The sequence below is a fragment of the Trachinotus anak genome, unplaced genomic scaffold, assembly GCF_046630095.1.
Source record: "Trachinotus anak isolate AG129_WGS33_773 ecotype Australia unplaced genomic scaffold, CSIRO_AGI_Tana_v1 ptg000025l, whole genome shotgun sequence".
Taxonomy (NCBI): Eukaryota; Metazoa; Chordata; class Actinopteri; order Carangiformes; family Carangidae; genus Trachinotus; species Trachinotus anak.
The window spans coordinates 13,278,760-13,417,745 of record NW_027273876.1 but is presented as its reverse complement, the minus strand read 5'-3'; the positions used below and the strand labels follow the sequence as shown (position 1 = coordinate 13,417,745).

Below are 138,986 nucleotides of genomic sequence, written 5' to 3'. Positions count from 1 at the left end.
ACACTCATTCATTACACCTTATTAAAGATGGTTAAATGAATTCCTATTGAAGTATTTCATGAACAAACACTATTTTGATATTTAAAAACCACAGCTACTGAACCTTCCTCTGCCTCTTTACCTTTCATCTTAACAAATCATTTTGTTCCATACTAATGCATCTTTATATTGTGTGGAAGCCTGGAAGTGCTCTGAACTTTCCCCTTCCCTCCCTCCCTGCTCAGCTTGTCACTAAGAACCCCAATTACATTATTCTTTGAGACTCCTGTCTGATGCAGCTATTTCAGGCTTTGGAGCCATTCCTGTTCATTTAATTTTTGCAACTTCATTTCTTGTCAGCAGGGATTAGGAATGTGATATTACTGTACTCACACTGGCTGAAATAGTTGTGAAAAGGCCTTCTTGTTCTTGGGGCCCAGCTGGTTGTTGTTTCGCGTTTTGATGGAGTGTGTATATGTGTTGGACAGTTTGGAAATAACATAATCCACAAATTTAAAAATTACCCAGGATTTACGCATAAAGCCTTAATTTGGTTTTAAGTGTCTGTAATCTTTAGGGTTGGATAAAAAAAGAAATGAATGAATTGAATTGAATGATAGGATGTCGATTCTTAAAATCCCCAGATTATTCTTTGTATTTTTGCTTTTTCTCAGTGAACTTGTAAAATGTTTTGTGTATACAGTGGTTTCTTATTGCAGGTGGTTCAGTTAAGGCTGCACGCTGTGCAACATTGTGGAAATCAAATTACTACAAATTGTACAAAATTATTATTTTAAATTAAATAGTAATATAGACACTGAAAAAACACTCTGCACACTGAACTGAGCTCTACTTGTGTTTGTTGAAGGTATATTATCCCTGGCGACACGATGTGAGGCCGTGGAAGTTGAGTGAACAGTGTTTGGATTCTACTTTCAGTCTGTCCCATCTCTGAGTGGACTCTCAGTCTCTGCCCTGTTTGTGCTCATAGTTATAATTACAGTGATCGTCTGTCTGCTACTGACAATCCATGCTAATTGTTTTTTATTAATCTTGCTCAACTGTTTTGTAAATGTGGACCCAAACAATATTGCATTTATTAAAGAAAATGAATCTTTGGTGTAGCTTAATTTTATAGCCAGGATGCAGTTTTTAAAATTTAGCTGTGGTGGGAAAGGAAAACACCAGTGTTGCTTACATGTTGAATGTAGATGAAATTTAAGTTCCCAGGATAAATTCTGAGAAGTGCTTTAGACAAAGTTTGTATTTATCTTATGTAACAGAATCATTAAGAATCAAATAGAATTAAAATCAGTTTTGGATTTCATGAATCAAAATCTAATTGAATTAGAAGATCAGTGCCGTCATCCAGCCCTAGTTCTCTTTTTTACAGGAATTGCAATGAAAAATGAAAAAATAAATCCTCGGCACGTCTGTTAGCAAGACAGGTTTGAGATTGAAAAAGTATGAAGGATATTTCAAAGTAAACAACACCATAGTAGGACATTTCACAACACCTATTATTCTATTACAGTCACAGGAGCCGTGACTGCATGTGAGGACTGATTGTTAATGCGTTTACATAATGACTCCTACAGCTGCACTTAACATGCCTCTTTCTCTCCGCCTCACTCTGGGTGGCTGGTGCTACTTTGAGTTCAGGAGACAGACAGTGATGGAGGTTCAATCTGATGGACATTCAAACTACCCTTAATAACTCTGAATTCAGGCTATGAGACGACTGAATACATCTTTTTTTATATTTGATAATTTATTCATTCATTTATAAAACTTTTCTTTTTTGTAAGTAGCATAAATGGACTACATCTGTAATTTCATTATAAAATCTTGTGTTGCATAATGATAATTAAATTGAACCTTGAATCTAAATTTACTATTATGTTACATTTGCATTAATTATCCATGGCCTGCACTTGCAATGTTCCCGCCAAACTGCTATGACTTATGTAGTCAAGTACCCAAGTAATAAAAGTTTCAGGATTAAACATTTCAGGTATTCAATGAAGTTGTATATCAGGACACCTTAAACATACAGGAGTCGATAGTTTAACCACTGTTCTTCGTTAATTCTCCAATGACAGTGAACTGCACATAACCATAGTAACAATTCTTGATTCATCACCCTGAAGCTCAGACAATTAACCAGTTTCCCTTTTTTTCCTTTCATAAGTTGACATGGTTTAGGTGTGATAATGCAGTCGAGGTGTTCTGATAGGATTACTATTGGAATAACCCTCAGCCATTTCTTGTCATGTGTTATTGCCTTCTGCATGTAAATGTTTTGGCTTTTATCTGTTCACTGGAATGATGACATAAGTCCATGAGGATGAATTGCAATGCTTACTGTTATCTTCTAGTTAGATAAACTTACTTTGGGTCAATATAATAATGTGTGCAGTTTCAAACATATAACCACTCAATATTATGAAAAGAAACTTGTGAATGTGAATGTCACATTAAAAGGGTAATTATCACAAATATTGTTTTCCACAAACTCACTTCCTCAGCATAAGAACAGTCTGTGGCTTTAATGTGTCCTGAAATGTGTTGTCATCATCACTTAGCATTTTGAGCTATCAATTCAAAGTTAATGTTGATAATTTATAGACAACTGGCATGTCACAAAGTTTTGAACTCTCTCTTTCTATTTCCTCTGGTGACTTTCAGACAAGTGTTGGCATGTGGACTGTAATAATTTTTCTTTGGCTGGTATATAATTTCTTGTACAGTTTGAAGTAGTTTTTAAGACTCATTATTCAGTACACTGTTATTTAGATCATTGATGTTTTTACTGTCAGACAGGATAAACTTTATTAAACAGGATGAATCTACTGTAAGCTTTCATGGAACAATGATGGTGGTGTGAGGTGAGTGACACAAGAATGTGTGTTACAGCAGCATAAACCCTGCCCACTCTAACTTCTGTGTGAGTGTGTGCAGTTTGACTTGCATTTGGCACTTGCTAAGAATTCAGCGAATGCAATTTTCCACTTAAGCTGCCACTCAGTGAAACTCAGAAGTTTTTACTGTAAGTACATATAAACACCAGCACTTTACAAATATTGTCCTCTTATGTTATTAAAGAGAGATTTAGGTTGAGGAGTTAAGTGAGGCGTCTTCCCTGTATCTCATTCTGACTGCTGCTGGTCATGGGGTAGCATTGAATTTGAGACTCAGTGTAGGAAAAATGTCCCCATACAGACTGAAACCCTTCATATACTGTTTACCATACCTGAAACTTGTACCCGAGCTTTTCACAAGAGTTTCATTACCTAATGTGCTGTGTGGTGCAATGCTGGGGGTGGCAGTTGGGTGCCTACGGTTCATCATGTCCTCACCTTGACAGCACGCTGAGAAAAGCTCCTGTCTGCCTTTCCATCGAAACCCTGGGGGTGAGAAAATTAATCGGCTCAGGATCCAGTGTCCTCGCAGCCACCCCTCCTTCTGCTAACCCTGACCTCTGCCCAAACGATAGACCATCCCTGTAGTGATCAAACGCCCATCGTCCACACTGTGGAAAGTACAGTTGCATTTACATTTGGTAGTTTCAGTGCAGTTTTGAAGCACTCGTGCTGCACTGGATGCTTTGCTTATTAAGAGGCATTCTGCCTTTCTGCCACTACATTTCAGATCAAAATGTTGTACTTTCTACTTTTATAAAATAAAATGTATTCTGATATCTTAAAAAACCAACAGTACAAATAAAAGTGGAAATGCTACTCATGCTGCTTGAACGAAAACACATCAGTAATAATAATCCAAATTGTAATTATATAATACTCCATACTTGGCTGTTGTGCATAATCTGTACTGTGACCTTTGATTCTGTACATATATTTTGCTAACACTGAATGCAGAACCTTTACTTAACATACATTTACTTAACTAATCTGAATGTTCGTTTCACTCTTCCTCGACAGATATCCCTGTACAGCAGATATTAGGAGTAATAAAAAAAAATTATCATCTGTTAAGCTTTAGGATATTATTGTAACACAGTCAATGCTGTTGCAATTATGCAGAAGTTTTTATGAAGTTTAGTCACAGAAGAGAATCCCTTGTATATTTGTGACAGAAACTATTACTTATGAATTTACCGATTGTGTATTGATTTTGAGATTATATTTGCTGTAATGTAAACAAATGTGACAGATAATTCTCAGCACTGTTATCATCTCTTCATGGTGTTTAAACCAATTAAGTGCAAGTAAGACTGTTTCATCATTTTAGAATTTGAAACGATTCAGGTGCTTTTAATTTAGCCACATAAAACACTTCATGTTTATGGGGAAAATTAAGTTCATGGTTTTTATTTAAGTCACAGTGAGCTCCAACAAAATGTTACGACTAAATGAGGTAATGTTTGGACAGAGAGATGGCCGTTCACCTGATGTTCCTGTTGTGCCTCCTCTTTCCCATGTGACACTGTGTCTTGGCAAGTACATTAGAACAGATATTGTCACTCATGACACATTTTAAACCTCTCTGCTGAACTGATTATGTCTTCAGGCGCTCTCGGACTCCCCCTCTGTCTCTATAGCATTTATTTTTAGGGCTGGTTTCACATGGGGAAAAAAACACTGATATATTTTCTGCAGGCACAAACACCTGTATGGAGGACTGCCTGTCACTCATCCAGTTAAGGATTAGTAGAGGGTGTTTTTCGATATGGGCAAATGGGTGAACGGACATACAAACAGGACATGGAGTTCTCATTAAACTGTTTTATATTCTTCAAAGCTAAAACATCCCCTACATTTATTGCAAATTAGCTCACTTTAAATGGCAGAACGAGGACAGGGAGCACAGTGAAGAGTCAGGCAGCACGAGTGTCTTTATCGGAGCTACTGTATGTGTTCCCTCATTTATCTGTTCCTCTAACCTTGATTGTTCAGCTGCAATGTGATTGGACAGTTTCTGTGGATCCCTCAAAGTTAGTCCGAAGAAGAAGAATGGTCTCAACATTGTGCTCAGGAAGTTAGACAAAACCAAGTGAAACCAGGCCAAAAGCCAGATCACATTTTGTCATTTAGCAAAGAGAGGTGAGAATGAAGGTGATAACTTTACTGCATGTGTGTTTCATTGACATAAACCAAAGGTTTATAAAATGTCTTGCCTGAAAGCTTCAGAATAAGATTTTCCATGTGCTTGTTTTCAGATTTGTCTGTGTGGGTGTGTGTACATCTGTGTTAGAACTTGTCCTCTTATTCTGAGCTTTCTTCATGTTAGTACGTATTTGCAGGAGAGTGTGTGCACATAGAGCTATTTGTAGCAGGTCTGACTCCCTGGGAACCCATCCTCCATCTGTCGATTCCTCACAGCCGAGCCCAGCGAAGCCCTAATTTTACCCTAAATTTACCCGCAGCTGACCCTTTTTCTAAATGGCATCATAGACCCCATTATTTTCCAAGCACCACTCTCCAATACTTTCTTACTCACTGTCTGCTTCACTTTCTCCTTCTTCCCCTTCTTCTTTCTTTCCAACAAACACACTCATTAGGACCTATCTTTACTCTCCGTATGCTCTTTCATACACTCAGGCACAGTCACTGTCACACCTACACACACTCATCTGTACCGTTGCTAGAATAGACACAAGACATCAACAGCAGATTTATGCAAGATGGCTAAGAGCGGTTGGAAGTCAAAGATGTCACTGCATGATGTAAGTGCCATAACAGTACTGGAGGATGAACAAAGGTTCACCAGAGTGTGGTGGTATAACTAGTATGTTGCGGTGCTGAAACATAGCCCTGTGGCCTTGGAAAAATGAATTAACTAGTGGGGCATATGGTGGTTTTGTGCAGGCATATGGTGGGATGCTACTTGCCCCTTTAGCCAGGGGCCTTTTTGGAGAGAGCTACAGGATGCCATTCATAAGACAAGGCTAAGAAGCTCTCCTTTACACATGATAGCTGGAGTAAAGAGGACATGCCAGGGTCATGTACTGGATTTGTTTAAAGCTGGTTTTACATCTAGTTTTCTTTTAGGCAGCCACTGGTCTCCATTCAAAGTAGAATGATATAAAAAGTGAGCAGTCCATCAATGTAATTATATTGTTACATTTACATTTCTGTTGTGTTATTATGTAGCTGCAAGCCAAGGACCATTTGAAAACTACATCTTTTTCCCTTATTTTTCCTAAGTGTCTCAAAAGTCTTGACTGTTTACATTTGGCTGGCAGGTTTACAAGTTGAATGTAACATTTAGAAACTAATGGCTGAAATCAATCTAAAAACATATCGTATGGTTTAGAAAATGATTTTGGTGTTTTAACTATTTTTTTTAACGATTTGAAATAAATGACATTTTGAGATGCATTCAGTGTGTCAATAAAACCTCTGGAAAACTCAATTCTTTGCACAATGTCTAGATTAAGATTGACATCAAAATCCCTCATACATCTCATACAATTCAACCTCTGCATGCACATCCATATCTGCAAGTTTATATAAAGACATACCCCTCAGTGTAGGAATGGTAGTATTAGTTGTTCCCAACACTGGAGTTTCCCAGGTTGGGCCCAGTGTTGCATGGCAGGAGCTGATAGCATGGCCATAGCAGTGCTGTTGCGTCAGCTTTATTCTCCAGTGAGGCTTTACACTAATTCACTGCATCCGATCCCGCAGCAAGGCGCTCAATGGCCCCGCTCACCGGCTCCAAAGGCCAAACATTTCTCCCATTGTTCCCTTGAGAGAGGCCGGATTTAAAGGGATGGCTAGGGAAGAGGAGGATGTTCAGCAATTTTTTTTTGGACTGCTAGTGTTAACATGGATGAACTTCACCCGAACGTTTTGTCAGTTGTTCGCGAAATTCTGATAGTGAAGTGCATGCACCTGTGTGCGTGTGTGTGGTGTGTTTGTGTGTGTTTTGGTGTTTGGGTGTCATTGACCCAAGGTAACCCAGTGGGATTCACTCTGGCTCTGTTCAAGATTAAGTTTTTGAGTTGCCATCCCTCTTTAACACCTCTCATTGTGGGCGTGTGGATGAAAAGTGAGAAATAGACTGAGGCTGTGTGAAATTATTAAAAGTCAGCCCTCATTTTAGTTGTGGGAACCACAATGTTGGGAGTGAAGACACAAAACACACAGCTGAATTCATGATTATGCAGCATTTTCCTGACTTAGTAGTGAACATGTCACATAGCTAACGATATTAGCCATTTTAAATTTGCCTGTAAATAGACACATAGACACATCTCTGATCATAATGTAGTTGCCATCAAAAAAAAAATTGTATGGCCACATTTTACCATGATATATAAACAGCTGTGAATGTGTGACATGCATCAGAGATCCCTAATATTTGCTTGCACATTTCAAAATAATATTACAAAGTTCTGTAAAACTACCAAAAGAAAGATTAGCATCAAGCAATGCATCAAGAAAAACAGCCATCCTAAAACATTTTAGACAGCCATAAACCATTTACAAGTCTTTACATTGAATTGGTAAATTAATATTTAATTAATGTTGTGCTGTAATGTGTCAAATATGACTTTAACGTGCTGTACCTTTTAAAACTTTGTCGGACAGAGGATTTGCTCCCATGCTCAAGGGAAGATGGTTTCATTACACCGTAGACTTCAGAAATGGAGGACCCAAACTTATGTAACATTTAGCTTTAGTGCATCTAATCCTCTGGTATTAAAGCCTAAAGCTGAGCGCTCATAACATTATCCAACTCAGCAGACGCTGGGATGGGGTGCTCTCATTACAGCAATGAGCCTCCTGAGTGAGCCCTCATGTCACCATTAGGTTCAGAGATGCAGCAGCATGAAAGAAGAGGTGCAAACTGACAGTCACTAGTCTTCTCTATTACACTGATGAGTAGAGGCTCTTATTAACCTGACAATACACACGTCAGTAAGAATAGGAACAGAGAACACCCTCTGAGGTTTTGTCTCACCTGTAACTCCATCTCACCCCTTCTAAACTATATCATCCTGTTGCATATCTGACAATGTGATGTGATTTATTTTTTATTTTTTCAAATTAAGCATAAGTGTTGCTGTTTCCATGAATTATTGGGCCTAGTTCAGTCCTAAAGTCGTGCTTTATTTCTCTGTTTCCACTGTCACTGTCGTGGATCTCAGTTCATGTAATATAAAGTCTTCACTAGTAAGCCAAAAAAAAAAAGAAAGAAAAAAGACTATACCACATTCAAAGACAGATAACGACATAACAAATCACTTCAGTTTTATCACACATATCAATCTCTATATTCTCTTTATCAATGTAAATGCATTAAGCATCTTTTTTTTCAACTGTTCCTATTTTTCTGCGACAGTACTGTTACATGTAACTTTCTGTGTAAAGAAATATTTTCAAATTTGTCCATGTACATATTATGATGCATTTAAGAAACATGAGTAATTTTACTTTTCCATTACACAATGCACTAGACCATGTAATCTCTATTTGGAGATGGATGAATGTGTTATTAAAAATTTCTGTTTCTGAATCAAATCTCATTTAAATCAACCATGTTTTTTTTTTGCCACCGTAAGAAGAATCTTATTAACCCTGTAGCGTTTATTGTCTGCTAATTGTACAGTATTGGTACCCACAAGAGTCAAGCCATTTACTAACTTGGATCTTTTGTTGGTTTATGGTTTATAATTGTTATTGAAACCCTGAAGTGTTATTAGAGAGCAGTTATGTCAACAAGCTTCGTGACCCCGTACAGGATGAAAATAGTGAATGAATGCAGGACTAGAGTAATTACAATGAGCTTTAAAATGTCAATTTTACTATAGGTCTGTTCCAGCTCATGTAATGGTTTTTACTGTTCGTCACTGTCTGAAGCAAAAATCCAGACCCACAGGCAGCGTTTTTTTTAAACTACAACATTTCATTGTTGTGTTAGGGTGCTACTAAGCTGCAGCACACTCCAACTGTGGCACAAGTATCCTAATGCCACAGGATTATTCACTGCGTTGCATCAGAGCTTCACAAGGCAATAACAGTAGAGGACAGGAAGATCCCAAGTGGTGATGCTTCATGCTCTCATTTTAGAGGACTTATTTTATTTTTGGCTCATTTGCCACACACAAGAGCTCAAGTGGCTGTGCCAATAGCACTGTACAGTAACCTCAGTGGCCTGGCCATTAATGCATGACAGATAGAGCTTGTTGTGCCATCAAGTGTGTGTCATTGTAGTTCCCATTACTATCATTTACGTTGACTTGGTACAGGTAAAGAAAGAGACCTCAAACTAATGATTCAGCCTTCAGTTAGTCCATTAAAGGATTTGCTCTGATACATGGGGAGTGATGCATTTTGCCTTTCCAGCAGCAACATTTTTTATAATATCCAGAAGAAAAACTGATTAGTGACCCATATAATCAACAAATTCTCATATATTCAATTTCATACCTTATAAATATGTACATGCTGCATGTTTTATTGGATGTTTGCAGCTTTTGTGAACTGTTTTATAACAATTTCACTTTTTTATAACACTCGCTGATACTGAAACATGTCCTGCAAGAGCTATCTTAGCAGCCAGGAAATTGAGCGTTTAATCTTTCAGCAACTGGAAACGATCCTCTAATTACTGTAATTGGCTGGTGAGGAAGCGGGTGTGGTGGCATGGAGGAGCCACGGTGGCACCCTGATCACCGGCCTCTGATTGTCCTCTGAGCATCATCGCCTTGGCTGCTTTATCACCTCCAACCACTCTATCCTCCTGGATAGTGTTTCACCAGTCTGTTCTTCACCTCCACCCCCCCTGACGACCTCACAGGGAGGGTTTCTGTATTTCTGTCCGAGCAGAAGACCTGCAGTTTTCATTCAAAGCTCTATCCCTGGAAGGGTTGGTATAACATTAATGTGGAATAACAAAATATTGAGCATAGTATTTTTAGGAGAAACTTAATTTATTGCAATGTTGTACCCATATAAGATAAAACTTTACCTTTAAGCAGAGCTCCTTAATTATTTTGAAGCTAGAGTGAAAGAGCAGCTGATGATTGATTTTGTCTATGTGTTGTGGTATTTGGAAGGGAAACATACCACAGTCCGACCCATTAATCAATCACTTGATCAATATAAAACAAATACTCAGTTGTCTTCCCTTGCAGTCTTATGGTATTATTGTAATGCACACAGATCAATACAGTAAGGGGCTTTAAAGAGGAGGTCAATAGTCAATAGTCACTGTTGTGAAGTAAAATAGAAACACATGTATCTGTTAGATCTGTTTCTCCATTATTAACTCTTCAACACTTTACCCCAGCTATGTACCAACTCTTTCCATGAAGAGACCAAAGTGAAGAAATTAAGCACAACTCCAGGCTTAAAGTGTCATTCACTCAAAACCCCCTTATAACCAAAGAGATTTTTGTTTTTCAACCGAGACAGGGCAGTTTAGTTCAGAAGTAACTGAGGTAGGAGGAGTGCGAAGGAGAGCCGACAGGGTACGGAGCTGTCAGCCCAGCTTAGTGTCAGGGCCTGTACCGGCCGTGCTGAGCTGGTGTCACAGTGAGTCTTCAAGGCAGGGCTCCAACAGAGCGGTGACACTCCCAGGACATGCGGCCTTTTCCCAAGAGCCACCCCAGACTGCTCTCTCCACTGGACGTCTCACGAGTAGTCATTTACATTGTTTGTGTATAAAGCAGTCAAGCGTAGTGTCAAGCAGTTGATCATCACAATTCCAGGATTTATTTTTATATAATCTTTTCCTTGTAATTTATATCATTGATGTATCTATTTTTTCTCAACCTTGTCTGCTTTGTCCTCAGTTATTGTTATCCTACATCTCCCTGAGTGTCTCTTAGAAACCTCCTGTGACCGGGAGTGAACTCTCTGCATTCAGCTGAGGATTACATATGTACTGCAGGCAGAGTGCGCAATTAAATGTACTGGAGTGAGAGATTTTCCACTTGAGAAAAGCTGAGAGTAGCACCCCTTACTGAACACAAAATGTCTTTTGGTTGCATTGCATCATGGTCTCTTGAGGCCTCTGTCTGTAGATAGTTTGGTAGCTTTGACACATGTGTGATGGATTTCCCCCTGCATGGGTGTGAACTTTGCTGAAACTGTTGCTCTGGACAGCTGCTCTTGCTCATTCATTCTGAGGGACTGACCTTTATAGCGGATGTTTGGATGGTTGAAATTGTGTCTGCTAACTAACAGGATGTCGTGTTGTTTTTGTTTGGCCGGTAAAAGAAATATGAATGATCCATAGCTATTTTATTAGCCACATATTGGCAGTGTGGCCCTAGGGATAGCAATGACGGTCAGTACACCTCAGTCTACACTCATATATCTCAACAACCATTATATGGATTGTCCTTTAAAAAATTGCAGATATTCATGGTCTACAGGATGAAGCTCACTGACTTTAGTGAGTCTAACTTTTTATCTAGCACCACCATCAAGTCAAGTCAAGTCCATTTTATTTATATAGCGTCAATTCACAACAGAAGCTTTTGAAAGCACTTTTCAAATAGAGGAGGTCTAGAGACCCAACAATTCCTACCATGAGCTTGACATTTGTGGTTGTAGTGTCTCTGCATCTATTGGATGGATTGCCATGGACATTCATGTTCACCTCAGGATGAGTTGTAATAAAGTTTGTGATCCCTTGACTTTTTGTTTAGTGCCATCATCAAGTCAGTTTAATTTGTCCAATGTGTTCGTTTATGACCAAATACCCCGAAAGCTGATGACATTCCCATCAGCCTCAGCTCTACACTGAATTTAGTACTAATTAGCAAATGTTACTAACCACTAAATTAAGATGGTGAGCACAGTAAACATTTTACCTGTTAAACATCAACGTGCTAGCATTGTTTTTGTGAACATATGAGCATGCTGATGTTAGCATGTAGCTCAAAGCACTGCTGTGCCTAAGTAATGCCTCACAGAGCTACGAGCATGGCTGTAGACTCTTAATCTTGTTAAGTGTTAGAGCAGGTCATACATTAGCAAATGATAAGACCTGTCTGTTAAGCCTTGACAGGTAATGTTATTTGTTTTTTTAATATCTATTCCCTTCTTTTAAACCAAACTTCTTGTACTTTGTTGATACGATATGAATATTTTTTATCAGTATTTTAATGTCTTTTATATAAGATTTAGATTGAGAGATATTTGATCACAGTATGACAATCCTAAAATGACATTTGATTACTGGTTATTTCTAAATTTATTATAAACAGTGTGTTTTGGCTGGCACCCGTCTGTCTGAGAATTTAAAAAGAACGTTCACTCGGTACATCTATTTGCTCTTATAATGATCCGTCACAATTTTTGTGTGGTTCATTTGTCTGTCTGCGTTCTCTGTATTCCTCCCGGCCTTTTCTACAGGGAACATCTAATCAACTCCTGTGTAATTGGAGCTGTGTTAAGATGATCTGCAGGAGTGGGACGTTGGCTCTAATCACACACACGCACACACACACACACACACACACACACACACACACACACACACACACAACTGAACTGTAGTGCTCTGGCAAGAGCAATTATCACTTCAACACTGGTACCTTTGGTTACAATGGAGAACGGCATGTCCACAGGGAGTTGGGAACTCTAATAAGATACTGAACATTTTCTCACTTTTTCACCTTATAACCTTTAAGAAATGCATAATTATCCAGACTTGGTGGTCTTTTCATCTGTCCGATGTAAAAGGTTTATCGGTGCCCATGGTGGAGGTTCGTGCTCTGTCCTGTCAGGCCTGGCTCTGCATATAAGTACTATCATTTATTAGTGTCTATTAGTTTGGGAAAAGGGAAAGATTTACATTGCAAATACTGTTTAGTTGTGTGTTCTATTATTCTTCCCCATAGCATAAAGATAATTATTGTTAATAACATTCATTATGTAAAAATCTGTTTATTTGTGAAGAAAAAAAACAAAGTATTATCTGTCTGACCTGCTTTAAACGTGTTTCAGTTTCTCAATTGGTGATAAAAGAAAAAAAAGAAAACCAGTGAAAATGGACTGAACAGCTTGTCACAATTGTGCCGCTGTTTGAATGAAGTCTTTGAGGAGCTTTTGGATTCGTTTAGCAGCAGGCAGCTATCACCAAGCTTTGCGTCTGCTGGGCAATTGACCATTTTCACTTTACTGTGTCAGACAGATGTCGTTTTCTTCCCAGTTTCCTTCCTTTTTTTTTTAATCCAAAATGGGGTGTCACTTTGTGTTTGTTCTTGTGTCCTCCCAGAGGAATGATAAAGTGCTCGGTGCTTTCATAAACCTCAGCGCTGCTGAGCATGCGACTGGCCAGCAAAGTAACTACTGCACTGTCAAAGAAGTGAGAGTCCCAAAGTACATCAGGACTTTCAGTATTTTGCAGGGTCAGTGTGGAGTCTCTTCCTTCCTCAGCCACCCTGACATTAAATGAAAGCTGAGTCAAATGCTATCAGACTACATCTCTGAATCACAGTTGTGCTTCATTGTAGCGTCACCAGGATTGACTCAAGTGTTATAACCAACCATGAAAGATTTATTTAAACTTTTCATACCCTAATTTAGATTAAAATATATCATAAAACAGAAAATTATAGCTAGTGTTGGAATTAAGTTAGAGATGAAACACCAAAGCAGACAAGACCTGTTTAAAAGCACAGGTAAACATTCTCAGTTCTTTTCTTTTTTTATTACAGATTGCCCACATTTGCCATCTGGTTCCTCGACGCCTGTTGTCTTTTTATGGATGCTGGTTACCTTAGCCAATGGCTAAATGCCGTTGCGAGCAGACATCTCATCAAAATGCATGTAAAGCTGGGTGCTGTTGCTGTAACACTGATGATGTGTTTCTGTCTGCCACTTATTAAAAAAAGGCACTTCCTGTCAAATTCAGTTAAAAAATGAAATCTGATGTAAAGATGTGTATAGAACAGAGGGGAAATGAGATTTGCTACTCCTGCTATTGCTGCTTTGTACTTGTATTGTAACCATGGATCAGATATTGAATTACTGCTCTAATGTTGTACTAATTTATTAAAATGTACACTTTGTCATACCATCAACCTTTTTTTCTGCTGAATGAATCAAAACTCCATTAATGCTGTGTATGGATCTGTGATTAGGCTCGCAGCTACTGCACAGGATTAGTCCTCTTCTACTCCAGCTCCTGTCCATTTCTTTCCAATCAAGCTATCTAATCTTATTACTTCACTAATTAACTGTAGCCAGTGATATTTTTAGTATCTAGGTCAGCCTGGTGTCCTTATGACCTGTGTGGACTGGCTGGATTTGTGAGGCTACACACTAACTCTGTGTAATAATTTGTGACATTTTGATACAAATTAATGTCAGATTTGCTTCTGTCTGTTGCTGATTAATGTATCTCATTAGTTATTCAACCTATTGGTTTAAAAAAAAAAGCCTTTACAAAAAAATCCTCTGGGACACTGAAAGTGATGTGTTTGGCTGCACTGATTGACAAGCGATCTCTGGGGGGATGCTTGGAAAAAACACCACATAATGAGCAACAAAGATGTTTCCACAATAAAGATACAACACTGAATAAAACTTTTGATTATTCATAATTTTTAAGAATTGGATTGTGTGTTTGTTTTAGTGCCATTTAAACAAAGCGCTGACCTTCAGGAGGACTTGTCTTTTCAGACAGCTAAGAGGCAGTTTTAAGAGTGATGTGAAGCGACAGGAAGGATCACCACTGACCTGCCCACACAGGAAAACATCTTGTCCAAAAACCTTCCTCTGAGAAATTCTACCAGTCTATTAAAGTCACAATAAAATGAAAAGACGACTTTTTCTTTTGTCTTCTAACAAACTGCAACCTATTCAGCAATAGGTGCTTGTGCATTTGTGGCTTATCACTCACAAAACAGTTCAGTCCATGACAAGAGGTGTGTGGTCCGGGTCTGCATGTGAGGAGTGGAATAAATTTGTTTTGTTTTTGTTCGCAGAATTTGTAACCGTTCAAGATACTGTACAATTTTGCAGATGAATAACAGCCAGTATTTAGTAATATTTACTTCAAATATATTTAATGATGGACACATTTGACATACTGTCTCTATCTCTCCTCTGCTGTAAGCGAGTGATTTCCATGGTCTTTGTGTTTTTTCTGGCCTTTTCATATTAAGTGGAATGTATTAGATTAGGGGTCATTCACTTCTCTTTCCACGACAGCTGAAACTCTTCTTACTGACACATTGCTTGAATACATAGTGCTTTTTAACACCAAATGAACAATTTGCATTGTGTGGGAAGCTATGTTTTTATTGCACTGTGAAACCCTGACTTTGTTTTCACACCACAAGCAATATGATCAAGCAGTCACTTGGATTTTTTTTCCTGCGTGTTATAGATGCCTTATTTCATTTTTTAAACTATATGCTACTATATACTATAAACCACAGCAATATTTTATTAAGTTCAAAAAGGCTATTCAGAACTGTCAAAACTATATTTTTTTGCAGTTCAATGTGTTAACCTACACAACACAACATAGGTGCAATGAAGATGAATCTGATTCTGATTTAAATGCCGAGCTGTGAATTGTTAGTCTTCCTACTCAGGGTGAGTGTTTTCTCAACCACGCTCTCTTTGTCTGCTCTCTCAGTGCTGTGCAATCACACTCAAAATGAATCATCTGCCGCTCTGAGTGCATTGTTTCTGACCAGGTTACCCTCTGCACCGGCACCAGTTCCATACCAGCCTGAACCCCCGACCGAACCTCATCTCTGCCACCGTCACTCTCTGAGTTTGCACCTGCTGCCTCCCTCGTCTGTTTATAATGGATTAATCCACAGGTATAGAACAACAAATGAGACTCTCATTTCTTTCTAAAGAGACACAGAAACACAGCGCTGACAGAATGAAATGCTTTTGTATATGTGACATCGAAAAAAGACAACGCTGACAAGAGAAATACGCAATGGAAGCGAGTATGCTTGTATTTAGGAAAATGACTGTTTCCTCCACACTTGGATCCAGCTGAATGTGTTGTTGATGGGGTAATGAAACATATTTAAGGATGTAATAGCAAATCATGTCCTCCCTGATTACTATTTCTACATTACTCCACAAAAATGAATTTGGGTTTTGAGCCACAAATTAGTTGCTATCATTTGCCATCCACCCAATTCTCCCAAATCTTCCTTCTGATCCTACTACGTAGAAATGCTAATGTGACAGATGATTTACCAACAGCTATTTAGGTACTTTATAAAATTAGAAGAGCACATCATTGACTTGTCCCTTGTAACAAGGCCTTTGTAAAGGATGTGCAGAAGATCACACTTTGAGACCTGTGATTATTAATTTTCACTTCCAGATGCTCCCTGACACCTTGTAAGAGGAAGCATGGCGAGTCAAGATAAACCACGGTGCTGAGCATGGCTGACATTAATTTAGTGTGAGAGTGCATGTAGGAACGCATGTAGGCACTGATCTGTGCGTTGATGTAGCTGTTTTTTTTGCCTGACTTGTCTACTAGTCTGCCTGCCCTGTGCCTGTCATTTCCCATTCCGGTCGCAGTACAGAGCCTGGACTCTTTATTCTCTGAAAGGAGATTCCAGCTCTGGTTACCACACTGACCATGCAACACTGGTCACCTGAAACCCAGCACCTACGGCCACCTACAACCAGTCGGCTTCATTTGTCACTTTCACCACGTTCAAGGTAAACTCTACTACATATATGTCCTCTGCCTGAAGGTACAGTATGAAGCACAGTTTGCCTTCCTGAATCACATGGTGACTTATCAGTGTTGACTCATCAGTGACTACTGCAAACAGACGACGTTCAGTATTTCAGAGAATCAGAATGAGAATAAAAATCACACTTTTAGTACAATTACAGTTCGTATGAATACGGTTGAATTAGACCATACCGTACCTAACATAGCATGTGACATTCAGAAATCAAAATGTACATTAAACATTCATAATCACACAGCTTATCACACTGCATGAAGCAGTTCCGACACACAGTTTCTTTTCCACTGGTTACAATGAGGAAGGTTATGTTTCCTGTAATGGCTCATGGCCGCTTTGCATCCCTGCAGCTTGCTGTCTGGCTGGCTACACTTTTTCCATTTTTGCCTGATGAGGCTGGTGCTGGCTGGGCCTTTCAGTGAAGCCGTCTCCTCACTTTCACTGCGCAGTGCTGAGGCTCTCTGGCTCTCTGCCCTGCCTACCTCCTCCTCCTCCTCCTCCTCCTCCTCCTCCTCCTCCTTCTGCCGCCTTGCTTTGTTTCTGACCGCCCCACCTGCCCCCAAACCCACACCCCGCCCCCCTGAGGAGCCACAGCAGCGCTCCATCCAGCGAAGATGTAAACTAAGCTAGCACAACACCAACACACCCTCCTCCATTATTCATCTGCCCCCTTTAATGAGTTTTCCATCCACCTTCATGCATCTACCACAATTAAAAGAAACAATTATTGTGTTTGATCACTTTAATTTCATTTCATTTCAAGTATTGCTTCGGTCAAATGCATCTATCCTGAATTAACTTCTCCCCTGTGTTTAAGATTGCAAGAATGAGGGGGGAAGAGGTAAATAATGGACCAGAAAATGCAAAATGATGGTGCATTTCTCAGCAGACAGGGTGCCCTAAAATCAACAGCAGCAACATGCAGAACACAAGCTGCAGCACTGAAATAGATTTTCTTTCATCTTCTCATTTATCTCTGAAAACTAATTTGATGTAGTCACTAGTTTACTTACTCGACAGAAACCAAGCTGTGTTCTTCAAAGTGTCCCTGCAGAAGTGTAACATTCCTGCTGGTCTGATCAAATCTTGCGCAAATTAATTTGATAATTAATCCTCCTCTGTGACCCTCTTCCTTTTACACTAAAGAACTGTCTAAGCTTTCACTGTCGTGCCAGGCCAAAAGATCGCATGTCAATCACACAGATAATATGTTTGTTTACATACCATGATCATGAAAAGGAGGCCAGTTAAATATTTGATGGCTTCTTCGAGTTACCCAGGAACAGTCACCCTGTGACCCAACACTAGAGTTGGACCTCACCACATCTAGTCATTGTTAAACACCTCTACAGAGCACTGGCTCACATTTGTGGGCACATGACTCTGCTTGGCAAATAATATAAAGCACTCTCAGGCTTTGTGCTCCCTCTGCTCTCTACACTGGCCACAATTATGGCTCTCAGCAACTAGTGGTGCTCAGCGCACCAGGTATAAACTCATTCTGCTACTGTGTGTCAGGTGTTTATAAAAAGAAAGAGTAAAAACCCAGAGGACAAATGTGTGACAGCTTTTCATTAAATCCTCTTTAAATATTTAAAATAAGGTTGATATCTTAGGTGCTCAGTCTTGTTCATCATGAGCTAATTGACATCCCGTCGCTCCTGACCTCACCTTGACTCCCTGACACACTTGCATACACTTCACACACTTTCCGTGTAGCATCCCAATGGACAGAGCTTAGCCAAGCATGCATCAGCACTTGTCTGCGCTCTCCATGCTGCAGGCACTCAGCAATAGTCGCTACAATACTCGAGGCAACTCTCACACACACACACACACACACAAACACACACCTCAGTCCTCCTCTAATCTCAGAGCAGCTACTCCGTGAGCTGAGAGAATGTGAAGCGTATAGTTCAAAAGAAGCTGAGTGAAAGACAAAGAGTGAGTGGGACGGGAGCGAACAAGACAGCTGGAGATGAGACAAATGTCTGAGGCAACACAAAAGGGCAATTAACAGCTTAGTCATGAAAGAACCTCTCATCCTGTTTTTGCCTATGTTGTGTTGGTCCAAATATACCTCTTTCAAATATCAAATCTTTGTCTGATATATTTTGATGTTTTCTCACTTCAGTTTCCTAGGAAAGGATTACCTCAAGATGGGCTTAGGAAAAAGTTATTGGTTACTTCAAAGATGACTGTGATGACTGGATTATTTGTGTACTGAAAACTGATCAATTGTATCATCTCAATATGCTCTGATGAACCTAGGGTGATGCCTAATGGATGAAAGATGGAACAACTATGATGAGTATGAATTGTTTTATTGGTTGTGTTTTGAATGGAGGCCGCATGCAAAAGAAGCCATAATGTGTGTTGTGGAGTATATGTGTAGTGGAATTAGCACTGACGGCACCATATGAATATGGTCTGTTTAGGATGAGTGTTTCATCTGTGCTGGGTTAAGGCGTAAAAAGACATAATAATAATCATTCAATCACGGAAGAAATCCCACAAGCCCGCTGAGATATATTCAAATCTTAGAGGCTTCAGAAAATGCTTGATTGCCTTTTTAAATGAATATATACCATGACTCTGATGAGGATGATTGCTCATAATTGAATCACTGGAGCACCAGCCTAATCAAGAACTGACAATTATTTAAATCAAATGTGCAACAAAGACCTACAATTGTGCTTTTTACATCAGAAAGCATGAAAGGCCATACAGGTCGTAGCTGCAGAACAGGAGGAAGAGCTGCAATGTTATCACTGTGGCTTGTTGAAAGTAAGTTTCTGCACTAGACTAGAATAGAATAGAAAAGAATTTAATTCATTAGCGTCCAGTAATGTAATATGTTAAGGTCAGTAAAGTCTGTTGTTTCAAACCTGATTAGAAATGACGTGCCATGACAGTAGCACTATTATTTGCCTCAACTTGCGTGTTTTGATTGCATTGTAAAGTGAAAACAAGCTTGATGTTTATTTCATGATGGTTCAAGTGTTGTCAGGACAGCCGATAATGTGATCTGCATCAAAGCATTAGGGCAAGCTGACCAGGTAAGACGAGGAGATGGATTTCCCCATTTACAAGCATCTAATTACCTTATCGTAGTTCCTTAAGTACAACATTAGTTGTCTAGCTCCTGCACTATCCTCTACCCTTTTTTTCCTACTTCCACTGTTTCTTCCACCATATTTCCCCCAGGGGTCTCTCCGAAATCCCTAAATAATGCACACGTATGAAGGGCTTAAAGGGGCTGTATGATGGATCACTCTCCTCTCTCTGGAGCCGTTGCATTCTTCTTGCACTGAAGCTTATTTATCATTTCCATAATGACACTGCTCTCAGGTGAATCTCTAAATATATATATTTACACCAGACAGCCTTTCTTCCATGATCCAGTTTATAGTATGTGACATCACAGCAAAAATGGGTCACATGCCTGCTTTGAGACTTTCAGGGTTGTTTTTTTTTAAAGCTTATTTCTACACAGTGAAACTAACAACTATAGTGTTTATCCAGAGTTTTATTGTTGAATTGACATTTTTACAGAAATTGAGTCTGTAATAGGTTGTAATGCCAGTCAGAGACTATCGTAAATCATAAAGTGAGGATATATTTAAAGGAGGTAAATCCGAATAATGCTATGAATCAAACCTGTAGTCCATTTTGCATTTTTTCTAAATCGACATCAGCATCTCAGAACTGCACTTAAAGCTCCTGTTTGGTTATTACATGATTTTATGAGAGTAAATATGATGCTATTTCATTCAAATGTATTCATTTGCTTGTTCATTTTATTTCATTGCTTGATGATTGAATTATTGTTATAGGTTTAGAAAGCAAATCCTCCTACAACTAGACATAATTATAGATATAAATGTAAAGAGTTTTGAATAACTTTTTGGCCTGGGAAATGAGAGAACATGCCTGAAACAAAGTCTACTTGTAAGATAAAATAAACCTTTAATGATCCCTTAATCTAAAGGTATTCGACCATTACAATGACCATTGTGTCTTTTAACAAATATTTTATGAATTGAGACATTTTTTCCGACTATGTGTAGCCCTTACAAAAGGACAGGACAGATGCTCTGAGGTTTAATGTTCCCGGGGGGGATCTCAGCTACAAAGACATTATGGCAGTTACCATATCCAGAACCAGAGATAAAAATGAACAATAGGAGCAGATCTGTTGGAGGTCAGTCAGAGTGTTGCAGCTTCTGTCCCATGTGTATATTTTTACACAGAGATTTTTTTTTTTTTTTTACTAATGCAGCTTTAAACTTGCTTCATTAACACTTTCATCTGCAAATTTTTCATATGCGTATTGTTTAATATAGCCACAGAAAGGTTTACCATGGTGGGAGGCACTGTCCAGGCTCTGCTACTGTGCTGCCAATTCAGTCTGCTCAAAACAGAGTCAGAACACCAGCGGCGAAGTACATCACACCAGGATTTGTATTTTCATGTGTCATAATCAATAACCTGAGTAGCATAAGGATCACAGTTCACGCGCTGTCATATTTCACATTCAGCTAAAACAGCAGGCTTCCACACAATGTGTAACAGCCACTCCAGCATCTGTGCTGTAGTCAAACCACCCTTTCACATCTTCCCACTGAGGTAGGTGACAGTGTGTGGAAAGTAGCAGATTTCTGCTCATAGCTGCCACTGCAACACAACCTTTGTTTAATACACTTACACCAAGGCAAATAAGGGGCTAAAAAGTTTCTTTGGAAAAATGCATTTTATACACTAAGAGTATGAAGCCACGCTGGCAGCTCTGTGAGGCTGTACTTAGGCACAGTGGTGCTTTAAAGTAAATGCTAACATCAACATGCTAACATGCTCATAATGATAATGTTAACGGGCTGATGTTTAGCAGGTATAATGTTTACCTTGTCCACCACCTTCATATAGCATCTTAGCATGCTAACATTTGCTAATTGGCACTAAATACATACAGTGAATAGATACAAAGTTTACAGTATACAGTTTGAAAGTATTTATAAAGGTTGCTTGAATGTGTTTTTCTTCATCTTAAAAAAGTGCAAGTGAAGCATTGTTCCTTGCTCCTTGCTGATATATTTAGTTTATTGAGAGAAGTGACTTACGTGCTGTTATCTGTTCAGACATACTGTTTGTACCGATCCAGCAATGAGTTGCTAAAATGAATGAAATGTCAGCAAGAAATAACTGTGAATAAGAGAGGAGTCATTGTTAAACATGGTTCTTATGTACAGCAGGAATGCATAGAGTGAGTCACTACTCAGCATTAATGGTAAGAGAGTCTGCTGCTGCTGCTGCTCCCCCATCAGTCCCCAATTATAGTGAGGACCGTCATTTATCACTGAGGTAATACAGTCTCCAGAGAGCGAACAGAGAGAGCAGCAACAACCCCACACTTAAACCGAGTGTGGTTTGTATTTACTGTGCGTCAGACAATTATTTAAGTCTGAAGTGGTAATGAATGTGACACAGTCCGCGGAGAACCAAACAGAGCACTCAAACAACTTTTTGAAGAGAGGTGCAAATAAATCTGTGGCTCAGTTTAGGATAAAGTTGCATAAGTGGTTCACTGGTTGTTGTTGGGTTTTTTTTTCCTCCTCATCATAAGGCATTTTTTATACAGTGCATCAAGTTTGTGTCATATTTAATGTCACCTGAAATATTTTGTCACATGATACCTGAAATGCAGAGCAAAGCCTGTCGTCCACTGACAATGGTAAAGTCCAGTCATCTTTCTGTTGAGTGAACTCACTGAACTACTACACAAGGCTTCAGTGGAAGAACGGTGTGACCCCTGGTGGATAAAGACTGTAGGGATTGTTTGCAACATCTGTGCTGTGACAAATCTTTGTTTGCCCAAAAAAGTGGAAAAAGTGGAAAAGTGCAGTCTTTTCCAGATTTTCAAACAGTCACACATTGGCAGTAACACATTGCGGTATTTTATGTATTTATCTAGTCAGTCGTGTGATCATAGTCAGTCCATCATTTGGTCAGTCGGACAGTTTTGACCAGAGTTGAAGCCCAGAATTAATCACGACAGTCTGTCTTCATACTGGTTTGTAGGCCTACTATTTGTTCGACAAGCTAGTTTGTCTGGACCTGATGTCGTTGCAGGCTCGCCTTCCTGCTGTTTCTCCTCATCTGACCCCTTGTCATTCAAGAGATTACTTTACAGACAGTCTCCCTTGAGGATTCCTTTACAAACCTTATTTTCTGTGTGCGTCACTCATTAGGTCCTGTGGCACTGTGTGGGATCTGTGACAGCACAACTGAAACAGGAGCCACTGTAGAGTCAAAGAAACGGATCCGTGCTTTTTGATTTTATTTTCACATGTTGGAGCAGGAGGCGACAGATGCCCTTTCCTCTTCAACACACACACACACACACACACATCGACACAATATTTTCCCTCTCCTTAATATTTCTTATAGCCACTGTCTTTCTCTGTCCCCAGCAGTGAGAGGGCAAACTACCATCTATATAGGACATGTTAGTTCCATGTTTAAACCAAGGCCACTTAATTCTACCAGGACTCTTTACTTCTGAAGACACCAAAGCCCAGAGGCCTCAGGCTGCCCCTGCACTGACGTCACCCAGTAAAACGTGCACCCTTCTGTGTTCATAGGGCTCCATCATGTGGCTGAATGCAGGCCAATGTGACGCTGGAGGACAAAGAAAATGCCCTCAAAAAGTCCTAGAAGAGAAGGAGACTGTGCTTGTCAAGTTGACTCACTCCAGGGTGTGAAATTCAAATAATCTGATAACGTGTGTGTACAGCACTGTATCACTTGACAACAATAATGAAGCGTAGATGTGTGCCCCGCTGACGTTATCAAAGGTCATGTTTGCTGATCCTCACTTATGATTTTCCACTCACTGCTGGAAAGTGGAGCAGAACATAAAATATATCATAGTCCCCACAGAACACAGCAGCTACAGAGGGCTTTTCAAGAACATCTGGGATGAAGCCAAGTCACTGAAATGTGCCACTTTACTTAAATAGGAGCCTATGCGTCATTTCAGCTGGTTTGATCTAAAAATCGCATCACCTGGCTGTTGGAGACACCTTACTTTTAATCACTGCTGCTCCTTTACTGTTTCAAATTACTTTATTCATTTTTACTGCCTTCGCAGCAAAATTTATTGGTTCTTTTTGAATATTAATTTTAATCAACATCTTACCAAACAGACCAGGCCTCATCCCAAATGTACTTGAACATTTTTCACCAGTATTCACTGCACATTCAATCCACATACATACTGTTGCACACACACACACACACACACACACACATTTGTACATGCAGAATGCAATGTAATGCTGGACATTCGAGAAGACAGTTCCTTTTTTTCAAAAGAAGAGAAGACGCAGAACATTTTCAACATTATAATACTAAATGTAATTAGTCAGTCATCTGTTCTGGCAAATACTGAGATCAGTATTCAGTAGGTTTTAACATGAGTTAGACTCCACCTGCAGGTCAGTGTCAATTGCAGTGTGTACAAATCAAGCTGAACTGTCAAAAAAAAAGAAACATGTAAACAATAATCTGCTTGTAATAACATTTAAAATGCAGCTCCAGAAATGTTGGATAATGTATCAGCATTCTGAGTATATTAAGTGAAATTAAAAATAATAATTAATGAATTTGGATTCAATGGTGGTGACAATTGTTGCATTTAGATTTAGTACACAGAGTACTACAAGAAATAATACTGTTAGAATAAATATCCTCTCTCTATACTGTACTTCATACAACTTAAAGATGACGTGAGTGCAGGGAATTCAATAATAAATGCTTCCATCTTGAAAATCAGAACTGCCACCATTAACCAAGTGGACTATCTTCACTAATATACAGTATATACTGTTACTCTAATGTAAAACATTTTGCTGTTATTGTCTCCTTTACTGCAGCTTCATGACAGATCTTGTTCGATTGATGAAAATGTTAAGTCACTAGATTCAGTTTGAAGCAATTTTGCCACAATTATTTAATTCCATGACAAGTGGGTGAACTCCATGTGCCGACCATGTAATGACAACCACCTGATATGATCAGAACCTCCACAACAGCTACTAAATGGACTTCATGGTGAGATTTGCTCAAATCTCAGCTGAAAATATGTGAATGTGGTAAAGTATTACACACAATCACAAACTTTCTCTCTCTCCTCGTGTAACTTGTTTTTTCTGGCTTATCACAGTTTACACATTTTTTTCAGTTCCGTCTTTCTTTCCTCTCTGTTCCTGTTTTGTTGCCTCACTGGGCTGCACTTTAAAAATCTGCTTCATGTTGTTGATATCGCACATGCTTGTATATTGGTTACAATAAGAATGTACTGTCTCTGAAGTCTACCTGACCTAGTCCTTCCTGTACAGTCTGTCAGAAGTTTTCAGAACCACTGATTATGAAGTTACAACTGACTTGTTTCCCAACTTCCTCTTTGCGACAGCCAAGACCTCTAGCATTCATTCCATATTGTCTACATGATTAAACAGGCTGTCTGCATTGAAAAGCTGAAGAATGGCGGTGGTTCCTAAAAAGGATGCATGCTGGGAAAGAGAAGAGTTATTCTGATTGTACATAGATACCACGTGAATTCTTCATATCAATACCCAAATTTATTATAAGAGTACAGAGAGATTCTACTTTAAGACAACCTTGTTTATTAGCAGTGTAATTACAATGAATGTGTTTGTATTTTGACACAATTTAAACACAAAAGGTTATCGCTATATGATTCTACCTAATATCAGAAGAATGTGAAGAACAATAATTTTTTACACAGAAAAATAAATAAAATATACAAGTTGATCTTATATTACAGGTTACACCACACTGACGGTCTTCCTGAGCTGAACAGAAGCAGACACCCCTCAGCTACAATATGAACTCATGTTTACGCAGTTTACAGAAAAAAAAAAAAAAGACGATGGCAAACGTCTTTTTCCTGAATGACAGATGTTCTTGCATCGGTGAGTGCCTGCAACAACTCAGCCCGTGAGATCAGCTTGTGACTGCACTCTAGTTTCCTGTCTTTGGTAACTTGAACTCCTGGCGAGGATCGGAGAGATCAAGCATCAGGTCTCATCATGTGACTGTAAGTAAATTGGCTTGGCCTGCTTCCTCAGGCGCTGCTGCGCTCGCAGCTTCCTGCCCTTCTGAGTTGCCAGTCCCAGGGGTGGTAAGTAGGTCTACAGGGACATTCAGAGAACAAATAACTGAACAAAATGTATCAACAACACAATGACCTACACAAAAACAAAGGTTGGCTTGATAAACGGTAACTTACAGCTCTTGGATATGGGTTTCTGTAATGTAGACCTGTGAAGAAAATAATAATGTTGGAAGGAAATGTGAAACCTGAAAACATTTTACTTTTTAAAAGCAAATCCTATAGTCCTGTGTGGCCCTACCCAAAGCGCCTGATTCCCTTGCAATATGGATCATTTCTGAGGTGTAAATTTGATCTGTATTGGTTTATTTACTCCTTTCAAAGATGGATTATAAACTTTTGTTTGAGTATCCCTGTGGTCCAATTATAGAACGATTAGATAAAAAGCTAAGCATCTGTGTGAAATTGCCAAAACAGTTTAAGTCTAGAAATGAACTTATTTCTTATAATCTAACTAAAATAAAACAAAATGCAAGAATGCAAGATTAAAAATGTTCTGAATCAGATGTTATTTGCACAAGTCATTACAGCAAGCTTATATTTCACCAAACTGTTGACAAAATAAACTGCAAACATGCTGATGCATGTTCTTTCGGGCTTTTCTTGTGTCAGCAACATTCAGATCATCAGAGCATCAGTTTACTCCTCTGCTTACTCCGGCTGATTCATTCAAGACTTTCAGATGAACTTGCACAGTCACTCAGTGACAGATATTCTATCACATATTACACATTACCAGAAACAACACCCAGCTATGCCCTCAGATTGAGATTTAGACAGCAATATATAAAAACATCCTGAAATTCTTAGAGCTACTTCAAACTGTGGCCTGCGCAGGCTAAAGCTCAGTCCAAGGTAAACGTCCATCACTTGTGTCTTACCTATTTCTATCCTTGCTTCACATTCTTCTATACACTTCTTTACTGACTCTTGATCTGTGAGCTGAAAACAAGGGCACAGACGAAAAGATTAGTAACGCACACTGCCACAAAATTACTGTAAATTCGTTTCTGTGAGCTGAATATTGTTGTTCACACCTGCTGGTTTTGCCTGAACAGAGTACGAGCCTCCTGAAGTATGTACTTTCTCTCCGTCTCTGTGTCGCTTGTAACTCCACTCTGTGCCTGCCAGGATCGGGCGATGCGAAACACCCGCATGTACAGTGACAGCACCGTCCTGCGAGTGGAGGCCGTCATCGGTGATCGAAATCTGAGAAAACAGCAGATGCAAACATGATGAGCACCCAGCACTCAGTTGAACTTGCTCAGTCCCTTTGTCAATTTATATGCCTCTACAGACAATGTATCATACAATAGGCTGTTAGTTGGACATCACATTACTTATGAATGGTGACCAGTGAACATAAGGCTACGCTGTTACACGTATATAATTCCAGTAGGAAAGGAAAGGTAGGTTCCTCATTACAATTGTCATATTTTTGTAAGTGACTCCATGTTATGTAAAAGATTTTGTTAAGCAGATAATGGAAAGCTTCAAAAAGCCTTCCCATTATGTTTCGTACACACACTTTAAACATGGCAGCATCATTAAACCATAAAACAAACCATTACTATGCTGGAATAATACCAGAGGGCTCTATGTTTTCAGTGTCAGTAAGTTTGTAGTGATTTGATTGAGCAGGGCATTAGGACATATACATCATGTGAACAAAACACACAAAAACTAAATAATAAAGATCTTAAATCTGCACCTTTGTGAGACAAGGCGACATGATTTTTTAATAACAGAAGACTTGCCTTTGTTGAAGTTGTGCTTGAGAGGTGCAGATTCCCCAACACATCTGCAAATAGCCAAATTACCAAATCCTATTGACATGCAGTGAACTAAGGGCATTTGGGGGCCCCGGAAGTCTGCAGCCCAGGGTTAAATTATGCTTTGACGGAGTTGTTATCCAGCGTCCCCGTCATTCAACAGTAGATGTCACTAAAACCAACACAGGTCTGTTTTCCAAACATAGCCTTAGAGCAGTTACATGACTGACTGTAAGGTGCTAATCGTATTTTGTAATATGTGCGTGTATGTGCATGAAAGAGAGTGATTAAAGGAAGTCTTAAGAGTCGCTGTATTTGTATTCACTCTTGTTGTCTTATACTTCGGCATCAATTGTTAGCATGAAGCTAGCTCTCCTTGAGCCCTCTCACATTGACAGCCCAAGATGAGCATCTGTTGTTTCAGAGACCTGAATTAAATTAGAGCCATGTTACCGACTTGCATTAGCGTTGTCACTCTTAACATTTTACAGTTTTTCTGACAGCACAAACCTTGACCTACCGATTGTGCTTGAAGAAGAAGCTAATTCGCCAGCAGCTCGCGAGGGCAGCAGAAACACACTTGTCGACTGATGATGACGTTTTCAAAGGTTGCAAGGAAGAAACGAAAAATAAACTCATAAACATAAATGACTGACTGCACTTTTTTTTCGTACACAAAACTGAAGTTAGCTTAGCTGTTTAAATTATTAGACACATTTATACAGTTCATTATTTATGGACCCAGTTTAAGCCATTTCAAATGGGTTTTCACATATTTTCCAGTGTTCCGTATTATTCTTTAAAGGCTCGCTAAAATGTCATCGTCAAAACACCTGCTTTAATAATTGACTCTGTAATAAGTCACTCATCTGGGTGCAGTGTAGCATTTACAATAACATAACTTTATTAACACGAAAATATTTATTTGCCACCGCGGAGATGAAGATCAGCTGTTGGAGGAAGTGATGCAGGAAAATGCCCATAATGTAGCTACACTCAATGACTAAAAGGGGGAAGCACAAAGAAACTGGCTGCTGTAGTCCGAGGTGGTCTTTTAACTCTGTCCTAACAGAGAACACAATTCAAAATGGGTTCAAAGGCGCACTCTGGCTGCTAGCTTTTTACCTGATTTGTTTTTATACTAGAAGCGGTGGGAAATGCGACATCGATGTTGAAGTTTTTTTGTCAGCTGCCAGCTAGTTAGCTAGCTATCTGAGTTAACGCGACGAGTTTGCCTCAGTTCTCTTCTGCTCGTAAACGCTGCCTTGGCCAACTTACTAACAACTTAATTTTGTACTGGCACTCCTGAGGCGATGTACATCCAGATCCACACAGTACAATTTTCCAAAAAGGTAAGTTTGTTAATGAGGATAGTTGTGGTGTTTTTTCGCTGTCTTAAGCGAAACACCTAGCTTAGCCAATAGCTAACTTTTAGTTAACCGAGCTGATGCTAGCTAGCTATGGCGACGTCGTCAGGGCCAGGCAGTTTAGATGTAAATGGCCCGGCGGCAGTGATGTGTTGGTAATCGATAACAGCTTCACACCAAGTACCATCTGAGCGAGTGAACAGTTAAATTGCCAGGTGTGAATGATTATCGAAACACTGTTTAAATGGCATTTTCAGTGCTGTGCATGTGTTGTTCAGCTCACTTCATCCTGTTTGTGTTCGCCACTTCCCAAAGGACCTAAGTTGGTGAAATAACGTTAATGCTAGCTACCGTCAGTAAGTGTCAGATATCTAACTTAATTGAGACTGTACACTGACAACAATGGTACAAATGTCACACATTTGTAGTCCAGTTAAACTTATCTCTGGCTGCTTTCGGAGTCAAAAAATCTAAACTAATGAACACTAAAGTGTTTGCTAATCTAGCATGCTAGCTTGTTGAGGATGGTAATGGTAAAAAAAAAAATCTGATTAATAAGCAGGCCTTCACACGTTTATCAGATGTTACTTAGGTGAAATTAGTCAGAATGGACCTGTGAGAGATTTGCCTCTACATGCCCAGTGCAATGATCAGTCATGGAGTAGTCTTGCTCTGATGATGCACATAGAGTTTCTTCGTCGATGGCTTGACATGATCAGTGATCACCACACAAAGTAAAAGTTTGTTTCAGAATAAGGACTGAGAAGTAGCTTGAACTTTTGGAATTTAGAGCACAGCTCATGAGCAGGGCAAAGCCAGCCTGTCCCCTGTATGAGGTTCCTCACTGGACACCACAGATGTATAAGCCTCCCTGAAGTCCACAGTGTCTTCAGTCCAAATGCTATAAACCATCTTCATTGTCGTTATAAATCAGTAATTGAATAATCATATAATAAGGCAAACTGTTGTGTTGTGCTCAAATTACACATTCATAGCATGTTGACTGAAATAGTCCTGCAGGTTGGGAATGATGAGCTATCACTTTCTGCTTATGATGACAAGATAACATGTCTTTTCAGCACTGCGGATGTCAAGGTCACGATGATGGAGCAGAATAGAAAGACACTTTGGTCTGTGGCCAGTGCCATCTGAGGGACTGCCTGTAAGTAGTCTCTTAACCAGCTACTTTATTCATTATCAAATACTTGTACATGTTATGGCTGTGGATTGACAGCAAAATCATCAATTGCTTTAATATGTACACATGGAATCAACTTAATTTAAGCAGCTGATTAGACTGAAGAGAGCTCATGCTGCATTGATCTTATTACTCTGAAAACTTTTCATGCAGTTTGGCCAGTGATCAGTTTGTTTAATCCACTATTAAAAAGTAAATAACTTCATTACCTGGCTATTGGTTGCTCTGCTCAAGTTCCCTTTCTCCCTTGTGTTATTTTACTTGCCAATCTCAACCTCAGTTACCACTTTGGTGTAGATTGTTGGGAGGATTAGGAGAAGATGTGAGTTTGTACATTGATGTTACTGTTCAATATGGCATTATTCCCTATGTCTTTTTCTAAGCATACTAGAAAGGAGCTCACATGGTCTAATAATCATGTTTCTCTTAATCTGAAAGCTGCCTATTGACAGCCACAGTGTCCCCTTATTCTTTTTCCTCTTCTTCCTTTGTGTTTATTGGCTCACTACATGGTTGCTGTTTTAGCAAGCTGAACATTTCTGTGATTGCATTTTGTAATCCATTGTCGTCACTCCTGGGACATAGAAAGGGAGCAATACTGTATGTACTGCCTAATGTAAAACTAAATGAAACTCCCACTGTCAAATGGGGATTGTCTAATACTATGTTTATACTCCTGACACCAAGCAAACATACAGTTGTACAAAAGCTATTCAATGCAGATATAGTGCATAGGATTGTGAACTGAAATATTGCACAATAAAGCTAATAAGTGACATGACAAGTAAAAGTTATACAAATATAGTAATATTTTGATTGCTTAAACTGGCTGAACCTTTGGTGAAAACAAGGAAAACTTGTTTTCACCAAAGGTTCATATTAAAGTTATGTAGTTCGTCTGTCTAACACAAACCTAATTCTACCTCAGCTGGTTTCTGTGGCTACCAATCATGTTTTTTAAAATTTATTTTGTAGAGGTTTCTATGGTAATCTGCACTGTGTATGTATGCATTGCATGTATACATATAGAATGTTTTTCTCTGGTCTTCTCTTTTTAGGGTTTTTAAGTCTAGCAGTGCAAGACCTGGATTGTGGCGGATTTGGCACAGGTAGCTTTAAATTCCTGTAGTTTCATTTCTTGATACCAAGATCTTCACAACTGTGGATCTTGATCTTTTGATTGAGAGCAAGATTGACTACAGTTTAGAGCCTCACTCGATGATAATGAACATTGTTAAATTGTTCTTCACCTCAGGCCTGAGGGTATGTTGAGGCGTCTTGCCAGGCCAGAGCAGAGGCGTGTAGGTGGTTCGGACGGGGACTGAAGGTGAGGAGGAAAGACAGACGAGGGACCAGGGAGGAAGACATGGGCCAGTGTGTCACCAAGTGTAAGAATCCGACATCCTCACTCGGCAGTAAGAGTGGAGATAAGGAGAGCAGCTCCAAGTCCCACCACAAGAAAGGTGGCAGTGGTGGTGGTGGGAGCCACAAAGAGGAGCCCAGTGCCCCATGTAGCAAAGCCACCAGCGAGCTGTCGAATGGCACCAAAGCCTTGGAAGTTACAGTGGAGACACCTGTCATACCTGCACTGATGGGGGAACCACGCAAGGACGAGCTGCTGGATGGAGATGGGCTGTCAATGCTGCGCATCGAGGAGCTATTCTCCTGCTACAAGGATGAGCAGGAAGATGCCATCTTGGAGGAAGGCATGGAGAGGTTTTGCAATGACCTGTGCGTGGACCCAGCAGAGTTTCGGGTGCTTGTTCTTGCCTGGAAGTTTCAAGCAGCCACCATGTGCAAGTTTACAAGGTAAAGTGGAGTTTTCATGAATGGATTTTCACTGGTATTTGTTGAAGATAAACTAGCATAACCATAGAATAGTGATCGGCTGTAAGTGAAAACTGAACCTTTTGATACAGATATTTCCTTATCCTTGACGACTAATAAACATAGTTGGTGCCTGCCAAGATTTAACTACCCAGCAGGGTGCTGTTTTCATGTATCAGCAAACACACATGGAGCAATAAGCACAGATTGCTTTAATTCAAATGTATAAAACGTGCCACATTTATTTTGGTATTAGATTTGCCATTTCTCAGTGTGTCCTGGCTCAATTCCCTTTTTTCATCATGTACAGTCTCTCTCTCTCCCCATGTGTCCTACACTATCACTCCAGCCAATAAAGGTGATAATTAGAAAAATTGTTAAAAAAAAAATTCCCAAAATTGAAAGGGATTCCCTGAAAATGAGGCTGTTTATTGTAAACCACCCACATGAAAAGACCAGCTATTAAAATCTTCTCATTACATTCCATTGAAATTCCACAACCTTTTCCCAATACACACTTTGCAGCTGCCATTTGTCTCTTTAAAAAAAAAAAGTCACTTTGTGTCTGTCTTCAGTGACATTTTTCAGGTTCAACACACCTCTAAAGTGTAAGCTGAGAACTGTGATTGAACTGAGAGTAAAAATTTCCTGACACCAAGCTCCACACTGGCACTATGTAACACTATCTACTAATGTAAAGCTGTCGGCGCTGAAACACATCTCTTCTAAACTGAATTGTCTTTAGGGCAATCCTGGACATGTTGTAAAGTCAGGCTGTTGCCACATCTCCATATGATCAGCACTGTGCACGAAGGAAGTCAATTTGCAAGTCAGTGAGAATATCACAGGTTGTGATCAGGCACTCTGCTCCTAAGGGTGCTGCCAAAAATCAATGGGGAAAAAAAAAAAAATCATTTTGATATGATTAGAAAAGACGCCTTTAAAATTGCCCCAAAATGATCACATTTAGAAGAAAGTGTATCATAGCTATAAAAATGGCACAAATTTAGGCTTTCAAGAACTTTGAATTTGACGAGTTGGTCTATTGGATAAAAGTGCCATAATGTCATAATGTTAGAGTGGTTGCTGATGTCTGTAATTTGTTTTTAAGCAAGTGTTATCTGATGCTGCTACCACAATATCATGCGCCCTCAATAAATGCACCAGCACTCTTCTGGCCACGGTTTAAAACACCAGCAACTGCTCCTCCCTGAACTGTTTGACCTTCAAGTCACCAGTCTTTTCACTGTGCAGAGGTCCATCCATCCATCCATCCATCCATCCATCCCACATCACTCACTTTAGCTTTTCATCTTAAGAAGCACACACATGTAGACACACACTGTCCCGTGTCAGGTAGGGGGGGCGCAGAGGAAATGGGTCCTGCTCCGCGCTCCCGCTCCGCAGTTAGTGTCACAGATGAATAGAGCTGGCTGCTGGCTGGGTCACTTGTCACTGCTCCCCCTCTCTGATTTTTAACTCAGCACTTTTCTATCCAGAGGCTTTGGACAATACCACACTCTGGTTACCAACATGTTTCATTGTCAGCTGATGCTTACTGAAGCTCTTTATATTACATTTGACTTTGAAAGCCCATATTGTTGTAGGACTCAAATAACAAAGTATATTTGCATGGGTTGGGGCCCCCAAGACTGGAGTGAAAATGATGTTTGTCAAAGTTGCATTGAAAGCATGAACAGTTTTCATTACAGTTTTTAAATGTATTCCTTAAACTGCAAGGGACTATGCCTTCTTTGTTAGTGATGTTTGTAGTGCTGCTCTAGACAGACAGCCTGTTGTTTGCATTAGATGACTTCACAATGCTGTATTGTTGCTTGTGGCAAATTTAACTACTAGTTAGCTCTGGTGCTGCTCCGATTGCTTTGTTGAACAGTACGCTTTGCTTCTGGGCCACATCATCTTGAGTGAACTGGTCCTAAATAATTCTGATGTCCGGTTCTGTTTCTCTGTGTCAACAGGAAGGAGTTTGTTGAGGGCTGCAAGGCCATCCAGGCAGACAGCATCAAAGGCATCTGCTCACGTTTCCCCTGCATGCTGCTGGAGGCCCAGGGCGAGGAGAACTTCAAGGACCTGTACCGTTTCACCTTCCAATTTGGCCTGGACGCTGAGGAGGGCCAACGCTCTCTGCAGCGCGAAATAGCCATTGCCCTGTGGCGCCTGGTTTTCACCCAGGACACACCTGCCATCCTGGAGCACTGGCTGGACTTCCTAGCAGAGAACCCCTCAGGTATTCGGGGCATCTCAAGGGACACGTGGAACATGTTCCTCAACTTCACCCAGGCGATTGGGCCTGACCTGAGCAACTACAGCGAGGACGAGGCCTGGCCCAGCCTCTTCGACACCTTTGTGGAGTGGGAGTTGGAGCGCAGGAAAAAAGTGGAGCAACAGGCACTGATGGCAAAGCAGGAAGAGGGGAGGTGTACGGAGACAGAGTGTTCTCCTACCACAGATAGACTTGAAACAGAGGGAAGCCGCGGCTCACAGACGTGGGGGGGCCACTGACCAGGAAACGAGAAATATTTGTAAGGGAGGGAAGGATATGACCTATAAGTGAACTGTACATCTGTGAATCATTGGATGAATATTAGTATTACCAATACAGCTGTTCATTTCGCTCTCCTTTTCTGTTTGGGTGGGATTCCTGCTTGGCAACTTTTTTTGGCTTTTGAAAGGGCTCTAAGAACTGTTATGTTTTAAGCACTTCTATTTAAGTTATTGTTTTACTATTTTCGCCTCCCATGTGTGTTTTTAGTAATTGGACATGTGGTCCATTTTAACCTACATGTACCATAACCCAGCACAGTAAGGAAAAGCTTGGTTTCAAAAGAAGAAAGCAGAAAGCCATAAGCCTTGATCACAATTATCATCTAGACAATTTATTTTGACCTGGTAACACTGCTGATATGTTTTGTACAATGAATTAATTAATAATGAATAAGAAGGGAAATTTGGGCATCCAGTCTACAAATAATTTCTTGCTACCAAAACATGAGATTTATTATAAGGGTTGGGGTCAGTGAGATCATCTCGATTCGACTACTTTAGTTAGATTGTATACTTTTATCTTGCAGTGCTGTGAGGATGAATTGGTTGCACTTGTATTGCCTTCACTCCTGTTGGCCTGCAATTACATGGCAAACGGTAATAAATTAAAATTATGTCACAAGGGCATTTTATTTTTGAAAAGAACACAAATGACATTGACATTTATATCCTTTATTCAGGAAAGTTGCAATATCATTTAAAATCCAAGTTGATTTCCATAGTAACAGCCCCACCCTCTCTCCTGTGTTGAGTGTTTTTTGAGTGCTACTAGCGCAGTGAGCAGCTTGGCTTGTTTAAGCAGCTGGCTGTGTTCCCCTTTGACCTCTAGCATCTACCATTTTGACGTCCACCTATTTTCAAGAAGTGGTTAAATGTATACACCACGATAATGCTGGCTTTTCTCAAATGCCTCGTTGGCCTCATTTTAGGGAGTAACATGACAAATGGGCTAAAGCTAGGTCTTGGTCATTTCTGGACGGAAGATACTCAAACCTGCGATACATTCAGGACCATTACACTGGGCGCCACACAAAGCTTATATTGTTTACCTGCAGGAGTTTAAGAGCTTTCACATAACTGCTATACAAAAAAAAAAAAAAATGTGTGCACACTTCACAAGTAATGATGACTGCTGCTGGTGATGGTTGTTAGGATTGCACAAAAACCAATGGCATACTAAGTCGCTATACTTGCAATGCTTTGCAGAGAGAATCGATGTCAACCACATTATTTCCATTTTAAACCTTTTCCAAACTGTAGAGTGATCTTAAGTATAGCCTAGGGTGTTGTAGGATGAGTGAGTGAGTGTTAACTAGACATGCTGGCTAATCAAGTGTCTGTGATATGGGTCCAGTGTGGTAAGAGGCTTGCCATAACCCGATCTGTTTGGTTTACATCTATAATGGTTTTATTTCAGACCCCCCTCCCTTTGTCTTTTTTTATATAAAATGTATTGATTTATAATAATAAAAACAGTGTTGAACTTTTGACTGTTGGTTATGAAAATGTGTGTGATTTTTACTTCAACGATCTTGCTGTGAATAGCTGTGAATAACCCAATTTGCGCACCGCTTGTCTTCAGTGCGGGTCCAGTGTGCTTCAGCAGTCCAGGGTTTTGTGCGGGCTCGTATGGATGTGGCAGCAGCAGGCAGGGGGGCGTGTCTGGCACCGGTGCCGCTCTCTCTATTGGTGGACGGCTATCCTGGTAACCAACCAACACAACACGCTGGGCGCATGAGAAAACAAGAAAAGTCCGTCGTTTTAAAGCTAATGGCTAACGACGTACCATTTTACAGGGGCAGTAAGTATTTTTCTTATATTTGTCAGGGTCGGGGATGAAGGTTGTGCAAGAATATGAGATCTTAAAGCTAGTTTTGATGTCGTTTCTTGTTAGCTAGTGACATGCTAACCCGTTAGCCTTTCGGTTTGTTGTTAGCGTCAGTGCTAGCTTAACTGTCGGGCGGCTTGCTAGTTTTGCCCCTGTCGCTAACCCAAGGAGATAATTTGCGCGATAAACAGTTAACCGGTAATGGCACTAAAAACTGAAAGCTTGCTGTTTAACGATAACATTGTCAGCAATTGCTAGCGTATTAGCTACTAATGCTATACAAATGAAAATATCAAACGTTAACCACACATCTGTCATCTTCCCGCAGAAGTACTTAGGTCAACTGTATGTTGAGCTGTGTAAACTGATTTTTAAGGTAAACATGTTTGAAATAAGATGGGTAACGTTTGGCGGATATTATGTGTTTGTCCAGCGGGTGGGGCGACATTTTAAACGAACAGCATTCAAGATAATTTAGGTTTCATGGTCACAGGTAACCTTGGGGTTCTCATCTGTGTCCCTCTGCAGTGGTAATTAAACGCGACACAGATTTCAATGATATTTCTGAAGAATGATCGACCCTCTTCAAAATATGGGATAGGGTTATGTGAGCAGCATCATCCGCAGCCACACAATGGATAACGAGGTAAGCCAAGATCGCTTTATGTAACGGCTCATCTGCTCTGCCAGTAGTTTTAAGTTCACATCATCTGTCATTTTACTTGATGTGAGACTCTATCAAGACGCTCTCTTTAATTTTCATGGCATTAAGTGCAACATGCAAACCATGTTTTACAGCAGTGTCTCAGCTGTCACTCTGTTTCTCTGCACTCTGTCACTAACCCGTATTCTCTATCTTCCTTCACAATTCTTTGCTTCTCTTCTGCCCCTGACACTGACAGATGCTGTAGCCTAGTTGACTTGTAGACACTAAGTAAGGGCTTTGTCATTTCTTTGCTCGTCTTGCATGAAATTGATTTAAATAGTATGGCATGAGCTGTAGGTGACCATGTTGTGCAACCAACTGATGCACCTTCCAAAACACACGTATCTGTCTGATTTATCAATGACTCAGGGTCTAGACCAGCATTTTTAAAACTGAAGCAGGCAGTCATCTAATTTTAATTGAGTCCAGTGATATCTGAACAAAGATAGGCTGTTGTTACAGATGTATTTTTTACATTTAAAAAAAAAAGTAGCATTAAACACTAATACTCAGTTGTTCATCACTCTAAGTGATGGTTCATATAATAGATTTGTTATTGTAGAATGCACTTCATGTATTACACAAGGGCACATCATTGCAAGATGTAATATCTCTTGTTCCAGTCATTCTGTAACCAGCGTTCACATCTAATGAGTACAGGTTGGGAGGAGCCTGAATTTGACAGGCCAGAGTCTGAAACACATTAGACTGTGTTCACAAAGTGATAAATCTGCACCCCAGCAATAATTAGGTTTGTAGTGTTTTCAATAAATGATCGGTATTTCATCGCGGCATTGATGCTTTATTTACTCAAGATTGGAGGAGCAAGTTGTTTGCATAAATTTTGTGATGTACCGGACAAAGTGATTGTAGTTTGTGAATGCCTGTGCAACAATGAGGTGGTATGTGACTGTTTTCCTCAAAGCTGCATGTGTGTGTGCGTGTGTGTCCATGCACGTGTTCTTGAAGGAGAGCAAGACGTGCCAAGGAGAGAAGCTTGCCTCTGCTGTGGATGACACTCTGGATGAATATTTAATCGCCCTCCAGCACAAAAACAGGTGAAGTGTGAGCACAGGCTGTTGGGGGAGAGACAGATTAGATTTCACAGAGAAGATACACAATTCTTCCATGACTTTCAGCGCTACCTAATAGGAGCACTGATTGGTTGTTTGCTTTAAGACTCAAAAATTTGTGTTTGAAATGTGGGAGAGTAAATGTTAGAATCGCTCGAAAATGTGTGATGCTCTCATTTGAGTTTTGAATCTTGATCTTATTCCCAAACCTGAGACACCAGTTTTCTTTCCTCCTCAGGATCCTAAAGCGCCTTAAAGTCAAAGACTCCAGGGAGATTGAGTTGGAACGGCTTGAGCAAGGTTTTTCCATTTATCTGAATGGAGCCAATGCTGAAGCCAGTAGGAAACAGCACAAGATCTCTAGCCACAAGTCTGTCACCTCCCCACCTGCTTGGAGGCCTGCACGTACAGCAGGTATGCTGCTCCTGGACCAAAACAAACCTACAGCCACTTAAAAGTAAAAAATCTTATGTAAGACCTCATCATTTTTTACCACTGTTGTGCAGGGGGAACTATTGTTCTTGAGTGTCATTTTTACACTGAAATCCTTTTTACACTGAAATACTCTACGCTTCTGTCATCCTCAGACCATATGGAAACCAGCTAATAGCCACCACTCCTCAGCTTGTAGTTCACATGGCTTGTTCTCATGCTGACTCCCCGGGAATAAATGATAGTGACAGTTGTAGCTGGCAGGCAGTTTCTCGTTCTTCCTCTATGTGCTGTGGACCATCTGCGTATGTGTGCGTTCCTTCTCCTCCTCCTGAGGCAATAGTCTGCTGCGCGCTGCTCATGTTCCTTTCTGTGCTGTGACTCATCGGCAGATGTCTGTAGAAGTGCCCACCAGTTAACTGAAGATAGCTGTAATCTGGAGCAAACGCACAGGAAGAGGAGCCACACCGCCCCAGGAAAGGTCCAGAGGAAAGAATGGGTGCAGGTAGAGGCTTCTTTTAAACCTCGATTGTGTAATTATTTTATAATGAAAGAACACATATTAGATTGTACAGTTTTCCCTTTTTTTATCGTTTATGCAGAATTCTATCAAAATTCGAACAGAGGAAGGACCAAGTTTGAAGATATCTCCAGAAAAGCGCTACTCAGACGATTTTGAGCCCTATGAAAGCGTAAACATGGAGGTAGAGTGAAGACATAACAATGCCTACTAAGCCTGCGTGTGTGGGTGTTTTTTTTTAAGGGAGGGGCTATGTGTCAGATGCAGCTGTCTGTACTACTTAGCATCTCTCTATCTCCCTTTTCCCCTTTATCCAATCACTGTGTTTTTGCAGAGCTCCAGTCCGCGCTCTCCTCGTAGCCCCTGCTCCCCAAGGGACACACGCAAAGTGTCGCGCTCTTTCAGCTCCAGGCCTGAGAGCCAAGGAGGCCAAGCAAGCCAGGAGCACAGTGAAAAGGTGCTTCTCAACCTTGAGGAAGTGAAGGTGAGCGGATAAAGAAATATGCACACTGTTTTATTTCATCTTGTCAAGGTGGCATGAGATGAGGAGAAGCATCAAAATTTGTTTCATTCTCCTGGGTGTTAATTTATGACGGTTTTTCAGAGGTTGTCACACAAATCAAGGGAATACTTAAACTGTCAGCATGTGTGTGTGTGTTTGTGTTTGTGTGTGAATGTGTGTGTTTGCGCCTGTGAGTGCTTACACTGATGACTGCGTGCATGGATGCCTGCATAAACGCTGACCTTTTGTAAATTAGGTCCTGCGTCGGAGCCTGGAGGTTAGCATGCGGCGGAGCAACCGCGGTTCGGCAGGGGAGGAGTCAGACGAAGAGTGGGTGGAGGAGCAGATTGAGAGGGAGGAGAGCACTGAGAGTCTGGACGAACTGGGGCTGCCTCTTTCATCCTCCAAGTCCTCCTCTAACCCTCGGCCCAGCGGCTCCCACAGTCATTTCGACTCTGCAAACCTCATTGTCCTAGACTTCGGACCCTCACCTAAAGGTAGGCTTCAGCATCCACTTTGATATGTAAATGTGTCATTGATTTTCAGCTTGAGTCTTAATTGTCCACAGCGGTTCTGTCTCCTCCTTATCTGCTTCATCAGCGCTGACTGGTACACAATGAGAATAAGGAAGTACACTCCCTTGTATTGAGCGGTTCAGCTGCTGTGTTTGTCAGCACGTGGAATGCAAAAAGAGTGTGACACTTTTATCCCTAATAAATGTCTGTTGTAATCACAGTATATGCCCCGTCTGAGAATGTTTCCCAGTTCACACAAATTGCTCACTTTCTCACTTGTTCTAGGTCGTAAGATTGAACGTTCTCTGTCTGCAAAAAGGAAAGAAAGCACTGACAACTTTATACCCATCAAGCCTATGTTGGTGAAGAGCAAGACATTAGATAGGCCACCTTCAGATGAGAGCTGGGATGGTCAGAGTAAGTCTTTAAACATTTTTAGAATATGGCTATATATTCTGTCTATATATTCACATTTAAAAAGTATGACCTGAGAGTCATGATTTATTTTCTCTAAAATTCAAAGACTGCTGATTTCCCAGTTTGGAAAATACAAGCCCTTTGAAAGATGTGTCGATATAGATTAGGTAGATGCATGGCTTTTGCTGAAAAAAAAGTGTGCCTCTTGCTTAAGGGCCAAGAAGTCGTCTGGAAAGACCCCTGTCAGCGGCCAGAAAGGCTTCTGTTGAGGAGCGAGACCCAGAGGAGATGGCGTGCAGGGTGCGCCAGGCAATCCAGAGAGAAAATGACCCTGTGCACAGTCCTGAGCTCTTCAGTCGCAGCACGGTTCGCCTGCCTCACACTGCACCTTTTACATCTTTACACAAACAAACATTTTTCTCTACTATTAACGGTTAGTTTCATGGTGATCCAGAACATAAGAGACTGTTTTTGGCTTGATTTCCACCCATAAGTCTAGACATGCACTATATGTGCTTTTGATTTTAATACAGCAATAATGTCCTGGATTTGTCTTACATGAAAACCCTGCCCCTAAAGCTTGTTTATCTTCCTCTTCTACTCTGCTTTCTCCTCATCCAGGGAAGGGCACACCAGATAATAAATGGCTTAGTGCACCACAACACCCACGACAGGAATGAGAGCAGTGTCACTTTGGCCATGCAGAGAATCACTCTTCTGGGCCCCGGGTATGTTGACAGAATATGACACTTAAACACACAGGTACTGTATATACATCCTGTCCTCTGGGTAGAAGGACACCTGGTCTTTTATATCAAGCAGTGTCAGAGCAAACATAATAATGTTTTATAGAAACTAATAGGAACAGAGATTTATGATGTGTATGCCCTCTGACCTTGGAGAATTATTTATCAGTGTAGCTATCACAGTAGTCAGTCATTCTGCACCACTGATATGAAGGTCAGGGACGAGAGGCAAAGCAGCAGAGCTGAGGATGTCATCCCTCTGTTCAGACAGCAACAGAAGCTGCTGACAGCCTTGGAGAAACTTGAAGCTGGACCCAGCTACAACATTCCTGTCAAAACAGACTATAGCAAGCAGCCGGTGAGTCAGTAACACCGTCTCACAGTTCAGAATGAATAATCCTGATGCTGCTGGGTGTGACATAATGAGTGTACAGAAACACTTGTGAATCATCTGTGTTGCTATTGCAGAGAAGGCAGTCCTCAGCAGAGGTCACCCCTGCATTGTATGTTACCATGGAGATCCTGTCAAACTGGGGGAACGCTCTGCAGGTTGGGCTGACTGAGTTGCAGTTCTTCTGCCCCCGAAACAAGAAGCTGTATGTGTCACCTCACGACCTGGACATCAGGAACACTGACTACCCCGGGAATCTGGGGGCGCTTGTCAATGGAAAGGTGAAGGTGAGTCTCTGCTGCTTCAGCATCCTGAATGACTTCTGCTTGTATGTAGGCACAAATTAAATCTGTATAGAAAATTACACCAATTAAACTATGAACCTGACAATATCCTCAGCTTTGTGTAGCACACTGTGAGTCCTTCCCATTGCCCAGCATCCTTACATATTTGCACTCAAGTATGTACAAAATTTATTGTGTAGTGTGCCCTAAAATTATGATTTAATGTTTTTACATATTCTTAATTTTACATTTATTCACAGTTTTTTTTATCTTTTGTATAAATGTAATTAAAATTTGAAAATTAGATATTCTATGATTTGCATAAAATGTTTTTGTTAGAATTTTTTCAGCTTCATCACATTTACATACAAATTTCTTTGGACAAAATTAAAACTATTAAAAATATTAAAACTATTAAAAGAAATCACAGCAGACATTTTGACTTTTCCTTTTCACAGGAAAAGGAAAAGCATAAATGTTACTAATAACATTAATTATGGCTCTGTTCCATTTTACCGTCCCAATTGGCAATGACAGGAAACAAGTGTGCACAATAACAGGGCTGTAAAGCTGAAACATCTAAAGGGGATGCAGCCATCATCAACATTATCAATTACACCTGTGCTTGTACACCTGTCTGCTGTGTAAAACCGATATTTTGTCTACTCTCTTGGGTCCACAGACCACCAAAGATCGTCACATGTGGACGTGTCCATTCCACCCTCCTATCCAGCTCTACTTCATCATCAGGAACACAGAGCGCTCCCCAGACTTTGGAATATCCCGCATTAAAATCTGGAACTACAACAGAAGCCTGAATGTACGTGCTTTTTATTTTTTGTGTGTCAGTCCATTTTATAAAAAGTTGAATTGTAAAATACCATTTGTTCAACACAAGTGCAGTCTGTTCCAAACATCGTCTGATTTATCCCCCTCTCAAGTTCAGAGATTGTTCATCTGTGGCAAGCTCATAAATCCTGCATCCTTGTGCATTGTCACTATAATACAGGGTGTATTGATGTGGTGACGTCAGGGGTGTGGTTCTCTTTAAGCAGTGGCTGGCTGAACTGCCAGTCAGTGTGTCCAAATGTGGAACAGTGAGAGATTAGCCCCAGAGGATTAGTGTTAGGGGAAACGTGGGTTTCTGCCTTTCAACCTCATTGCTATATAGAGGGGTACAAAAACCCCATCGCATCTCTTCCTATGTTACTACAGCTGTCTCAAATTACTTGATGTCTTGACCCTGGAAGGTAAGGAGCTGTTGGTGGGAAATAGGTTCTAGTCTGACCTGGGTTTACAGTGTTTACTGTCTGGAGGATCAAGCAGATTTGAGTTGGGCTTCAGCCATTCCCTCATGGCAGCCATGTCTCTGCGAGTGTGCTAATTACTGCTAGCTTGGAGAGCTCTTACTCTGCGTATAAGAAATAGATAAATGAATCAATGTGCGTGTGAGTGAAATTTCCCAGTTGATATACGCTTATCTATATATATGCTTATGCTTTTAGGTTTATAGTTTGTCTTGCTTTGCTTGAGATTTTGAATCGTTATGTGCTCAAAATATTGTTCAGTATACAAAACAACTTTTGATTTGAATAAGCCTGTGAATATTCTCATTTGTCCAGGTCATAGTATCTCAAAGGAGTTTTAAATCGAAAGCAACTGGACTTGGTTATTTGTCTAGGAAGACGTTTCACATCCAAGAGGCTTCATCATGATGAAGCCTATTGGATTTTGATTTGATTTTGATTTGCATCCTAAATATTTGGTTGAATATGTAGAATGTGTTTTGTTGATTTCAGGCATTAAAATCTTTATTATTTGAGCATTTAGTAACACAAATTGGTGTTAAAAGCCAAATAGCGTTCAAGCTGTTAAACATGGCTTTAAGTTGAAGGTGCAGGTAAATTAATGCCCTGTTTCTTTTTCAGGAGCTTGACATTGGTGCACGGCACATTAAGCTGTACCTCAACAGCACGTTGGTGTTTGAAGGTGAGCTGGAGAAGGGCTGCGGCAACCAGGTGTTTGACTACAGCACCACAGTAGATCTTCAGGATTTCGAGGTGTCAGACTCCTTGTTTTCCAGTCCTGTGTCTTCACGGCACAATCTGCGGGGTGTCAGCCCCCAGCGCCATGAGGACAGGAATGGTGGGGAGGGCAGCAGCACTCAGCGACACCACAGTTCGAATCTGCAGCCATCAGACGCAGCAGGCCAGGCCATGATAGACATGCAGGAGAAATCACATACACCGCTACCACCAATCGCACCTTCACAGGTGGGGGTTTCATCCTCCTCTCACCACTCCTCCACTCAAAGAAACTCTTTTGACCTGTCTGCCTCAGAAGAGCCCCTCTCTCTCAGGCAGCAGGTGGTGCAACCAGTACCCATGGAGCAGACTGTCACCACCCAGCCGTCGTCCTCACGAGTGGCCCCCCAGTGGCTGCAGCCCCTGAGCAGAGGGGCTCCAGAGGGCTGCGAAGCCAGCAGGGAGAGGCCCCGCTGGCTGGTACCGCAGCACTCTGCAGAGCCTAAATCACCATCAGCCTCAGCCTCTTCAATGCTGCCAGAGCTGCCTTGTAACCCGGGCCGGGTGTGCAGAGGGATGGAGAGGACAGTGAATGGGGGTCAGTGGAAGGGTGATTCTCTGGACCTGAGCTGCGACCTGTTGGAGGAATTTGGGGAGCAAAAGCCAGATAGACCCATCAGTGGACGCAGGAGCTCATTCCGAAGCAGTGCAGTCACTGCTCGGCAGACAGATGAGCAGCACCTCAGAGCTACAGCGCTGTCAAACACAGGTAACCAATGCTACGGCCTCCTCTGTGAGAATGTAATATGGAAACAAGAGAGGGACACCTTTATATGTGGTTATTTAACCCCTGCAGCTTGTATTTCCCCTAATAATATAAATATAATAATCTCTCAAAATACTAATTCAATTATTATTAAACTATATTTGTAATTCCTAAATGAGAAATCAGATGATATACTAATCAAAAAGTGTATTGGAATTCTTCAACCGTATTATCATTAGTTTGAGGCTTGTCATTTTGTCACTGTTTGTTGGACTTCACCTTGGGTGCTATCTGGGTCATGTGGTTTTATACACCTCATCACTAGGTCCCTAAATGAAATGCTACTCTCTCAGTCATTTTTGATGTTAATTTGTTTGTTTGAGACAGTCACCACATAAAGCATGCATTTGTGGGGTGACAGCAGTATTTTGTGATGTCTGTTATTGGACTCGTTGACAAATGAAAGGGCTACTGCTCACACTACAGCATACTAACCAGCCATGTACATTATTCTGGCCTTTGTGGTGTGTAATGATTCATCTTGCACATCTTAAATAAGACTGTGGAAAGCGGTAGATTGCCATGTCTCAAAGCTGTCTGCCACTTCCCTCAATCTCCCAGCAAAATGAACAAACTACCTTATTTAAGGGGCTATTTGTAGGCCTACATGGTTCCAGGGTATGTCCCAGAAATAAGGTCCATAATCTCCTCCCTCTTGCCTGTGAACAGATGTTGAAGCAATGGTTAGCAAATAGTCAGTTTAATTTAAAATGGTCTCTTTTGTGAAATTTAGAACTGCTTAGAAATGAGACACCTGCAATACAGTTGTACAAAACAACTTGTATTCTGTGGTTGATAATAAAATCAAAGGATTTTCTTATTTCCTTTGGCTTGTTAGTAATTAATTGCTAATGTTTGTGTATTTGCCAGATGAGCCACTGTCATTGGTGAACACCAGCAGGAGGCAGAGCTCGTCTCGGGCTCAGCTGCACAGCCAGCAGGATGACACCCTTATGGAGTCCTGGGACTCTCTCATTAAGTTCAACCAATGCCAGCGTGGACGCATCTCCAACATGGGCTTCGAAGGTGACATCTTTGATGAGTTCCTCCAGCGCCAGGGCCGTGGTCCACCCACAGTCCCAGTTAATCCCTCTACAGCACCCAGGAGCCCCCTTTCCTCCTTATCCGCTCAAGGGGCTCTGTGTGAAGGCCCTGATGATGATCCATCCATGGAGCGGGAAGACGAGTTTGAAATCCCTGTACTGCCACAGGGTCAAAGACTGGTCATCAACATCCTGTCCACATGGGGTGATCGCCACTACGTGGGCCTCAATGGCTTGGAGGTGTTCAGCTCCAGCGGAGAGCCTCTTCGACCTGCTCACATCCGTGCTGATCCTCCAGACATCAACATTCTCCCTGCATATGGCAAAGATCCACGTGTTGTTACCAACTTGATTGATGGCGTTAATCGCACACAGGATGACATGCATCTTTGGCTAGCCCCGTTCACCCCTGGTCGTAGCCACACCATCTTCCTGGACTTTGGAGCTCCCTACCAAGTGGCCATGATCCGTGTGTGGAACTACAACAAGTCACGCATCCACTCTTTCCGAGGGGTGAAAGAGGTGGAAATGCTCCTGGATGGCAGGTGTATCTTCAGCGGGGAGATTGCCAAAGCCTCAGGGACCCTGTCTGGAGGTATCTGAACAAAACAGCCTCACTGGTTTTTATGCTCCTTTGTGTGTTTTATCAACTCCTTTTTTCTCACAATGTTGTCTTTTCAGGACTGGACCAGTTTGGGGACACTATCCTGTTCACCACTGATGATGACATCCTGGAGGCTATGTCTCGTTTTGATGAAACCTTCCTAAGTGAAGGTGAGGGTCCCGAGAGCCTGGTGTATGAGGAGGAGCTGCAGAGACCACGCACTGCTGATGGAGAGGGAGAGGAAAGACCCTTCACACAGGCCGGTTTCCGAGAGGAAGACCTCACTGTAAGTACAGTAAATAAAACGTGATCTGAGATTTAATTGTGTAGAAACCAATAGAAACCATGTGCATAATACCGGGGAAGGATAGCTGACAGTGTAACCAGCATCAAGAGTAGATTAGCCATCACACCATCAGCAGGACAGTGTAGCACAATTATGCTTTAAATATGTCCACTTGTTTTCTTAGTTGAAACTCCATCTCAATCCCACTGTGAGCCAGTCTGAGGAGAACATGGAACACATTCCTGGGATGTACACTGGAAAGTGTAAGTACATTACTAATATCCTGTCATCACATGTTCTGTTCTCTTTTTAATTAGTGTTTGTCTTTGGATACTTACAAAGACTGTCTTCCTTCCTCCCAGGCCTTAGACTAGAGCTGTTGTTGACTTGGGGTGACTCCCACTACATGGGCCTGACTGGACTGGAGGTGGTGGGGAAAGAGGGAGAGAGTTTACCTTTAGACCTCAGTATGATGGCTGCCTCACCCAGAGACCTCAATGACCTGCCTGAGTATGGACACGACCTGCGCACACTTGATAAGTACGTCCAGCGCTAAATGTACTATATGCTCTCAAAAGAAATCTAATATCACAATGAAAATCCAGACTCTTTATTGTCTGTTTTCATTATTCAGGCTTATTGATGGCCACAACATTACTACTGAGGACCAGCACATGTGGCTGATCCCTTTCTCCTGTGGAGAGCCCCACACCCTGACCATTACTTTCAACAAGTCCCAGACCATCGCTGGACTCCGTATCTGGAACTACAACAAGTCTCCTGAGGACTCTTACAGGGGGGTGAGTCACTTCTCTGTTGGGCTCAAACAGTATTTGCTAAGAAAGTGTAGTTGTTATAAAAGGCTAAAGATTCCTTTGAATAATAATAATAATAATAATAATAAATAGATAAATACTATGCACATAAACTGGGAAACAACTAAGTATGATAAATCACATTACAGTGTCAGTTGCCTCAGGCGGGAGCAGAGATCATTCGATGTTCTTGGATATAGAAGTGTCAGACAGTGGCAAACATCAGACCAAAATAGAATTCACACATAAAGAACTGCTTCTCGTGAGCAAATTAACAGCACAAGTTCGCAAACCTGCTTGAATCACAGTTCACACTAACAAAGATTTAGATTTGACAAGACAGGTTCTATGCAGAAGACTATATACAACACATAAAACAGACAACTATCTTCGTATTTGGTTCAGGTGAAGGTGATCCATGTTTTCGTGGACGATGTCGCGATCTCTCCAATGGAGGGATTCCTGATCAGGAAAGGACCGGGCAACTGTCACTTTGACTTTGCACAGGAGATCCTCTTCATAGACTTCCTTCAGACTCCCACAGACAACAAGAGTGCTGAAGACTACCATAAGTAGGAGCCAGAGTTTGCATTCGCTTGCATTCCTACTTCAGGAGAAAGTTTGGAATTTCATCTCATAATTCATAATTTTGTTGTTTCTAATGCAGAGGAAGCTCTAAGAAACAAGAGCAGGCCAGCATGGACTATGAAGCTCCCATCATGCCTTGTGGGTGTATCCTTTTATAGACAGATCAGATTTGTGGGTTCAGGCAACAGTAACCCATCTGCATTGGTTGCTTTGGTAACAACAAAGGCAAGCATGTGTTCACTAACAGGTCTTTTTCAACAGTGAAGAAAAACAACAGACTGCAGGCTGGAGGAGCAAGATAAGGAACTGAGATGCCTCCTTCCTTTCAGTGTACAGTAATATGAGCCAAAGTGCAAAACTCTTCCTAAATGCCAGACAAATATATAACTGGTGGATAACATGTGAATACTGTACATACTGCCATGTTTCATGTTACTGTCACAGCTGGCTAACAGGTTAATGGTGCTGTGGTTGTAATGCTGTTACTCTGTGTGCCAGTCTAAACAAAGCCTTTGCACCATCATGAATGAATGCTTTATATGTGCTATACAACATGTTGTATATTCCTTTAGCTTAACCCATCAGTCATTTTTCAGCTGCAGCTGTTAACAACGTGGGGAGACCCGTACTACATCGGTCTCAACGGCCTGGAGTTTTATGACCAGAGCCATGAGAAGATCAGTCTCAGTGACAACAGTATCCTTTTTTATGAGTTCACATTGGCCTTCATGCATCTCTCCTTGCGAACCTGACCTCTCTTCACCAGCTATAATATATCCATATCATCAATTACTTTTTATGTGGTCTGGTGGTTGCTCGCTTGAGTATTTGTGGTGTAAATCTGTAGACAATGAGTTAAAATGACCACAAATTTTAAAGTCACAAATTATGAAATTGGCCTGTACACTTATGCCCATTTGTATTATTAGTTACACATGTGCTTTTCCAGCTGAAATAGTTCCTCAGAAGCTACATTGTTATTTTGATAAGCAAAGAGTTATTACACAGTTTCCATCATAAATATATGAGAAAAGGATTTACTCCAAACAGGAGAGGAGACTTAAAGAAGAGAGACATTAAAGGTTTAAAAACCCTCTACAACTGCTACACAACCAGTCCTATTCTAATGCAATACAGAGGGAGGGTGTGTATAGTTAATGAATGGAATTGGTGGTAAATTAATAACAGCTGTTAAAGAAGCATTAATGAATGTCTGTTTCTTAACATCATGTCCACCAGACATCGCTGCTTTTCCAGACAGTGTGAATGTACTGGACAATGTGAGTGGTGATGTGAGGACTCCAGATAAATTAATAGATGGTGTCAGCAGCACCCATGATGGACGACACATGTGGTTAGCCCCGGTTCTGCCCGGACTGGTGAGGAAGTGTGAGAGAGAGAGAGAGAGAGAGAATGAGAGACAATAAGAGACCACACTGCAGTCAGTTAACCCACTCACATTTCCATGTAGGTGAATCGGGTGTACGTCATCTTTGATCAGCCGGTGACAGTGTCTATGATCAAGTTGTGGAACTACTCTAAGACACCACAGAGAGGAGTGAAGGAGTTTGGGGTGAGTCTCTCTGTCTGCTGTGAGCTGGGCATTCTTTTTTTTCTTTTTTTTTAATAAATGTGACTCCAGGCAGCAAAATCTGAATGTCTCTCTGTGTGTACAGCTGCTGGTGGACGACCTCCTGGTGTATAACGGCATCTTGGACAGTGTCAGCCACATGGCACGAGGCATTCTGCCCACCTGTGACCCAGTGGTGCCGTACCACACCATCCTGTTCACAGACAATGCCTACATTGCACACCGTGAGAGGAACACTGTTATCAGGTATCCACATTTTCTAAGACATAGATATACACTGGTTGGTTGGACAATTATTTTACGAAAAATAGTGATTGTTGTTTTTCCAGAACATTTAGTGCCAAAGGGTCATAAATGGATGATTTATTACTGTGAATTAATTTAATGGCATTTGATGAGAAGCTCGGGAATCTGATGCAGAGACACTAATGGGTTGAAAAATTACATTAAGTCCCTCTGCCCCAAGTAGTGAGTTGTTTTGAACAGAGATATGCTTTTCTCCACTTCAGCCCCCGTGGCAGCCGACACCACCAACAGTGAGTAACAGAGCTCCTGAAAGTCCCGTGTCAGCACCTCCCTGTGGTCAGTCCCTGTATTGAAGAGTCCCTCAGTTCCCTCAAATGTCCCGCAGACATCCCACACCCTCTTTACCACACGCTTGACTTGTGATGCCTCAGTCCGTCCTCTCTCCCTTTCTCTCTCCTCTGTTACCTCTCTAGCCTCATACTTGGTCTCAAGGCCTGGACCTGCTGGCTTCAAGCTTTGTTATCAGTCAGCCTTCCATTTTGTGTTGTTTCCTGTCCCAGTTTCCCATATGCACAACAAACTGACTTAACTGTGTCCGCTGTGTCTTCCATTTCTTGCTGTGTTGCAGTAATTATGTGGAGGATCAGGACGTGAAGATGACCAATGAGAATCAGATAGTCCATCACAACAAGAAGAAGCAGACAGCAGATCCAGGTGAGTCGGGGAAGCAACTGGACTCAGATTAGAGCCTGTACTCAGTAGTTTGAATATTTCTATGTAAAAGCTTGTTTGTTCTCCCTCAATGCAGCTCTGCGACCTAAGACCTGCATGACTGATGGTGGGAAACACGGAAAGAGGAGGTACTGACTGACAAACAGACAGATGTGGATTCAGTGTTTGTACAAAGTGAGCAAATCTTAAGAGGAGGATCGACGGCTGACTTTTTAAACACACCTTCTGGTGGGTGACTTTCAAAAACCGCTCCTACATTAAGACCCAAATCAGCCTTGGTTTGTAATGGCGGCTTGACAGCGGCTCACGAGGAGGACAGAGGCCGCACAGATAACAATGGGCTTACACACACACACACGCACACACACAGGATTCCACTTTATGGTTGGATTACTCCCTTTTCCGTTGCTGTGAAGACACACCCACACATGCATATTATCTTGGAACACGTACTATGTTGTTGTCCCGGTTGTCCCTCCCAGTGCCAGGATAAACCTGTGAGGCTGCATTTTATCAGCCCTTTTATTGTGCCTAGTACTAAACTCTATATCTGTGGCTGCTACTTGTGACTTTTGTGCTGCATATTCAAATGCTGCTTGTGGCGTGTAAATACTCGAAAGAAAAAAGAAAAAAAAACAGCTCAAAGCCACACAGATACACTCCCGTCAGGATGTGGCTGACGTTACGTTTCTTAAAGAATTTTATCCACTGATGAGCCTAAACGATCAGCTCTTTGCCTGATGGGTATGAGAACTGACTAACACTCCCGCCAGTGCACCAACCAACCATAATGCTATGCAGACACTAATTTATATCAATAATTTCTAACTGTTGGCTAATATATTTCAAAGCCTAACAGTTTTTACTTTGGAAAGTGCTTCCAGAGATGTTTTGACCTCTGGAAGGTTTATATTGATGGTTAAAGTGGTCACCGAAAAAGAACAGTAGTCAGATTTTTGTACATTTCATGTAAAATAAGATGGAGACTGAAGATGTACGACTTCAGAGTATGTTACCAAACTCCACTCTTGAATTTTCAGCATATACTTGGCTCTACACAATTAGGTCAGTTTTTTTCTGCTTTACATCAGGTAGAAAAAACTGGTTTGCAATCCAAGTGACCTTTATTGAAGTTGCTATATGGTAGTGTTTTTGGAGGCAAACGTTTCTTGAGCCAGTTAAGATGTTTTAGTAATTTGGTTGGAAAAAAACAAAAAAAACAAAACATTTTCCAGTTTAGATTTTGTGTTGATAGAGTAACAGGTAACTTCTTATATGCAAATACTATAAACTTACCTCAAATTAAGAAGAATCTTTAAAAAGGGATAAATATGCTTCTACTTTCACTATAATACTTGTTGGTGTTGTACTATTCATTCATTCAATATTTACTGTGCTAACTTGTTGCATGGGAAAGGTTCCTCAGCATTAGTGGTCTTAAAATGTTAGATACTTTATTGTTTGGAGGAGTTTTTACTGCTTCATTGAGCCCCAATATAAACTATTTCATACTCCTTACACTTGATGGGAGTAATTGTATAGCAAATGCAGTTTTATGTATTTAATTTATGTATGTCCGACAGCAACAGTAGCCATTACTCTGTATCTCAGTCCTGCTCTGTGGGGTGGTGGCTGTTGTATGTATAACATTTAGTGTTTTGAAATATTTAATTATTTTTCTAATCTTGATTAAATATGTATATTTGATGTAGGTTTATTTGAATGAATAAAATTTAAATAATCTATCTTACATCAGTTTTCTGAAAAAGATAAAATCTTCTTTGCTGGTTTACAAAATCTCCTTTCTCCTGTGGTTGAATGACTTGAGTGTGCTTTCTACAACAGGCCTGCATGTTCAGACCTAAATGTTGACCTCACGCACTCCTCATCTAAGCCAACACAAAGTATGTAAATAATCCTCTGGTGGGACGAACAGCACACTGTAAAAAGGGAAAACATAGGGGACAACTGAGGTCCATAAATATATCCTGAGATATTTTAATTCAGAATTCACTGTACATTTCATGAAATTTGTAGGGAATGACCATTCAGTTACAGCGTACTCCTGGGACAGAGCAACAGAAGTGGAAAGGTGGTGATAGAGCCACATGGTCTCCCACCACATACACAAACATTTAGCTGAAAAGATTACATCTCTGCAGTCCAACAGCTTTGGAGATGACAATCTTAGATTTTGCCCGGAAAGGTTCCTTCTTCTCTCTGGTCATCCCATTTCTGGATCTAAAGGGACGAAATTTCAGAATGAAACTTACTTTGTGAAATTATTATTATTTTTCTTTTAATTCACAAAGTTTCAGAAAATGACAGAAACCTTGAAAAAACTTCTCAAAACTGATGAGCTGTGATATCACTGTGAGACCTGAAGTACAATGTGCAAGGGGGTTTTTGAATAATGCACCAGCAGTTTTTCCACCTAATATAATTTTGTGATGAGTTAAGACCCCATATAGTAGAGAAAATAACATTACAATGTATTTTCTAATGTATGAGGAATTTAAATCTAAGGCAGCACGTCCATTTGGGGATTGTGGTAATGATTTCTGATTTTTTCAAATTGTTCTTAGGATTTGGCTTCAAAAGTAACTAAAAATATGCACTTTTATTGAGCTGAGGCTTGTTTTTGAGGGAAGATCTGCAATCTCTAAATTTGGACTGCAATGCTTCATGTTGTTTTGATTCTCATTACTGAGCAGAGACTCACAGGAATGCAGGGAACGATAAAGTTGTTTGACCCCTGCTAAATAAACTCAGCCCATGTAGGGGGAGAGTACCAGAAATATTCTGACGGTACTATTCATCTTTGTTTTTGTAAGACAATTTATCTCATGGAAAAGTTGATGTGAAAAAAAAAAAAAAAAGTATTTACCCAGGACATGGGGCAGAGTGACTTGTAGACCCTCCTGTACCATTCACATGGCATGGTGTCTTCTCCTTTGGCAGTCAGAGCTTTCTGGCAGCGGTGATAGTCTATTAATAGAGAAACAACAATGAATATTAAAAAAAAAGACAGCGGGCTTTGATCCATTATTAAAGGGGAAGGGTCATGTCATGCCACAAGAAATCTCTAGGGGTCCAGAGGTCATCACCTTTAAAGACCTTAGGTGAGCTGTATTATCTTTAAACAAGGCCAGATTTAATGCATCATTAATCAATGTTTTTTATGATACTACATTTACTACATTTTATTCTTTTTCAATATCTCAGTAGCACAGCAGGTCTTCAGAGTTTTCAAACGTTTTTAGTTTAGTACTTGGTCTTTGGTTAGACCCCTCTCGAACCACAGCTGACTGCTTTGACCTTGACATGCAGCCTTTACCCAGGTAGTTGGACCAGCAGTTCCTGGTCTGGTTCTGGTTGGGGAACCTGGCATCAAAGGGAGCCGTTCGATAGTTCTCAAGCTTGGTCTTAATGTCCTCGGCCATTTTCACCTCTGTCAAAGAGAATATGATCAGTGGAAAAAAAAAAAGAAGAAGCTTCAACCATCAAGCGAAGGCCCATTTCAAACATCGTGTTCGTCCGTGTGCAGCACACTGCAGCCCAGGCGTGGAAGCGCTGCCTTCGTGTCGTGGCCCTGTTGCAGAGGCTTATTTTTGGGGAGATTTTTTTTTTTTTTTTTGGGGGGGGGGGGGCTGAATGCGGCACCTGAAGGATCTTTCTAGAGGCGCAGAGCTTTCGTTAAAATACTCCTTTCACAGAGCACATCTAGACTATGAGAAAACTACATGGTGTAGTCTGAGTGACTACTTGTTGTCGGCTATCGAATAAACGCGCAATAATATCTGTTTTTCCCCAAAAAGGCGGAAATGAGAAGGTGTTGACAGATATTGGCAAACGGCTGATCAATAGCCCCGCTCAGCAGGCCTTTATGAGCATTTCCTTCTAGCACGACCTAGTTTCTCTTTCTACTCCGCACAAACAGGTATTAAAACTGGTATTGGTTACTTTACCGATGTGATCGATCACTGGAGAAAGCTTCAATACAGCCGGTCCAACGAAAAAAACCTTAACGCGGAACTTAAATTAGTCTTTTTCAGACGCTGCAGCGAAACCTTTTTTTTTTTTTTTTTTTTTTTTTGATGACTAATCGCTCAATATGTCGTTAAAACACATGCGGTAAGTGTCCTGAGATAAATAGTTTTTTTTTTTTTTGGTTTGTGTTAAATTGAAGGTATGCAGGTGAACGTTACCTTTCGGAGCAGTCGGAGGCTTGAACTCAAAGTGACTTTTACTCCGGATGGTGAAAGCGCGTCGCTCCTCTGGGAGGCTGTGCGCCGGTCTGCAGATAGCGCGGCCGTGCAGTCCTATCATAACGGTATGGCGGACGCAGGTCACATTGTAGATACACACTCTTACTCTCTCTCTCTCTCTCTCTCTCACACACACACACAGCTCAGATGATCTACATGTGTCTGCTCTCTGTGCGGGTTTATATGAGGCAGCAGCGCGGCTTTGTTTTATCGGGGTTTATTTTTGCATTTGATCTCAGCTGTGAACTCTTCTCAAGGCGGAAGCATGCGGCCATTCAGTGCTTTTTTATTTTATTTTTTTTTTTTTGTGTGTGTGTGTTAATCATTAATAGATGCTTGCACCAGGTATTGGAAGTAGAGCAGGTGGTTTGGCTGTCTCTGTGATCGCTTCCCCAGGCCGGAGGGTCGCTGTCCTTATCACTGAGGCTGGTCGGCTGCACAGCGTGGGGTTTCATCTAACTTCAGGAGCCGTAGTGCTTAAAAAAATGAACCCCACTATGCTGATGGGATGCTGGCAAACGAGTCCGTCTCGTATCCTCGTCACGACCGTGAAGTGCGCATCAAAGCGCTCCCCACGGCGCCAGCCCCGTCTCCGCGCCTTTTCCTGCCCTTTAAGGTTTTCCTAAAAAAATAAATAAATAAATAAATAGCAGGGACGGTGGGCTAAGTATTTGTGGATCCGGTTATTTCCCTAATACAAGCGACTTTCCACCCCCCCCCCCCCCCAGCAGGACAGGAACCTGTCACGGTGAAATGACGCGCTGTAATTATTCGCGGAGTAAACCGAGCGGCCCCTGCGCTACGTGACTGACTCCGGTTTACTCATGGACCGCGGGTCGACGGGCGGCCCCGCATGCTCCTCATTGCGCATGGCAACTGCTGCTGCGATCCTCTGCTGCAAACACAGACTGTGGATAAAAAGCTGCCAAGTGTCGACACCGCAACACAAGAGGGCGGTACAGCGGCTTCTCCACATGGCTGATAAGGGCTCAAACCATTTTGTTTGGAGTGTATGGGGTGACTTCAAACAGGGCGACAATATGAAAAGATTTAATAAGTTATTAATTATGGCAAATCTAGTTTTTATGAGTTAACCATGTATTGTAAATTCATGTCATATTCTTAAGACATTCAATCTATTTATTCGTCAAATTGATGGGTGCTTGCACTCACCAAAACCAGTGTGGCACCTCCCTTTGCAAAATACACATTCACAGAAGACACTGCAAGATTTTCCTGAAGGCCCCTGGTGGTGAACACAAGCAAAAGAAATTCTGTGTGGATAGAATGAGCAGACTAAAAGGATGTTATTCCTTTCAGATAACTGAATGGGTTTGGTTTTGCAAAGAGGCCAACTTCAATTGTTACAATTAGAAAGATACCCCAGATATTTTGTGTTTTTACTGTATTTGCTCCGATAACAAGAAATCTTTGAGACTGAGAACAAAATCAGTTATTTTCAAATTGTTTAATATTGCTCATATTCAAGCATATCAAGTCAGAAAGAAAAGCCAGCTCCAACAAAGGCCTGTACCACAGGTTCAATATATTAATGTACAGCATAAACCAGAAACTCTTTCACTTATGTAACTAGTATAAACCAATAAGAAAAGAAACAGCTTCATAAGGAGCTGTAAACCCACAGCAATAACTCAGTATTATGGTGATCCTCAGCATCGAGTGCCTCAACAGTTTAGTCAGAGTGCATTAGCATCACCAGTTACAGCATCTTGGATTAAGTAAGGGACACACAGGTCTTGATTATCAACATCAGTACCAATAACACAACACAAATAGAATACACAACAAAAAAATGTAACCATATAATGTGTATTTTAAGGTTGGTGGTGCCTCTGTTGTATTTCAAGTTTCACTGTACGTCCGTCTGTTTTACTGTACAGTTTTAAAAGTAGCCCTATTATTGTATGACCTCTGAGGATGTTGCCATTTGAAATACACAAGAACCACCACCTGTGGTAGCATGTGTCCGCTACCTTTAAAGCACAGTGCGACATACAGTTGCATAGATACAAATAATAATCCAGCCTCTGCAGTTAAAAAAGAGCATTGCATTGATGCATGAAAGTGCTAGAAACAATACAACAACGCAGGTCCTCTGGATTCATCAGCAGGAGAACAGCATCTGTGCACAGTGATTGTCGCAGAACAAGTAGCTCTTTGGACACTTGATAAACTTAAGTACATGATTGTATGTATACAGTCAAGACTGAAAACAATGCCCAGTTTGTCCAATGAAGAGCAATGGAAGAACCCTGTCAACTCAAGTCAACCCAAGTCTCTAAATATAAAAGGGAACTTTTGGTTGTCAGCAGTTGATAAGTCATAACTAGTGTACACACTTTGGTTTATAAAGCTGAGTTAAGCCACTGTGCAGTCAGCTGGTTTCAACACTACATGTTGCAGTTGGTCCTTGCATCAGTCGCTGAAGCGGAGTCGGTTGAAGGCCTCTTTGATGTCCTCATTGGTCTCTGAGCCTCCTCCGGTGCCAATACGGAGTACTTTGCTGTCAGGGACGTCCTGTTTCAGCTTTCGCTTGCTGAGGACCACAGTGCCTTCATCCCCCTCCGTCCTTGGGCCTGTCAACAGGAAGTAGGCAGCGTGGCGCCCACGCTCCAACAATGTGGCTGAGATAAAAACACAAATACAGTCACGAAAAGATTGTTATCCCTCTGAGGACTGAGTCACACATAGTTGTAGTTAAATGATAACATCATTGTGTTAAAGCACAGGACATTCAAAAGCACCTCTAAATGTGATGATGTGGTCCATGACATTGGTGGATTCGAGAAGAACTTTAGAATAGAGTGGATGCAGCATGTAAGAACGTCGTTCACCAGTTAAAGGTACCTAGAAAGAAACATTTGATTTGAGTAACCGAGTTTCATCTGTGACAAACCCCTAAAATACATCTTTCCTTAAAGGCAGTGTACTTACAGAGGAATTGGTCTCTGTGGGCATTATGCCCCAAAACACAAAGATCGAAACAGAGTTGGTGGTGTGTATTGAAGCAGGTCTCGGTGAATTGGGGCTAGCCAAAAAGTTGACTTCCCACAGCACACCACCGGACTTCCCATCAAGAATTATTATCTGCATAAAAGACAGGAAGTGGTAGAGTTAATGTATGATTCAAAATCGAACACTGTATGAAAGGAGCTGCATGTAGGGAGGACAATGTAGGTACCGCACAAGTGTTTGTACATTTTAAACCCAACTTACCCTCTTTGTGTCGTTGCCAATATCCTCCTCAACAACAACATCAAGTAAACCGTCTTTGTTAAAGTGACCAAAGGAGGGTTCACTGAGAACACAGGGGAGAACATGTATTTGACTCATGAAGCCTGGTTATAATAACACCGTCTGAAGTGCTCTCACTGCTATAATAATTACCTGGCTTACTGAACATATATAAATATTATTCCATTACTGGCAACATAAGATGTGCACCTGAGGACTGAGCTGGTATTAAATCTCCACAGCAGCTGCAGATTTTTTCCATCGACCAATGCCACCTCCTTCCCGCTCACAATCAGCAGGTTGGATGAATCCTGTGTTTCGTCTGTTCTTTGTACTTGTTTCACTGAGTCAGACCTACAACGCAGAAATAAACATGAGCTTAAGTCTCTGGCTAAAGTAACAATGATCACAAGCTGGTAAGGGAAATCCACGTTGGTGAAATAATAAGAAGTTAACGGAGGGTTCTTCTTACTCGTATATGGGTACAAGGCCAGATGTGGCATTAGCATTTTTCTCCCAGTGTTTATCCTTCTTGAGTTTGACCTCCATCCCTGCTTTAGCCTTGGCAGCAATCCTCCACAGTGCCAGTCCATATAAGCCAGTGTCTGAATGAATACAAGATACATGTTTACATCCATGTACAGGACAACAGTTGCCCCCGAACTTGAAGTCAGTTTACGTTTCCTTTTTCCAATAGCAACACTGGGAAATCAAACCAAAGCTGTCATAATAAATCAATGCTTGTTAAAGTGTGTAAAGGGGAGATATAATGGTAATGGAGTCTCTTAATGTAAGAACAATGCTTAGAAAGGTGGAAATGAGGCGTTTCAAACATTTCAATATTTTTTTTACTGTCACACTCTCTGAGTCAGTGTCACTTTTTCCAACATTAACAAAATCCCAGTCAAATCACCTTGGTTTCCAGTTATCTAATATTAGCTTTTGAACTTCTTCATAACTTTGGGTTATTTTCTCTTTTATTTCTAAAGAGCACTTGAACTGCAATTCTAATTTCTTAATACTTTCAACACAGTGCAGCACTCTTCCATTAGAAAAGACTTGGCTGGCCAGAATGCACAAATGCAGTACCTTGTTGGGAATACCATAGCTGATTTCAGATGCTAACCTTTTTGGAGCAGTACGTAGTGAGAACCTTCTGTTGTGCAGTGGAGAAGATGTTTGGGTGTCTCTGTGGAGTCAAGAGCCACTGTAGAACCAATCTGGACACCCGTCTTCCCTGAGAGGAAAACTACCTGAGTCTGCAGATATAATAGGAGATATTAAAATTGGTTGAATTCTATTTTTCTGCAACATCAATAGATGATTTCGCTGCCAAAGTTTTTTATTTGCATATTGGAGACCTGTTGCAGCAGGTTATTAGCAAGGAAAATATAAAAAAACAAATACATTTCAAATACTGAGAATCATAATATAACTTAGTACAAAGGAAGAAAATAAATGCAGCAGCGGTAAATAACATCACTGATGTTTACCTGTGCGCTGTCAGACGCCACCAGAGCCACATCATTGACCTTGTCCCCATCCAGATCTGGGACACTAAGAACAGGCACAGTGCTGTGCAGACCTGGGGGCTGAGGCTGCTGCCACCTAATTTCACCTGTGCACCAACACACCACACAGGAACAGAGCACTCAATCCGACTGAGTTTATCAGATTATGTAACAATTCTATATACAACTTTCCTTAAGCATAAAAGTTCATTCTTGCAGTTCACTCAGTATACTAAGCAAAAAACAGCATGCTATTATTAAAATTCATCTCACAATCTGTTAGACCTGGGGGCCGCTGTGATACGTGATATGAAAGCAATGCACAGAATACAGCAATTTAACATCAGAACTATTTGCTATAATCACAAAACAATTCTTCATGTTGGGGTTTAAATATTTTATGCCTGTCTAAAGAATAACAAATGTATTTAAAGAAAAATAAACAACTCAAGTGTTATGTCTTGGTAATAATGTTAGGATATTAAATTAATGATGAAAATCTGATCTAGTTTATAGTAGCCATCATACAGAGACATAGTCATGAGTCACAAACCAGATTGTTTGTCAACGGCTGTGAACTGGTCAGAATGCGACAGCAGACAGTCCCAGGTTCTGCCTGTTTCTCCCTCCAGACCGCACTGGGCCCAGTGGAACTCAGGATGCAGTGGACGCTCCCACAGGGTCTCTCCATCGGTCCCGTCCACTGCTAACACAAACACACATGGCGAGGGCAGACCTGGAAAACACACAAAGTGTATCTGAATTACACAAACTGTCCATCATACAGTGTGAGCACTTGTCTCTTTCTTGAAGAACACTTTATACCTGCATCAGCACACGTGTTGTTCTGACTGCCTTCACTCATTTTGAGGACAAACAGCACATCCATCACTTTGTCGCTGCTTGCATCTTCAATAGCTAAGAAGTCATAGGTTGCTGCGGCAGAGAAAGAGACAGTTGAAATTAGTCCCACGTTCAAGACACTACCAAGCAGTGAAAAGCACAGCGCTGCACACACCTGCTTCAGAGAAAGTCCTGTTCCAGGAAATGAGATACTGCGGTCTGACAGGACAGGGGATGATGAAGGAGAAGGCGAAGACTACGATGAGGCAGAGGAACAAGGAGAGGAAGAAGACTGCAGTTCGCCAGTGGGTCAGTTTGGCAAAGCCCAAGACTTCCTTACAGCTCTTCTTCTTCAGCTCTGTTGCTGATGTTCCCGTCTCCGTCCCATCCTCCCCACTCTTCAGAGGGTCGCCCTCAGTGGCATGGCCTGTAGTCTCCATTGTCGCCTCAATGCATTACTGACCCAGTGATCTGCTTGACAGGAGAAAGAGATTACAGTGAAACCACACCCTAACACAAGGCCAAACCCTTCACTGAGGAAACACATTTTTGGACAGTAAACTCCCGTCGTGAGGTACATTTTTCTTCTGTATCTGTCACAATATGGAGTAAACCACAAACCTGCATGTGTCAAAGTAACCAGCAGTAATAACAGACAAAACTCGCTGGCATTCACAGATATAGCAGATGAAAAAATACTGAAGGCAGCAGTGTCTGTCAGTCCAGCTATTTCTGCTGCATCAACCTTTGTGGATCTGGGCCTATTCAGAGGTGCCAGCACTGACTCCAGAGATTTCTCAGCACAAAAACAACGAACCCATAATGAACAATCATCAACACTCAGACTAACACACCCTGTTATTTGTTCTGCCACAGGCATGTTACTCCGTTGGAAAACATGAAATGCACTGGTGTGTATGTACCTACGTTAGCAAGCACATCTGCTTGTCAAAATTATTTAAAATGAATGAATTTACCGTGCGATGTTAACTCAGTAGCCCAAACAAAGCGTCACCTCCAGGTATATAGTTCAGTGTAGGGTAGCTATCTTTGTTAGCGAGCTTTGATTCGGGAAGTTTACGATTAACACCTAGTTAGTTTACTAACTTGTTGAAAAAAAGACCAGCCCCCACAAAAAAAAAAGGAATACGGGCTAATGTTCTCACCAAAGTCCCACTATCTGAAGTTCAAACAGACTTTACGCCAACTTCAGAAAAGTTGTTCTTACTTTACTCTCCACTGTCGTCTCTTACGGTCACTGGTGAGGCTCAGTTAGGTAGTAGGCCTGACAAACACCAACAAAGCTGCCTGTCATCCTCACTGCGTAAACAAAAAAACACCATGTGTTTCACGCCCTGAGTTGGTCTGTCAGGTAGAGCTCCCTCGCTCCTTACGTTGGAGACTTTTAGACCCAAACCATATGAAAACCCCCGACTACGACTCTAATTTTAAGATTATACTTCCCTAATCTAAATTTAGATATAACTCATAGTTAGAGGAGCAACCGAAGGACAACATACCGTGAGTAGCTGCTGCCTGACAGGCCAAGCTCAGGGCGACAACTCTCCATAAATTGGTTGAAGCCGCTCTGATTGGTTCATTCGCTTTTTCTCAAACGTTATGATTGGTCAATTTTAGACCAATAGACCGCCCTTTAGCATTAGCTAACCGGAACATTAAAACAACGGGCTCTGTCGTCACTTCCCTGATGTAGAACGGAAACTGGCGAGTCCACGAAATAGAGAAAAGCTGCGAGAGGTGATGCTTGGACGAATACACTATCAAATAACCTAACAAAAATACCAAGGAGCTGCTTTCAGTTACCTACTTTTTATATAGCGCCATCGACGGAAGACCCACCAATGTCTGCCCAAGCTCAAATGAGAGCTCTGCTCGACCAGCTGATGGGAACAGCGAGGGATGGTGAGTTGCCGTAGCATGCTAGCTGAGCTAGCTAGCCAAGATGGAGCCACTGCTGAGGCTGGCTGCTGTTGGCGTGTGATGGACAGACCTGCATGAATGGATGTACTGCAGAGGGCTGTTTAAAATACTGTAACGCTAGACTCAAGAAGGATTTACGGCTTAAAGCTTGGATTTAATGTTTGCATCCACTGTGGCAAATGTTAATTTAGATACGTTTTTTGTTTCGCTTTTATTACTTTGAACATTTATCAACTTCCTAGCCCGTAGCTACGTTAGCTAACGCTAATGTTTATTGTGAAGTTGTGGTTCCATCGAGCACTTTCCTACTTATCACTGGGCAATAATGAATGAATGAATGAATTTATCAATCCAAGCATAACTGGTTGATAAGGTTAACTGTACTTCATGACGTTCATAATACTTACAGTTGATTGACTTTTAATGAGCACGCAGTCGTATATGGCCTACCAGTTGCTTCTGAATGAACATTAATCAAAATGAACCGGTGTATTCAGCTGATAATTTGATGGACTGCAAATGTTGTAATGTGAGAAGTTCCTGTGGTAAATGCACGAAAATATCAATAATATCCATTCAAGCTACATAATGCAACGTCATCAGGAGAGAAACAAGATTCAAGTAAAATACAACAGTGTAAAATTACGTAAGATCAAGTCCTCCATTCATAATCTTACACAAGTTATACTCGGTATAATAAAAAGAAATGTAAAATTAAAAATATTTATTATGCATTAGAATGGCTACTGCTGGTCTAGCGTTATAATTTTGAATTATCTGTCAGTACTAATGCAATGACGTGGAGGCAGTATTTTAATGTTACTGCTGGTTTAAGGTGGGGCTAATCTTAACTACTTTGTGTACTGTTGGGTTGTTAATTTTTACAACAGTGCATCATCTCTTAAACCTTAAATTCTGTGTTTTGTATTAAATATTATATACAGCTAAGCGACAGAAGCAACTGTCAGAAAAACTCGAGAGCTTGATATTTCCCTCTGTAATACAGTATCAGAAAATGGAAATACTGAAGTGAAGTAAAAATACTAGAAAATTGTACTTGATTTTACAAAACAGTTTTATGCAAATATAGGTCATAATTCTGCTTTGATTTGTTGTTCTTGAATCTGCTTGAACTAGAACAAACTGTACCAGCACTATTGCTTAGTACTTAAATATATAACAATATAATTTAACAGTGATGTCGATGTGACTGAGCCTATTTACTGAACTTGACAAATGCAAATCTGTTTTTGAGAATAAATAAATACTCTTATACTTTTGATATAACTAGGTGCATTGACATGCTAAAATACAATTTTAGTAGTAGCTTCCAGCCATTTGGACGCAAACATTAAAAGGTAAATCAGCTGTCAAGTCTGATTGTTATTGCCAGGAAATGACGGCTTATTGCTGTCCTGCCATTTTGTAAATCAGAGATTCATCGTGACAGTTGGTTGAATAAAACCGCAGCCCTGTGGATTGTCTTTTTAAAAAATTGTTAATTCCATCTGTACAGTAAGCGTGAATTGGTGTTGTGAGTTTGTGGGTGTATGTGTGATGATATCAAATTCTTCCCATACATTTGTTGCATACAAACTGAACAATTGTGGCCCCTTTATTTTATTCATTAAGGTTCAGTGTATCTTTGCCAGCCTACATCAATCTGCAAAGGAGTTGCAGAAAAGCCTCATGTTCATCGAGCCGTGAGTCACACATAATTTTTAAAGCTGTTATGATGAATATCCAAACAATTTGTTTGCCTTCCGGAAGTTATTGTAGTCTTTTTATAATCACACAAATGGGTAAATCTTCAGTGGCACTAGAATTACAATTTGGAGTAGTATTATGCAGCCTGAGCTAAGACGTCTGGTCGCGTTGAATCCAAACGAGCACTTCTCAGTTTTCCATTAGACGTCTGTTTTCAGAAGGCAATTTTAGCAATCAGTCGAAGCAAAAACTTTGCACACATCATTTACAATCTGACTTGTGTATGACTCCCAACTTCTTACTACAGGTATGGGCAAGAAAACTGTTCCCATTTATACTTTTCTACAGCGGGTTTAAAATTCTGCAGCTGAGGTCTTGAAGATGCAGAAGGGTACAGTATGTGGTGCAGATCGCAGTGTGTATAAACTAATTTTTTTCCTTGGATTTCTTTTGTATTTTTGTTTTTCAATTTTTTTTATACTTGTAAAGGGCTTGGCTGGAACATTTGTCTGAAATGTTTACATTTCTTACCACAGTCTTAATAGCAGGCTTTCCTGCATAGTCAAATTTCCAAGTAATGTGTTCACATGTAATGAAAATGTTACAAAATCAGGGTAGCTCTATCCACATTATTTAAATGAAACAACAATTAACCTTTTACCAGTACTGTGTCAGTCCTAGCCTGATCCTTTGATGCTCCACTGTACAGAGTGGATGTTGAGCCTGATCACAAGTTAAACTGATTTGAGGCTCATTTTTATTGAGGTTTGGGTAAGGTAAGCACCAAGAGTAACGGGAAGTACCACATACATGCAGAGCCACATGTAACTTACATGACACATAAGTAAACATAGTTCAGTAGACGCACACTTTGACAATACAAATATTAGAATTGGTTTTCTCATTGGCACAGAATCCTTGAATGCATTGATAGTGACACATATCTCCTCAATTATTTTAGTGTAATTACAGTAATAAATATTAAAGCACTGGATACCTCGCACCTGCTATCAAGTATGTGAGGTCTTTCTCACTGGTTGTGTTTTGGATTGTTTCAGGGGATGAGACGCGGCAGAGGGTCAAGTTCACTGACGAACGAGTCTGCAAAAGTCATCTTCTCAACTGCTGTCCACATGACATCCTGTCTGGAACTGTAAGTGGGACACAGTTAAGCACCCAAACATGACACCAATATCTATTTTAAGATTCTGAAATGTATTGAAAGCTTTAAAAACACATTCAATTCTTCACAGGGTATCAATACTCTTGACAGTAAAATACTGCAAAGAAGAAGAGAAACTGAATATGTACCATACGTTGTTATGAGCTATACAACATCACTCATTTGTATTCGAGTTTGTACGGTTTGGGTCATGTCTGCTTCTGTTTTGGTGATAGCGTATGGACCTGGGGGAGTGCACCAAGATCCATGACCTGGCGCTTCGGGCAGATTATGAAATTGCCTCCAAGGAGAGAGATCTGTTCTTTGAGCTTGATGTAAGTGATGACCTACTATAAATAATACTAGAAATGTCATGTTGTACTATCCAAAGGTAAATTCTTGTAGTCTTAGGTTATGTTATTTTGCTTTCAGCATAGATTGCATATTGCTAATTTGTACACTACATTTGTTCCCTAATGACCAAATAGCTACTTGCTATCACTAGGTCACAGCCACAAAATGGCTACAGTTTTTAAACCAACCATTTTAGACAGTATGCATAAAGTAAAAACGACAAATCCCAGTTTCCGTTCAAGATATGTAGGATCAACAGATATATGTTGTGAAGGAGTAGTATTAGTCTTTCCACAGGTCACTTCTAAGTAGGTTGTAAAAGCAATAGTTCATTGTCTGTCTCAAGGATAGCCGTGGAGAAACTGATAGTCAAGCTGGCACAGTACCCAATAGTTGCTATGAGCAACCAAGGTTGTAAAAGATATGATAAACGGAGCCTCTGTTTGAGGGAGTGAACAGTCGTAATGCGGGTGCCCTTCAGGGCCATGAGATACAGTCTTACCTTGGGGAGGACGTAGGCGTTGCATGAAATTTACAAAGATATGGATTTGGTATCTAATAGAATCTTCACACATGTATAGATGGGTGCTGTGGTTCCACAAAGTATATCCTTATTTGTATGTGTAGTAAGTGTTGTTGGTTTTTGTTTTGGTTTTTTTGAATGGGTTAAATACACACTGCAAGGAAGATGACCTGCAGAGTTGGATGGCATTACACAGTGTTACACTGCTCATCTCATCCTCGATCAAGCATCAATCAATGTTTCTGCTTAACCAGCTCGCGTGATTTCCATCACATATATGATGTGCAGAGTTAACACTACAATGCAGCGCCTCAACATACACCCACAGATTGGCAGTTTTGTTTGCATTTTAAATTAATCATAGATGGACACATTATAAAGTAAGAGTCCGCACAGCCTAGTGGTTTGAGTCTTTCTCTCTGCTAACATTTTCTTTCTCTGAAAGGCGGTGGATCACCTGGAGTCATTCATTGCCGACTGTGACCGGAGGACAGAGCTAGCCAAGAAGCGCCTGGCTGAGACCCAAGAAGAGATCAGCGCTGAGGTGGCAGCAAAGGTGAGCAAACAGATTTTTAAAAAGATATTATTACTGTTTTGTTTAATACAAACTGATTTTTTTTTTACTAGTTTATGTACCATCTAGTTTGCTATAGTATATTTTGTATTAGGTATAACCAGATGTAAATTGTGTTGTTCTGGACTGTGTTGTAGGCAGAGAAGGTTCATGAGCTGAATGAGGAAATAGGAAAGCTCCTGGCCAAGGCCGAGCAGCTCGGGGCTGAGGGAAATGTGGATGAGGCCCAGAAGGTCCTGCAGGAAGTGGAGAAGGTCCGCACCAGGAAGAAGGATGCAGAGGTGAGGAAGTAGTACTCAGGAAGTGCTTCCAGCTTAGTGGAGTGTGGGTTATTGTATTAATAGTTTCATCCTTTGATCCCTCAACGCCTCTCTTATCTGTACGTGTCTCCACAGGAAGAGTACAGAAACTCGATGCCGGCCTCCAGCTTCCAGCAGCAGAAGCTTCGGGTGTGTGAGGTATGCTCTGCTTACCTGGGTCTCCATGACAATGACCGTCGTCTGGCCGACCATTTTGGTGGGAAGCTTCACCTGGGCTTCATCCAGATCAGAGAGAAACTGGACCAACTAAAGGTACATGTCAGCCTGTCTCACCATGTAAACCCCTTAGTGCAAAAATCCTAAATGAATTACAAGTATATCTGGGAGCGACATGGGGCTGATCAGGAGAAAACATGCAGGAAAGAAGAAGTTCAGAGCCCAGAAGTTTGGGTAAAGTTGATTTCCCCTCTAACTGTGTACTATGATTTTTATTTTGAAAAGAAAACTGTGGTCGACAAGCAGGAGAAAAGAAATCAGGAGCGCTTAAAGAGACGAGAAGAGAGGGAGAAAGAGGAAAGGATGAAGAGGAGGTGGGTACAGACATTTAAAATCTCAATGACATTCATGGAAGTTCATTTGTTGGATGAAGTGTATGTTTTACTGTTCAAACTCACATAGTTTTCATCCACTTATTTTATAGGACCAGATCACGGAGCAGAGAGCATAGAAGGTAAGAATGTTGCATTATCCATCTACTGACATTTTAAATCAGTTGTTCTCATGAAAGAGACTGTCTGAGGTAATTATAATATGGTATCTATCATTTTCATCAGGTCCCGTTCTCGTGACCGCAGAAGGAGGCGCTCACGCTCCTCATCACGTGACAGGCGCCGTTCACGCTCACGCTCCAGGGAGAGGAGGAGGCGGCATCGCAGCCGATCCCGCTCCCGCAGCCGAGGCCACCGTCACAGCCACGAGCAGAGCTCCAGACACAAGTAAACGCAACAAAGCTCACAAACTTCACACCAAGCTCCCACAGAATTATTCCTCCAACAACCTTTTTTTTTTTTTTAATTTTCTTTTTTGTTTGTTGGCTGTTACTTGTCTATTAGAGCAAAATAGAAGATTTCTGCTCTGCTTAGGCTTGTTTGTCTCTGTTCAGACGGTTGAAAACTGAAAGGTGACAGGCATGTTGTGACTAGAAACAAAAGATGTAGGTGTGGGTTGCTAAATAACTCCCTACAAACTGTTTCCTGTTTGATCACCAACAGTCAATACCAAAATAATTACTACTATTACCTGGACTAGGTGCGTATTTTGACAGAGGGTTGCGAGTGTATTAATGTCTTTGGTCCTTAGCTGAGTATTGCACATTTATCTGGTCGTGAATCTGAAATGAACCTCTTTAGGCTGAAGGTCTTAATCCGGTTGGAGCTCATAGTTGGGCTATATAGGCTGTTTTCTATTTTTTTTTTTTTTTTCTTCTGTACGCTTGGATTTGTTTCACCTCACTGAATATCTGGCTCGGTCTTGTCACCCAGGTCGTCCAGGGACCGAGAGCGCTCGTCCAGAGACAGGTCACGGGAGCGAGACAGGAGGGACGGTATGAACGGCAGGTCGGACGCCCGCCGGGCAGACGACAGGGACACAGGGGACCTCTGAAGACCAAACTCCATCCACCACCGACACAATCTCCTCCTGTCTCTCTCACCTGTCTTGTCTGTTTATAGTAACCTAATGTTACACACAGTCCTTGCCTTGACCCCTTTGTTCTCCCGCCTGCCTCATTTCTTTGCTTTAACAGTTAATGCAGCCGACCCAGAGTGTACACACACCGGAAATATTGTATGGAGTCACTTATCTAGCATCCAGATATATCAGATTGCATTTGGATGGCGGGATTAGTTATTGATCAGTAGTGGAGTGTATTGTAATACCCACATCTGTAATTTGGTGGCTGTCTGTCCAACACATCCCATGTCTTGTTATAAACTACCCTACAATGATTCCAACAAACATGAAAAGCAAACATGAACTGATGATCTGCTGGACTAGAGCATAAAATGGAACTGATGTATATTCTTTTATTGTTAACCGGTGGTCTTTTGATACAGAATCTGTCTGTAAATATGTTTGGGGCCCGCTGATTGTCATGGTCTGAAAAGCCTTGTCCTATCAAAAAGTTGTGTGTTTTTTTTTTTTGTTGTTGTTTTTTTTGTTTTTTTTTTTAAGTTTCCTTTTGCTGAAGTGCAGTTCTTAAATGTCTGCCCACATATTTGTCTCCAGTACCCCAGTTGAAGTTTTAGGAAATCAATTCAAAACCTTGCGGTTTTAAATTTGTTAGTATTAGTATCAATCTCATGTCTCATTATTTTTAAACCAAGTTTTATTTTATGCTGCCAGTAGTGATTGGAATCTGTTCAGTGGAGACTTTGGTCATTATAAGTAAATGCTTGGTTGGAGTTTGTATTGGTCACAAGTCTCTTGTTTTATAATTTGTTCTAGTTTGATTCCTTTTTATTTAAAATGAGAAGATGGTAACTTCAAACTTAGTGTCAGCATGTGAAGAAGTAGGCCAAGAAACTATACATTAGAAATTCAGTGCTGAAGATGTGTACGCCTTTTGTGTCAAGTCAAATTTATGTGTTGGCCCAATTTGAACAAATTCCCTTGGGTGTAGATTTATACTGACATGCAAACAGATTTTAATGAATGCATTGCTCTACCTAATGTGTGAAGTCATCTGTTTATGTTCTGCTGGAAATCTTTCTTTAAAGTCTGAATTAAACAATCCCACCATTTTAATTTTTATTGTGTCAAGGCATGTTAATCATTGTTGAATTATTAGACAGGTATTTTACAAAGATAAATACGGTTCATTTTAAGTTAGTCCTTAACTACTAGGTAGAAACGGGACAGGGAAGAAAACTTTTCACATTAACACAAACGAAATAACTTATAAATGATGTTCTTTAATGTTCAAATATCGTTTGCATTAAACGCTGGAAGTAATGAGGTGAGCGTAATGACACATTTTTTGATGGTCAACGGACTCACATGTTTGTTCTCTGGTAACTATAATTAACAATTCAAGAGTTCGCTCTTCAGTGACAACTGCACCAGATGAGCACAATCCTTCATCTGAAACTTCATGATGTAAACCCCCACGGCTCACAATGTACTGCTCTCCAGTTTCAGATCAACCTTCATTTTCTGTTTCTCCATGACTGCTTCCAACTCTGTGGCCCTTTTGGCATCCTGTAGAAGAAAGAAGCAAATGGGGACCGATGAAGCCAAAAGGGTCAGTGTTTCTACCAACAAGCATGCAGATTTAAATATCCCCTGTGTCAAAGGTACTGATGTGTGGGCTCGAGCGTGAATACAGACCATGGTGTTTGCTACTTTATGACTCAGTCATGTAGTTCACAAGATGTAGTTGTGGCAGTATAAAGTTACATAACATGAGTAAGATGACGCATCAGCAATTAAAGTTTTCATCCTCATAATTGGACTATTAACTATTTATTAATTATTGGTCTCCTCCCTGTTGCTGGCACTAGTGAATTTATGTATTTCAAGAAATGCAGCTTTTGATTGAATCAAATAAGTGTAACCAGATTCTGTGGCAGTGCTGAAAGGATGTGCTATAGTAGTTTAATGGGTTTGAGGACTGAAACTTGATTTGGTCTTTGTTGTGTAGTTCAACATTTTAATCTAGATTTTAAGCCTCTGCAGTGAATTAAAGGACGAAATGCTCAAAATCAACTGCACCATCCTGACTGGCTGAGGCATGGATTACATTGCTGGCTCAAACACTTGGTTTCCTCAAACATTTTTCCTCACTTGTTCTGACACATCTGCACATACCCGCACTCTGACCTGCCTGTTGACTGTTCAGATTGTTTTTTTTGCTTACTCAATAGTTTTGTCATTGATAAACATCAATGAAAAGCAGGGAAACAACTCCCGACTTTAAAGTAACCCCAATTTGCCTTGTATTTACCTCCAGCAGTGCTTTCTGCACAGTGAGCTGACTGTACACTCTGGCGCCCTCATCTGGAATCACAGCTCGTAGCTCCTCCTTGTTGAGGGAGAAGAGCTGCGCACCTGTCAGCACTCCCAAACATGACACCGTCCTGAGGGACACAAAGCAACGGTGAGCCCTGACAATACAGTATGTACTTTCCATCCATATACATTCGCACAAGAAATTATTCTATTAACTATCATTAGTGTCAATGGAAGGTGACACGTGTCAACCTCTTAATGGATAAACACTAGCACATTGGCAGCATTCCAGTGTTTGAACAGTATGTGGATAATCTGGTCTGGAGTCAGACGCTGAGATACACTCACGGTTCACTGAAGCTTTTCCCTCTGAGCCACTCGGCCACTTCCTCTGGAGGAGAGTGGTAGTCCAGAGGAACAGAGGTCTCGGAGGAGCGAGGGATGACCAGAGGTTTGTTTAGATTGGCCTTTCCATTGGTCAGCCGCTGGAGCAGCTCGTCATTCACCAACATTACTGAAAAGATGGCAGGTGACATTTCAGCCTTTCATGCTCAAATGATAACATATCTACATAACTCGGCAGAAAAAAAGACCGAATGTACAAAAGTTTGGCTTCACACAACTTTAACAATCATTCCAGACATAACTCAGTTACTAATTCATGTGAAATCATCAAACAATGATATATAGTATATATGTAGTATTTATTTAGGTTCCTCTCATTCTTGTACAGTTGCGTGGGATGCATCCCTTTTAATATTGTTCTTTAAACATAACATCAGCAACATTACATCAGTTTATCGTTAAAATCAGACTTTTTATTTCATTCATTTAAAAAAAATAAATAAAAGCAACAGTATTTTCTCCTCTTTCTCCACTACTGCCCATCTATCATTTCTTTACCTCACACAAACGCAGTGACTGTATCGGAGAGAATCCAGGACACTGTAGCGACCTGCATTCTAACCTTTTTATCACAGCATTTATGTGACACGCCCGCGACTCCACTCCTACACATGACCCGTGTTGTTTCATACCTTTATCTGTGTCCTCTGCAGCTGGTATATGTTGGCTGTACGTTGGTAAGCTGCGTGGGTGCTGTGGTGAGTGGGTGGGGGCCTGCGGCAGGGCAGGAGGGCTGGGTGGGACTGTAGAGGAAGTCATGGCGAGGGGAGGCGGAGCTGGAGCCTGCAGGAATGTGGAGTGAAGAGAATATAACACTGGAATTTACTTGGGTATGTACAGGTGAGAGCATACCTTTGTGCTGGTGTGCATGTATGCATGCGTGTGTGGGTGTGTTTGTGTCTTACAATGGGGGGTTTGTTGGTGACGGGACTTTCTATGTGAGCTACAGGCTCCAGGATGTTGAAGGGGACAAAGCCGATCTGGTCGAAGCGATTACGACACTTCCACCAGCGCTTGGATGATTCAATGACCTGTCAGACGGAGGAGTCGCTGTCAGTCAGCGAACTGTTGGGTGAATCAACAGCTGCATGTTTTCTAAAGACTATCATCTAAAAAATACCACCATCAGCTTTATTCAGAGGCTGTCAGTGTGCTGTTTTCAGCATGCACACTTCTCCACAGTGTATGTTTATTTCTAACTACTGCACAACACTCAAAATCATTTTGCAACCTCTCGAATAACAGAATTAATCACAAATGAGTAAAGAAGCCTCTTCATTGATTCCTGAATGCACCGTGAAAACATTTTACTGTGCAGCTGTTCATGAATCACTTGAGTTCATTACCTCAAGTGTCTCCCCTTGCTGCACTGAGAGCTCACTGCTGTTCCTGGCTATGAAGTCATAACTGCAGCTGTAGAGTCTGTCAGGCTGTGGTGGGAGTGCGCCGCCATCCCTGAGAGGGAAAGGAGACAGATGCTGTTATCGTGCAGTCGAGGTAAATAAGAGCAGCTGATGGATTTGCTTCTTGAAGTCGACCTACGTTTCATCACTATTCCGGGCATCGGGATGACCGACTGGCTGAGGAGGCTGTTGCTGCTGCGGGTGAAAGTGAGATGGAGAGTCATGACTGTACAGCACACACACACACACACACACACACACAGGCATAAACAGGTGGAGAGAATAAGGGGTCAACACACAGAAGGATGGGGGTGGTTGACAAAATAAAAGTACAGCAAAAGCTTTGCCAGTCATACAGCATTAAAATGTGACTGCCAGTCATTCCTATATAATAGTAAATTCATATCACGGTTTACGGCCAATGCCAGAACAAAAAGATGTATTACTAAACAATGGAGGGACAGGATGACATGAGGATTGGACGGTTTTTCACAAGGGTTTGAACAGGTTTGCATTTGGAGTGTAAACAAATATCTTCTGTTGCTAAATGTTAAACAGTCCTGAATTTGTAACTGTGGGAGCAGCTGTCTCATGAGAGCAAACGTGTCTGACGAACGCACAAGAAGAAATATAAAGCAGACAAAATCCTCATGAAAACGGATTTGAGACTGGATTATTGAACAACACCCACTGTTTTCCCAAACAAACTATATTTATGGGAAGGCTATTAAGTCCGACGTCTTTATTAAACCTCAAAGAACTTGAGGCTTCCCATGTTGAAGAAAAAAAAACACCCTCCACTACACTTTAGTTTCAAGTACTACAAAGAGAAATGAAGCAACACCAAGAGAAAGTGCAATTCTGTGTGTCAACACTCTGTGTTTAACCTATTTCCTGCGCAGGTATTCCATACCTCTTGTTTTTCTCGGAGGGCTTCATGTTTGTGCTGTGACTCGACCGGATCCTCCCAAACTTGCCCGTCTGCCCTCGAGGCTTCCGGCTTCCAACCGTCCAAGAACACGGGGGTGTAAGGAGCTACAGGCCCTCTGAGCTGAGACCTGAGAGAGCAGAAAGAGCCACTGCATTGGTCCTCATTGCACCAAAATTAGGATTACAGTTAAAAGGGTTTTTTTTAAAACCAAGCTAATACCAATTTTGTGCCAATACAAAATATCCCTACATTTTTATGCCTGAAACATTGCGTCCAGTGTGGTCACCATAATTATATTGTTGGCTGGGGGGGAAATATGTATCATACTAAGATTCCCCATTAACACTTGAAGGTATTGAACAGTTCCTGCATCAAATAGGAGGTGAATGAACAGCCAATATTTGATACCTCTGTAAGCTCCATGTATTGGTAAAGAAAATCTGTCTAATCATCCACTAAGATAAGACAAAAATATCTTAATTACAACCATGAAATGTTAACTCTGCTCTCCAAGACAGAGTTGTGATGAATAATCTCAGCAGAAGCCAGGCAAATAAAGTGAACATGTATTAATATTCTTGAAAAACATATTTCATGTAAGTTGAAAAAAATATCACTGTTAGTCATTACGAGTACTGACCGAGGGAGTGTCCAGTTAGGTCCCAGAGACGTCCACAGCTGCCTCTCCTCCTCGTTCAGGTTGTCCTGTAGCAGGGACACAGCGGAGTTGGTCAGGGCGGGGCTGGACACTGAGGCTCCGAGAGCTGGTCCTCCTGTCGTTTTCACCATCTGTTGGCAGATAAGACAAAACCCGTGTTAATGCCCCCAGTCTGCAAAAACAGGGCCTGATTCTCAAAGTCTAACTGTTTTCTCCTGTTCGGGCACTGACGATCAAAGCACAGACACACAAAAGCCTAATGGACACAACCACACACACAAACAACACATACATACACACACATGAGAAGACGTGACATACACAGTCCCAGAGGTATGAGTCTGTGTTTCCACTCAGGTGTGCCAATATACACAAATCAAACACACCCATTTCACCCTTTGACTCTGTTTGGGCTTATTCATACCTGAATGGAAAAAACAAGGCAAAGACTTTTAATGTTATATCACATATCAGCTCAGACACACCTGATATTCCATGTCTGATGATGCCCTTTTATTTGAACTTATTCAAATATTGCATTGAATTAAACTCTCTCAGTTTCTACAGATCTTTGTTGTACAGCACTTCAAAACAAGGCTACGTCATTGTTGTGGCATTAATGAAAGGCCTATGGATTTGGAAACTCCTTGGAGCATGAAATCGAGTAGGTAAATGTTATTCGTACTAATATTTTGCCATTTAAGTTTCTAAATCAGCAGCAATTGTCTTCAAAGAAAGGACGGGACAGCAACCCTTTTTTATAGCTGGAATTCACCAGTTCTATAATTCAAAGCAGCAGTCAGGGGACAGCAACAAGGCCTGATTGCCAACTCAAATCTAAACCAAATGTGTTTAGAACTATGGGACCAAAAAGTCATGCCAGCATGAAAATACACCACGCAAACAAGAATAAATGCCAAACAAATGCTGCATTTATGAAGTGTTTGGAGTTTCTATTAGGCTATCACAGAGGGAACGTCCCTGAGTAAATACTGAACGGAACCTATAGTTTCTGGCAACACTACTCAACTACACTGATGACTTTTCCATTATTTTGACTTGACACATGCTGGCATTTTTTTTTTTTTTTAACGCTGGTGTCCAGTGACAGCTATTATACAACGTAATCACCATGACAGGCTCCAAATGTTTTTTTTTCTTCACCTTTACCCTCTGTTTATCTGTACCCATTTAGTAAACGATGTGTCATGGTGAGGCATGTGGATGCTAGATTTATTTTTAAGATGTTCGTCATGTCCTGCCCCAGCTTCTCTATCTGTGCTGCTATTATAGACAAGGCCTTGTGTTTACAGCAATAGCAACAACAGGTGTTGTCCCCACAAGCCCGGCTGGTGGAGACGTAGAGGTTAGGGCACTCACCATGTCCAGAGGTTTGAATACATGGTGAACAAGCTCCTCTGATGACGGATTGGAGATGATTGATTTCAGACGGCCCTATGAACAAAATAAACAGAGGAGTTTAATAAATGTTGTACAGTATGACAAAAAAGAATTGTGACCCAACTGAATACACACCAGTAGGCTGAAGCAATATTTGAATTTCTGGAAGATATTGATGAAATCCTCCTCAGGTGGAGGGCGGGCCTTTGCAGTGAGTAAATCTTCTGTTGTTCAGAATTGGAGATGTACAAAATGCAAAAGCGTTATCATGACGAAAGGTTGTGTTAGTTCAATTTGAAACTGAAAATCTGTCCCCGTCTTTTTACCTTCGGCACTTTGCTTTTTACTCTTCTTCTTTTTCTTCTTCCTCTGGCTCAGCACCGTCACAGCCTCTGCCGTCTGCTGCAGCCTGGCCATGAAGCTCTCGATGTCATCGAAGCAGTGATTGAGGATCCCCTAAAGGAAGAGAAAGGAACCGGTTTGTTATGCCGTCCAAGTACGTATTACAGGCAGAGGTGACTGTAAAGACACAAAGGTGATGAGGAGGCATACCACTTCTCTCTCTGCTCGTAGGAAAGAGATATCAGGCTCGCCGTTCACAGCGTTTGCTGCTTGGGGAGAGAGAAGACGATTAGGTTGATCCATTTTCATTCATGGCCCTGGTGTTTGCTACATTCCTGCCCCCCTTTTTTTTTTACCCCTGAAACCCACCCCCCTTACAAACACAAACACACAAAGCAATCTTTGTGCTCCTGAGCCTTTAACCTAAAATACCTCTGTGTCTCACTTCTTTCCTTCTTCTTACCTTCTCATCAGGTCAAATGTCTCCAAATACTTTTAGAGGAAATGATTTTACTTTCTTAAACAGGCATTCATGTGAAAATAAGTGTTTTATTTTCTTACCTCTGGGTCCAGGGTAAGGTGGAGGGTTCGGTGGTGGGGGATTTGGAGCATGTGCAATGGGGGGACTTGGGATTTCATAGGGGTCAATCATCTCTCCTCCACTCTGAGGAAGCCTGGAGGATGAGAGGAGAGTTTCAACCTCGCTACACTCTCACACAACACTGCACCATTACAGGAAATACCCCTCAGCAAGGGCTTCAAGAAGTCAAACACACTTTCATAAACGCACATTTTGACTGTCAGACAGGCTCATTTTCAACAGGAGGACATCTTTGATCAGAGAATCCAGCCAGACTACACAGCCCTTCATCAGCAAAGACATAATGTGGTGTCACTGAAATTCAATCCTGTAGCCCTTATTCCGCTATGAAAGACAGTAAACAGTATAACTGTGCTTACTCATGACTATGCCTCATACAGGACACGACACCGTGCTTCAATCTAAATTCTTCTCAGTTAGCAACAAGCCAGGTTTAAATGCAAAAGACAAGGATGTAGGTCAAAACTTTTGCATCTTTGACTGCTCGCACACATAAGCTTTATGCAAATACCTCAGAGCGCTGACTCAAACTTTTCCCATTGTATTTCTGAGTCAGCATCTAAACATAACAACCCATCCCTCTACCTGTCTGTCTGTCTTACCACATGTGTCTGTCCTTCACGCGTCCTTTAAAGAGAAATTGCTCAAAGCAGGTGATCCGTTCAGGCTCTCAGCCGGCACTCTGCTGCCGTCATCCCTCCACTTGCTCTCTCTCTGCTCTCTGTCACAATGGCTTTGTTATCTCTGTCACACCTTCTTAAGTTATGTAGAAACCGGTAAAACAAGTCTTTCTCTCTCTCTCTCTCTCTCTCAGCTGTTTACACTGTCCTCTCTGGCTCCCTCTCTCCCTCTCTCTCTCTGTCTCTCTCTCTCTCTCTCTCTCTCACAGACAGGTGGATGGCTGCTTTGATTCAGTGGAAAATGAGACATAATGGAAATGAAAAAGGAAAGGAAACAGTTTAAGAGGAGATAGGTCTGAATGATGTATTATCTGTGTCTGCCTTTTGTTTGGCTGTGTATCTATTTCTAATTTGGATGTCCATCAACCTCTTCCAATAAACTATGAAAGCAAACTTACACACCGAGACAGAAACACACTTTCCTCCATTAAAACCATAATAAGACATGGAAACCGGGCACTTAAAAGCTTGAATTTCACAAAGAACCAACATCAAATCGATGGCTTTCAGGTTTAAAGTCTTCGTGAGTGTCATTCTGATGTAGGATGTACCTGAGGGCATCAGGAACCTTCTTACTCCTGCTGGAGGAATCCGAAACCGCGCGCGTGATGTTGTCACAGATTTCTTCTGCCTGTGAGAATAAGAATCTGGAAGTGGCATCACTTGTAAAACCTGAACCAGGCTGATGATTCAAACTGACACGCTGAGTCAGGCAGGAAAGGCTGGGAAGCTGCTCAGGTGTTATTACTCACCCTCACAACCTCACAGTTAAAGAAGAGAATGTCCGGCTTCCTCAGATCTTCGACTTGGCAGATTAACATCAGGAGGGATGAGAAATGTTTTTCTGTGTTAATGGCGTCACATCTGTAGATGGATTTGAAGGAGTAGTTCTCCAGCTCATCCTGCAGGAGTACATTAAACTCAAGGTTATTATAAATGCATGTATGAAATGGGATTTCTCAGTCGAACCCATATAAATCTAATCCCCTTCCATTTAGATCACTCACAATCAGTTCTCACCTGGCTCTGTATGTCTCGCAGATGAACGGCCTCTGCTCCAACGTCCAGGTACATCTGTTGACTCCACAGCTTTTTGTTCTGAGCCAGGGAGGAGAGCCGTGACTTGGCCTCCTCCACACTCTGCACATCCCCATCCTGCAGGGAGAACGTCAGCAGGTGCTGCAGGCAGAGAGTTAGAAGTAATGATGAGGTGGTGAGGGAAAATGCATCTTAAAATATCACTTAATCTCAAAGGAAACAGGTTGGGTTAAGATGTAGCAGGTAAGACTCACATTCACAAGATATCGTGACATGTTTGTCATCCTTTGTCCACAATGGCAGCTTTCTATGAGGAGACGGGCGGAGAGAGGGGATCAGGAAACATTTTAGGTGCAGCTACAAAGGGTGTTGTCAAAGTACCTTTGATCCACTCAGAGGTGGATGTCTCGTCCGGCACTGATGGTGTTGTTTTAAGACAGGAGGTGTAATCTTAGCCAGTCATTCTCTAAACTAACACGTCTTCAACAGTACCTGTGAGAGCAACATTCTCATTCAAATGATCCCTTCCCCTGTTTCAGTCTACGCCAGCCTGTCTCTACGTCAGCGCCCTGGGATTACGCTGTGTGAGTGAGCCGCCCAACCAGTCTGACGACAGTACAGTGTATCTCACCATTCAATCTCTCAGCTCCACAGTGACCATCAATACTGGAGTCGCTGGCATCAATAAGGCAAATGTTCAGTATCACTTGTGCTTCCTTAAGACCAGTTTCATCAGAAGTGTGTTTCCGTCTTATTCCTTCATACAATCAGTGCCAAACTGGTGTGGTTGGACTCATACTCACATATGTTAAAAGACTAAGAACTTGCAGTGTCCAAAATTAGCATGGCAATTGGTGCACACTATTCTCAAGTGAATTGAGAAAACACCTTTTAAAATATTGACGAAATCCCTACATCAGCACTACTGAGAGTTTACGTTTCCATATTTAAAAGATATAAGCAAGAAATCAACCTCAGCACCTCATCCTGATAATAACCATAAAAAAAACACATTATCAGCCACCCAGAGTAGTATTTAGATGTAGAAATAAAAAGTCCAAAATCTTGTGGCCTTTAGTGTTACCAGCTGCCAGATAGATGATCGGAAATGGATGTTCAATCAACTTACCGATGTTGAGAGGCTTCCACTGCTGTATTCCTGATGTGAACAGCCGTGTGTGTGTGTGTGTGTGTGTGTGTGTGTGTGTGTGTGTCCTGCCTCTCACTGTAACTGCAGGTGTCTCATGCTCCAGTCATTGGTACTGAAAGCTTTTACAAAGCAGAGATGTGTCACCTTGCCGCAGTCCCGCCCAGTGTACCAGCCCTGCTTGGAGATAAAAATGTTTACTCATTCTCCTTCCTGCACACCTTCATCTAACAAGTATGAAATTGTCTTATGAACTTGGGATTTTTAGGAATCTGGGGTAAGTCTCTAAACTAAACTTAGAGACTTACCCATATTGGGTATTTTAAATGTCAATTCCAACATTTTCATATTTAGCCTTATATATTTAAAGTGAGTAATCTTAAGGATTATTATTATTATTGAAGGCAGTGTAGAGATGTTGTAATCAGTTCACAAACTCAAGAGGCAGGTGGAGGTTTAAAGGGGAATTTATTGCTGATATGGAAACAGATTTGGAGGCAGGCTGGGGATCGGGTAGGCAAATATGGGGAACTGGTGCAGCCCAGCTGGGAATGGCAGCGGTGGCTGAGCAGGACAGGCAGACTGGAGCCGGAACCAGGGGCTGGGCTGGATGTGGCCTCACGGCAGGAGTTGCAGGTGGTAAAATCTGAGGCCAGATAGGGACTGGAAAAAAAAAAAAACACAGGGAGAACACAAAGAAAGGGGACACAAACAACAACCAACCCCCGTCAAAGAGGAGGTTATAAATGACCTTAGTCGCATTAGTGATGAGAAATAAAAATGTCGGCTACTAAAGAGTCGCGACCTGGTGTCTGCAGACACAGGCAGACCTCAGTTCAGAGCTGCAACCTCATGGCACCCTGGGGCTAAACTGCACAGCTTTATTCAAGGGGGTGGGATGGACGGTCCCTACATGGTGTTCACAAAAACCGGACAGTGGGGTGTCACATTTCACAACAGTGCTTATTTATAGGTAACCAGTTTCGATTTTGTCCACCAATAGAGGAGATAGGTGGAGTTGCGTGAAGTGGCAGAAAGTGCGAGGTTCCCACTTGACTTTGATTTGAGGACATTTGGACATAATTTTTTTTCCCCCCCAAAAGAATCTCTGCTATTTTGATACCACAAGGTATTTGTCAGTTATTTATAAGTGTGTGCCATTATTTCCAAACGCATTATACTGTAGTGTTTGAGCCTGTAGAGCGGGGAGACTGCAATCTGCCTACAAAACAGGCATACGTGGCAGACAGCGTGTGTGTGTGTGTGTGTGTGTGTGTCGGAGCATGGAAATGTCACAGCCAAAACTACCACAGGAGGAAATGTACAGAGAAACCAGCGGGACTGATGATTTGGTCGAAGTTTGCAAAATCTGAATATACCCGATGCTCTGATAGTAAATCTTGTGTCAAAGTAGATGAACTATTTCAACTTTTCCTTCATCCACTTGGCAACGTGACTATTTGAAGTTATCCCTTTTTTTTAAATCGCAAATGAGCACAGCCATGAACACAAATGGTAAAAAAAAAAAAAAAAAAAAGACATGGGTCTCATTTGCGCCGTTGGCTGCATGTTTATCTGGCATCATAAATATACCTGCTGGAAAATAAAATCTCACTTTATGTTTATCCCGCGTCCGCAGCTCCTCATGTCTGCGTTTGTGAGCGCCGCCGTGCGTAAAAGCTGGAAATAATTATTGAGTTGATCTGTGTTCTGTCAACAGCACTCCCGACACCTTCATAACAACATTACACAAGCGGTGGAAAGTACATTTGCTTGAGTACAAATACAATTTTGTGGTTACAGTACTTTGCTTGATTATTTCCTTTTTCTGCTGCTTTGTATTTACATACCGGGGGGGATTTTTTTTTTTTACTTTTAACTCCCTTATAATCTGTTTGCTCTGGTTACCAGTTTCTTTGAATATGAAAATTATACACGCAAAATTGAGATTAGTTGATGTATTGCTTTACGTGGAACTATTCATCAGTATATAAAGTGATTGAAATTAGCTCCACCGCAACAATTGTGCCCACACAGTAGTCGATAACAATACTCCAGTGATATGTCATCATCATGGCTAAAAAAATGATGTGACATTTTATAACTTTTTGTGTAATCAGAAAAACGGCAGATTTCTAGATAATAAAGGATGCAGCCTCCTCTGGTCCGTTTCCTGCGGCCCCTGAACGCATCCTATTGTATTGCGTCACACGGAAGAAACAAACCCCTTACTACGCCAATAGGAAGCGAGGACACACGGGCGGCTGCGTTCAACGGATGTGCGCTTGTTTTCATATCTTTTTTTTTTTTTTTTTTAAATAGAGATTAATGTCGGTCTCAAAGCATCAGGCATGTTCTGTTTAATTTGACAAACAGAAACGGAAGAAAAAAAAAAAAAAAACTTCGCTCACGACCTGGTCGACAACGCTGTGACGGTTGAAACCGCCGCCGCACGTGCTCGTCGCCCCCCCTCTCCCGAAGAAGAAACGATTGTTTCCGAAATCTCCGGTTGTTTCCGAAATCTCCGGTTGTTTCCTCCGTCTCTTCTCCCTGAGGACAGTTACCGTCGTTCAGGTCAGTGTGGTTTGTGAGAAGCGTCCGTGCTGCGTGTGTTTACCGTGAATACAGACTGAGAGAGGACGGCTCCGCTGCGCTGTGCCACGTTGTAGCTCAGTGGTTTGTTTAACTTGGCAGAAGGCGCCAAGAAGTTAACGTTGTTTGTCACGGCCGTAGATGAGATGAGGATTTTCGTGCCCTCAGTAATATAAAGTATGTTAGGAGACGTGCTTGTTGGACACATCTAGTCTAATCGGGGGTTGTTTTATACCTGGGTTATCAGGTGAATACAATTCATGTAATTGACCACCTGGTGGAGTAGCAGTGTGCTTGTATGGACATTTAGATGCCTGTTTATCAGTCTTTCCTAACTAAAGCCTACTTAGTGTAATGCATTGGCCCTTGCTAGCCTTGAGTCCCACTCTCATTGATGTAAATAGGATGGACAGCTCCTTATCCTTCTTACCTGTAATTGTAAATCTTACAATATCATTTTCATATTCATGCCTGAAAGAATCTTGCAATACGATTAAAGTGGAAATGGTATGGCCATTTCTTAACCTTATGTTAGTTGAACTTGTCGTCTATCCGCCTCACTCCATCAATGGCACAGGGGTCAAATTGGGCCTGAGCCCGTTGGAGTCGAGCTCCGTTTCCTTCAAAACAGCATCCCAAATAATAGACATACATTTTAATCAACAACCTTCTAACACAATTCATGCAAACATATGAAAACTTTCTGAAGATAGGTTTTAGTTTCAGCAAGGTGTGCCTAACACACACACACACTGCCATAGAGCATTACACAGACTTGCATTCGTTTCCTTGAGAGTAACCCTAACTCTTGCACTAACCTTAACCCCTGAGCCAAAGATCAGCTTTTTCCGTGTTTGGGACTTGGTCTGAAATATGCCCCCCAAAGGTAGCCTATGACAGGAATACACACATCTTTAACGTGAATCCACGAGACAGAATCCTTGCACTGCAGTGTCAGTGCACCAACCCTGAAACAACTGTTCAAGCTGCATAAAAGTCCTCATAAATCTGTTTTTAAAAATCTTTACTGAAGCCGGGTAGTTTGATCTTTCTTTTTTCCTTTCCTTTTGTCCCCTCCTGTCTTAGATGGAGAAGGAGCCCCTGCCAACTGAAGATGACAAGACAGAGGTCAATGGCTATGCCGGTGAGGAGAGCCAGCAGGCCTTGTCTGAGCCTGCAGCTCGAGCAGGATGGAACAGTAAAATAGAGTACTTTCTGGCTCAGGTCGGATTCAGCGTTGGGCTCGGCAACGTCTGGAGGTTTCCATATTTGTGCCATCAGAATGGAGGAGGTGAGTACCTATTATTGTCATCCATGAGAGGAGACCTATCAATAAAGTGCTTAATCGTGCACGTCCATGCATTAACTACCAACTGTTTGCCTGCAAATCTGAACAGCGCACCATTTAACATATTGCACGTAGATGTATAGTCTATCTGTAAACAACACTAAGCACTGATGCTTTGAAGTCTGATGTGCCAACATCTGGTTTACATTTGTAACCAGAGGAAACAATGTAAACTCTAAGAAAAATAGAGACTCAATCTGGTTTCAGCATTTTTTTACATTTATGAAAAGCCTAAAGTGCTCTACTTGTCTTATTTACCCTGCAGCATGAATAAGACATATCTTCAATAGAATATCGTATTACACAGAGCAGTAATCAAAACGGTTAAATATTCTGCTTGTGTGGGATTAAAAATCAGACAAGTATATGCTTGTCTTTCACGTCATTTCTTTTCAGAGTATCAAATTTATTTGCTAAATGAATGCCGGTCATCTCTTCTCCTCAGGAGCTTTTCTCCTCCTGTACATACTGCTCATGCTGGTTGTGGGCATTCCTTTGTTCTTCCTGGAGCTGGCAGCTGGTCAGGCCATACGGCAAGGCAGCATCGGAGTGTGGAGGTACATTTCCCCCAGGCTCGCAGGGATTGGCTACTCCAGTTGTGTGGTAAGATAATAATTGCTATATGACTGACCCATCTACTGAGACAATTAAATAGTTCAGTATGTAGTGTTGCAGGCATTCCAGGTGCTTCCAGGTGCCAGGTACTTTTGAGTTGTACACTTCTGCTTCAGGCAGAATGTTCCTTTTTTTGCCAGAACACCTTTGCCGTCATCTAGAAGTGCACCATGCTTGTGCTGTATGTGTAGAGCAAAGGGTTGTCCCTGGTAATGGTATATTTATCCAGTTAATAAAATGTTTGGACAGAGCTATTTTGTGTTGAGGTGATGGTGAAAATATATGTGATAAAGCAAAGTAGGGCTGGATGTGGGCACTGGTCTACTGATTTTGTTTTGATTCACAAAGTCCAGAATCAATTCTTGATGATTCAGTTACATTAGATAAATACCATTGTTGCATAAAGTGTTTAAAATTTGCCCAAGAATTCAAATTTATTCTACATTCAACATGCAACGAACACTGTTGTTGTTCTTGAATATAAAATTGTGAGAGAAGCACTTGCTCTAATTGTCCAACTTTTTTGACATTTCCATAGCCACTCTTGACAAAATTTTCTTGTCTTGTTCACAAATGTCTTCAGGTATGTTTCTTTGTGGCTCTGTACTACAATGTGATCCTTGCCTGGAGTCTTTTCTATCTTGGAAACTCATTCCAGTACCCTCTACCTTGGAACCAGTGTCCAGAACAGGGGAATGTAACAGGTAAACACTCAGCATAAAGGTTCAACACTGACAAGACACGAGCAGTTATAACATTGGAAAGTATTGCCTGTGTGTTACATGTAAGACTACTAAATGATTGGCTTTTTTTTTCTTTTTACAACAGTAAAAGAATGTGAAAAGAGCTCCCCCACATCGTATTTCTGGTACCGCAAAGCTTTGGATATCACAGACTCAATTGATGACACAGGCTCTTTCAACCCTTACATCGTCTGCTGTCTTCTGGCGGCCTGGACCATCGTGTGCCTTGGAATGTTCAAGGGCATCAAGACTTCTGTCAAGGTAACTGTGTGATCTGTTGTGTCACCTGGCTTTACAACTTGTTGATTTTAATATCAAGGGAAGCTGTGCCATAAAAGTTGTATTTTTTGTTAATGTTTAACAGCTCTCAGACATTTCAGTAGAGTTGTGATTATCAGGAGCTTTAAACACTGGAACCACTGGACTGACGTGTTTTTTTTTTTCAGTTAAGTACTAGATGAGTTACTACTACACACCTCACAGTTTTAAATGACTGATTGGCATAAGTCTGTGTGTCTGGACTGTGAAATACATGTGGATCTTGGAGGGGTTCATATATTTGCAGGACAAACTTTTGTGTTGTATGTTTAATTGTTTTGCTTACTTAAGAAAATATAAATTGTGTTAAATTTTTGCACAGCACACTGGTAATATGTTAGACTGAATATTAAATAACAAAAATGTGAAGAGAAGCCCTTGATTTGCCATGCTGAAAATCACTGACTTACTGACAAAATTGCATATCTTCCTACGTTGTTGGGATATTCTCAGTTTGGTCAAATCCCATTCATGTGTTGGGCTTTCAGGGTTACTGTGGGTGATGGAATCTCTGGAATGTGTGGCTTAAGTGTAGACCGACTAAGTTATACAGTATAATGAACAGCACAGCATTTGGGACAAAGTTTCCCAACCTTCTGTCAAGATGACATTAGTATTCAGGTTTACTAGACAAATTTAAAAAATGCTCACTTAAAGGATTTAATCCTTGGTAGAGCAAACATAGAAGTGGAAATCATGATTTACTGAATTTTATAGTAAAGTTAACATCTAAGGAGAGGCCTAATCCCACTCAAGGCTGACATCAGGTGTTTCAGGCAATTACAGACTTAAGCTCCTGGCTTTTCGATTACTAGGGCCATATGTTCAGTATGTAACAAGCAGCAGGCTTACATTTAAGATACGATGAAACCGTTGTTATCTCTGTGGGGAAAATGGGTTGTTGCAGCAGCAAAATTAAAAGGATTCAGCAGGGAACTAACTAAAAGACAGTTTACATGAACATATTGAATGTATATAAGAAATTTAAGTCTGGACCACAGCTTGTTAACAAGAAAAATAAAAATTTGCATAAATGAGCATATTTACTCCAGTTATAATAATATGAGTGACTTCAGGAGAGTTGTACCTTTTTTATTTTTAATGCAAAGCACCTGTGTGCTCAGCCAAAACCAAATAATTGACTTCCTCTGGTAATGCTGTTTGAATTTACTTGTCAATGTGAATGTTTCTTTCTCACTTCCTAGGTGATGTATTTCTCCTCCATCTTCCCTTATGTTGTTCTGTTCTGCTTCCTTGTCCGAGGACTCATGCTGGATGGGGCCTTGGAGGGAATCGCCTACATGTTCTACCCCAAGGTATCCACAGACAAAATGTCTGATTGAGTGTAAAGAAGTTAGGCAAATGTGAATATTCCCCTGGTTCACCTCTTGTTCCCTTGGTACATTTCTAGCTGGAAATTTGGGCAGACTTGCAGGTGTGGCGGCAGGCAGCCACACAAGTTTTCTTTGCCCTGGGACTTGGCTTTGGCTCCATTATTGCCTACTCATCCTATAATCCCAAAAACAACAACTGCCACCGTGATGCCTTCACTGTCTCTGCTATAAACTTCCTCACATCTGTGCTGGCCACTCTGGTGGTGTTTGCTGTGCTCGGCTTCCGTGCCAAAGGCAAAGTCATGGACTGTGTAGTCAGGTATGTTTTAATGATGAGATAATTCTGTGTGTTTGTCATGGACAGTGTCTCAACCTCTGTTTTTGATATAACTATGGTTAACTGTGCATGGATTTTCAAATAAGAAATTGATTGGCTTATGTGCTATCTCAAGATGGCAGTTGGCAATATGAGTCACATAATAACGTGAATTGTAGCTAGATCACACAACGCAGCAGCGAGGCTTGAGAAGAGGGTTAGATCATGCATATATGAAGTTCTTTGGAGGAGATTTCAAAATACTGTGATTATAATGTCTTCTGATATAGCCTAAAAATATCACAATATTACTTACAGGGCATGTCTCCCAGCCCTAGTTGTAAGTATCTGATGACATTTTTACACAACATGAGGGACTAATATATCTTATTGAATATCTATGTTTCTGATTGTATATTCTTTTGTTTTGTTCTTAGTAATATAAAGGAACTATCAAAGCAGTTTCACAGCGGCCATGTGGATGCAAACCTGATGCCAAGCTTCAACTACACTGTTCCCAGTTCTGTGCATCTAGAGGACTACAGGGCCTGGTTTAAACAGTTTGGAAATGATGTCCCTGGCAATTTAACAGACTGTGACCCAGAACAAGAAATGCAGAAGGTAAAGACTGACTTTTTGGATTACTGTCAATAAAAACTAACCAATGTTTTTTTTGTGCTGTGCATATAAACTAAAGATGTCACTATTGTTTGTGTTCAGGGTGTGGAGGGCACAGGCCTAGCTTTTATTGCCTTCACAGAGGCCATGTCACTCCTGCCTGGCAGCCCTTTCTGGTCAGCACTCTTTTTCCTCATGTTGCTCAACTTGGGACTCAGCACCATGTTTGGCACTATGGAGGGCATCCTCGCCCCCCTCACTGACCGCTTCAAAACTCTGGCCAACAACAAGACCAAACTCACAAGTAAACACTCGTTCCATCTGTTTTACCTTTGGCATAAGTTTTTCTTTATCCATGCAAACCTCAACATCACCTTACTGACATGACTGAAGGCACTACAAAATCATGATTCTGTAATTCAGTAATTAGACAGTAATAACATAAACACTGTCTATCAATATGTCAGTCAATTTTATGTTGCCCAGTAATTGCTATTGAACAGTTTGGTCTTACCTCACTACCCTGTAGAGATGGGTACCGAAACCCAGTATTAAACAGGCCCTGATGCTAAATTATTGAGATCGATAAGCTCTGACATTATTGGTTCTGCTCTCAGTACATGAGAAATTAAGAAAATAGATTCCCTATTTATTATTAGCACATAAGTTATCTCACCAACTCTGTTTCTGATTAAGACATTCGTCTATGATGCATCTTTGCTATATGCAAAGCAGAAGAGAGCTCTCTGTCTCTCAGAGCCAGTGCAACAAGTCTTTTACAGTTAACAAAATTACATTGACCTGGGTTAATTATTAAAAGTAACCATTAGTGATCTTTTCAAAACATTGCTGTTGCAGTTTGCTACTCAAGAATGTTAATTTATATACAATACATAAAAATAACAAAAAAAAACCTGAGAGAGTACTGTTGAAGTACCAGATCCATAATCAGTATTGATAAGATTAGTTGTACTGCTAACATTTTAACGTTAACAATCCATACTACCCTGTTGATTGATGTTCATTTTGCCCTGAAAGGTCAGTGTCTTGTCACATGTCATTGAGCTGACACTAAACAGGATCTCCCCCCCAGTCCAACAATCCATCAGCTGATTGTATTGATTGATATTATTTAGTAAATTTACCTGCTAAGTGATTGAGGAAAAACCTAAACAATTGTGTATTGCCTCTTTTAAAGAAGTTTTATTTTGTCCTTACATGTCGGTTCTGTTTCAGTTTTCAGCTGCATCATTGGCTTCCTGATTGGCCTGCTCTTCAGCCAGCGCTGTGGAAACTACTTTGTGATGATGTTCGATGATTACTCTGCCACACTGCCCCTCATTATTGTGGTGGTTTTTGAGACCTTCAGTGTGTCTTGGCTGTATGGAGCAGATAGGTGAGGTCTATTTTCAGACTGTGGCTAATTGACTTGTAAATTTAAACTAATCAGTTTAGTTGACTCAGACTCTAAAAGTTTATGACTCTTTGTTTCTGAAGGTTCCTTGATGATATTGAGGGAATGCTTGGCTGGCGCCCCAGCGTGATGTACAAGTACCTGTGGAAATACATTTGCCTGCTCGCTATGCTGGGGTTGCTGGGAGCCACCGCCATTCGCATGTTCATCACACGACCCACTTATATGGCATGGAACCAGGGGACGGTATGGAGAATTATATTACATAAACCCTTGGGGAAAAACAGCTAATAGAAATCCACATCTAATTCCTCAAAGAATTAATTAATGATGGATTTCTCTCAGTTCAGATTGAATATGCAGAGCAGAGTAGTTATAAGTTGTGGTTGTTTAAGTTCTTGAGTGATTAATTTGTTTGTATATTTTTCAGGCCTCTGAGGAGCACCTGGAGTACCCTGGCTGGGCTCTGGCTGTTCTGGCTATACTGATCATATTTGCCATGATGCCTGTCCCAGTGGCCTTGGTCCATGCTTTTCTGCAGGAAAGGACAAAGCAAACATCCAGAGATACAGAGATTGGTCAGTACAGCATGGTTAGCACAGATGACAAGTGCGATACTCCCATGACTGACGTGACAGAACTGGACCAAAGGAACGGGACCTCTGCTTCCTTTTCCTAAACACGGGACTTGTGATATTACAGTGTGGGAAATTACCTGCAGCACCCAGTCAAAATTTCAGTGGGCCATTTTGAAGGACAATTTAATTCCTTCAAGCCCCTTTCAGTGCAGATATGGCACAGAGAGCGATTGCAGTACATAACAAAAGATTCATTTTTTAATATTTAAAAACTTTTTAATACTTAAATTAAGTCCAAACATGTCTATGTGATATTACTTTTTCAAAAAATTATATTGTTCCAACAAGTCGACCAACTTTTGAAAACTGTAATATAGAAAATATGAGACAAATAACTTATTGCCATATGATAACTTAAAGGTACAATTTTCAACAACTGCTGTTTTTTAGAGTTGTTGTCCAAATAAGCAAAAATAATGCTTTAGTTTTCGGTATAAGCCATGGACGTCACATAAACACATCCCTACATTTTTAGTTTTGTATAAACAGTTCACTTGTCCATTTATCTAGAATAATGACCTTTTTACCTTTTATAAAAGCACTCTTGTTTGAGATGCACCTCATCATGTCCAGAATTTCCAAAAAAAATTAGGTTTTCCTTTTGACTCAGCATATCTTTTTCCCAACAGTTGTCTCATTTAAAATGAGATTGTCAGTTATGATTTAAGTTGAGTTAGAAAGAAAAAGGTCAGCTTGAATTAAAATGGGACAGTTATAGCATCCCTGTGACTGTGTGTAAGGCAGCGATACGTACAGGCCTCGTGGCACTGACAGCTACAGCTGTCATTGATGTTACTTAAGTGCAGGAATAATCAGGAAGACCAGAGAGTGAGGGGAAGATTGTGTTAAAGGAAGTACGCATTATACTTTTTTGCCACATATTTGCCTCAAAGCTACAGTTACTACATTTACTACTATTGCTAAAAGGTTTGTGAGACTGTTAGACCAGGAAAGAGGTAATTCAGGTATGTTGAAATGAAGTACAGCTATTATGTACAGTGTAAATGCTGTTTACAACACAGAAGCCATCTAACAATGTTTACAGCTCAACACAACTGAGTCCTGAGTCATTGGCGATTCTACAGTCTAAGGTTATACTATATGTATGTGGGTGAACTAGCCACACATTTCACACTACACATGTTTGTGAACATTCTCTGTTCAAACCAGCTTGAAATCCAACAGATGATGTGCAGTATCTGAGTATTAAGTTTCTGGCTTTGTTTTACAGTGAATGTCATTTTAACATCATTGTTGTCTTCTTATTGGCAAAAGTATAAAGTTAGACTCTTAAAATGTAAGTATTTCTATCATTCTGTCATCCATTTCTGTGATATCAAACATCAGTAACAAAAGAAATCATAAACACTTCAGCATTAGAAAGAATACAGGAACAAGGACTGTTGCTAACCTGCAGCCTGATTTCTTTTGTGTTTGCAGAACCAGTTGGTCAAGGGACAGCATGGTACAAACACTGAGGGAAAAGTCAAAGTTGTAATGTAAATATGTATATAGTTCATGAGAAAACTCTTCAAGAACAGATGTTATAGAAATTTGTATATCAATTTGTACATCAGCTTGTACATCACATTTGCATGAAGTTTGTTTTGTTTTTTTAAGCTTGGGTTTAGGAGGAAACTGGGTGCATGTTTATTTTAAAGGGCTACACAAAGTCACTGACCAGACAATGTACTCCTTTACCTAAGATGTAACTACAACTACATGTCATGTAATTAAGGTGATGATTTTGGAAAACAATTTTGTACACTTAGTCCTTGATCGTCAATATCTTCTGTTCGTAGTAGCCATTTTTCTGAAGATTGGTTTTTTTTATATTCTCAGTGGGTTACCATCAAAATGAACTGACCTTATGAACTTGAATGCTGTTGAATGTAACAATTCTAAGTGCCTTCAGATTGAATGAGGCTGATGGAACAAAATGTTAAAAGCATTCCAGCATATATTTATATATATATATATATATATATATATATATATATATATATATATATATATATATATTTAAAAAAACATTTCTTTTGGCAGATTCATTTTCCAACTGTGTATGTAGTTTGTCTATATAAAATGAATTTTTAAGAAAATGTAATATAATGCCACTTCTATGTAATATATTGCCATTCTTTTATTAAAAAAGTAGAGCACAATATTGTTGTTTAAATAATCCTTTGTGTTTGAAATGCAGCTTAAACTTGTACTTGCCCCGAGGTTTGTCTGAGAGCCTTGACCTGACTTATTAAATAGTTTCCATGATGTACATTTTTAGAAAAAAGAATACTAAATTCACATCAAAATTGTTTTGCAAGTATGGAGTGAAGAGTTTTACAAAGAAAATACTTAGGTAATACTTTGTGTTGTAAAAACAAGTGAATTCACAACTGCAGGAACTGTAGTAACGCACTGTAGATGTTTCACTTTTGAAATGAGGCTGGCTGATGATTATAGTTTCAGTTCAGTGTTTTGAATAAAAGGAAAGTTACACAAAGTGTTGATGTCACTACTGATGATTTGTTAAAGCAAGTGCAAATGAGTTTAAAGTGTATGTGGCAACTGGGATGAGAGGCAGGAAATGTATCCACATGTATGAGGCCAACTTCACCTCTTTCATTGGTGTCGAGAAGCAACAAATAACTCAAATCAGCTCAGACTGGTGTTTTCTTTCCCTTACCCAGTCAACGCTTACTGAACGTTTACTTATACACATTCACTTTGGAAATGACACTTTTCTAGTGTTTCTTACAGAGTGTCTCAATTGAAGCATTTGGTAGTTCCACCAATTACCTAAAAGCCCAGATACACTGGCAGTTCTTTGACAAGTGAAGAGCGTTTTTACAGTCATGTTCCCCACCAAAACACACTCCCATCACCTGCTGTGCACTGCCGCCCATCTGCACCATTATCTGCCTGGGAAAGTTAAAGCATATCAAGACTTTTGCCAAGATAATCATCTAAGCAGCTGTATGAGGACATGTAACAACAACATGGTTTGCTTTTCTTACCGACTGGTGATTGCACAGGTTGTGACTGGATCTGCCTGATCAGGAAATATTTGTAAGTCATCCCAGCTCTTACTGGTTGGAGGCAGGTTTCAGTTTGTAGTCTTGATGTGTCTATAACAGTGTGTTATAGGCATGTGGGACAAGTGCAGGTGGCCTGGAATGTGATATTCAAGGCCATCAAGGGCTGTGCCAAAGCAGCTGAACTATTGTAGCTTTAGCTTTAAAACACAGTTTGTTTGATGTGGTGACCTGTTAGTGCGTTCTTTGTTTTTCTTTCATATCTATCAGTCCTTGAAGAGTTGGAGTGTCCTTGCAGGGCTGTGCAGACTAGGGGAATGGAGCATACCCTGCCTTTACTCAGAAGTGTTTCAAATCAGAGGATCATATGTTAGACTGTTACAGTGTCTAAAAGAAATGTCATTCTCCAGATCAGATTGTCCTTTAATATTGGAAAATGAGGAGTAGAGTGAAATATAATTTATTTTATTCATTGTAATTACGCATATTTAGGAACGATTTACTTTTGAGATATGTGTCCAGAGAATCCTCCTGGTTGCTGTGTTGTGTTATTCTACAGTTACATATAAAAGGTCTTAGATTTTAACTTGAGGATAAGATGCCTTTTTTTTTTTTTTTTTTGTCATTGTAGTTGCTTGGACTTCATATCAAGTGCGCTCAGCTGTAGACATGGTCTGTAAGCCAGATGCCTGAGATTGAAGCAGTACATTTATGTGTCAGCAGGGAGCTCTGCTGCACTTGTGTCAGAACATGTCTCTGCTTAAAATCCAAGACAATAGGTTGTGTGAACACTATAGTCTTATTTGGTTTGTCATTTTTATATTAGATCACTCTTTTTCCTCATATCACAAGTGTGTGGGTTTTTTTGTCTTTTTAAAGACCTAAATAGAAAGAAGAAAAAAAAAAAGATTTCACAGGTTATGGCCAAACAACCAATCCTCTCTCCAATTTTTTGATTTAAATTTCTGTTCAAACAAAAAATTCAAGGTCAAATTTCTAAAAGCTTTCAACACAGTGTGCCAGAGCCGAATATGCTAAAGGAAACCATTTCTCCTTTGTTAGGACTGCTTTGTCTGCCTAAATACAGCACTTGTGTAAGTCACCTTCTTCAACATGTATGCTCATGTGGAAGACTACTCACAGGTGTCCCCAAGGAAATATTACATGTCTGGGGAGTTTCGTTGTCTTGGATGCAGTTCACTTCAGTCAGCCAGAGGCAGAGAGCACAGGACCAACACCCGGCAGAGAGAAAGACGACATCCTTGCTTCGACCTCAGGTAAACACAACTGAAAGATCCATTTCAAATGTTAAAACTTAAAGTAAAGTTGTGTGTGTGTGTGTTTATGATAGAGAGGTTGTTTAATGGTAGAGGCCTCTTTTTAGAGCAGAACCAGGTGAGGTTTACCACATGTATCTGGAACATTTTGACTATACTGTATGAAAAACAACGACTATATTGTTTTAAAAAGTGATTGAGTTGAATATCCACTTGGACGGTGGCATCAGTACGTTCCTAATCAGTCCTGTTAACAAACAGGAGAACGTGTGTATCTTTCAAAATAAATCAATTTTAGTGCACATACGTTTTTTTTTTTTGTTTGTTTTGTTTTGTTTTCAGTGATTTTAATTTTACAAGTAACTGCTTTTTGGTTTGTAGGTGTACCAGTGGACGACCCACATGGCGGGCCTGGCAGCTCTGTGCCTGCTGCTGGTGTTTCCACTGAGCAGCTCCCAGAGCACCCTGCAGTCTGAGCAGGAGATCAATGCCCACCAGGCCCCGGCAGCACCTCCTCCTCCTCCAGCACACATAAGGGACCTTCTTGGCAAAGAGGAAACCACTCACTTAAATGCAATGCGGACGTGTAAGTCTATTCACATGTACAGTGTTAATCTTAGAAAGGCAGCATATACCTAAACGACAAAGATGTTCCTCAAAGATACTACACTGAGTTACAATGTGTAAATGTTCCAACATGAATTTGGAGCCTAACTCTTACCCTGCTGGTCTTTGTCATGTGTTTGTGCCTCCACAGATGGGCATGTAGACAAAGATAACGCCAAAGTAGGTCTGTTCATCGCTGCAGCCATGGGAACCTTCACTCTGATGGCTGCAGTTTACTGTATCTACAACAAGTTCTACACCAAACAGCAGTACCTGCACACCCAGCTTAACGATGACCCAGGTAGATGGAGAGATTTTTATTAAACTGTTGTAGAGTCAGAACCTCTCTCAGTCTTACGCTTTAGGAAACTGTAGCTGTGTGGTACCAAATTGCATTGCTTGAAGGGACTGTTAGTATATATATATACATATATATATATATATATGTCAATATGGCAAAGTGCAATATCCAGACCACAGGAGCTGAATTTGTCACAACAACATACTGTTATAAATGAAGCAATGACCAATGTGGTGCTACAGAGATACTACTAATCATATTCTCCAGACGTAAGGGAACCTACTTGTTTGGTTCAGGCCCCAGTAGAAATGACATCATAATCTTTTTAGTAATATCTGCAATATCTGTCAATATAATTGCAATCAGATTTTTTTTTTTTTTTTTTACATATTGTTGAGAGAGAGAGAGATTTTCATTCACTTTTTCCTTTCTCATCTCCTGGGTATCATTTGTTGTAAAGCATCACAGGCCCGGATGGGTTATTGAGCATGAGCGTGCCAAACGGTGCTTGTTGACATTGTGCTGTTGACAGTTTCTCAGTGCTGAAGCACTTCCTGCTTGCTGCCATTTGGAGGCACTAATAAATGATGTTGCATGGCATAGCTTTAATAATACAACAGCAAATGTGTATATAGAGTAGATATTAAATGTCTGTACAAAAGCATGACTGATATCTTATGCTCTATCTTGTGAGCTAATATTTAAAAAAATAAATAAAACTTTGACTTGACAGGAAATATCAAGTTTCAAATGAATTTTCTTATATCTGTCTGCAGATTTGACCACAGACCCAATGGACCCTCCCCCTGTGTTTTTTCACGCCTCTGCCGACTCCAGTGCAGTAGATGTGCGGAGGGCCGGTTACGGCTCGCTCTCAGACACTCCGTCCATCATCTCTGTCCCACCCAGCCTGTCCCCCCCTCCCTCTGCCATGCCCTTCCCTCCCCTCTTCCTCTCCTCTCACTCTCTGAGAACTATATCAGCCAAGGATCTGGAGAAGAGCTATATCTGATGTTGAAGGCTTAGTTAGCAGTCTGACAATTTTGAATGACATAAAGAAGAAGTAGTTGCTATTTGAATGTGCACATTGTTTATCATTATCTCTACACGTCAGACAAATTTTTGATTTTTGTGGGAAAATGTTTTCTCATGAAAATATTCAGCAAACCTGATGAATGGGCCCAAACAAACAACCTTTCACAGTGGATGTTTGTGACCAGAGGGAAAATACAAAAGAAAAGAAGAGACATTTAGCAGAAGTATCACATCCACCTTCTGCGACCAAATCTGTCAGTTACTGTTGTTGCCTGTGACCTCCTGACCTATAACCCTCTCACTGCCCAGAACCACCATAGTTTGCCACAAATATGCCCTAAATATTTGCCTGTGTGTCACAACTGTATGTATGAACTGTAGTAATTTGTGTTTGTACAGTCACAATATAAACCAGATCTTCTCTGTACTTTATCTACTGCTGTCCGTCCTATCAGTAATCGTCCAGTGTGGTACCACAGAATAAACAGTACAGTGATGAAAGAAATGCTCATTCCTACTCTTTATGCTCAATAATTGCAGTCTCAAAGTTAGATTGAGGTTAAGGTGTAACTGATTATTTAAGCAAAACACACAGTCCAAAGGCAAATCTTGCCCCACGCACCCAAACGCTCACAAAAATCCCAGACAAAAGTGGAGTCATTTCTCCTTAGGTTGAAAATAACTGTTTTGTCTGAGACTTTCAGGAAGTGGCTGTTATCACAAAGACTCAAGCAGTGTTTGATCTGTGTTCGTGTCGCTTTAGATAGATGCCCCTGCTGCCAAAAATAAAATGCTGCAGTGTTTTTATACACCTAATGTCTGACTAAGTCCATGTACTGATTTATGATTTAACAAAACAGGCCAGTGTAAAGTATGCCCAGCACATTTTTCTACGTTTCCCACTGGTTTCAATGTGACACTCAGTGATTGTAATTGTGACGCCAAGTTAGAGCTAAAGCCCAAATCAGCAGTTCAGCAGCTACAGGCTCTTTTTTCACAGCAGACATTTTGACTTGTAGGAAAAGCACAGGTGTTAGCTCCTAATCACATTAATGATGGCTCCATAGTATTGTTGTGTGAGCCACAACAGTGTGACAGTGAGCCAACATGCACAACGCCAGCAGTGAAGCAGCTAAATGGACATTCACACATTATTCATTTTATTATTTGCACCTGTGCAATAATAAAAAAAAAAGATTCAATGTAAGGATTGCTTAAAAAAAAAAAAAAAGCCAATAAAAAATAGACTCGAATGCCTACAGTAGGTCAAATGACCCTGTGGTCCATACTTGACCTTCCAGTGGCTTCTATACACAGCTTCATGCCCTGATCACAAACACAAGGCCCAATCACTCGATCTACTCCTGTCTAAGTTATTACACAAAGCGGCTCCAGATCTGCTACCAATTTTCATTAGACTGTTAAAAGCCACATGTCCCAAAAAACAGTTACACTCAAGGTAATTAGAAGTTGCTAATTATCACACTGATGGAGTTGTAGTAATGATGCCTCATGGCAGCTCTGCCCAGGGCACTTCAATAAGAGCCATTTCTAACATATTAGATTATAAATATAGATTTTTTTACCTTTAGACTTACATAACCTTATAGTGTGGATCCATAGTGGGTTTTTTTTTTCGCTCATAAAAGCGTAAACAATCTGCAGTCTGCATTTCCAGCGTCCTGGGAGCAGCCTGCCCCTCCCGTGTTACAAATACCTGGGAACTCTGTTAATATGCTTCGATCGGGCAGCGTTTACTCTAATTCTCTCCATTCAAGGCTTGCGTGGTCCAAGAATAGCCTCTGCCTGGATAGCCAGCGCTTAAAACGCCGGGGCTGCGGGGAAGGAAGTGACATGCTACCTTCCACTCACTACACAGACTTGGAGAGATTAGCCGGCAGGCAGCGGTAATCTGGTTTCAGGACCACGGCCAGAGACACCGTTTGGCCATGAATCCTGTCGAAAGTTGCCTCCAGCTCGCCGCGGACCTCGCCGGACACCAGCGGGTGTGAAGAAGTTCACTTGGACATTAAGGACTCTGACAAAGTGGGACTGACAATGTTTGTTCTGTTGATTTCACACAAAGGAGGCTGAAGCCAATTAAATCTCTGGAAAATCAGAGTCGCTGACTACAGATTCCGCTGCACAGGGAACCTGCGGGGTGAAGGAATCCGGTGGAAGAAGTAAAAAAAACAAAAACAAATTAAGTTATTATTGTTTTGTTTTTTGTTTTTTTATGTGTGAGTGAGAAACACAAGGCGGAGGGAGCAGAGGAGAAGGCTGTGCGCTCAGGCGGGAGCGCGCAAACACTGCACATTGGTCGGATCCTGGAGTCGTGAGGATGGAGATCCGGCCGGACAGGTTTAAGGCCGTGGCAGCCAAGACTCTGGGGAAAATATACGGGTATGTACAGTCTCTCTGGGACACATTACAACCAGAAAATGTTGAAGGGCAGAAATGGCTGCAGGCGTAATTACCCTTTGGAATTAAAAAAAAAAAAAAAAAAAAAAGTTCATCTTTTGCAATCAATGGAGGCCACTGAAGGGCAGTGTTTACCCATAAACATGATTTTAAAAATGAGAGTTTAGCTGAAAAGAGAAGCAAACGGCTCCTTTGGAGATCAACATGACTGGAGCAGAGTTGGATGACCTGACACCACATCTGTCTCTCTTTCGGCTGCTGTATCTATCTCACAGGAAACTCACATGCATAATTTATCACTTTATATGCAACTGCAGCCATTTAGTAGCGGATACAGAAAGTTTGAAATACTCCCTCTGAGCGCACAAAATGAAACCAGTCAGTCCGCTTCACATGCAGCGATAAGAGAATTGTTCTACTTTGCTTCTGAGGCACAAATAGACAGAATTAAGTTTCATTTTGGACCTAAACTGCTCTATCGGTGTAAGATGAAGCGCTGGATCAATAAACAGATTCATTTCTTCAAGGCTTTTTTTTTTTTTTTTTTTGCAGTGCTGTCCCTCTGTCAAATTACAGTCACACAGTTAATTCCACTTAGATGTGGAGGCTTATCTGGAGCTTCTTGCTTCAGCAATCAAGCAACGTGTTTCGTTTTCTATCATACACACAGTGTGCTTGATAACACGGTCTAGTTATTCCAAAACTGTATCAGTGTGTGCGGCCTGTTATTCTGGCACACCTGCCCCCGTGCGCCTTTCAGTGGCCCTCACTCTAGAAGAGGCTGTCCTGGACTGAGGGGCAGGTATTAGCAGAGTGAGCAGACTTGTGATGATGGACTGAGGACGTGGACATGTTTTTTTTTTGTTTTTTTTTTTTTTGTTTTTTTTTTTGACATCGTTGTTGTGCTTCAGACCTGCACAAAGAATTCCTGTGTGTCTTTTCGACAGGTTCCAAACATCTGGTCTTATTGGCCAAAATTAGCTGCAAAAATGATACGAATAAATAAATAAATAAATAAATAAATAAATAATGCCTGGCACACCTTCCCCAGCTGAGAAAAAGTGTGCGAGGCATTCAGGAGTCTGGCCAGTGATGGGTATCTGAGAGCAGGGAGGCACTGATGGACTCCCCTTCCTCTCTGTCGGGATTTGATGTAGCGTCTAAACACTTAAATCCTCTCCAGAAATAGCCTCTGCTCGTCCAAGCTGTCGGCACATGTAAATCCCTGCAGGCCGTACACCTTGGCCACATCTCTCCTTCCACCTAAGTAGCCCGATAACTCGTCATCGTGCCCCCCCCCCCCCCCCCCCCCCCCCCCCGCGCCTCCCCTCCACCCACCTCCACCCACCTCCACTCCACCCAGGGCGCCTCACAGCCAGGATTAGGCCACGGCACAGAGCCCACAGCTGCCTTCATTTCAGTGGATGTGCTCCCAGGTGCTCCCTTGGCACCTTGCGGCGCGTAACACGCACAGGGCCCGGGGCCCGGGGCCCGCTCTGCACGCAACCTCAACACCCCCGCACACAGAGAGCCGCAGACAGACGGATCGCTGTGTATTATTTATTGCCGGGTGTTTTATTGAAGAGATGGAGCTGTCTCTATGTCTATTTTTACTCTGTTCTATTCTCAGCGAACCTTACAATCCTCAGTGATTTCGGTCTCAGATCACAGCAGCCAGTTCTCACCAGCAGCTGCGAATCAAGATGAAGACAACAAGAAACATGATATCTCTGATGTAGAAGCAGCTGACAGTTTCCCGTCATCCCTTCATTAAACATCCAGCAGTGTCTCTTCTCTCTTTAACTATTGTTTGACAGTGATATCAGTAATACTTTTGACCCACGGGACCAGAGGACTGAACATGTGTCAAGCTTGCAGAGTATTGTTGAGTATGTGTTTCTGTATTTCTCACAATTGCATTCAGGATATCTAACTAATGAGAATGAAATCAAAAATGGTTGCAGTGCATGTCCACACTTTGTGTTAGTAGAGTGAGTTCAGTAGGTCCTGCTCACCTGTGTCATTGAGAGCTTTTCAACCTTTCAAACAATCTGCGCTAGTTATTCGACTCTCTCTTATCCAATCAATGATTCCAAGCTGTTGACTCAACTCCGAAACCAAGCTGCTGAACTGCCCTGACATTTGTCCTTGGACATATGAATTAAGAGATTAACTTGGACAGAGAACCGAGAATATTCACTCAGCAGAGCGGGTCACGTGAATTCAGCTTTCTTGCACAATATCGAGATTCAAAACTGAGCTTTTCTCTTACTGAGTTCAGTTGTTTCACAGAAGCACCCAGACCTTTCCTCGTGGTGTGACGGGAGCAGCGGGGAGAAGGTCAGGTAGCTTGTGAGGATTACAAAGGATTTTCCTTAATTCAGGGTCAGTCATGAAAAGTCACTGCAGCAGATACAGTATGTAGTAAAACAAAACAAAAAAAAAAAGGAAGAATGAAGAGTGAAAAACAAGCGTGCACTGTATTGCAGAGAATTTAAACTACATCTGGACATCCTCTGGACACTGGGAAAATAAACTGGTGTTGAAGACGGTGCTGATGTTGTGAACTGTGTGCTAGACTCTGCGTGAGTCAGGGGAGCTGATGTAAAAGTCAGGGTTAAAGATAAAGAGGAGACAGGAGGGATGAAGAGAGAGGCCCGCCCAGACAAAAATAGTCCGAGAGAGCCAGAGATATTAATAATTCAAGCTGGAGAATCATTAATACTTGATCAGTGTCGAAGACTGTTAGATCCCCTGCTTACAGTAACTAATAGAACATATATGTTTTATTGTTGCATCGCTGTTATTTCCCAGTCTACTTAATGTTGTAGTTTTTGGCTGACTACTCTGAACAGGTTTATTAGCAGGGACATCAGGAACAAGTCAATCTCCAGAGTCTTTCTGTCACTCAATATGATCATGCCATTTCATGTCTCTGCAGACAGTGCATTTTATAAAACCAGAGAGCTAGGATAAACATTGTATCAAGATTTTTTGCTGCAAGGGTTTGTGATCAGCAGGTGCATAATTTCCTGGCACTTCAGAAATGTGATTGTCCTGGTGATTTGACAGAGCCATAACATTTGAGTTTAAGATTTTTAGATTATAGAGAAGCAGTCCCACACAACTAGCAGAAAAAAAACATTATGGGCACATTACAGATTATGTATAGGATGTATAAAATTTGTGTCTCAAGTTAATCATGCTCTTGATGTTGTAGATTATCTAAGCATAAGACACTTCCTGTCAAATCAAGGAACTCATAATGATGACATAACCCAGTGGTTTACAATGAGTTAAGCTAAATGAGGTTAAGGTGTCTTTGTCATGACATGCCCCCCTCTCTCCTGATATTTCCTGTCTCTAACAGTACACAGTACAAGGTACTACAGTTCTGATGTGTATGTAGAAGAAGGGCTCTCAGCAGCGTAGTTCGCTAGTATACTGTGAAAGATAAGCTTGTATTTGTATAAACAGATCTTGTCTGAGGAGTTAAAAAAATCTCTACCAAGTTGTTTTACAATGCCAAAAGATCAATTTAAATCTTTTCAGTTGTGTGCTGTTTGCTGTATGGTGAGTGTGCAGTTTTCACACCTCACTCACTCTTTCAGTCAAAACGAGAGTCGGTTTCGCTGCGGCTACATTTACCTCGGTGATGTATAACATGGTGGCCCTTTCATTTCGGCAGAAGCTGCTCACCCGGCACATATACCAAAAGAAGTTCTATAAACTATCACCATGTGCATTATTATCATCATTGCTGGCTCTGACTGCTCAAACACACCTCAATGACATGAAAACATTATCTACAAATGGCTTCTGCTGCCTTTTAAATGTATTGAGTTCAATGGTTTAAAGGGATTTTTTGCGGATGACCCAGTGTAAACTTTATTCATATATTAGCCTACTGTAGAGTAAATATTGTCTCATTTTTGTCTGTGTGTTTTTCACTGGGGAACTGATAAATGTTTGTTAGATTCAATATATTTTTATGATGTAAATCTTAGTTACACAGCAGTGTAACATCACGTATCCGGGCTGTACTTGCTCTGCCAGGTAGAGGTTTTCATCCCCACCATGATGAATGTTCACAATGGCCACTGTGGGCGTACACTGTTATTAATGGGGTGCCCTGGCGGTGCAGTCAGCTCAGAGTCATAATACACTTAAATGTGGTTCTAGCCCATGATCACTATCCCTTTTCATCTCCTTCTGTCCTGTGCACCCAGCTGTCAGATAAAGTCATCTATAAAATACAACCCCATCCCCCAAAGCTTTATTCATACCCTGCACTGTTGGGTGTTATATCTTGGCTGAAAAGGGAAGGGCTGAGTTAACTGACATGTTTTGCACAACCAGCTCTCGTGTAGTGTATGTATCTCTGGACAGTGGTTATTTACCAGACAAAAGCAATAGGGATTCGATTAGCAATAGGATTCTGTGCTCCATCATCTGGACCTGCAGTTCTCAAGTCTGATCTGAGAACTCAGCACTGCACATTTCATGTTTAATAGATTACCTGCAGAGTTTTGATACATATTTGATGCCTGTTAGACTGGAGGCTTGCAGAGGTCATGGTTTCTCAGTGTTTGTCAGCAAGCCATATGAACATAGCCTACTGTAGGTTGCAGACAGGAGCAGAAAAAGAGTAGTTAACCTTGTTTGGAGGGAGGAGAGGAGCATGGATGCACCATGATGCGACAACTTTCTGTAAATGCTGTGGTCTTTTACTCACCCTGTATTCCTCACTGTCAGGGAGTTCAGTCTGCAACACAAAAATACCCAATATATGAACACCTTGAGAAGACAGGATAAGTCAGAGTTAGCAAGCTCCAGTGGCAGTAGGCTGACAGACCACTCTGCTGACTGTGTCTTGTTTAAGATGCTGGAGTTGCCAGGCAAATTGAGAGCGAGAAAGATCGTCTGAGCATCTAGATTCATGCACTTTTATCAAGCTAAGCTGTCAGAGTAGGATCTGTTTTCACTGTGGCAACCAGAGTTTAGAAAACCTGGGGCAGACCGCGGGCTGACAGACTGCTCTTACAGAAAATCCACAATATAGAAATCTAGGAGTAAACTAAATGTTAAGGTTTTCTTTTAAAGGGATTAATAATTGTTATATTTGTTATGTTTTCTACTGTCCTTTGACACATTTTTCAACAGCCGTTCTGTTGAATTGATTTGGCAAATGCTACACTAACTATGTGGTGATTTCTTAAATGTCTACTTTTACATTGAGGAGCCTTTTGGGGTGAATTCAACAAGGGTGGCCCTGCAAACTATCTAGATAGGTAGTTATGCAGGGTTGCTCAGAAGTTTTTCAACAGATGTGAAAATGTCCAGCTGTATGTCCATCCCATTCCATCCCATGAACGTAATATATATGTAATGCCTTGTGGGAATTTCTTCAAATTTGGCACAAACATTAATTTGGACTCAAAGATGAACTGATTGTGACCATTTCGACTGTAACTTGGCTGATTGGCAGATGTATACAACCGCAAGGCAGTAATTCTGGTTATTATTATATTTCCAGTTTGACCGCCTGTCCGCACATGTCCATCCATCCAATTCTCCTGAATGTGATATCTCTCAGTAATGCCCTGAGGGAATTTCTTAAAATTTACACAAACATTAAGTTGAACTCAAGGATGATTTTAGTGGTCAAAGGTCAAAGGTCAAGGTCACAGTGTCCTCACAAGACATGGCTTTGGCCTTGTGAACACAATACCTCTAGAAATCTTGCAGGAAATCCCTTCACATTTGGCACAAATGTTCACTGGGACTCAAGGGTGAACGGATTAGATCTTGGTGGTAAAAGGTCAAAGGTCAAAGTCAGTGTGGCTACACAAAATACTTTTTAGCCATAACTCAAGATTTCACACATCAATTATGACAAAATGTCACACAAATGGTTAATATTTTATATGAGTCTGGATAAACAGGGATGTAACCTGAAACTAGTCTGGATGGTGGAGGCATACAACCACGAGGAGGTAATTGTAGTTATTCTTAGCTAGTTTCTTTTTGAAAAAACTGATTCAAGAGTGTGCCCTTTAAACTAGGATTTTTTGTTTTCATATTTACAAAGTGACAGACTAGAGTCCAAACAACATACTAACAGGAACTAGAATAAACATGTAACATTTTTCATTTCCTCACTTTTCCAAACTCTACTTTACAGAGCTCTTGAGAAGAAGCAGGAAAATGGCGAGACCATCGAGCTGTCGGCAGAGGGCCGGCCAGAGCTGGTGGAGGAAAAGGAGATGCCTGTGGTGGACTGCACATGCTTCGGCCTGCCCAGGCGCTACATCATCGCCATCCTCTCTGGTATTGGCTTCTGCATCTCCTTTGGAATCAGATGTAACTTGGGCGTGGCCATTGTCAGCATGGTCAACAGCCACACCATCTACAGAGACAACAAGGAGGTCATAGTGGTGAGTAGCGATCGTCTTTGGCTGTTTTTTTAAATTCTAGTTTAGACAAATGTGCATCAAGCAGTGTGCATGAGTTAAGGGAAGGTCCTTTCCTGTTTCAGAGCAAGATCCATTTTCCTCCAAGTGTGCAGCATTACAAGTTTATTACATTACAAATCTTTGTTGATGGTGAAAACGGAAACAGAAAGGTCAAACAAAGGACTGACTCATTATGAAGCACGCCAGTTAGTGTTACAGTTTGACACTGATTACTGATGTGAAGGAATATTGATGGTGGGTCAGGGTGTTTAAGTCAGAGGTCAACCATATGCCCTCAGAGGACCATCAATCAATCACATAAATTCTCTCGTTCCAATAGTTCGTCTGTCTCCGTGCACTACGATGATCAAACTCTCATTCAAGTTCATGTGCAGTTTTCTCATGTGGTTGTCTTCCTCTCTGTCCCAACAGAAAGCTCAATTTGACTGGGATCCAGAGACAGTGGGAATGATCCATGGTTCATTTTTCTGGGGATACATAGTAACCCAAATTCCAGGAGGGTTCATTTGTCAAAAGTTTGCAGCAAACAGGTCTGTTACTCCACTGCTTATTGTATGCAAGGAATAATCACACATTATACTATATATACTGTTATTCTAATGTCTTTTCCCTTCTCTATTCTTTGCTCTTCCAGAGTGTTTGGCTTTGCAATAGTGGCCACATCTTGTCTGAATATGCTTATTCCCACGGCAGCCCGGATGCACTTTGGCTGTGTTATCATTGTCAGGGTGTTTCAAGGACTTGTGGAGGTGCTTGAGTCTTGTCTATAGCTTCCCCTTAAACACATGAAATGTGCAACACAGAAAGAGTTACATTTAATTGATCATAATGTAACTTCTTGCCTGTTCTACAGGGAGTCTCATATCCTGCCTGTCACGGTATTTGGGCAAAATGGGCGCCACCACTTGAAAGAAGTCGCCTGGCCACAACAGCCTTTTGTGGTGAGTTTCTTATACCTGCATGTTTTGCATTCTTTGAAAGATGGATTATTGATGTTTCATTTCAGGGAACCCTTTGGTGGCTTGTTTAATACATAGGCTGTATATAAAGATGGAGATAGTCTCTGTGACGTCACCCATAGGTTTCTGAAGAGCTGTTTTGAAGTGGGCTGCTCTGCCGTTGCCATCTTGGCAGTGCATGACTCTGCTTACCTCCCAGAAAATCAAAAAAAAAAGCAAAGAAGATGGGTTTGTGTGGAGCTGAGACTTTGGTGCATGCCAGTTTGTGGCAAGCATACGCTCACCCACCTGTCATTCAAAGTGGCACGCCCTCATTTATGCAGAACTTTGAGCCTTGATAAAATTTAATTGAGTGAGTTATACCAAAAAAATCACCCCTGTGCAGCTGCCATGTTTAGCTTTAAACTTGTTCATTTCTGCGGTAAAGATGGGCATTTTAACATGGGGATTGACTTGCTTTTGGAGCAAGTGGTCATTCCAGGAACTGCAGTTTTGGCACTTCTGTGTTCGCTTCATTTTTCAGCCCAAGACACTGTCGCTTGGTTTAATACCCACAATCTTTTTGTTTTTTCCTAGGTTCTTATGCTGGCGCCGTGATTGCCATGCCGTTAGCTGGAATCCTGGTCCAGTACTCAGGATGGTCATCAGTCTTCTATGTCTACGGTAATGACCCTTGATCTTTAGGCCAACATTAAACAAGATCAAACAGCTTTATCCAGCCTTTACACTTATCTTGCTTTTCAAACCCTTCAAACTGAAATGTGGACTGAGTATTTCATTTAATATGTTTTAAAAGGTTGAGCTTTATTATATATTACATTATCTTCCCAGTTAAATACAATACAGTGTTAATGCTGCCACAATAAAAGCATGACAACAGTCCTTTCAATAGTTGCGTAGGCACAGCCATCACTGTGCAGAGTGACACAGTAGTTGCTGACACATACTGAAACTGGGTTGACAAAAAGACCACAAAGGCCAGCACCATAAATATGAGAAAAGACAAATCATGCACCCATTATGTATGAATTCTACATTTGATCACAGTCTGTACATAGGCAGCAGCTACAGCCAGTTTCTCTTTCGTTGATTGTTCTTTTTCAGCTTTCTTCCACATTTGACACTAACACATGTCTTCTTCTTTTCCCTGCGTGTTTGCCTGCCTGTCTTCCTTCCTCTCCAGGAAGTTTTGGGATCATGTGGTACTGCTTCTGGATCCTTGTGTCTTATGAAAGTCCAGCAGCCCATCCCACCATCACTGACGAGGAGAGGAAATATATTGAGGACAGCATCGGCGAGACGGCTCAATTTACAGTAACGGTCAGTGCACCATGTAGATTTCCACTGGTACAAAATGACTCAGCCACTGTATCACGTCAAAGTGGCTGAAAGTAACGGATGTGGCCTGCCTCATTTACATTTCCTTTGAGTCAGTGTGAAGAGTTTGTAAAATGACTATGCTAGTTCTTTGTATTATGCTAATCTTCATGCTAAGACAAGGATAAAGTCACACATGCATTAGCAGTAAGCTTGTTTACTGCTCCTTATTTTAGCACAAATAGATTCAGAAACTCCATATCACTAGTAACCTCCACTCATCTGTTCATGCATTCAAGCGAAACTGATCAATCTGCACCGCCCAACTTCTTCTTGACCTCAGTGTTCTAAAATCTGGTGTTTGTTTTAAAAGTAAACCTCAAATACAACAAATGGATCATTCAAGCAAACTACACATTTCATGTACATTTATGTTTGTGAAACAGGTCAGAAGTTTTAGAATTTTCTTATCGAATAAGTGAAATAATAACACTATAATAATAATGTAATAAAAACATTTTTTTGTTACAGAAATTCACCACACCATGGAGGGCGTTTTTCACGTCCATGCCAGTGTACGCCATCATCGTGGCTAATTTCTGCAGAAGCTGGACTTTCTACTTGCTTCTCATTAGCCAGCCCGCATACTTTGAGGAGGTGTTTGGATTCGAGATTAGCAAGGTAACAGAAATCAGAGCAGTGTGATAGAGGCGTCGTAGTGTACCAGGGAGAAAAGTTTCCATATGCACAATAACATAATTCTGTACTGTTATGCTTATACAAAGTCTGCTTTCAATATTTACTGCAGGTCTCCTATCTGTTGCATAAAGATATTTGTTTCCCCTCTCTTATCTAGGTGGGCATAGTTTCTGCACTTCCCCATCTGGTTATGACCATCATCGTGCCTATTGGTGGCCAGCTTGCCGACTACCTGCGCTCCAACCACATCATGAGCACCACTAATGTTCGGAAACTTATGAACTGTGGAGGTAAGAAAAGACCAAAATTAAAGGAAAGCAAAATAACAGTTGCAGAAAAGAAACATATGATTGCAGTAAACAAAAGCTACAACCAACTTGCTGTTTGACTTCCCAAAGGTCACACCTATAGTCAGATTAGTACATACTCAAATTAGGACATGTAATGGCATTTTACTATAATTTCTGGATGGGTCTATCTATTATCCCCTTTTCAGTAAAAAGCCTCAATTGTGTAAACCTGAGAAGAGCACGTACCATACTGGCTAATTATGCTGCTTACTCAAGCACAGTGTTTCAGCTGTGGTCAGAAAATGTCACATCAGGCAAATGATGACTCACTATAAAGCAGAAGCTCTGCCTCTGTTAGCTATTTTTAAACTTTGATAGCGAAGTGAAATGTAGAAGCATGCACTGTACAGATCGTTTTATTGGTAGCTGTGCCAAAAAATGGCCTTCAGTTGATCTAAATAAGCACGTTGCATTGAGATTTTGCTTTTCCATGAACACATTGAACTCAGTCTTTGTTGGTGTCTGTGATATTTCACTGGTTTCCATCAGGATTTGGGATGGAGGCAACTCTGCTGCTGGTGGTGGGCTTCTCTCACACAAAAGGTGTTGCCATTACATTCTTGGTTCTGGCAGTGGGTTTCTCTGGCTTTGCCATTTCAGGTGAAAGCATAACTTACAATGTGTACAATGTGTTCTTTGCAACTTTTTGGCCACAAATATTATTATTATTTATTGTTGTCATGGATAAAATGTATGATTCTAATATTTATTCTTCCTCATAAGGTTTCAATGTGAACCACCTGGACATTGCACCCCGATATGCTAGTATCCTTATGGGCATCTCCAATGGTGTGGGCACTTTGTCTGGTATGGTTTGCCCACTCATAGTTGGTGCCATGACAAAGCACAAGGTGAGAACTGATTCTACATAGCTGCGATTCTCTCACTCACACAGTGTGTTTGTATGGACTATCACCCTCAACTATAATTAAACTGTAGAACATAGAACAGTATGTATGATATCATATACTGACAAAGCACACTTTAAAACACTCTGCTGTATTTCTGTTTTATTATGTCTTTGGTTTTGGTCATAGGAAGTATTTATTCAGCAACAGCAGAGTTGTCACTTCCTCATAAAGACTTCTGTTTATCTATCACTTAAAAGATAGATGTAACTTTAATTTTGGACTGTAAGTAGCTCAATAGACCAGATGTGCATTTATAAAACACAATGCATGTGCAAACCTCTCTTTGACTTGTTTGATTTAATGCATGAATATGTTTCTGACTTTAAAAATAAAGTATCTTGATTTCAAAGAAAATGAAACTTTTTTTTTATGCTTAAACCACTGTTCTCTTTTTCTCACCCCACCCTACATTGATAGACGCGGGAGGAGTGGCAGGGTGTCTTTCTTATTGCCTCACTTGTTCATTATGGAGGTGTTATATTCTATGGTGTGTATATTCATCTCTAAATTTTCCACTCAGTCTTCCTCAGAGCATTAAGATGTTTAAGTATGCAACAATCAGTGTGTTGTTCTTCATGCAATCAAACCTAAAACTCAATTTTGTAGATTTGTAAGCTCTGTTGCAAGTATGAATAATATGATACCAAAAGTTTAATATTGTCTGACTTTGCTGCAGGCCTTTTTGCATCTGGAGAGAAGCAAGCTTGGGCCGAGCCAGAGCAGACGAGTGATGAGAAATGTGGCATCCTGGATGAGGATGAGCTTGCAAATGAGACAGAGGAGCTGTATCGCACAAGTGGCGGAACAGGCTATGGAGCAATGAACCAGGGAGCAGATCCCAATGGAGGTGGAGGCGTGGGAGGAGGAGGAGGAGAAGGAGGCTGGGTCTCAGACTGGGACAAAACTGAGGAGTATGTACAACCAGCCGGAACCAATAATTACCTTTATGGAGGACAGGGGGACCGAGAGTTAACATAAAGACAGCAGATCTTCCGCACATAGCCTTTAGAGAGGCAGAAACAGTGTGACGTTCCACCTGATGGCGTGGAGAACTTTAAAAGCACGGATTAAAAATGGAAGACAGGAAAGAACAATTTTTGGCGAGTCTGACAATATTAAATATAATGGAACTGAATTTAAAGAGACTGCACAGTGGAGGTGAAGACATTAGTAAATGTAAAATGTGGGTTTGTGTGTGATTGCAGTTGTGTACTCTGTGTGACAGACAATCTAAAGTAAGAGTGTTTTAGGACCCGTCAGCCTCCCTGTGATATCTGTTGGAGAGGGGCTGTGTTTTAGGCCTGGTGTGGCTTTCTGTGATATTCATTCATGGTAATAATTGTAGAAATTTCTATATTAATAGACAGGATGTGGATTTCTTTAGAATGCCTCTTATTTATATTTGAGTTATTCCAGATTACAAATCTTTAGGCGCACATTAGTCAAAAGCGCATTTCTATTGTTTGATGAAAACATATTGAGTTTGTTTAAACTGGTTTTAAAAAAGTTTCATAATAAGTTGTAGAGTTTCTGCAACCCATAGCACAGTATGCACCTCCATTAAAGTTAAAGTTTTGTCCTTAAGAAAAAGCATGTTACTTGTGCCAATACAACAAAATATTTTTGCTCTGTAGTATTGGTTTACTTATCCACTGAGAAAGTAATTGAACACTTACAAATATTACTGTTTCATGTTAAGTCTAAATAGCCCAATACTGACATTTTTAGATGCAGCATTTTGATTTCCTTGTGCAAAAATGTGTTACATGCTAGGCCTCTAACCTGTCTGCCTGCTGACAAACTGGGTAATAAAAATGCCTCGTAAAGGACTGCAAAGACTGTCATTATCCAGGGTAATAACAATCCTTTGTTACATTAGTGACTTAATTTGGAGCCACTTTTATTTCTGTTTTTCTTCAAAATCAAACATCTGAATTTTGCTAATTATGCTTCACATGTAATATATGCTTCATTGATGTTACTGTCATGTCACTCTTGTGTTCAGGCAATTCATGCTCTAAGTGTTGCCAGGTAAGACACTCTACTGTCGATGTATTAATAAGCTAAGACCACCAACACATGCCACTCTCTAGTGTCTGTCGCAGCCTCAGAGCTGTGAACTGAGGCTGTTGTGTGATGCCAGTAATGTAGCGTACGTCAACATGAATGTGCAAATAAACTGTCAGTCTTGTAAAGCCACTCATTAGAAGGTGACATTTCCCTTTGCTTTACTTTATATTGCAGCAAGCTAAATATATGTGAAATAATCAGTACACTAAAGACCAATTAAACCTAAATGTCTCAGAAAGGACAACAAAACAATGACATTTTGAGCAATTTGTTTTATTTTTTTTCGTAGATGTTGTAATGTATCTAGCTAGCCTCAAAGTTAAGGTTAGTAGTAAAAAAATATTCCTGTGTTAGGTCATGGGATGGTATCACTTTGGCTGATATTGTTTCATTGATTGGAGTTCACCGATAGATGAAATATTAAATGTTAGGGTTTTTACTGTTTTTGTCATTTTTCATTAATTTATTGTTCAATGTTTTGTTCTGGGTTGTACACTAAAACTGTAAATGTAAAAATCATGTACATGTGGGAAATTGTATAATAAAACCTAGAGGTATACATTAATTACAGATATTCTTTACAATTTATGCTCATGTAGGCTATTATTCCTATTATTATTATTTGATTTTAGGTGGCACATAAACTATCTTCTTGAATATCTTCTTTAAAATGACAGCACCTGTTTTGTCCCAACTTCCCTCTGCTTCATCGAGATTCTGGCTCTAACAATGTACTGTAGGTTTCATGTTACCCATAATGCGGCACTCCTCTCCAGACAGTGTATCGATCACTGAGCTGAAGTATAAGAGCATGGAAATGAAGAAGAAAAATAGATTTTGATAGCACCAGAACAAAGGGCTCACCAGTTTTCCTTAACCTGTAATAAGCACTGAGGCTCAGGGATTCACCCTCACTGTCCCGCTCTGGTCTCTGAAATCAATGGGATTATCCTGCATCCATCTGTCAGGGAGAGAACAAGTGTGAAAGGGAAGGAGAAAGATATTCATTGCTGATATCTAATAATACTGCAGCAATTTGCTTCCTTATTCCTTGCATTTTGTTTGTACCAGCATCAAGTTGTAAGATGTGCACACAAACACACACACACACACACACACACACACACACACACACACACAGAGGGCAAAGAAAGGCCCAGAAGAGGGCTGGAGGAACGAGGGAAAGGAAAGCAGTTGAGGGATTAGAACAAACTGTGGATTTAATGGGCCAACATTAGCTTTCTATAACAAATCTAATTGCGGGCCATTAGTATCAGCTTTGGTTTGAATCTAGTTTCTTCTACGGCCACAGATGCATAAAGACATTTTATAAATTCTGCAATAAAAATTTATTTTCTGGACACTTTATTATAGTTCTTCAGTAACTGCAGTCGTATAGCTGTTGTTATTATGGATAAAGCATGCTGTCATTATATAACCCTTGTTTTTCTTCTGTTTCCTCACTTTTTAAGGAATATACTACTGGTCCATGTTCCACTAAATCCAATTGCCTTCATTAGCCATATATTCAGGCCAATACAGTGAACTGTCTGTTAACATACCAATTCAAATAATACCAAATTGGTTCAAACATTAAACAGCCTCAGTTTGATATTTGATAACTGATATCTATAAGTTGAAACAATAACGTAACAAATTATACAATACTGATTTTCTAATTTCTAATTTTGTTATCTGTAAGAGAATCAGTATTGTGTGCTTGATTCAGGCGCCACTGCTGATCAAACTTTCATTAGCTCTGGAAAACTAATGGTAAGTTCCCCCCTGTTAACTCTTCTCTGGTGAAATTGAAACACTTAGTTTGAACATACTCCAATAAACAATATATCTCACTTTTTTGCGGCTTTGTCTAAGTAAGTATTTTTCAGTAACATTATATACTCACAGGCTGGTTCAGTAGTTAGCACTGTCGCCTCACCACAAAAAGGCAATAGGGTCCAACCTGCTGGCTGGGGCCTTTCTGTTTGTGTCAGTTTCCTCTGGGTTCTCCGGCTTCCCCCCACAGTCCAGACATGCACATTAGGTTAACTGGTGACTCTAAATTGCCAGTAGGTGTGAATGGTTGTTTGTCTGAATGTTTCAGCCCTGTAATATACTCACAACCTCACCCAATGTCAGTGATAGCCACTTGACTTTATTCTACCTTTCTGAAAAGTAACTTATACATTTTGTTAACTTTTTTGACAGATATTTTCTAACAGAACCTTTAAAGATAAAATGTGTGATGGCCCCAAAACTTTCTTCAGCATTGGTTTGACACATCTTCACCTAAATGTTGTGATTTAAGTGACTGCACTAAAGAAAACAAAAAAATGAACTGAATTAAATCAGAATAGCTTTATTTCAGGAAAAAAAACACTACATCCCCCATCTTAAGGTGCAGCATTTGCAGTCCAAATTACAATATCTCCAAGTTGATATATTAATCTTTAGCGTATACACTGTAAAATAATGCAGTTTTACATTTTAATGCAAAATAATACTTAATACACAGACTAAAATACGTTCTTGTGTAATTTCTTATTTGTACAAATCACACATTACACAAAATGTTGGTAAAGCAAATACATTTCAAGATACAAAAATCTGATCATGAGATTATTCCCCATATCCGTACAAATTACACTATATGATTTCACAAGAGAACACAAGCAAAATGTGTTTTGCTCAAAAAAGTGAATTAGCTCACCCTTCTTCCACCACTGACAGCAGATTCTGATAGTTTGAGGAAGCAATACTTTACTCATTAAAAAAGCCTTTATAAAAATAATATAGTATAGTCATTGTCATAAAAAAGCTCAATATCTGACTATTTAGTTTCAGTAGGTTGAATGAATAAATATATAATGTCGATAGTGAGAGTATGCAGTATGATGGGTAGCAGGGTTGGAAAAATTACACCATTACATATGAACAGTTAGTCAACTGACTAAAGATTAGATTCCACGTCACAAGGCTTTTGAATGTTGCAGTGTCACCAAATTACTAATTTTCTGTTCTTGTTATCTGTGACAACATTTTACATTTTACAGGATATACTGTGTAATTAATATGACTGATATAATTTAAGTAATGGCAGCAGCTGAGCTATGCAACATACACAATCGTCTTTATTGTGTTGTTCGTATTTTTATCAACCTGTCGAGGTCGAAACCTTTCCCCCTGTATATCACATGATTAATGTAAAAACCTCACTTTGGGCTTTTGTCTGTCCCTGTTATCTGAAATATTTTAACAAATCTCTGTGCCTTTCCTTACAGTCTGATGCAGATTTGCCTATAGATCCATATCCCATCATTCAGAGTCAAGTAAATTTCCCTTACATCACCAACATGTACTATACGTCACACCTTTGTCTAATCATAAAATTTGAACTTGAGGACTGAGACATCACCTGACTTAGCTGGTTTGGAGAAATGTACTTTTTCTTACAAGCTGGTGAGAGCTGCCTCTCCTCTCATGCTCCTCTTTTGCTCCTCTGTCTCGCCTCCTTCTTTTACCCTTACTGTCCTTTTTCTCTACTGCTTCGTATCCTCCCTCTCCTCCACCTGCCCCTCTCTCAGGGTGTGGTATAGGTCCTCTTTCTTTCCCTCTTTCTTCAGTGCCTCATATCCTCCCTCTCCTCCTACGGGCCCCTCTGCTCCCAGGGTGTGGTATGGCTCCTCTTTCTTTCCCTCTTTCTTCAGTGCCTCGTATCCTCCCTCTCCTCCTACTGGCCCCTCTGCTCCCAGGGTGTGGTATAGCTCCTCTTTCTTTCCCTCTTTCTTCAGTGCCTCGTATCCTCCCTGTCCTCCTGCTGGCCCCTCTGCTCCCAGGGTGTGGTATAGCTCCTCTTTCTTTCCCTCTTTCCTCAGTGCCTCGTATCCTCCCTGTCCTCCTGCTGGCCCCTCTGCTCCCAGGGTGTGGTATAGCTCCTCTTTCTTTCCCTCTTTCCTCAGTTGTTCATATTCGCCCGCTTTCTTCCCTCCACCGGGTGCTTCTGGGTTAAGAGTGTCATATTCAGCCTCCTTTTTGGCCTTCTGCAGGTCAGCATATTTGCCGTCACCAATATCTTGTAAAACCACTTCATCATAAATTGGGTCTAAAAGAAAAAGAGATGGTATGTGATGCAGTGTATATAAGCAGTGGCCTTCAGTGTGTGCACAAAAGGCTCAAAAACAAGAAGTCACTCACCTGTGGTATTTCTCTTCTTATATTTATAACAAACTGCTAAACATATCAGCATGCCCAACAGCAACAGCATGATGACGATGCCAATGACAATACCGTTGATGCCTCCGCTTGAGGGCTGATCTGAAATTAAGATAAAACATATGTAATGCATCATGACTGTATGACATCTCCGTGACCATCACACTGGTGTTTCATATCAGTTGAATTCCCATTAGCAGTATTAATCAGTATAAAGATACGTAAGATAACCCAGACAACACCATGAGGTTATTTTTTTTCACCCTTTGGAAGCTCACTTTAGCGTAGCAGAGGACATTATACATCACTTCTCATTGGCTGAGTAGTACTGCTCATGACAAATAAACTATTCTTAAGGTCAAGGAAACAATGCCAATGTCCATTAACAGGAAGAAAAGTAGAAACTCACATATGACAGGCTTGCTGAGAAAAGACCGCTTGTTGGCCCACACAGCTCTACATGCATAACTACCACTCTTTTGTGGTGTCATGTGTTCCGAGGGTGAACCCATTGATTCCCATGGCTGATCATCATTCTTGTAGTACCAATGATAGGAGGGGTTACTGGGACCTCTTGGACAACTACATGACAGGTCTTTGCCTTTAGAGAGAGAAGCCCTAAGAGGAATGTCTGAAAAAGGACAGATGAGGAAAAAGACTTCAAAAGATGTCCGGCAGAGAGAAAATACTTATGAAAAGCATGCAGGATCACATGAAAGAGGGAAACTTAATTCATACACCAGCAGTCATTACAGTCAGAGGCAGTCAAAGAGGGTTGATTGGTAATACGTACCTTGGACAAACACCTCTTGAATATCAGAGGCCCTCTGATAAGAGGGTCCACCAGTGCGGGCCTTGTGTGTGTAGGTGGCATTACACCCATATGTTCCCTGTGCAGACTCTGTCACGTCACGGATTACGTAGGAAGGACTGGAGCCATGCATAAGGATTGCACTGTTTTTATAGAAAACAGTGTTGCTAATTTGATCTGTGCCCCAGACAAGGCACCTCAGAGTCAGGGTCTCCCCAGCTACAGCAGGAAAGGGGTACATCTCCAGCGATACTTCCTGAGCTGAGAGAAGATACAAATAGAAGAAGATTATTTTTCCCTTATGAATTAAATGACTAAATACAGAGAAATACAGAGACTTCTGCAACCAAGATGGAGCGTCGAGTGAATTCAGTGATGCTAAATTAACTTTTATCCAATGGTAAAAAAAAGTTACAAAATTACAACCTGCCATTATCTATAGGCCTAGACCACCTGTCATTTTTAACATGGCACATCAGCTGCATGTTATTTAAATTCAAATAAGTTGTCTACCAGAAACTGTCAAGCTGACAGATGTTGGAAGATAAACAAAATGTATGATGAAATACGGTATCAAGACATTTAAGAAATTAATAAGTAAAATTTGAAGCATTGAGATCATGCTTTGGGTTAACATGCAGTGGTGAATATCTTTTGCCACAGAAATATTATAACGGAGGATTCAAATAGCTGTATGCCTACCTGAGGTCCTGACTATGATTTGGTTACTTCTCTTTTGTTTAGCTTTATCAGTGCACCAGAAATGGGTCTCCGGGACTTCCAATTTCTTGGTTTGAAAGGTCACACTCCCTCCACTTTCCGTCTTAAACTTAATCTTCTTTGTCTGATTTAATGCTGTCCTGTAGACCCAGCAGTTCCATCCATCCAGACCATCGTCATTGTCAAGCTGCAGGATAACTGAATGTCCTGTCTGCATTACTGGTTGGCCAGTCTTGATGGTGAGTGAGGCACTGGGACTGAATTCTGAATGGTAAAAAAATAAATCATAATATTGTACAGATGTTGTATCTCCATTTACATATTTAGGAGTTGGAAGTGTAATACATATATTAATGTGGTGTATTTACCCAGGACGTTGATGGAGAAAACATCACTCTTTTCCCCATTGCTCTCACACTGATAAGCACCTGAGTCATTGGAGGAAGCAACTGCAATTTTCCACAAACTTTCTGTCGCTGCTGTTTGTTTGTCGTTAAAGTACCATTTCACTCCACTTCCACTGGCCTTGTCACAGCTCAAATAAAATAAGTCCCCATAGAAGATATTCTCGAATTTGGGTGACATAGAAACTAAGGAGGCAGAGGGACAAAGGAAAAAAATGACATACAGTAAAGTATTTGTGTAGGTATGATGACACCTGGCACAGTTTATGTAATTTCCACAAGAACCTCAAAACCTGTTGTTGGCTGTTGTGCACGGTTATTGCTGCCATCCACAGTATTTACATTTCACACCTCTGAGAAGTGATAGAGGGCAAGCACTGAGGGCTGACACCATTTGCAAATGTATGAACACTGGTCATTACCGTTTGGCTTTTGGTGACATCTTTCCAGGAGCAGGAACACTGCAACAAAATTAAGAAATGTTAATCTTTAATATAGACTACTTCTTTCACCGTTTTATACCTTGGTCTACATCAGTCTTTCACTTAGAGTAGGGCGTCTAAAAAAGATTGTCATATAAATAAGTAATTTACCAAAGTAATTTTTTTTATTTTGGTAAACTGACCTCTGGCTTGTTATTCATTGCAACTGTTACGCTTTGGCCGCATTGTCTTTTTATTCATGCTGAAGTGGTATTTAGTTTGAACTTTTCATTAAATTGCCAGTATATTTACATTGCATTACTTTCATTTGGCTTTTGTCCAAAGTGACTTAACAATAAGTTAACATAAAACATCAACCGCTTCCTCTTGCTCTCTCTTGTCTTTGGTGATTAAAACGTTGTTTTGTTAATATTTTTTCTATTATTTCTGTATATATTTGTAGATCATATCTCACAGATTTGATATTTGTTTGGCATCTCATTTCTATAATTTAGAATGAAAGGACAACCTCTATATATCTATTGTGAACAACTGTGGACATTAGCCTGCGTTTACAGCACATACGGTATATATCACCTTGGCTAGCTGTAGCTTTACTCAAACCACTGTTATGTAGATATAAAGTCTCACATGTCATGCTGTTGCACCAATAATAAATCTGTAGTAGCGGTTCATTATTGGTAAGAAATTTACAGTACACAGTTTTAGTCTCATATATCATCACTTTTATTCCGTCGAACCAAAGTTCCCTAATGGCACAAAGTATTTACATATTTTATATTTACGTATATTATACTCCCCATCACTTTATATTGTTTTTGATGTGTGTGGCTGTAGATGTCTTTTCCTGCTTTGTGTGCATGTGTGTATGTCTGTGCACAGTATGGTTTTCTAAAATGTATTTGCTTCACAGCATAGTACCTTTTGTTTTAAAATTGATTTGATAATTCAAAAAAATATATAAATAAATAAATGATAAAAATAAATAAATAAATAATAATAATAATAATAATAAAGGACATAGAGTATGCTTCTCTCTTCATAAAAACATAATCCATGCAATGCATGCAATAAAATATTAGACAGTGAAATATTGCGGTGAAAATGCAATATTGATAAATATCTTTTCTTATCATTTATCAATCATTAATTATAATTAATGTTCTGCACAAAATCTATAGCAAATTATTATTATTGTTCTTGTTATTATATCAGTAGTGTTGTTATAATAGTGTTGTTATAAGTAGTAGTAGTAATAGTAGTAGTATACATTTTTTGTTAAGAATAGAATTAAATCAAATGTTGTGGAACATTTTTACATGTTTATTAATATTTGAAAAAAATAGGTTTTGAAACATTTGTTAAATAGTTAGATTTTGGATTTATTTTGTTTATAGGTGTTGAACAGGTATAATTTCAGCTCTGCCTGTTTATTTGCATGCATGTGTATATGTTTGTTATGTGTGCATTTATATAAAATATCTGCAAAGACAATTTCAACACCTTTAAATGAAAAAAAATATTTATATACTGTATGTTTTTTCAGTTTGGATATTATATTAAACATTTTCCTTGTACTGATACAATGCATGATTCTTTTTTTGAATTATCGATACAATTTTAAATGAATCCTAACCTGATGAGTTAACTCAGGTAAGTGTAAGCCTCCACAGAATTAGTGCAATTGTCAATACCGTATCTTCACATTCATGCCTCTATGTGAGTACATCTGTATACATGTGTACATGCCAACATCTGACTGTTCAATAATTTAGGTATTTACATTGTGTCCTTCTGTATGCAATGCTGTAAATTTGTGCCTTCTAGCTAATACAAGGACATAATGTTGACTGTTGCAGAAATTACACAGATTAAGGAAAGCATTTGGCTGAATGCACAAACATTTTCATGTGGAATTAAATTGTTATTTAAAAAAATATATAATTTCAGATTTTTTATTATTATTATTTAAGCTAAATATTTTCATATCATCTCACAAAAGTGAAATGATTTTTTTAACCTCTATTAACCCTGGCTAGAGCTGATGTAAATGGGTCTTTCCAGCAAACATCCTGTTCTTCTGGTAGATAATTCAGCTAACTAAGACTATTTTAGTGAGTTTTAGCAAGATTGAAAAAAATATGTGATTAAATGCTTAACACTGTTAAATATGGTGTTATACTACATAAATGCAAAAACAAAATGCAAAAAACCCCCCCCAAAAACCTGAGTGTAAAAGCAGAAAAGCATGAAGTAATTGTCTTAATACCAACAAAAAATGTAATGCAATCCCAAACCTGTAAGACCAGCTGTTTCATAGAGACCTTCTTACCTGCCAACAGCAGCAGATGTTTTCTTCCACTCATTGCCCTGGCAGAATAACACATGCAACAGAAACAGCACTATGACCAAGCTTGTGGCAAGTGACCAGACACTCTGGCAGTTTCAAGTAGTCAGTCGTGTTGAGGAAGTTGCTACTGCAAGGAAGGCAAGCACGTATTAAATGTGTTGCAAGAGAAAAACACTAATATAGAGAGCACTTCCCTCTTCAGTAACATTATTTCTTGGTACTTGACCAGCATTTCAGATTGTGAGAGATTGAGAAAGGATTCAAACAAAAAAAAAACTTGACTCCATGAAATACTGTCTACAGTAATAAGGAACGTGTGTTACAGTTGAGACACAGCACACAAGCTTATTATTATGAAAGAGACAGATAACATAGAGACAGAGTGAATTGAAAGTAAATACATTTATTAAAGTTGACAAAGGAAGAAAAGGGAGAGACTAACGGGAGATGCTTTAAAAAGCTTTTAGATTATTAAATTGTTTACACTGTCCTGTAAACCTTTGCCTAGAGCAGTTAAGTTCTTCATTACAATTATCATTGACAAACTACAGTATACAGGTTAACACCAAAGACTAAAATGTCCAAATAAATATACACCCTGCAGTGAGACAGCAGACAAGAGACTAAAAAGAGACTAAAAACAAGTGCACTTTTGTAAGGGAAACAACACGTCACTCCCTCACTCAACAAAACTGTAAGGGAAGGTCTCACATGAAACCACCCAGAGTCACAGGACAAGTTAGAAAGTGAGAGAAGCGGCCAAGGCCCAGCAGGTGCACTCAGCACACTTTAGACTTGCTTACTGCAAGACCTTAAGAGGTACTTTATAACTTCATAATCCTTTTACAAAAGAGACCATCACAGAGATATAAACCAGTGGTGTGTTCAGGTGCTTAATATCAGAATAATGGCAAATGGATACAAGCATAAGCTTCTATTTGTCTGCAACACTCAGTGATTAACAGCTTATCCAGGCCTTTAAGTTTATTATGTATTTATCCAGTCTGTGTGATTAATGTAAACTGAACGGAAACACCTGACATCAAATGACTGTATGATACATCTGATTAATCCCTTCTGCTTGAACAAGTCACTTGCATGCATTGGCTTAGGGCTACATAGAATATACAACTTTAAGGTCATTGTGATGCACAGTATTTTGTATTAAATTAACTTTTGTGTCTTGTTTACATTATTATTACATTACATTATTGTCTGCAGTGTATTTTGTAATTTACAATTCTAGTCTTCAGTTCTAATGGTGCAGTGGTTTTGAACAAATAACTGACCCTATACTTATTATTTGGTTTCTGAGTAAGTGAAGGGGAAACTAGTATGGTTGTTTCTCAGATCAAATGTGTAACTTAACTTAAAATTCCTGAAAGCGGAAACCAGAAGGGTTGTTTCGAGCAGCCAATGACCACAGAGTGAAAGAGTGGTATGAACAAAACTGACAGAGAGGCTCCGAGGCTAAATGAGGACAGCAAAATTCACGTGACAGTCACTAATGACCAAATTTGAAGAATAATACTGATGTAACTCTCATGTAGGGTGAAGAAAGAAAGAAAAAATGGACTGAAAGAAAACTGAAGAAGCTTCTACTTTTTAAAAAAAAATATGTGACAGAAGAACAAATAAAAAAGTGACTTAAACACTGAAAAGCATCAAAGCACTTATGTGTTAATCTGTCTGGAAAAGTGTTTCCACATATATCTGTTTTAAAGCTGATCTGCTGAAAAGGCCCATGGTGAAACACATGGTGACAACAATAAATGTGGTTTCTGTTTCTTTACCACTTCCAAGAATTCAACCAATGGACAGTTTCACCTGCTGACGTGCTGTTTTTAGTAAATCCTTTACTGCAGTGAGATGTTCTCATTCTTTACTTTTTTCTTTAGTTTTGTTGTTTTATACACATTATATTTCCATGTTTCTCAGACTTTACTTTAATAAGAGGGAGAAAAAAACAGATCAACCCACAGTATAAATCTTGAAACGCACATCAAAATTAAACTACTAAAATAACTAAAACAAGTGACTAATAAGGTAAATAGAAAACAGCAAAGAGATCCAGAGTTGTGAGAGCAGCATCTGGGAACTATGTGTTATTACTCATATTTTAGAACTGGTTTGAGTTCTTCTTTCAGTTACTTCAAATGGCCACCAGAGTCCAGCACTGCATCGCTTTTTCTAAAGACAATAATGTATAAAAGGGGCCTTACAGCAGGCAGGAGCCTGTGTTTCACTGACTTTCTCTGCACGGTGATGTATACGGACAGCAGCAGTGAATCTCAAAATGTGATTGCAGTGTTTCAGCAACATTAATATAAATTTGGTTTATAATTATGAGATCTTTTCAAATTACTCACGCTAAAAACGCACAGACATCATTTTATGTTTCAAGTCATTGATTTAAGGCAACACTGTGTCCGTGCTCTTCGATTCCATAAATCAATAATTTCTCCCTCATTCTGCCCTCTGTCTCTTCTTCTGCTTTTGTTTTCCTTTTCATCCTGACTCTACCTCACCCAAAGCAAAGTAACTGCACTCACTGAAACACAACAAAAATAAAAACCTAGCCGGCACATTCTTACTACTGTGCGCTCCATCCGCCCGTGACCCACTTTTCTCTCCTTGCCTTTGGCATGAGAGGGGTTAACACAGAAAGCAGGAGGAAAGATAGTTTCTCAGAATAAGGACATTGGGCAGCAAAGGCAGTGGAAGCACTGAGGTAGGATGAAAGTGTGGTGGATATACACGGTGGAGTGGTGTACCATTAAAGGAGAGCACCCACTACAGCTCTTATCAAGGGTTTCAATACAGGTGTCATGTCGTCCTTAAGAGGCTGGATATGGCAGGATTCATCTACAGCTCCTCTCGACAGAGTGTTCTATTGTGTGCATTAATATATTTCAACCGAGCTCACCTTCCTCTGTCTTCCATCTTTCTGTTGATGGGCTCTTAAAAGCAACCATAGAGCAAGCATAAGGACAGTTTTCCACTCAAACACTCCAGCCGTATACATGCTATTCACTGAAACCAAATTGTGTGTTTTATATATATAATGTAACCTTACTTGGTATCGTCACATTTACCAACATTAAAGCAATGAATGTATCATTTCCTATTCAAAATCAAGTTTTTTGGAATGAGGAAGTAATGAAAGACCTAGTCATGAGGAGAGGTCAGACCCTGAGCTGAAATAAGGCATGAAAAAAAAAAAAAAAAAAAAAAAAGGAACTATGTTTTCTTTCTGCATTTGAGCCTGGTAATACTCTTTAAACTCCTCCCTCTCCAAGTCATAACTTAGTCAAATTTCAACACACAGACATGATAGACTCTTATACTTTCCAAGGACATCTTTGGTTTACTTTGTCAATCATCATCCATAAATCTACTTTGAACTTGTCCAAGAATCTTCACACTTCACATCAAGTCTAAAGTCTAAAAGCAGGGCTCAAGTTGAAGACTTCAGTGTAATTCACTGAATCCATGGCAACATGATACTTCCTGTTTACTGCTGAGTTTTTCAAATGTAATTTTAAGTGCAATGAGCATAACAAACAAAATGTTACTCAGCTCCACTGCACTGGGATTGAGGCTGAGGCCCCAGCAGCAGATACCTCAAACGTCACCAAATAAATTGTTTCTTTTTTTTTTTAATGTACATGAATAGACATTTTGAATTAGAGAAAACACCACAAAAATACATCAGTCCACCAAGTTTGTGCAAAGTTAGAGCAGTGGTCATTACCTGAGGCAGTTCTCTTGACAGATCAGTGAAGGCTGAACAAACACGTACCTGTCATCATCTTTTTATTTCTGCAGCGTGGCCAAATAAAGCCACATTTTATCAATAGAAGAAGTCGAAACCATTTCTCTTTATTTCTGTGACGACCTCAGAGCATCAAAGACACAAAAGAGGAACGGTGAGGTGGCCTGAATCCAGCCACTGTACATGTGAGACACGGACAGATAGCGGGGGGGGTCATATCATGGGATGAGCATGAGTGTGTCTGATTGATAGACTGACAAGAATAATGAGCAAGAGAGAGAGAGAGAGAGAGAGAGGACAGAGAGGTTGGTATGTGGTGGAACAGTGAAAGATAAAAAGGCAGAGTGAGAGAGAGAGAGTAATGAAGAAAATTGGGGATAATTGAATAGAAGAGTACTTGGGTGCAAAAAAAAAAAAAAAGCGGATAGCAACTGACAGATGGATGGTTAAGAGTCAGTCTACAGTGGAAGTACAAAGAGAGGAAGGAGAACGGAGGAGAGAGATCAATCCAGCAGCTGAAGTAAGAGAGAAAGAGAGAGAGAGAGAGAGAGAGAGAGAGTATGCCACGCTGGAGATAGCATGCATGAATGTGTGTGCAATATGGAGCGAGAGAGAGAGAGAGAGAGAGAGGGGGAGAGAGAGAGCCATGGCTATACTGGGGCACAGAATAGGTGAAAGTGTGTGTGTGTGAATGAAAAAGAGAAAGAGAGGCTGCACATTACAATGGCTCGGGCTGGCTCACTCCGATGCACATTTAAAGACTAGAAGGCATGAAAATGTGATTTTGAAAGAGAAAAAGAAAATCACTTTTTCTTGTTTTTCCTCATCAATTTTTTTTATCAGGCGGATCTTTCTCTCATTTTCTAATCCCGGTTCCTTTTTACTCTCTTTGTGGTTTATCAAGGAGGTCACTGCGGATACAATGAGGAGCAACACAGCCTGAACTGCAAACTGAAAGGTATTTACTTTTATTTTATCTTCATTGATACTATTTTATATTTTCTGGTTGAAATTAACCTAAATAAGAGTAATTGCTGTGTGTATCTCACAATCAAAGTAATGCAAAGTGTTCATAATACAAAAAAAAAAAGAGTGATGATAATAAAGCTTGTGTTTATTAACTACAAATTGAATATGACAGGCATACATGAAGAAGTATTCACACAAAAGAAAGAAGAAATAATATTTAGCAGCGAGGTGTGTGATGGTGAAAGTCACAGCACTTAACAAAAACAAGTAGGTGCTGCTGAAATTGTGGCAGAGAGACGGGGGGGGGGGGGTAAACATCCTCGGAGGTCTGATTCACATGTTTTATGTAGGTGGGGAGGAAGAGCAGAGTGGGACAGAAAACAAAATTACAAAGATCACAAAGCCTTCGAAGGAAACTCCAAAATAACTGCATGTATCACTCCAGTGTAGCTTTCAGACTGATTTATGAGAGGAGACTGCATGTAACCTTTATTAGCAACGACACGTGGCATAAGGCAGCTGTAATGAAGGTTATGCTCATGTGTTTGCTTGTAGTGAAAGTGATTCCTGGTGGTTATATCACAAAAAGACACACTCAGGCAACACTCTAACTAAAAGGATTGCTGACAGGCATTTTCTACTGGATGCAGTGGGCAGTGATGGTGGAAAGGTTCATTTCTCTAAATGAGGCTTTCATGCTGAATCCAACTTTATGGCCATAATTGAATCTCTTGTGACTAGTTAAGCCTCAGTTTCATGTAGATTAGTCCATGTTCATTGCGAATCATAATTGTTGCAGTATTTTACAACTGCACCTCCACAGTTACAAAGTAGGTTATGACCTGCTGTATTACAGTGGTCCATGCACAGAGGAAATGGAGGGATAATTTTCGTAGGTAATATAAACTAGGAACTAGTCTGGGAGTTTAAAGGGAAAAATATGAACACTTGAGTTTATGTAACACCTACATTAATAGCGCCCAGACACTTAGAGAATGGCATTACATTTTAGTGGATCAGTTCAAAGAGTAAAAGAGTTGAAACTGAAAGGTTGGCAGAATCAAATGAGAGCTCATCAACACCCACGTTTCACATCCTTCTTTAGCTGTGACTTGTCAAAATCGTTACCTGCTTGCAGTATTTATGGTGCCAGCTGGTGGAAAGGTGAAAACCATCTAAGGACCCCAGAGAACTCACACACACACACACACACACACACACACACACACACACACACACACACCCCAAAACACCTCATTTATTTCAGGCCTGGTTGAAACAATGTGTTATAGTATTAGCACCAGTGGTGTTTTACCAACTCTGTGTACTTTCATCCTATAGATACAGCGTAATTGACTTTGCACAGCCTCCTAAGACCTGCCCCACACACGGTGTAATGCATAACAAGCAATACCGGCCTTAAAAGCATATTTTCCTATTGGACAAGTGCACCCAGGGGAATTCATTTGGTAAAGAAAGAAAAACAAACTAGGCAATTAAGAGCAGAGTGGGCGCATGAAGATTAATGGCTTCCTCACAAACAGAAGAACAATTGATCATAATGGAACAAAGAAAGCTGGGTGACATTATCAATGGCAGAGAGGGATGAAGTGATTTAATGTAATGTGTGGGTAATGCCACTATGAAACAATTGAGTGAAAAATGAAAAACATGATACACAGTAAATTGGGCAGAAAGTTTGATGCGCAGCTCTCTGGTTCAGAAAATTTCCACCACCACTGCCTTCTTATTTCCCCTCCATCCTGTCTTACCTCACGCTGTTCTTTCCTGCCTGGTCCTGTTCTTGCCTCTCCAGGAGCAGGAGTCGATAAACAGGCTGGTCAGTGTAGCAGATGTGACAATGCTATATGGTCTAGTAATCCTCTGGGGTTTGGTATGGAGAGAGAGTAGGACAAAAGATAGACATACTGAGAGAATATTTCCAGTGACAGCTCACTGCTGTGGAGGAAGAGAGCTGGGCCCTATTATCTGCAACTGCTACTGTATCTGTGAAGAAGAAATGCAAAACCCACAGCAAAATGTTCTTTAAATCAGTCCCATGGGGTATTAAAGTATTAAACTGGGCTATAGCTGTATGGAGCTAGGAAAAGCCAATATATAAGAAAAAAAAAAACATATGCACACACACACACACACACACACACATTAGCTTGTAATTCAAGGACAAATATTGCTAAAACTGCACAAAGAAATGCCACAGACTAACTTCTATCTGACATTTAAAGTGGCATCATCAAATAACCTCGAGAGGTAATTTCATGTTTGAATAAGATTTATCATCATATATGATTTTTAATGAAGTTCTAATTGTTATTTGTGGAACTGACACAGTCTCATTGTTGTACTCATTAAGATGGAACGCAAGAGAAGAGCTGTTTCCCCTGACTCTGCAGGCTTTTCATTATTACATACAGGGAGATTTACCCCAGGGGAAAGATCTGGAGGATTGCCGTAAGCCATGAAAAACAGAAGCCAGCAAACTGCAACACATCCACCGTTATGAAGAACTCAAATAGCTCCAGCTTTGCAAATTTCTGAGCACAACCTCACATCAATGACTGAAAAACACAGTCCCACTCTTCTTGCACAGATGGCTCAGAAAGCAACTGCTGGATTTTAGATGCTCTGATTACATGGATTTTAGAGGGAAACACAACTTCGTACATAGTTAGCCTCACTGTTTGCTGATGTAATCCAGCTTCTGGTCTGCTGAGCAGCCTGTTTCAAACCGCCAGAGTCAGATGGCCCTTTCCCCTGCAGTTTTTGATTCATTTCTGGGCCATAACAAGAGAGTGTAGATCTTGTGTTGAGAGCAAGTGTAAAAAACACGTTTTACCTTCATTGCTTTTTATTTCTTAATGTCCAAGGACATTTTTTATTGAAGTGTTTTCCCAAAACAAATAGGGATGAGTGTTAAAGATCACTACATGTATCTGAAGATTTCCTCACACTTTCTTCAGCTATAAAGGTATACAGCATTAACAACGGTTTATTAGACATAAGTAAGTGAAGAACGAAGTGTCCTCCTGTCTGTAGAACCAATCAGATCCCATTACACGGTGGGTGGACAAACTCTAATGGGGCCCGACAGGCGCCGACATGGTCCTCACTTTGTCAGCCATGTCTAACAGCATTTATTAGTATCTTGTTGACTTTTATCTCTCAGTGTTACCTTTATGTCTGTGGACGTGTAAGGTAAGTGAAACTGTCACTGCTGGACAGTCTATTTGTGGCTGTTTATCTGACATAAAACCCACTCAAAAGCCTAAACCTGCGCTCATCTCCGTGTGTCTGACTAGTTTGTCTGTGGCCTGCTTTCATTGTATTTGAGGCCTGAGGTCTTTACTCGGGAGCTCTGGGACGAGTATAAAAAGTAAAAAATGCCCTTGAAAAAGTTACTTGATACCAGTAATTCTATAGGTGGTCTGTTTTATTAGAAATGTTTTGACCCTGCATCTGCACCTTCCCTCCTTTTTCTTGGTCATTGTGAAACAGAAGGCAACCCGCTGCACAGTTGCCTTTGACGTTTCTGTTTTCATGACATTTTAATGCATTCTCCGTCATCATCATGTGTGGAGAGTGAATGGGAAGTTTGAGTTTTATGAAATGAATTAGTTGACGGCAGAGAATAAGGGCTACAGTTACTTTTGGACATGTCAGCTCTGCATTTCAGGTCTACGTTATTAAGACTCTGGGCAGAATGGACCAACACACACTAGCTGTTGTGTTTGGTTTGGTTTCAGTGCTGCAACAGACGTGCACATGGATCTGGGATCTGGTGTCATTTAATGCAATGTTGAAGGGAACACATTATTACCAAGCAAATAATAACAAGAAAATTGTGTCTCATATATTGGCCCACGTGGATTTAGCTCATTAACCTGCAATAATAACCTCCAGTAACATGAAATATTAAGATGTTCTAAGACATTAAATGTGCTTCATTAATATTATATTAAGACTAAGGGTCGTTTGAAGAGTTTGAGTCGGTGTCTCACATGAGGGTGACTTGATTTGTGGACAGGGTCCCGGGAGATTTGTTAAACTTTGATAGAGAAGTTGACTTGGCATATCATTTATTTTCTATATCATCCATTTAGAACTGGGCCAAACACAGATTTACACAACTGCAGGTCATGAAAAGTTGGCCAGAAAGAGTAAAAGTCGAGAAACCCTGATTTAGGGATTTCTGTTGTGTAGTCGAAGATTCAGTTACTGTATAAAACAATGTTTACGGGAAGGGGGAAGTCTCAAAAATAGCATAGGGGATGTTCACTCCTGAATCTGTGCTGCATTGAGGTCTCCCAGCCCGTTCAGCCAAGTTTAGCCCATGTGAGGCCCTCAGCGCACGCTCCACCTGACCCAATTATATCCAGTCTGAGGGGAAAGATAGCCCACTTTGATTGACACGAGACTGCCAGCCACGCTCGGGCTGACTGGTCTGACACTTAAGGCGGCTCTCTGCTAGACATTTTTCCAGGACAGATGTGTTTGAGTGCCGCTTAAAGAGTCAAACTGTGGAGTCTCTCTGTGTGTGAGATCACACAGTATGCGTACATGCACATACACACGTGCTTGGAGCGTCAGATGAGCAGTTTCTAATCTATGGAGTAAGCTGTGGCCCCTTTTTCCTAAAAAAGATCGACCTTGGCGAGGTGGCGATGGGGAGGATCGAGCTGGAACACAGATAAAAGGAGCAGGATATTTATTGTGAAATGGAGAGCTGGGGGTAATTATTTTAATCATCCACTTAATTCCTGATTAGCAGGGTTATCATTTTATGTTTGATTAGCTTCAGATATGCAATTGATTAAAAGGTGTCAGTTTGTGTTGGATAGCAGAATCCCCCCCCTCCACCCCCTCCCCCACTGAGGAAAATTTTGGGTGCACACACGATAAATCTATCGCTGGTATTGCTTTCTAGCTGTAAAATTAATCAAGGACGCCATGACTGTCTATTAAGCTCTTGCATTTCATCTGATTTTTATCAAGCACAGATTTAATTAATGCCTGAAAATGCCAAGCCTTGTCAAAGTAACAGGAGCAAATAATATAATACTCATAAGGAATGTAGACACAGAAGCTTAAAGGATTTTTTCCACTGAAATGTCCTTTCAGGTTAACTTTAATGAATGCTGGTGCTTTATAAAACAGGGTACCCACTTATCATATCCCAGCTAAGCCCTTCCCCCTTAAACTCCTACGTCAGAGCACCATACCCAGAACTGATGGCTAGTGATGCACCATTCATATAAAGCTAAGTGCCCTCTCCCCTCAGTTTAGTGACTCATCCCATCCATCCTGTGTTGGAGTAGGCCAAGAGTGTTCTTGATGGTTCCTTGTCACTGGCAGTGTGAAAGAGGCTGAAGGGTGGAGACCCAGTGAAAGAGAGCGATATAGAGGACAGAACTTGGCCGCTCCACTTTTGCAGGACGTAAAAGTGGGACAATCTGTTCCTTGGATGATCTCCAATTCTACTTTCCGGGGACCGATACACTGAAAATATATCTATACACATGCTCCGTCCTACATAGGCAGAGAGTGAGTGAGTGAGTGAGTGAGTGAGTGAGTGAGTGAGTGAGAGAAAGAGAAAGAGAGAGAGGTTGACAAAAGGAGGGAATATGAGTATGAGTTGAACTGACTGTCGATTAGGCCTTTACAGTCCATTGTGCTGGGACTGTGCTTATTAATTTCCTTTGAGACTGGCCAAATAGAAGAGGAGAAACCCTTGTACCACACAGGCAACACTCTGTCACACCAGCTGTCACAGCAAACTCTACAGGGTACAGATAGGTAATGTATGTCGTAAGATATTTTAACAGGAGATATAAAGAGTAAAATTGGGATGACAGACTAAAATCAGCCTCGTGCAGATCCAGCATTATTTTTCATTCTGCTTAATTTACAGTACAGTAAATGGAGAATTTAATTTATTAGCCCAAAACATGCATAATGTTTTGTTTGTATGGAACCCCAAGGACTAAAGCATCCAAATAAGCCCCAAATTCATTAGTGCAACTTTGAAAAAAAAAAAAAAAAAGGTGGATAGAAAATTTCTCAGAGGAGGCAAAGATAGAGCTGAGAGATATAAGTGACCTCTCTGCAAATCTCACCATCCATCCGCCTTTGCTCTCCAGGTGCTCAAGGAGGGCATCCATCTCTGTCCTCATTACCATGATTAATCAGGGCCCTGATTCTTCATCTTAGTTTCACTCTATTTCCTTACTGTCTGTTGATCCACGTTGGCCCAGAGCTATCGAAACCTTCTCTTTGATTCAGCTTACATGGCTTACATGGCTTCTCATAATCAGAAGTCAAGCCTTTGAATGGGCTTCCCATGGGGGAAGACTGACTCACCAACTTCAGAAATCTTCAGATCCTTCTTTTATGCTCTTACACTGCATGACTATTCAAATTTTCATCCAAGTTTTGACTTAGAAGCTCAAAAGATAAAAAAGAAAAAAGCAATTGTATAACATTATTGAATCCTGTTGTCTCATGAAAATGTTTTATTTAATATACATTTGAAAAATTATGTGATATTTGTTTAGATGACATGATCAGCTCTGACTATGGAATGTCAGATGTGACCAGGTTTAAGCTTCAAAAATCAAACATTTTTAAGAAGATTTTAACAGCTACAACTGGTATGAGCAAAACGTGAGTCCTAAACCTTGCACACCACAAGATAATGGCTGCTTTCTGTCTGTTATCAGTTTGTGGTGTCCTGCATTTTCCTTTGTACCCTGTCCACAAGCAAAGCTTCTTTGTGCCAGTCAAGTCAAGGCACTGGTAGTGGATCCATCCCACTGATCACACCGCTATAACCAATCTGGCTTTAAACTTGGGGTACTGTAAATGTAGAAATAAATAAATGTAGAACTGTAGTTTGTGTATTTAATTATTTGTTCCCGAATTTATTTATTTATATTTTGTCCTTCATAGTATCCATCCAAACCAGTAAAATCAGCCTAAACTATACAAGCAAGACTTACTTAGAAGGTGCAGGCTTCCCTGACTTTATTCCTGTGGTTTCAAAATGTGAAGGAGAAAAACAGTGCAATAATCAAATCAGCCAAAGACTTATATTAAAGAATAATTCAAGTGAGAGGCTGAGAAAAGAAGAGATTCAGTGTAAGACAATGAAAAATTTGTTTTCTGCCTCGTGCAGAAGATGCACTGACTGCTCTGTCAGGAGGGTGAAATTCAGTCCTCGCCTCCATCAATATTCTCCCAAGAGGAAGAAAAGTCAAGACTAGATGGAGAGATGATGGCCGGCACAGGGACAGGACAGCCAAACAGCAGGCGTAAGGAATTAATTCTGAGTCACTCTTGTGGCAGAGAATAGGACTGATGGTAAAGACGAGGTGATAGCTGAGACAGCATTTTGGGAAGTGTGACTGGAGTTTCCATAGGTAGAATCTGAAATCAATCAACATTTCTTCTAACCATAACTTTATACCTCCTCTCATCCCGTTTTTATCCTCTGAACTGTTGATTTCAGCTTAGTTCTCAACTCTTCCTCATCCCTCATCCAGCTAGTTGTCTTCTTCTTTTCTCTCTCAATCTGATTACTCTGCTTTATGCAAACTACAACTCTCTCCATCTTTCTCTCTTGTGTATTCTCCTTCTGCTTTTACATCCCAATTAGTTGGCTCCTGTCTACTCTCAGCCTGTCCTTCTAGTTCCTTATCTTGCCTAGTGCAGACTCAATGTTGTTCAATATTTGATGAGACTTGGTTCATAAATCAACCTCCTGTAGTCCTTTCTGGTCTAGTTGAATGATAGTGTTAATCTCCAAAACCTTGTGAGTGTTGACACACCACTCTTTGTCAGCTTTTGATTTTTGAATTTTTCAGCCTAAAATGTGACACAAACAGTTTGAACATGTAAATCCTGCTTATTACAATGGCCAAAGGTGGGTCCTACAGTATGCTCCCCACTATGGTTAAATGTACGCTGAATATTCAAGCCATTTCTAAATGAATGGCTGAATGCTCTTGTGGTTATTGATTGTCATTGAGACCCTTAAGTGTACTGCCAGTGGAAAAAAACTTAATGAAAAAAGTTTTATATATGTTCGCTAGCCCCACACTTTCTACAAAATACTTATTATTGTTTTCAGTGCTTATTCATTTATCACTTTCCCCATATGTGTCCTGAGAGGTTAGATACTTTATTCTGAGGTTGCATTTTTTTTCCTAAAATCATTCCTCAGTTCTTTCCTCTTGCTTACTTGCTCTGACAGACATTATGTTTGTGTCGAAGTGGCCCACCCTGTCACTCTAAGAGCATCTTGGGGAATCGACCACAGTCAGTCCACTTCCCACTGTGGTATCCCTCTTTTACCCAGAAATGCTCAACTAGCAGACTTCCTTTTGGCCAGTGACACATGAACAGACCAGGCTTGGGGTGTTTTTGCATATATCCGGTCAATCATTCAAACACTGCTGAATAACATTTAGAATATGATTGTCCTGTTACTGTATCTATATTTCATGTAACAACAAAAAGGTTTAGTTGGGTTTCGTTGGTAAACAAACCAATTTGTACACTCAGATTTAGGTCAGTCCCTTTTGACTTCTCAATATTTTTCATGGTCTACAAATTTATTTTAGAGACTGATCCAATTTCCTCAGTCCCAGGCCCTAAATTCAGCACAATACTAACCCAGTGGTTCCCATCCTGGGGAACAGGAACATAAATCATAAGAGTTGCAAGATGATTAACAAAAAATAGAAAAAGAAATATGTTTGCTATTGCTGCATAGCCTGCGTTAGCATTAACAGCAGTTTACTTACCTTTTTAGAAGAAGTGTTGCTAACCAGCTAGCCCTAGCCCATCTCGTAACTTTCCCGTGGCGACTCACTGCAGCCTCCAATCTACCCTGAAGACATAGTGATGCTCAGAGGACATATTATAACATGTTGTCTTGTAAATGCGATGATGGCTGAAGCTCTTGTCAAGAAATCACATTCAGCTGCAGAGAAAACGTACAAATAGCCCCTTTAACCCCTAACCATAATCCTGTGGTAAATTCTAATGCCTAACCTTATTTGATACCAGAACTAACTATAACCTCAACCAAACAGCCAACCTCCAACACCTTGAGGTTTTTTCTTCGTCTTTCTGTTATGTTCCAAAATGCAAACACACACTTTTTCAGCTGTGCAACAATCAGAGGCAAAGACAGTGATTACAAGACTGTTTACAAGCCAAAAAACAAATATAAAAGCAGTCCTCTTGTTTCAGTACTTTTAATGTTACTATACTGTGACCTCTTCATCAAATGTTTCTGTTGGATGTCTGGCAATTGGTTAGCTTCTTCATGTCTACATTATTATTTATGTCAATTACAGGCCACTGTAAGCTGTGCCAGACACCTGTCGATGTTCCTTGGTCACCGATAGAGGTTGATAAGTCAAAAGTCATAGATCACTTAATGCCCCTTTAACCTTCATCAACACCATGTTTTCTAGATATTTTATCAATAACTCACTGACTCTTTAACTATCTGCATGTTGGTAATCTGTGATTGAATGAGTTTAGATCTGTGTCCTAATTTGAGTTTGTCTCCATGAGCTCCATCTGTCCATCTGAGCGTTCTGATACTCATCTATTTCAGACTCCCAACTCATATGCTATTCAGAGCACCAAACTGCCAATGAGACAGTGGGAGATTCCCCATGTCATTCACCATCATCAAGGCGGCTGTTGGCAATGGTCCAGATCTGCTTGATGTCAAAGCCCCTTTAGCCAGACTTCACCACAGAAAAACCAGGACAGAACATATGGAGGCACCAGTATGCCAAATCTGAAGCACGATGACACAATGAAACAATCTTAAAGCAAAAATCCACCCTAACGTACTTTTTGTGGGTTAGTTTTATTGTTTGGTGGCACTTTCTTCTTCTTGCAAATAACTGAGCAAATGCAGAAGACCTGACATCAGGTCAGTTGAGATATTTTTCACATAATGTCAATTGACTTTTGTCCCAGGAAATATTTCAGTAATCTAAACCATCAACCGTAATGATCACATTTTAATGTCACTCCCACAAGGTCAAAGAGTTAGGTCATCTTTATAGATTTTTGCAGACATTCATGAAGAAAGAAAGCAATTGCACATAAAACAATTTTTCCACTCAAAGAGCCCTCAGCTGATCAGAACGCCAAGTAGCCACAACACTTGTGTTAGGTTTTAATTGAGGTGCATGACTTGTTTTTCTCAGCTTGAAAACCTCCTTAACTTTCACAGCATGCTTCCAACTAAATTTAATCAGCACATTCTCAAACTATTTAATGCCAGTATATTCAGATGTGACTTCCTAGAAGCAGATTTACTGAGTTATCTGGATACCTTTGCTGAGTAAAAATCCCCAAAATCCCCTGAATCTGGGACATGGACTGATGTTACAATGAATTGTCCAGGTAATCTGCTTCCTTCAACAAGCACTGCCTATTAATTTAATGGTGTTCATGCTGATTGGAAAAGCTTGCAAGTTGTCTAAGATGACAAAAACAGCTCAAAGGCTTTACAGATGTTATATGCAAGCATTCTCTCACCAATTGCAAGTGAGAGGGTGTCAGAGGGTAGCAAAAAATTCACTGTAGCATGTGTGATATAGTCACTCGGCTATAGGCTTTCTTGGTTTTTTTGTTTTGTCTTTTTTTTTTGTTGCAAATGTGAAATGAATCTAATTTAATTTGGTTTGGAGGATACTACCAGCTAGGCTGCTCTTATTAAGGCTCTTATAGCTGCACAAAAACTGTGAAACAAGTTTCTGGAAGTTGTCACAAGGAATTGTGGGGCAAGCATCACCTCTCTGAACTACATCAACGAGATCAAGATGGGTGGAGGGAATGGAGGGAAAGTGGCTAAGAGATATATCACCATTTAAAAATAACACCTGGATCACAGTGAACAGCAAAGTGATGACATGTGAAAGTGTACAAGTAGCTGAGGGTGGAATTTTCCTTTAAGGAGCTCACATTTGGCTGTTAGCCCTGGTCGGCTCCATTATCACAAAGTAGCAATGATCTTGACCTCGTGTGAAGCTAAATTGCGTATCCAACTCACTCCCTTCTGCAAAGAACCTGTGATGCAAATTCACAGAGTTTATATATAGCCTGTCTTTCATCAGCCTGCTATTCCCCGATGCATTCCCAGTGGCTAAATGGGAAATGTGGACCAGCTCTGTGCTCATTCACACATGTGGACTTATTAGCATTGCCCGTGGCTAGTTCTTCTATTATTGCACGTGTCTTTTTCAAATTTTCACAAAGTTCACTCTATCAATGAAATGATAAGAGTTAAATGACCAAAGCTTACTTCCTTCTCTGCCTTTTTCCCACAGCATGTTTCAAAGGATGAAGCCAGACTCATGGGATAGCCATGTTTTGTCCCCATGACAGCTATGTCACTCAGCCCTCTCTGCAGTGACACCTGCACAGCAAAGGATGCTGGGAAATAATGACCACTTTTATCCCGGTCAGGATGACAAGGATGGGGAGGATGAGGAGGAGGAAGAGGAGCAGGGAAGAGAAGACAGAAAAGGGGAAGGTGGACGTGACACAGAGAATGGAGGGTTAGAGGGTCTGGAGGAGAAGGAAATGACGGGAGGACGACAATCCTGGGAAGGAAAAGGTGGCGAGGTGGTGAAACCAGCAGCCATTGTGGTCGGTAGACAGAGAGCAGACCGGCCCCTGAGGCCGGGGAACCTGGGCAACCGTGGTATTGCTTACATGTCAAATCAAGTCCAGCTACATCATCAAGTAGCCAATAAGCAGCAGCAGCATATCATTGCAGCCAATCAGCAGCCGCATCACCTAGGCCTGAATGCACTGCAGAAGAGACGAGCTCTCATGGAGCGCAGCATGACCACAGTGGCTCCGCTGGAGGACACTTTCCTCACCATGATGGTGTTTCGCATTGGAATTCCTGACATCAAACAAACAGTAGGTGCATGGTCTCACTATGGCTAAATGCTATGAAAGAAATGTCACGATACAAAGACACCTACGGATGAAACAATCCCAGGTTCTTCTTGAAATGACACAAAGTTGAGGTCGAGAAAAAATATCGTAGTGAATAGAGTTTTTCATATCTAAAATCTGTAAGAAAAACAAGTAGATATAAAAAAAAGAACTGTCAAACTCAATTAAAAATCCATTAAAAATCCAACATTTAAAAGTCTAGTTATTAATGTTATAAAAAGAGTCTACCCCACAAACAGAGCACTGACTGGAAGTCTTTTCAAACAAGGAAGCAGTTTAAGGAAAGTCTCTGGTATTACTGCCCCAGAGGGGGACAGCTTTAATTCAACAATTAACAGACAGTTAAAAATCTCAAAAACAATGTTGATGCAGTCCTAGAGGAAAGGAAATTTCTAAATAGATGTCTTCTTTGTCTGGCCTATTTCTCCTACATCAGTATAAGATTTTGACCATGTTCTCGTCTGTCTTAATCTCAACTCCAAAGAAATAGCCTTTTTTTTATCTCACTGCTCTGATTTTTACTTGTCTTAAATAATCAGCTGTTAAGACAGAACAGAAAGATCCTAAAGAAAACTTGATTGGCCTGATCTCCTGTTTTTTGTGTGTTTCTCATGTGATTCACAAACTGGACAGGATGAATTTCTTATTTCTTATGTATTATTTTGCTCTTTATTTCTCCTTAAGGGGGTTTAGGAGAAACAGGTCAGATTTCAGTAATCTCCAAAAAAGAGCTGATTTTAATGGTTCACAAGTACAGGCAAAACTAAACTTGTAAAGACCATTGTAGTGATGGCAGGGGTAATCATTTGTACTGGATCCCTAATAAATACTTTTGTTCCATCAAATATGCTGGTTTATAGATTTGGTAAGAGGCCCCTCAGCAAGCCTATTAGGTCAGCACTTGGTTGGTGTGTTCGTCCTCTACTTTATACCCCTTCTTTCTCTTGTTTTAATCTCACTCTCTCTTTAGAAGCTAAAAGGATTCAGAACTCCCTTCCCTTTCCCTTTTGAACCCAACTTTTTTTTTATCCCTAAACGAAAACATTTTTCAGTTATTTTGCTGCAGTGTTGACTCTACAGCTGTTTCAGATTAGTCGCTGAAAAGTACCCAGGGGTACTTGATGCATACATTTTCGTGCACAACTGTACTAGCACATCTCTTATTTCAGAGCATTTTCACTCCAGACATCCCACAAGCCCAGGGGTGAGTCCCAAAAGGAAGTAGAAAAAAATCCCAAGCTTGACTTGTGTTGCACAACCTGCGAGGGAAGACATATTCAGTCAACAACACCATGTAAGCATCTGCCATGGGTCAGGTATAGGCATAATTAGTTTCCAAAACTGAGGTGGGTATCAATTCACACTTATAGCAGCTCTCAGCTGTACAGTGGCAGCAGGTGAGAATTGGCCAGCCCACACACGCCATATCCAGGTGAGAATGGATGCCCAACTGTAACCCCTCCCCCCATCTTCCTTTCTTCATTTTCAACTCCCTGAACATGCCGACTGTTCTACATGTCAGCTAATCTGCCCTCAATATAACAGTAATTGCTAATTATCTAATAGGTTTTTAATGAGTTTGGGGAGAGCTAGAGAAGTAAGTGACTCTGAAAAGGAAGGAATATGTGGAAGGCAACTGCGTTGCTCTTGGGTCTCCATCAGCCATGGGCGTCATATTCAGCTCTGCACACCACTGACAAACACTCAGCATCCCAAACCTCACAGCTGAAATATTGTTGAATTGAATTAAGCAGAGATGATGAGAGGGAGTGAATATTAGGACTTAGTTAAAGAGGAGAAAGTGGGGAGCAAATAAGCGTAGAGGAAGATATATGCATTTACTAAAACCATAACACAGCAAATAAGGGTCCAAATAACTGCTGAGTGGGGACAAGTAAGTGCCAGGAAGATCTCAGAAAATCCTTGATTGTATAAAGGAGAACAATGGGGAGAGAAGTGTCGCTGTAATATACAGTATACATTACATTAGACATCTCTCCTGAGGAACAGCTACTCAATCTCTCTCTCTTATACACACACAAACACAGTCGCACTGTGGAAATATAAACACTACACTGCACAATTACACTCCCATAAGAACGCGCCAACTCACACATATTTTTTACAACTCACTTAT

At 40.6% G+C, this 138,986-nt stretch overlaps 12 protein-coding genes across 28 annotated transcripts in view; 7 read left to right on the top strand and 5 right to left on the bottom strand.

Moving 5' to 3' along the window:
• Positions 1-25,264: 25,264 nt before the first annotated feature.
• On the bottom strand, positions 25,265-28,883 carry lyrm1 (LYR motif containing 1). Of its 3 annotated transcripts, XM_071462310.1 has the most exons (6): positions 28,742-28,883; positions 28,137-28,203; positions 26,882-27,053; positions 26,726-26,786; positions 25,962-25,993; positions 25,265-25,863 (listed from the first exon to the last, which is right to left on the bottom strand). In XM_071462310.1, the coding sequence occupies exons 3-6, from the start codon at positions 27,038-27,040 to the stop codon at positions 25,750-25,752; spliced, it is 366 nt and encodes a 121-aa protein (XP_071318411.1). In that variant the 5' UTR covers positions 27,041-27,053; positions 28,137-28,203; positions 28,742-28,883; the 3' UTR covers positions 25,265-25,749. The 3 variants fall into 3 exon arrangements, with proteins under 3 accessions (XP_071318411.1, XP_071318412.1, XP_071318410.1); XM_071462311.1 differs by lacking the exon at positions 28,137-28,203 and having other exon boundaries at positions 28,742-28,869; XM_071462309.1 differs by lacking the exons at positions 28,137-28,203; positions 28,742-28,883 and adding an exon at positions 27,602-27,755.
• On the top strand, positions 28,829-36,068 carry dcun1d3 (defective in cullin neddylation 1 domain containing 3). Of its 2 annotated transcripts, none has more exons than XM_071462297.1 (5): positions 28,829-28,968; positions 30,063-30,145; positions 31,240-31,290; positions 31,437-31,990; positions 33,988-36,068. In XM_071462297.1, exons 4-5 carry the CDS (start codon positions 31,548-31,550, stop codon positions 34,529-34,531), a joined length of 987 nt encoding a protein of 328 aa, XP_071318398.1. In that variant the 5' UTR covers positions 28,829-28,968; positions 30,063-30,145; positions 31,240-31,290; positions 31,437-31,547; the 3' UTR covers positions 34,532-36,068. The 2 variants fall into 2 exon arrangements, with proteins under 2 accessions (XP_071318398.1, XP_071318399.1); XM_071462298.1 differs by lacking the exon at positions 28,829-28,968 and adding an exon at positions 28,987-29,339.
• Positions 36,069-36,221: 153 nt separating this feature from the next.
• Positions 36,222-52,492, top strand: LOC139608476 (katanin-interacting protein). Of its 4 annotated transcripts, XM_071462280.1 has the most exons (30): positions 36,275-36,374; positions 36,730-36,777; positions 36,930-37,047; positions 38,077-38,165; positions 38,419-38,594; positions 39,005-39,117; positions 39,215-39,316; positions 39,467-39,616; positions 39,891-40,131; positions 40,435-40,566; positions 40,781-40,932; positions 41,188-41,294; positions 41,580-41,670; positions 41,781-41,990; positions 42,670-42,807; positions 43,916-44,780; positions 45,708-46,475; positions 46,562-46,770; positions 46,955-47,033; positions 47,133-47,310; positions 47,405-47,570; positions 47,991-48,157; positions 48,253-48,317; positions 48,759-48,869; positions 49,413-49,552; positions 49,645-49,746; positions 49,850-50,010; positions 50,274-50,300; positions 50,639-50,724; positions 50,819-52,492. In XM_071462280.1, exons 3-30 carry the CDS (start codon positions 37,036-37,038, stop codon positions 50,875-50,877), a joined length of 4,896 nt encoding a protein of 1,631 aa, XP_071318381.1. In that variant the 5' UTR covers positions 36,275-36,374; positions 36,730-36,777; positions 36,930-37,035; the 3' UTR covers positions 50,878-52,492. The 4 variants fall into 4 exon arrangements, with proteins under 4 accessions (XP_071318380.1, XP_071318383.1, XP_071318382.1 ...); XM_071462279.1 differs by lacking the exon at positions 36,730-36,777 and having other exon boundaries at positions 36,222-36,374; XM_071462281.1 differs by lacking the exon at positions 36,730-36,777 and having other exon boundaries at positions 36,262-36,374; positions 36,895-37,047.
• Positions 52,493-52,716: 224 nt separating this feature from the next.
• cox6b1 (cytochrome c oxidase subunit 6B1) lies at positions 52,717-55,127 on the bottom strand. Its single transcript, XM_071462312.1, has 4 exons — positions 54,951-55,127; positions 54,080-54,193; positions 53,630-53,730; positions 52,717-52,983 (listed from the first exon to the last, which is right to left on the bottom strand). Exons 1-4 carry the CDS (start codon positions 55,069-55,071, stop codon positions 52,930-52,932), a joined length of 390 nt encoding a protein of 129 aa, XP_071318413.1. The 5' UTR covers positions 55,072-55,127; the 3' UTR covers positions 52,717-52,929.
• Positions 55,128-56,459: 1,332 nt separating this feature from the next.
• Positions 56,460-62,157, bottom strand: fam234a (family with sequence similarity 234 member A). Of its 5 annotated transcripts, none has more exons than XM_071462287.1 (12): positions 61,848-62,157; positions 60,795-61,090; positions 60,602-60,712; positions 60,330-60,512; positions 59,759-59,883; positions 59,392-59,524; positions 58,738-58,870; positions 58,476-58,619; positions 58,248-58,329; positions 57,966-58,118; positions 57,776-57,878; positions 56,460-57,655 (listed from the first exon to the last, which is right to left on the bottom strand). In XM_071462287.1, the coding sequence occupies exons 2-12, from the start codon at positions 61,057-61,059 to the stop codon at positions 57,447-57,449; spliced, it is 1,641 nt and encodes a 546-aa protein (XP_071318388.1). In that variant the 5' UTR covers positions 61,060-61,090; positions 61,848-62,157; the 3' UTR covers positions 56,460-57,446. The 5 variants fall into 5 exon arrangements, with proteins under 5 accessions (XP_071318388.1, XP_071318390.1, XP_071318389.1 ...); XM_071462289.1 differs by having other exon boundaries at positions 60,795-61,093; positions 61,848-62,154; XM_071462288.1 differs by having other exon boundaries at positions 61,786-62,143.
• Positions 62,158-62,316: 159 nt separating this feature from the next.
• luc7l (LUC7-like (S. cerevisiae)) lies at positions 62,317-69,945 on the top strand. Of its 3 annotated transcripts, none has more exons than XM_071462296.1 (11): positions 62,318-62,542; positions 64,193-64,263; positions 65,326-65,420; positions 65,666-65,764; positions 66,752-66,862; positions 67,018-67,161; positions 67,276-67,452; positions 67,642-67,730; positions 67,841-67,870; positions 67,974-68,135; positions 68,682-69,945. In XM_071462296.1, exons 4-11 carry the CDS (start codon positions 65,669-65,671, stop codon positions 68,800-68,802), a joined length of 930 nt encoding a protein of 309 aa, XP_071318397.1. In that variant the 5' UTR covers positions 62,318-62,542; positions 64,193-64,263; positions 65,326-65,420; positions 65,666-65,668; the 3' UTR covers positions 68,803-69,945. The 3 variants fall into 3 exon arrangements, with proteins under 3 accessions (XP_071318395.1, XP_071318397.1, XP_071318396.1); XM_071462295.1 differs by having other exon boundaries at positions 64,575-65,420; XM_071462294.1 differs by lacking the exon at positions 64,193-64,263 and having other exon boundaries at positions 62,317-62,542.
• Positions 69,937-79,887, bottom strand: LOC139608478 (epidermal growth factor receptor kinase substrate 8-like protein 1). The gene is made up of 19 exons (XM_071462286.1): positions 79,737-79,887; positions 78,862-78,914; positions 78,590-78,748; positions 78,322-78,471; positions 78,121-78,200; positions 76,850-76,962; positions 76,499-76,554; positions 76,273-76,402; positions 76,082-76,170; positions 75,926-76,000; positions 74,528-74,676; positions 73,870-74,014; positions 73,096-73,151; positions 72,900-73,008; positions 72,459-72,584; positions 72,186-72,336; positions 71,497-71,662; positions 71,144-71,276; positions 69,937-70,398 (listed from the first exon to the last, which is right to left on the bottom strand). Exons 2-19 carry the CDS (start codon positions 78,889-78,891, stop codon positions 70,312-70,314), a joined length of 2,004 nt encoding a protein of 667 aa, XP_071318387.1. The 5' UTR covers positions 78,892-78,914; positions 79,737-79,887; the 3' UTR covers positions 69,937-70,311.
• Positions 79,888-80,741: 854 nt separating this feature from the next.
• On the top strand, positions 80,742-91,855 carry LOC139608655 (sodium-dependent neutral amino acid transporter B(0)AT2-like). 4 transcript variants are annotated; one of them, XR_011685070.1, is made up of 13 exons: positions 82,096-82,328; positions 83,433-83,637; positions 84,140-84,297; positions 84,893-85,013; positions 85,138-85,313; positions 86,576-86,686; positions 86,782-87,023; positions 87,458-87,641; positions 87,741-87,942; positions 88,875-89,034; positions 89,136-89,298; positions 89,483-90,377; positions 90,492-91,855. XR_011685070.1 is itself a non-coding variant. In XM_071462620.1 (13 exons), the coding sequence occupies exons 2-13, from the start codon at positions 83,433-83,435 to the stop codon at positions 91,166-91,168; spliced, it is 1,908 nt and encodes a 635-aa protein (XP_071318721.1). In that variant the 5' UTR covers positions 82,096-82,328; the 3' UTR covers positions 91,169-91,855. The 4 variants fall into 4 exon arrangements, 3 of the variants coding, with proteins under 3 accessions (XP_071318720.1, XP_071318721.1, XP_071318719.1); XM_071462620.1 differs by having other exon boundaries at positions 89,483-89,630; positions 91,131-91,855; XM_071462619.1 differs by lacking the exon at positions 82,096-82,328 and adding an exon at positions 80,742-80,883 and having other exon boundaries at positions 89,483-91,855.
• Positions 91,856-93,830: 1,975 nt separating this feature from the next.
• On the top strand, positions 93,831-96,465 carry LOC139608766 (uncharacterized). The gene is made up of 4 exons (XM_071462828.1): positions 93,831-94,002; positions 94,384-94,588; positions 94,760-94,909; positions 95,686-96,465. The coding sequence occupies exons 1-4, from the start codon at positions 93,916-93,918 to the stop codon at positions 95,919-95,921; spliced, it is 678 nt and encodes a 225-aa protein (XP_071318929.1). The 5' UTR covers positions 93,831-93,915; the 3' UTR covers positions 95,922-96,465.
• A 1,364-nt stretch (positions 96,466-97,829) lies between these two features.
• On the top strand, positions 97,830-111,717 carry LOC139609084 (vesicular glutamate transporter 1-like). The gene is made up of 13 exons (XM_071463337.1): positions 97,830-98,347; positions 104,550-104,802; positions 105,253-105,371; positions 105,476-105,590; positions 105,695-105,782; positions 106,377-106,463; positions 106,984-107,120; positions 107,649-107,798; positions 107,974-108,106; positions 108,656-108,766; positions 108,890-109,017; positions 109,495-109,564; positions 109,754-111,717. The coding sequence occupies exons 1-13, from the start codon at positions 98,286-98,288 to the stop codon at positions 110,053-110,055; spliced, it is 1,755 nt and encodes a 584-aa protein (XP_071319438.1). The 5' UTR covers positions 97,830-98,285; the 3' UTR covers positions 110,056-111,717.
• Positions 111,718-114,550: 2,833 nt separating this feature from the next.
• On the bottom strand, positions 114,551-123,986 carry LOC139608957 (uncharacterized). 2 transcript variants are annotated; one of them, XM_071463128.1, is made up of 9 exons: positions 123,890-123,986; positions 120,070-120,214; positions 117,717-117,755; positions 117,259-117,480; positions 116,873-117,154; positions 116,153-116,431; positions 115,769-115,990; positions 115,342-115,461; positions 114,551-115,249 (listed from the first exon to the last, which is right to left on the bottom strand). In XM_071463128.1, the coding sequence occupies exons 2-9, from the start codon at positions 120,122-120,124 to the stop codon at positions 114,687-114,689; spliced, it is 1,782 nt and encodes a 593-aa protein (XP_071319229.1). In that variant the 5' UTR covers positions 120,125-120,214; positions 123,890-123,986; the 3' UTR covers positions 114,551-114,686. The 2 variants fall into 2 exon arrangements, with proteins under 2 accessions (XP_071319229.1, XP_071319228.1); XM_071463127.1 differs by having other exon boundaries at positions 123,842-123,958.
• Positions 123,987-136,273: 12,287 nt separating this feature from the next.
• LOC139608884 (SH3 and multiple ankyrin repeat domains protein 1-like) overlaps positions 136,274-138,986 on the top strand; it is a 28,329-nt gene continuing 25,616 nt past the window's right edge. Inside the window, exon 1 of the mRNA XM_071463006.1 lies at positions 136,274-136,810. Coding sequence (XP_071319107.1) covers positions 136,313-136,810 — 498 coding nt within the window. The 5' untranslated portion in view covers positions 136,274-136,312. The remainder of the gene's footprint in view (positions 136,811-138,986) is intronic.

Coding starts and splice junctions, on each gene's coding strand:
- lyrm1 (XM_071462309.1), bottom strand. CDS start 27,645: ATGTGTTGGGGAATCTGCACCTCTCAAGCACAACTTCAACAAAG. Junction 26,787..26,881: donor TGTTCAGGCAAAACCAGCAG/GTGTGAACAACA, acceptor CCTTGTTTTCAG/CTCACAGATCAAGAGTCAGT. Junction 25,864..25,961: donor GAAACCCATATCCAAGAGCT/GTAAGTTACCGT, acceptor ATGTCCCTGTAG/ACCTACTTACCACCCCTGGG.
- dcun1d3 (XM_071462297.1), top strand. CDS start 31,548: ATGGGCCAGTGTGTCACCAAGTGTAAGAATCCGACATCCTCACTCGGC. Junction 31,991..33,987: donor ACCATGTGCAAGTTTACAAG/GTAAAGTGGAGT, acceptor CTGTGTCAACAG/GAAGGAGTTTGTTGAGGGCT.
- LOC139608476 (XM_071462279.1), top strand. Junction 38,166..38,418: donor GCCCTCCAGCACAAAAACAG/GTGAAGTGTGAG, acceptor TTTCCTCCTCAG/GATCCTAAAGCGCCTTAAAG. Junction 48,158..48,252: donor AGTGCTGAAGACTACCATAA/GTAGGAGCCAGA, acceptor TTTCTAATGCAG/AGGAAGCTCTAAGAAACAAG.
- cox6b1 (XM_071462312.1), bottom strand. CDS start 55,071: ATGATAGGACTGCACGGCCGCGCTATCTGCAGACCGGCGCACAGCCTC. Junction 53,731..54,079: donor CTGCTGGTCCAACTACCTGG/GTAAAGGCTGCA, acceptor CTCTATTAATAG/ACTATCACCGCTGCCAGAAA. Junction 52,984..53,629: donor CACTCTGCCCCATGTCCTGG/GTAAATACTTTT, acceptor TCGTCCCTTTAG/ATCCAGAAATGGGATGACCA.
- fam234a (XM_071462287.1), bottom strand. CDS start 61,059: ATGGAGACTACAGGCCATGCCACTGAGGGCGACCCTCTGAAGAGTGGG. Junction 58,119..58,247: donor TTGGCAACGACACAAAGAGG/GTAAGTTGGGTT, acceptor TCTTTTATGCAG/ATAATAATTCTTGATGGGAA. Junction 57,879..57,965: donor CCACAGAGACCAATTCCTCT/GTAAGTACACTG, acceptor GTTTCTTTCTAG/GTACCTTTAACTGGTGAACG.
- luc7l (XM_071462294.1), top strand. CDS start 62,482: ATGTCTGCCCAAGCTCAAATGAGAGCTCTGCTCGACCAGCTGATGGGA. Junction 67,871..67,973: donor CGGAGCAGAGAGCATAGAAG/GTAAGAATGTTG, acceptor CATTTTCATCAG/GTCCCGTTCTCGTGACCGCA. Junction 68,136..68,681: donor GAGCAGAGCTCCAGACACAA/GTAAACGCAACA, acceptor CTTGTCACCCAG/GTCGTCCAGGGACCGAGAGC.
- LOC139608478 (XM_071462286.1), bottom strand. CDS start 78,891: ATGACAAACATGTCACGATATCTTGTGAAT. Junction 71,663..72,185: donor TGCAGAGGACACAGATAAAG/GTATGAAACAAC, acceptor CCATCTTTTCAG/TAATGTTGGTGAATGACGAG. Junction 70,399..71,143: donor TGCAGAAAGCACTGCTGGAG/GTAAATACAAGG, acceptor TTTCTTCTACAG/GATGCCAAAAGGGCCACAGA.
- LOC139608655 (XM_071462619.1), top strand. CDS start 83,433: ATGGAGAAGGAGCCCCTGCCAACTGAAGATGACAAGACAGAGGTCAAT. Junction 87,943..88,874: donor CAACAAGACCAAACTCACAA/GTAAACACTCGT, acceptor GTTCTGTTTCAG/TTTTCAGCTGCATCATTGGC. Junction 89,299..89,482: donor TGGCATGGAACCAGGGGACG/GTATGGAGAATT, acceptor TATATTTTTCAG/GCCTCTGAGGAGCACCTGGA.
- LOC139608766 (XM_071462828.1), top strand. CDS start 93,916: ATGCAGTTCACTTCAGTCAGCCAGAGGCAGAGAGCACAGGACCAACAC. Junction 94,003..94,383: donor CATCCTTGCTTCGACCTCAG/GTAAACACAACT, acceptor TTTGGTTTGTAG/GTGTACCAGTGGACGACCCA. Junction 94,589..94,759: donor CTTAAATGCAATGCGGACGT/GTAAGTCTATTC, acceptor GTGCCTCCACAG/ATGGGCATGTAGACAAAGAT.
- LOC139609084 (XM_071463337.1), top strand. CDS start 98,286: ATGGAGATCCGGCCGGACAGGTTTAAGGCCGTGGCAGCCAAGACTCTG. Junction 104,803..105,252: donor ACAACAAGGAGGTCATAGTG/GTGAGTAGCGAT, acceptor CTGTCCCAACAG/AAAGCTCAATTTGACTGGGA. Junction 108,107..108,655: donor GAAACTTATGAACTGTGGAG/GTAAGAAAAGAC, acceptor GGTTTCCATCAG/GATTTGGGATGGAGGCAACT.
- LOC139608957 (XM_071463128.1), bottom strand. CDS start 120,124: ATGTGTTATTCTGCCAGGGCAATGAGTGGAAGAAAACATCTGCTGCTG. Junction 117,155..117,258: donor TTTCTCCATCAACGTCCTGG/GTAAATACACCA, acceptor TTTACCATTCAG/AATTCAGTCCCAGTGCCTCA. Junction 116,432..116,872: donor AATCATAGTCAGGACCTCAG/GTAGGCATACAG, acceptor ATCTTCTCTCAG/CTCAGGAAGTATCGCTGGAG.